The sequence below is a fragment of the Salvia splendens genome, chromosome 14 (genome assembly GCF_004379255.2).
Source record: "Salvia splendens isolate huo1 chromosome 14, SspV2, whole genome shotgun sequence".
Lineage (NCBI taxonomy): Eukaryota > Viridiplantae > Streptophyta > Magnoliopsida > Lamiales > Lamiaceae > Salvia > Salvia splendens.
In genome coordinates, this window is record NC_056045.1 from 19432592 (window position 1) to 19552975 (window position 120384).

General features: G+C 37.7%; 11 protein-coding genes and 2 pseudogenes across 16 annotated transcripts in view; 7 read left to right on the forward strand and 6 right to left on the reverse strand.

Moving 5' to 3' along the window:
• Nucleotides 1-11640, forward strand: part of LOC121765246 (WD repeat-containing protein 48-like) — a 13918-nt gene extending 2278 nt beyond the window's left edge. Inside the window, exons 3-21 of one of the 4 annotated variants that reach the window (XM_042161318.1) lie at nt 1249-1358; nt 2260-2418; nt 2771-2836; nt 2920-3009; nt 3095-3218; nt 3300-3397; nt 3585-3682; nt 4170-4205; nt 4324-4444; nt 4530-4766; nt 5898-5993; nt 6105-6170; nt 6304-6342; nt 6417-6551; nt 6905-7266; nt 7642-7735; nt 8391-8582; nt 9025-9139; nt 11058-11640. In XM_042161318.1, coding sequence (XP_042017252.1) covers nt 1260-1358; nt 2260-2418; nt 2771-2836; nt 2920-3009; nt 3095-3218; nt 3300-3397; nt 3585-3682; nt 4170-4205; nt 4324-4444; nt 4530-4766; nt 5898-5993; nt 6105-6170; nt 6304-6342; nt 6417-6551; nt 6905-7266; nt 7642-7735; nt 8391-8582; nt 9025-9123 — 2211 coding nt within the window. In that variant the 5' untranslated portion in view covers nt 1249-1259 and the 3' untranslated portion in view covers nt 9124-9139; nt 11058-11640. Of the gene's footprint in view, nt 1-1248; nt 1359-2259; nt 2419-2770; nt 2837-2919; nt 3010-3094; nt 3398-3584; nt 3683-4169; nt 4206-4323; nt 4445-4529; nt 4767-5897; nt 5994-6104; nt 6171-6303; nt 6343-6416; nt 6552-6904; nt 7267-7641; nt 7736-8390; nt 8583-9024; nt 9140-11040 lie in introns of all 4 variants that reach the window. The other 3 variants (XM_042161317.1, XM_042161315.1, XM_042161316.1) reach the window with 3 other exon arrangements.
• Nucleotides 11641-17594: 5954 nt separating this feature from the next.
• LOC121763305 lies at nt 17595-20649 on the forward strand. Its single transcript, XM_042159300.1, has 6 exons — nt 17595-18088; nt 18609-18844; nt 18928-19186; nt 19703-19882; nt 19972-20127; nt 20212-20649. The coding sequence occupies exons 1-6, from the start codon at nt 18059-18061 to the stop codon at nt 20383-20385; spliced, it is 1035 nt and encodes a 344-aa protein (XP_042015234.1). The 5' UTR covers nt 17595-18058; the 3' UTR covers nt 20386-20649.
• Nucleotides 20650-29383: 8734 nt separating this feature from the next.
• Nucleotides 29384-31276, reverse strand: LOC121763308 (60S ribosomal protein L15-like). Its single transcript, XM_042159302.1, has 4 exons — nt 31139-31276; nt 30905-31071; nt 30047-30244; nt 29384-29777 (listed from the first exon to the last, which is right to left on the reverse strand). The coding sequence occupies exons 1-4, from the start codon at nt 31257-31259 to the stop codon at nt 29532-29534; spliced, it is 732 nt and encodes a 243-aa protein (XP_042015236.1). The 5' UTR covers nt 31260-31276; the 3' UTR covers nt 29384-29531.
• Nucleotides 31277-34760: 3484 nt separating this feature from the next.
• LOC121765059 (protein ACTIVITY OF BC1 COMPLEX KINASE 3, chloroplastic-like) lies at nt 34761-40947 on the forward strand. The gene is made up of 5 exons (XM_042161106.1): nt 34761-35775; nt 35859-36414; nt 38833-39019; nt 39127-39496; nt 40539-40947. Exons 1-5 carry the CDS (start codon nt 34933-34935, stop codon nt 40665-40667), a joined length of 2085 nt encoding a protein of 694 aa, XP_042017040.1. The 5' UTR covers nt 34761-34932; the 3' UTR covers nt 40668-40947.
• A 138-nt stretch (nt 40948-41085) lies between these two features.
• On the reverse strand, nt 41086-44323 carry LOC121765061 (peroxisomal nicotinamide adenine dinucleotide carrier-like). The gene is made up of 10 exons (XM_042161108.1): nt 44182-44323; nt 43939-44100; nt 43074-43204; nt 42943-42997; nt 42700-42852; nt 42252-42320; nt 42055-42162; nt 41858-41926; nt 41494-41548; nt 41086-41394 (listed from the first exon to the last, which is right to left on the reverse strand). The coding sequence occupies exons 1-10, from the start codon at nt 44260-44262 to the stop codon at nt 41231-41233; spliced, it is 1047 nt and encodes a 348-aa protein (XP_042017042.1). The 5' UTR covers nt 44263-44323; the 3' UTR covers nt 41086-41230.
• An 82-nt stretch (nt 44324-44405) lies between these two features.
• Nucleotides 44406-45998, forward strand: LOC121765063 (alpha-ketoglutarate-dependent dioxygenase alkB homolog 6). Its single transcript, XM_042161112.1, has 7 exons — nt 44406-44546; nt 44610-44670; nt 44746-44784; nt 44998-45110; nt 45232-45478; nt 45565-45611; nt 45703-45998. Exons 1-7 carry the CDS (start codon nt 44457-44459, stop codon nt 45865-45867), a joined length of 762 nt encoding a protein of 253 aa, XP_042017046.1. The 5' UTR covers nt 44406-44456; the 3' UTR covers nt 45868-45998.
• Nucleotides 45999-46103: 105 nt separating this feature from the next.
• On the reverse strand, nt 46104-48080 carry LOC121765060 (L-ascorbate oxidase homolog). The gene has a single exon (XM_042161107.1). It carries the CDS (start codon nt 47888-47890, stop codon nt 46211-46213), a length of 1680 nt encoding a protein of 559 aa, XP_042017041.1. The 5' UTR covers nt 47891-48080; the 3' UTR covers nt 46104-46210.
• Nucleotides 48081-49463: 1383 nt separating this feature from the next.
• Nucleotides 49464-52085, reverse strand: LOC121765062 (transcription factor Pur-alpha 1-like). Of its 2 annotated transcripts, none has more exons than XM_042161110.1 (5): nt 51550-52085; nt 51423-51470; nt 50452-50592; nt 50109-50354; nt 49464-50029 (listed from the first exon to the last, which is right to left on the reverse strand). In XM_042161110.1, exons 1-5 carry the CDS (start codon nt 51823-51825, stop codon nt 49877-49879), a joined length of 864 nt encoding a protein of 287 aa, XP_042017044.1. In that variant the 5' UTR covers nt 51826-52085; the 3' UTR covers nt 49464-49876. The 2 variants fall into 2 exon arrangements, with proteins under 2 accessions (XP_042017044.1, XP_042017045.1); XM_042161111.1 differs by having other exon boundaries at nt 50109-50351; nt 51550-52082.
• Nucleotides 52086-61192: 9107 nt separating this feature from the next.
• LOC121763822 lies at nt 61193-63620 on the forward strand. 2 transcript variants are annotated; one of them, XR_006042505.1, is made up of 5 exons: nt 61193-61644; nt 61755-62064; nt 63071-63164; nt 63293-63392; nt 63470-63620. XR_006042505.1 is itself a non-coding variant. In XM_042159905.1 (4 exons), the coding sequence occupies exons 1-3, from the start codon at nt 61361-61363 to the stop codon at nt 63161-63163; spliced, it is 687 nt and encodes a 228-aa protein (XP_042015839.1). In that variant the 5' UTR covers nt 61193-61360; the 3' UTR covers nt 63164; nt 63293-63449. The 2 variants fall into 2 exon arrangements, 1 of the variants encoding a protein (XP_042015839.1); XM_042159905.1 differs by lacking the exon at nt 63470-63620 and having other exon boundaries at nt 63293-63449.
• Nucleotides 63621-77064: 13444 nt separating this feature from the next.
• Nucleotides 77065-79587, forward strand: LOC121764779 (annotated as a pseudogene).
• An 8406-nt stretch (nt 79588-87993) lies between these two features.
• Nucleotides 87994-94134, reverse strand: LOC121765258 (glucosidase 2 subunit beta-like). The gene is made up of 16 exons (XM_042161338.1): nt 93833-94134; nt 93622-93747; nt 93352-93447; nt 92391-92630; nt 91620-91795; nt 90582-90692; nt 90438-90503; nt 89905-90232; nt 89725-89829; nt 89541-89642; nt 89385-89442; nt 89212-89280; nt 88988-89075; nt 88577-88638; nt 88427-88478; nt 87994-88339 (listed from the first exon to the last, which is right to left on the reverse strand). Exons 1-16 carry the CDS (start codon nt 93957-93959, stop codon nt 88274-88276), a joined length of 1872 nt encoding a protein of 623 aa, XP_042017272.1. The 5' UTR covers nt 93960-94134; the 3' UTR covers nt 87994-88273.
• Nucleotides 94135-97369: 3235 nt separating this feature from the next.
• LOC121765259 (uncharacterized protein At5g19025-like) lies at nt 97370-98361 on the reverse strand. The gene has a single exon (XM_042161339.1). The coding sequence runs from the start codon at nt 98197-98199 to the stop codon at nt 97546-97548; it is 654 nt and encodes a 217-aa protein (XP_042017273.1). The 5' UTR covers nt 98200-98361; the 3' UTR covers nt 97370-97545.
• A 15256-nt stretch (nt 98362-113617) lies between these two features.
• LOC121764304 lies at nt 113618-115064 on the forward strand (annotated as a pseudogene).
• The last annotated feature ends 5320 nt before the right edge of the window (nt 115065-120384 follow it).

Consider the following 120384-nt stretch of genomic DNA (forward strand, 5'->3'; position numbering starts at 1 on the left):
TTGAAAAATTAAATAAACCACAACAAGAAAGATAATACTTTTAATGCTTACGTAGACCAGCATGGACTGGTGGTTGCTCAACATCTCTTTTCTTTTATGAAACTAACTGCAATAAAGTTGGCTAGATTCAGTACATTGTAACATATGTTCTTTTTTTCTTTACTGTGAAAAAGTGATAATGACAATAGTTAAGCAAGAGGATTAAGATGTTTAGGGAGTTGACCAGGTTGCTTCCACAGATGACTCCTGTAAAGCATTTATTGCTATAAATAGGTTAGGTGGTAAAGACTATCATTTGATAAAGTACTTATCATTAGCGTTAAGACATTCCCCTAGTTATAGGTAAGTCACCTAGCACTAGAGCGATGGACAAGTAAAAATGATAATGCGGTCCACTTAGTGGGTTGTTTCACCGCAAATTATTGTGGTCAAGTGACGCGACTAGGTCTGCCCATTGTAGAAAAATGCTATCATTGTGATCTAGAATTGATAATTATATTAAAACTATTCTAAATACCCAACATTCGGTACTAATTCATTAAGAAAATAAGATTTGTCGTTATATGCTCAAATTATATACCATATGAACATTCACAATATTTCTTAAGGTAATTAAATTTAGTTTTATTTTCCTAGCGCAACATAATGTTAATCATAGTTGTTAAAATTGATATGGTATTATTTTTTAGTGGTTAAGTAAAGTGCTATTCGATAATCAAACTTACAACCATTCATTTTCCAAAATAAGATTGTTAAATGTTCAACACATGTTAATAAGCAAATTTTCAATAGTTCCTGTATTAGAATGGGTTGGTCTGCACTATGTGTATCAATAGTTGATTACATATGTCATTTGTCAATATTGAATAATATTCTATTTGTTAAATATAATAGCATGCATTATATGATATTTTAATACTATATTATTAAATGGAGACTTATTCGTTGTTAATTTATAAAATATTGTGGAGTTTATAATATAATATTTTAGGCATATTGGCAATGGATATATTAATAGTTAGTCAATATCTGCAAGTGGGTTTAAGGGGGAAAACTTGTACTTTCCATTTTTTTGGTACTTTTTTAATTAATATATTATTGATTGATCATTTCAAATTTTAATTAGCTATAACAAGAAATTAATTCCTTGTTAGTCTCTATTTCCCGTGATTCCTATATGGTAGTATAATTTTGATTGCCTAACATATTATCAAGAGAAAGAGGCATCACTGTTTCTGATATCTTCAGCCATTTCAGCAATGCATCGCGTTGGCAGTTCAGGAAACACATCTAATTCAGTTCGTACTCGCAAGGAAAAGAGGTTGACATATGTATTGAATGATGCAGATGATACAAAGGTAAACTCACTTTAGTTAATTAGTTCAGATAAAATTCTATCCCTTCAATTGTCATTGATAAGATAAGAATATCTGCTGTCAAACTTCTGTTTTATGGGCTTTTTACCTTATCTGCAAACTGTAAACATAACCCTGAGTGCATGACACATTTTCAATTTTTGTTGCTTGTTTCCCCCACAACAGGAGGTTATGAAGAATGATTCAGCTTTTCTTGATTTTACATTACTTTTCTGTTGGTTCTTTTTAGGACCAAAATCTAATAAGTAATAACTGGCATTGAAGTGCTGCAGTTTGTACTTGTCTTTCTTTTGACTTTGAAGTGATCTTGATACATTAGGAAAGTTTTAGTGCTTATGTGTGCTTAGGAAGATGATATATGGCCGGACTCTGTTTCCTCTACATGGGTGTTTTGGTCATTCTTCAAAGAAGACTCCTGTTTCATCATCTTGTTACAATTTACAAAGCTAAGAAATGTCTGCAGATAATATAATTGGTCAAACATTTCATAGGGGTGTTTTGGTCATTCATCAAAGAAGACTCCTGTTTCATCATCTTGTTACAATTTACAAAGCTAAGAAATGTCTGCAGATAATATAATTGGTCAGACATTTCATAGTCGGACTCTGTTTCCCCTACATGAGTGTTTTGGTCCTTTATCAAAGTAGACTCCTTGTTGCATCATCTTGTTACAATTTACAAAGCTAAGAAGTGTCTGCAGATAATATAATTGATCAAACATTTCTTAGTCTGCTTTTTCTGACAAAACGAATATACTATGATGGAACACTATTACACAACAAATTAATAATTACGAATTACCACTTCTTTTACGTTACATTTGTTTTGCATAAGGGGTGTTGATTATATAAGTTACATCTATCACATTTTTATTTATTTGCAGCACTGTGCTGGCATAAACTGCTTGGCCGTATCGAAATCTACAGAACAAGAAGGAAATGAGTATCTCTTCACTGGTAGTCGTGATGGTACATTGAAGAGGTGGACATTAACTGAGGATTCTGCTACTTTCTCGGCTACATTTGAGTCTCATGTTGATTGGGTACAAGTTTCTTTCATCTTTGGTTAAGTCACTTGTTTGCCATTTTATTATATTATAACGGTTACTGAGGGAGGCTAATATTAATATAGGAACTGAGGTATATGATATCTTCTCCACATCTCACTTCCATATTTGCCCCCCATAAACTTGGTCTAAGTTTGTACAATTGATTCATTGCCTTGGAAACCCATTTGAGCAATTAGCCCATATTGAATTGGTTCCCTGAAGCAAACTAATAATTTATAGATTAGGATTTTACAGTTGCTCGATAATTTGAATCCATGACTTTAGAACTCTTTAATGCATTAATAACCTCCTTAGAAGTTTATTTTCAAACATTTTGCTGGGGCAGGTCAATGATGCAGTTCTGACCGGTGGTAATACGTTGGTCTCTTGCTCCTCTGATACGACTGTTAAAGTGAGTGAAGTTCACATATATTTCATGATGCTATTTTTCTTAATAAAGATGAATCTATGTTTTTTTTGCTGTCCTAACAATAGGTATGGAATCGCTTGTCTGACGGAATATGTGCTAGGACGTTTCATCAACACTCTGACTATGTCACTTGCCTGGCTGCGGCAGAGAAAAATGTAGTCTTTCTACAAATACATTAATATTCTAAGAATCTTATATTGTGCCAGACATCAATTTATGATTCTTCTCTATTATGTATAGAGCAACATCTGTGCCTCTGGAGGCCTTGGTGGGGAGGTTTTCATATGGGATCTGGAAGCTTCACTGAGTCCAATTTCCAAAGCAAATGATGCAAATGCAGATGATTGTTCAACTAGTACTAATGGTTTGGGATCTTTGTCGAGTACTAATCTCCGTCCTATCAACTCAAGTAATAACATTTCTGTGCATGCCACCCAATCCCAAGGCTATGTTCCTATTGCTGCAAAAGGCCATAAAGAGTCAGTTTATGCATTGGCAACAAACGACCGGGGAACACTTCTTGTTTCTGGTGGAACTGAGAAGGTGAGTCTGGTTGTTTGTCTGGAATTTTGGTCGATATTATTACTTTTAGTTCATCTCATGGGAAAGGTCGATAATAAATGATGCTTCTTTTCACTTTCTCAGTGCTGTTCATTGAAGATGACATCTTAATCTATTGATTGACCAACAGTTTTTAAATTTATATCATGTCGTGTGATGAATTTCATAGGTTGTGCGTGTTTGGGACCCCAGGACGGGCTCTAAAACCATGAAGCTAAGAGGACACACAGATAATATCAGGGCGCTGTTATTGGATTCTACAGGCAGGTTAGTTGTTTCATGGGGGAGGGGGGGGTCTTCATACTTTCAGGTCCCTGCAGTATCAGTCTTTTGTGACAAATATTTACACTGAAAAAATTAAATAGATCAACTTTGGTAGTTAATTTTAGATTGGTTCGGGTACTCAGCTTAAGTTATATTAGACTGACCTTGAAATTCATGTTCAGTTCAAAGCTTGTACTCGTTTTGTGTTAGTATAAGTATTGCAGCCTTGCAGGTGAATATTTACTCTTGCAATCTCTATTTCAGTTCTAGTGGGATGATAATTCTGCCAAGTGTTGTGAGAAACCATAAAATCTTGCCCGTATGATGCTAATGAAAGTAGTTTTGCATGAAATCCAAATACTAGTAGTAAGCCAAAATATTTGTTTAATTGAGATTGCTCCCATTAGATTCTTTGTTGTTTGTTGCAATAGGAAACAATACATGTCAAATGTTGATATGTATATCTCATATCACCTCTCTTGATTTGCAGATATTGTTTATCTGGCTCCTCTGATTCTATGATCAGGTATGTGCTTTCTTTGCATATACCTCTCTTACTGCAGGAAGCATAAACCATGGTATGACTGTGTGCTTTATTTGTTCATTCTTTGATTTCTATAATTGTTTGGCTGGAAACTTCACAGGTTGTGGGATCTTGCTCAACAGCGATGCATTCATTCTTATGCAGTGCACACAGACTCTGTCTGGGCACTAGCCGCTACTCCATCATTTAGTCATGTTTATAGTGGTGGGAGGGACCTTTCTGTGAGTGTGGCTAACTTTAGCATTATGAATATACGAGCCTCCCCATATTGTGTGCTTATGTTTATAACTTTACTTCTTTATGTAGTTGTATTTAACCGATTTGGCTACAAGAGAAAGCGTATTGCTATGTTCAAAAGAACACCCTATATTGAAATTAGAACTGCATGGTGATGGTATATGGGTTTCCACAACGGATTCTTCTGTACATAGATGGCCTGCAGAAGCTCATAATCCCCTTAAAGTATTCCAAAGAGGTGGCTCATTTTTAGCAGGCAACTTGTCCTTTTCAAGAGCAAGGGTTTCGCTAGAAGGTTCTACACCTGTGAGTCAATTTTTCTGTTCATCTTTACATATTGACAGTTTTCAACTTCAGCGTCAACAACATAAGACTTAGTTGGATGCATCTTTCTGTTTAAATGCAACTATTTTCTTTCAGAACTTGCTAAGTAAAATACTTTGGATTTTTTATGGATGTTTTAAGAGGAGAATATATTCTGGGAATTATTTATGCAAAATGTTTTGAGAACTCTAATAACTTATGGGAGATAGAAAAAAAAAGGTATTTTGGAGGGAAAATTGTTTTAAATGTTTTTACTTCCTTTTGGAGAAAGAGAAACAAGGCTTGAAATGTTACCCTAACATCCCTTTGCCTTTTCGGTCATTCCCCTAGGCATAGTTGTATTTGTGGTATTAGTAGCTCCATAATGAACTGTTTGTGATCTAATTTGGAATAAAGGACTAATTGGTAATCATAGTGAGTTTTATATGCCGTCTGAATATGTAGCAGCTCACCAAAGAACATTTCCTAATACAGTACCTTTCATGACATGTATGTTATTGAGGATTTGATGAAATTAATATTTTGGATTCTTGTACCAGCAATTGACTATTTATTTTTCTATAGGTTCCTGCGTATACAGAACCGTCTCTTACCAATTGTGGAACTTCAGCTATAGTGCAACATGAGATTTTAAATAATAACTTATGGGAGAACTCTAATAACTTATGGGAGATAGAAAAAAAGGTATTTTGGAGGGAAAATTGTTTTGAGAACTCTAATAACAAATGTTTTGAGAACTCTAATAACTTATGGGAGATTGAAAAAAAGGTATTTTGGAGGGAAAATTGTTTTAAATGTTTTTACTTCCTTTTGGAGAAAGAGAAACAAGCCTTGAAATGTTACCCTAACATCCATTTGCCTTTTCGGTCATTCCCCTAGGCATAGTTGTATTTGTGGTATTAGTAGCTCTATAATGAACTGTTTGTGATCTAATTTGGAATAAAGGACTAATTGGTAATCATAGTGAGTTTTATATGCCGTCTGAATATGTAGCAGCTCACCAAAGAACATTTCCTAATACAGTACCTTTCATGACATGTATGTTATTGAGGATTTGATGAAATTAATATCTTGGATTCTTGTACCAGCAATTGACTATTTATTTTTCTATAGGTTCCTGCGTATACAGAACCGTCTCTTACCATTTGTGGAACTTCAGCTATAGTGCAACATGAGATTTTAAATAATAAAAGACACATCCTAACAAAGGTAACTTGATGTTGATTCCTTTCTTACCCTCAACTCAACGTTTCAGTTTCCCTACAGCTATTGTTCATCTTGTATATTCAGTTATCTAAATTCTGCTATTACATTTTCAAGGACACTGCTGGTACAGTAAAGTTGTGGGAAATCACAAGAGGTTTGGTCACTGAAAATTATGGAGAGGTTAGTGATGTGCGTGAACTTAATAAATTTTCTTCGTTAGCTGTTTCAGTGGGAGGTCTGGTGAGAGTTAGTTAGTACTTCCACTAGTTTCCAGTTCCATGTTATGTTATCGGAGTTTGTTTTCTTTTTTCAGGTTCCATTTCAGAAGAAGAAAGAGGAATTGTTTGAGATGGTGTGTACTTTTCGACTTATCATTAGGATGTCCCATTCTTACGTATACATTTTTGACTTATTGGTCCTATTCAGGTGAATGTTCCGACATGGTTCTCGGTAGATACAAGGCTTGGGAGTCTGTCTGTGCACTTAGACACGCCGCAATGTTTTTCTGCTGAGATGTACTCTGCAGATCTAGGGGTTGCTGGGAAACCTGAGGATGACAAGGTATTTTCTCTCTCACACAAACATATATTTATGTCTATATGTCATCTCTTGATCCCCACTCCCTCTGAACCGCAAGTTTTGAGGTTTCTATGCTTGACTTTTAGTGTATTCTATGACTCAGTTCATAAATACAAAACTTCTTCTCTAATTTAATAGCATTCCATGAGCCATAGCTTTTCGCCTGGGTTGTTTTCTTCCTTGGATCACCTTCTCTTGCTAATAAGATCCTTGTGGTACTTTTCTTTTCATTGTAATGATGAATTGATAAAAATGCACAGCCTTTCTGAATCTCTTATTCTTGTCATTTGTTATTATTGGAAACTAAGTTAAGTTCTCCTTTGGTAAATATGTAGATCAATTTGGCAAGAGAAACCCTCAAAGGGCTATTGGCACATTGGTTAACTAAAAGAAGGCAGAGATTTGGATCTCAAAATTTAGCTAACGGTGAAATCCCACCAGGAAAGGAAATATCTACAAGAACTTTAACCCTGTCCCGAGTAGAAGGAGATGGGAATTCAGAGAATGACTCTGCAGTATATCCACCCTTTGAATTTTTAGCATCTTCCCCTCCTTCCATTGTTACTGAAGGCTCTCAGGGAGGACCCTGGAGAAAGAAAATTACTGACTTAGATGGAATTGAAGATGAGAAAGACTTCCCTTGGTGGGTTCTTGATTGTGTGCTGAATAACCGCCTTCCTCCAAGGGAAAATACCAAGTAATCCTCTTTACTGCTTGAATAGGTTGTCTTGCATTTCTTGGGCAGAAAACATGTGTGGCTTATGCTTGCCAAACTTCTCTATTTGCTTGATGAATTTGGTTGTGGTTTGCTCATCCCAAGAATGGGATAAAGCTATGTTGAACTTTTTTTTCTTCTTATCTGAATTGTTTGTATAAGATTTTGTGTTAAGTAATTTGCAATTATAGTTTTGTATGTTAATCTTTCCCCACTCTTATATTCGCTTAATATGATGTGACTGGAGTTTGGCAAGTAGTAAAATTGGAGCAATTCTTGTTTTAGTGCTTTTTCTCTGCTTGGCTTGTCTCAGCTCTCTTGTTGTGTCAATCCCATGTGTTTTTCTTGGTGTTGCAGATGTAGCTTCTATTTGCATCCGTGTGAAGGTTCTAATGTGCAGGTCCTCACACAAGGGAAACTGAGTGCTCCTCGCATTTTAAGAATACACAAGGTAAAGATTTCCCCTTGATACCTCAAGGATAGTCACTTGAGTACTTGTGATTTTTTAAATGAAATGAAAATAGACATCTAGTTTTTGACCGTGCAGATTTGTCTTGGTTGGTGCCTTATCGCTTGCAATAAAAATGTAAATTTTATGCTGGTTGTTTATTTCCACAAAGCTAACGATTATTGTCTTCTAATAATGTCAATATTATGGTCCATAAATTGATGAAACGAAAATAGACTTCTAATTTTCAACCATGCAGATGTATCTCTGTGTCTACTGCCTTAGTATGCTTGCTATTAAAAATGCAAATTTTATGTTAGCTGGTGATTTACATGAACCTAGAAATTATTATCCACAATTATTTGGACATTGACATTATGTAGAAAGTCTTCCAATAATATAAATATTATGCTGGTGATCTCTGGCGATTAACAAATCACTTATTATGCGAAGGTTGTAGTGTTGAACGCTCTACCTTTTACTTGGTTTATGAACCTGTTAAGACTCTCGATATAAGCTTCCGAATATTGGATTTGCCCCCAATGGAAATAAGTTGTGGGGCCCATTGCTTATTCTTCTGCTTTATGTGGATCCCAAATAGGATGTGACGATGTGTTCTACTGGCTCATATTTTGGTTTCCCTGCCTTCTGTTTTTAGGTTGTCAACTATGTGGTAGAAAAGATGCTTCTTGACAAGCCAATGGATAATCTGAATGCTGATGGAACTTTTGCTCCAAATGCACCTGGAGTTCAGATTCCACATGCAGTTGTAGGAGATGGTTCTCTGCGATCTGGGTTGAAACCCTGGCAAAAACTCAGGCCTTCTATTGAGATTCTTTGCAATAACCAGGTAAGTTGTTTCCTTTTTCTGTGACAGAGACTCTGTGACTTGCATCTGAAAATTTTACCTTATTGATTCAATGCCTAAAAGTAATTAGTATTTTTTCGCGGAATAAAGATTGGGGTGCATTCTATTTGGGATGGCTATATTGAAAGGCCGTTCTTGCATTACTGCTCCTGAACTTGCAATATCATGATTGTCTATATTTCAAATGCCTGAAAGCTGAAACATGGGAAGCTTTTATTTTTTCTGTTGTTGCCTTTGTGATCCTCATATTAGCACCTCCGCTTGCAGTTTGCTGTTTTCACATTCAAATACTACTTTTCTGGTCCCTTTATTATTGATAGACCTCTCTTATTATATGGAATTTTGTTGGAGTGTGTATATTCTGTATTAGATGAAGCATGGGGTTTTTATTTCTCCCATGTTAACTTCTCTATTGATGCTCCAGGTTTTACCTCCAGACATGAGCTTGGCCACTGTTCGGGCTTACATATGGAAGAAACCTGAAGACCTTATCCTTAACTACAGAATTGTGCAGGGCAGGTGATAAATAGATTTCACAGGTGATTACATTGCTAGCCTATGCTAACTATCTTATATGTGAGTTTAATGTAAATTGGGTTCCATTCATATCAGGATAGTTTAGAATCAGTCAATACTGACACGATTTTGCTGTTTCTTGAATACCTACACAAGAAAACAAACATACTCCATCAGAAAATAATCTGAGTGTAATGAAATTAGTGCAGCAGAACCAACTATTGGAATCTAAAAATTTTGACGGATATTCCAACATAAATTTAAAATTCAAGAACTGTTGGAATAATCCAATTGAGTTATTCCTATCCAAACATTGCATGGATTTCATGATAGCTCCTCCATTAAGCTAATCTTAGGGATTTGGCCATTATAATACAATGCTTTTAAACCTGTTCTAGCATTGGAACATGTTTCAACTGAAGATGATGTTTCTCGTCCATTTGTAATATTTTCTTTTTTGATTTTATAATTGTAGTTTTTTAATAAGAAAAAGGGATATATGGCATGCATCAGACTGAAATGGTTATGTGATTAAACAATCACCTGATTCACCACTCGGTCAGGCCTATATGCTTGTGCGTGTGCGTCTGCACGCACACGTACCGATTTAGACCATATCAATTAACATATTTGCTACTCAAAAATATATGGCTCATCTCATTCATCAATTTTATATGCCACTAAATTGGCGACCTCTTAAAGAAAGAAACTACTAAGCTACACATTCTTAATTTTTTTTTAATATGACTAGTTCTTCCAACACTGTACAGATAGGAGATAGATGTCGAATTTTAGCAGTACATCAAGTTAAAATTAGAGATATTGCTGTTTGAATGCTAAGAATAGCTTCTATGCAACGGGTGATGGTAACTAAAATTTTAGGACATCATCTTAGGCTGATGTGATGAATCTTCATTACTGTCATAGCTTTAAGCCCTAGGAGGAGAATATTACAGGCTTACTATGCTCAGAATATAGAGAAAACCACTTTGACAACCATATTTATGAGATATGCTAATGTACGAAAGGTAAAATTCACCAAAGTTTGGGATTGTACCTTAAGGTATTGGACTTTTGGATTTCCCCTTTGGGGGGGGGGGGGGGAGGAGGATAAGATTGTCAAACACAATCACTCAATTGATCAAAGTAAACAGTGGATTAGCTTGGATTGTTTTTATCAATCCATCCAATAACTCAAAGTAAATGCTCCCTTAGAGTTTTAGTGACAGCATGTTGGCAGTATAGGGACAGCACAAAGTGATGAATAGAGCTCAAAAGAAAAGGTAAGGTTTGAGTTGGGGCTTCATCGATGTGGTATAATGGAGCTCACTTGGCGGCAAAGGAAGACACAATGAGAGGAGTAATTGGTGGATATATATAAGAGAGAGAATTATGTTAGGCTTACTGAAATTCTATAATTTATAGTATGTTAGAAATAGCATGAGACTCTTAATACTGAATTTGGTTAAAGCTTAAGTCACCACTATAACATGACCAGTTGGTTAAACGACGGCCAGTGGGATCCCAGCAGATTATTTCTACAAATTTTCTTCTCTAGAGTGTTTATTGAAATTTTCAACGTTTGCATGTTCTCTCTTCATACACTTTATTTAACATTGATCTTGAAGTAGAAGCCATTTTATGGTCTTAGATTTTAAAATTGTGTTATTCCAAGAGGGAATATCCACCATGTTCAAAAATGTGGTTTATATGCGTGTGTGCTGTTAATAAGTTTAACCCAGAAAGTAGAACTAAATTGGCAATACTTGATTGCGTGTATTGCGAACATCTTAGCAGTGGTTTATGTGACCGTTAGATTGTACATTGCAAGATTGTTTATTGGCATCTTCTTCTCTACGTAGTCATTAGCTTACTTGTCACTACTTTTGAGAGCCAAGAGAAACTATGTAAAACATAATTGTAGTATTTTGTTGTGCACAGGACCCAGGTAGCTATGATTAGTTAGGTTGCTTGTGCATGTAAATACTGCACTTCAGAAGCTGGAAATGTAGCATATCACCGAATCTTGGAAAACGAAGCAGTTGCTGGAGACAGAAAAATCTCATTGAAACTGTATAGAATGCTGTTTGAACTGAAGGTGTCGTGATGCGATGTGTGACTATCTTCCATTTTCGGCTCTGGCATGGATGGGTGTAGCGCTTTGATTATTAGGTAACTGCAGAAATGCTGGGAGCTCGTAGCGTATGTGGAAATATTCGAGTACTTTCAAGGGGTAACTACCCAGCCAGGAGGGATTTTTATTACTACTGCTGTGAAGCAGTAAAGGTCAATAGATTTTTCTTTTTTCAAAAAATAAAAGCCTTCACCAATTCTAGTTATTTAATTGGTAATCTGATAAGATAAATTATACTTCACTTGCAGTCTCTGTTCAGGTTTGAGTGTCGCTGCTGAAATTTTTTGAATCACATGTATTATTATTGTTAATCACTGATACTTAGTGCCTGGAAATGCAGATCTATACGATTACAAAATGAAATTTGTTGATGTTTTTTTTTGCTTCTAACGTGAAGGATCTAATTTCTCTTTTGTTTTAAAATTCACAGAGCTTGAAATTAATATGCTGTCGAAGTTCTCTTGCTTTATTTTAGAAAATAATCAATGAATATCAATACTAACTCATCAGTTTGGGTTCCATTCTATATATTATATTACACTTGATCGAGTTTAATATTTAAGATTTAATTCAAAAATAAAATATGAAAATTATTACTTCCATCAGAATATCGTCCACAATCAAAATCCACAAGCTACTTGAGCCCATCTTTAACAAATCCAAAATATGGGAGTGTAAAAAGGTTCTTTCCTATGTTTGCAAATTAGGTCGATGTATGATGGAATAAAGTGAAGGTGAAATGGAATAAAGATGGATGAAATAGAGGTTTCTTATCCTTAGTATAATTAGTATGGTGATATTAAATGAATATGGAATGTAATACGGTGGAAAGGAATGATAATTCATTTGTCTGTTAGACACAAGGAAGATAAAAAAAAAATGAAATTGTTATTCTTTAATTGCTTTTATTCCTATATTTGGTAACTAAATGATATAGGAATGGAATGAAATCTACTACACACCTCATACATGCTATACGCATTCAAGGATCCATAGGTTTAATTGTGGATCCAAGACACCAATAAAAAAATTCGAGTCATATACTTCTACATCAAATTTTCTGTATCTAGAGATATGTGTATTTATCCAAAATACGTGCAATGAGCTAGAATCTCGGTGACCTGATGACAGGGGAGCCGACGGCTGAAGCCCAGATGAACGGTGCTCGTAACTATAACGGTCTTAAGAGAGCGAAATTCCTTTCCGGGTAATTTTTGCCTGTGCGAAAAGCGTAACGATCTGGGCACTGTTTCCGAGCACACAACACACTCATTGCACGCATACATATATAGACACACTACACACACCATGCATAACACACATTGCGCACACAAACAATATGCACATTGCACACAATATTGTAAATGTGTATTGTGTGTGTGTTGGTTGTATGTATATGCAACGTGTATATTGTGTGTGGATGGGTTGTGTTGTGTGTGCATTGTGGAGTATACGAAGATTCACTTTCCCAAGGTCAATGGATATTTTGAAAAAAAACTTAAATTAATTCCACGAAATTAATTTATAATTAGAATGCAAATTGACAAGCAATAGACCAATCAAAGGATCCTAGACATGTTCCTACGAATTACAGAATACCTTTTACAGCTGATCTTATATTTGTAGACGAGAGTCTAGTATTCATTCATGTCATTCCATCAATTGAATTCAACCTTTAATCTTCTAACCAATCACTCTTACTCATGATTTTGCATATTGCATGGACAAGAAACTATCAACCCCTAAATCAAATAGCTCTAGGGGAGTTCAAAGAACTCTTGAGGAATGTTGTGCAACATTCAACCCATTTTATCATTTTAGTCTATCTCATAAAATTAGTTTACTTTCTATTTCTGAAAACATTTTCACCACATATTATACTACTAATAAGGTAGAGAGGTTAATAATGCTTGAGACCTTTAGGTCTCGAGTTCGAGTTCTCCGTGGTGCGGCCTTTAAATTCATGTTCATTTAACTATAAAAAAAGGTAAATCCAATGCGTGTAAGTTGGTCAAGCGGTAGAGAGGTAATGCCTGAGACCAAAACTCTCGAGTTCGAATATTTTGTGGCGCGACAATTTAAATTTATCTACCAATAAAAAAAATGTAGATTCCATTATCCAGTAATACTACTTCAATTATTTTTCTAGAGTGAGTAATAAATTATAAAATATTAAAATCAGTATCATTCCTAAGAAATAGAGTGAGCAATAAATTAAGAAAGATTACAATTAATGATTTATCAAAAGTCAAAATATTTCATATACCTTGAAATATCTCAAAATCAAATACGAACCAATTAACTTATATAATCTTGAATATTCAAAAGATTATACACTTTTTAAAATTAAGTTTAGGCAAAATATTAGGACGGAGGGACATGTCAAGTCGAGGGGCATTGGATCACCTTCATATCTGACACTTGGAAAATTGTAGTTATATGGGTTGACTTATTGAACACTTTGCTTTATGCAATCGTTATCAAATTGTAGTTATATTGGTTTGGTCACATAGAAATCCAATTGAAAATAAGGTGGCTATTTAATAAGCAAGTCATGATGCTGTTTTAGCTAAGCTTGGCGCACTCGGAGCCCTAAAACTTCAGTCGTGTATAGTAGCGTACCGTAGCATTTACGTTATTAATTAATTATCCCATTTCCACAAACATAACATCTATATTTCTGCCAAAATCTTCAAATACAAGAATAGTCAAAATATCGATTAAGTCTATTATTACAACAATCGAGACTCACTTTTCTTATTAAAATTATTATCATAAAACAGCTCATTCAGTTATTCCATCTTTATGAATTTTTAATTGTCAATTAATACTGGTATTATTTTTCAATTGTAAAGGGTGACTAACACCTATAGAGTTGCATTTTTCAAAATCAGATGTTGTCATGTCACCCCCTTAATTAAATCCCTATGTGTCCGACTTTGACAATTCAAATCTAGGAACGTACAAATGGCATTGTAATTAAATTTAAAAAATTATCAATTCGATGAAGTTGTCAGGAGATCGCACTTAATTATTGTATGATAGTAGTATCTAATTTAACTGACGCATGGAATTACGTAATCTCTACTTATAACAAATTTTAAAAAATGAAATAATCCTAACTCACACCCGGAATTAGTACTTATATACATTTTCTACTCTATAGAATATTTCATTTCATTTAATATTATATTTAAAATGAAAAGTAATTTTTCATCATTAAACATCACGAATATGCAAAAGGTACAGGATGCAAGTAATAATTAAAATACAAAAATGCAAACACACACATGTATTATGTATATATAACAACAAAGTGGAGACTTGAGCTCTAAAAATACTTGATGATAGCCGCATAATTATGGAAACAAGAAGATATCGTGAATTAGAAGCATATATAAGAATAGTACTCCCTTCGTTCCATAGTAATAGAGTCATTTTGCCATTTTAGTATGTTTCATAGTAATAGAGTCATTTATCTTTTTAATAAAAATCAACACATTTTTCCACATCTACTTTACTCTCTCTTACTTTTTTCTCTCTTCATCTCTCAATCTTTTCATTTTCCACTTTATTCTCCATTTACTTAACTCACCGAACACAATTTTTCTTAATCTCCGTGTCGAAAAGAAACGTCTCCATTGCTATGGAACAGAGGGAGTAGTATATAACTAAACACTAAGTCTATGTGCATGCTCTTCATAATGCTTGTGGCCATAATGACCTTCTATTCTAGTGAGTGTGTTTTACTTTTTCAACAAATTGCAGCCACACCACCATATACTTATATTCAGTATTTTCATGCAAATCGATTGCCGCCCACTATATAACTTAATTGCATAAATAGCTAGTACCAAATTTCTATTATAGTTGTAAACTTCAATTTCTGTTTATATTGAATACTAAATTTTATGCTCTCTTCGTCCATAAAAATATGTGCACTTTCCATTTTCATTCGTCCCACAAAAATATGTGCATTCCCTTTTTAAAAAGTTATCACAATTTATTACCCTTATACATCAACTTTTTTACAACTTATACCACCATTAAACATTACTACTAATTATGTGCGTCTCACTATCCATTAACACTTCCTTAACAACTCTTCTCTTCTTCTCTCTTACTGTACCAATTTTGTGTTAATTCTCGTGTCATATTAATTGCCCATATTTTTATAGTATTTCGCTCTTTCTATTTTGGGTCAAATTTGTAACTTTACACAAAAATCTCAATTTTAAAGAAATTAACTCATTTTTATTAAAACAATTCTTAAGTGCGCTAAAAATCATACTCCCTCCGTCCCTTTGTAGCAACAACTTTTCGTTTCTCTTACTTTACTCTTTCTTATTTTATTCTCTCTTCATCTCTATACTTTTTTTCCTTTTGTACTTTATTATTCATTTACTTAATTCACTTAACACAACTTTTCTTAAATCCCGTGCAGAAAAGAAACGCTTTTACTATAGAGGAACGGAGAGTACCACTTTTGTGCTGTTAATATAATTAAATCTAATTAAACATGAAATGCAAAGTGGAAATATAAAAATCCGATAAAGAGAATTGTTAATGAGAAAAGCATCCTTTTCCCACACAAAAAGCACTTGCATGATTTTTAATCCTCCATGAATTTCTGAATCACAGTATATTATTGTCGGAAAGTGATAGTCGTTTAGTTACAGATGAGAATCCACTAGCAAGCATCTTTTATATTTTGCCACGTGAATGAATGAATAAATTTTTCATTTTTCTCATTTTCAAAATAATGCACTCTTGCTTGTAATGTCACAGTACTAAATTTTTAGTGCTTTGTTCTTCATCGCAAAGCTCTATTAATTCGGCCTTTGTTTTAAAACAAATCTAATTTAGTAGACCTTAAAAAGGCTGGTAAATTCAAAGGTATCATAATCGTAAAAGATGCAGTCGTCGAAAAGGGTCTAAGCAATATCAAGTTTTTTTTTTCTTTTTTTGCATTGTTATTAATAGTTATTAATTTATATGGATTGGAATCAAATGATAACCCACATTTTTTATATTAACTAATAATTGAATTTGAACCACGTCATATTCTTGGAATTTAGTAGCTATAATTAATGTCTCCTTTTTCTTAATTTTGAAATGAAAATGATAATTTTTGACATTTGATGATTTGAATATAAGATCTCAAATGGCTATTCCTCTCAAATCCTATGTGAAAATCAATTGATCTCACTTAAAATAATTCAATATTTTTAATTTTACATAACTTTTTTAATTGCATGGAACAATAATATTATGTTCTTAATAAAATGATACTGAGTTCGATACAAAAATATTGCTCAATAGAGAAAATGATAATGACTTCGATATAAAATGATACTATCAAATACATGTACATATAATACTGCTCAATAAAGAAAATGATACTGAGTTCGATACAAAATGATATTGAATACAAGTAAGAACAATATTGTTCAATAAAGAAAATGATATTAAGTTCAATAAAAATGATATTGAATACAAGTAAGAATGATATTGCTCAATAGAATTGATACAAAATGATAAGTATAAGTACAAATTATATTCCTCAAATCTAATTTTTAGTTTTTTCATCATCGTCGCAATGACAAGAGATGTGGCAAAAATATTCAATTATCTGATGCATGTATTCAAAGTTGTTTAATCGGGTACAAAAAATTTGAAAGTTGGGCATTTTTTTGATTTTGCAACAACTTTTGCTTTGATAAGTTCGTCTGATTTTTTAAACAAAGTTCAATTACCTATATTTTGATTTGACACAAGTAAAAAAGGTTTACAAATTAACAACAAACTAGTACTCCGTATTATTTTTTGTTGTGTTATTTTAAAGAAAAAATTAAAGTTGAATTGTATTTAGTTGTATCCGTTGGATTGCAAATCCATTTCACATCGAAGAATGAGAGACGTTGGAAAAAAGTATTGTCTAATTTCAATTAGTTTGAGACCTTTTGATTTATGCAAACTTAGCCTTAAATCAAACTTATATGCCATCGACGATCCTAACAAGTGATATCGAAACCTAGATGCCTTGATTAGGCTTGGAAAGATTCGGATCCGGCCTTAAAAGACTCCGGTTACTAATTGAGAATGAACTCCAAAGAAAAAAAATACTAAAAATATAAATTGACAAATTTAGGGGATGAATCAAAATGGTAAAAACTACTGTTATTTTTGAAGGAAAGAAGTGAGTATTTCCAAAAGAAGCTTCTTCTTTTCCACATAAAATAATCGAATATACGTATATCATTGAATAGAAGTAGAACAATTCATTGTGGACCAAAACAAAAGTCATAACTAAGATTTAAATATTAAAAACAATAAGGTGTCGTCAGCTTTACCAATTTGCACGCCTGAAATCGAACAACTATGGCTGTTTCTCAAATTAAGTGAGACTCTTCTTCCACATTACAAAACCAAAAATCTAGCCACACACACATCAAAATTCCCACACAGACAAACACACACTCTTTGTGCCAGATTCTGCGTTGTAAAAAAAAAACGGAGAAGAAGAAGGAAAAAAGATAGCAGCAGCGGAAAGAGCGTTTGTCTTTATTATTTTTGTTCTTAACAAGGAGCTCCACCTCCTCATTCTGCCGCTCACTCAACTCAACTACCCTTGAAAATTAAAATCTCTTCTTCTTTTATATATATATATATATATATATATATATATAATGTAATGCATTGTTTCTAGATATTATAAAAATCTGTTCTTGGTGATGGTTGAAAAAATCTGAGCTCTTTCAGAAGAGCCCTTCTGGTTTCTCTTCATTCTTGGGGGGAATTGGTTGCTATGGCCGAGGAAATCTGTCTTTTCACCAAGGTTTGATTTTTCTTCCTTATTTTGGTTTTTTGTTTTTGTTTTTGTTTTTTTCTCTTCTTCTTTTGGTGGATTTGTTTAAGTTAAAGTAGCATATTGTAGTTTTGTAGAGGAAAGTTTGAATTTTTCTGTGTTTTTTCTTGCTCTTATATCTGAATTCAAAGCTTTGACTTCAATGATTAGTAGGGTTTTTAATGTTAGTACTAAATGAGGTTTTGAGCTTTAGGTTTTATGTAGTTTGGCTTCTGAGAAATCTTGAAATGTTGTTTGAAATTTAAATTTTGTGGTGGCCTGCAATGGGGTTGGAGTGTTTTAACTTTTATCTTTCAATTTGGGTTCATTCCTGTAAAATAGGGTTGTTTTTCCTCTTTCTACCTGTGCATTTATATTACATCATTTTAGTAAATTGATTTTCCATTTTCCATTTATTGGGAGATGGTAGGAAGAGGTAAAGGTTTGATTAATTCAATCACAAAGTTGTTTGTGTATTACTGTACTCATCATTTCCATTTGCTAATGACAGGATTCCATAATCATAAAACCTCCCAAGAAATCTCCAGCTTCGTTGCGGATGCTTGTTTTAGTATTTGCTATGGCCTGTGGTGTTTACATCTGTTCAGTCTGTTTAAAACAAACTAATATTCATACAAGTACCAAGTTCCACAACGTCGAAGTTAGTCAGAGGCATTGTCATGATGACGCCGTCGATAGGTCTCAAACTCCATTCTTGCACTACCCAAAGCCCACTTCGTTTAGCAGGCAAGTATCCACACATGTGTTTAAATACCAGCTTTGCTATTATGGAATGTGTAAAATATGAGTGTTCTTTAATTTTATGGCAGGGCCGAATGTGCTAATAATCCAGTGCGGCTTTTTGCTATTTTATCGATGCAAAGATCTGGAAGCGGATGGTTCGAGACATTGTTGAACAACCACACCAATGTAAGCTCGAATGGGGAGATATTTTCTGTTAAAGAAAGGAGAAGCAATGCCTCTTCAATTCTCTCGACTCTGGATAGAGTCTACAATTTGGACATGTTCACAAGTGCCTCCAAGAATGAGTGCTCAGCCGCGGTCGGCTTCAAGTGGATGCTTAACCAGGTGAGATAAGAATGGTTCAAAGCACAGAGCCATTATATGCATCTTTATCTGTTTAGGAAACTCCAAAGATTCCCTGGAAATAAACTATGCTTTTTGCTTCCAACGACAAGATAAAGGGAGTGAACTGTGAAGATCAACTGATCTAGTTCGTATGGTAACTTGAAACACTCCATAGCACAATTAACCCTCAGGTGTAAGAACAAGAAACTACAACTCGTAAATAGCACTAACTTGATGATTATCTTATTATTTCCAGTATTAGAGGGTTACTTAAATTCGAGGAAGCATCCCTGTCTGGGAATGTAATACGAAAAACTTGTTAGGCTCCATATGATCCCTAAACTAAAGTAATTTATGGCAAGAAAGCCTTTAGTTAGTAGTAAAGTTTCTTCATGTTATCATGCTTCGTTTCACAAAATTAGAAATCAGATAGCTTTGCAAATTTTTCCTTAGTGCTTCGTTTTCAAGGCTTTGTCTTTTGTAACATATGTAACTTTCACTTTACTGCTGATGCAGGGTTTGATGGCGTACCATAAGGATATTGCAGATTACTTCAATGATAGAGGCGTTTCTGTAATCTTCCTTGTGCGGAGAAATCTGCTGAGGCGAATGGTTTCTGTTCTTGCTAATTCTTACGATCGTTATGCTAAACTCCTAAATGGGATGCACAAATCTCATGTGCACTCACATGAAGAGGTATGTACGGAGCCACTTGCGTCATTCAACTCCTATCCAACCAACTATATGTGCGTACGGTGTCTAATCCCTTGATCTGCTTATTGTAGGCTGACACTCTCTCAAAATATAAACCGGAAATCAACACAACGTCGTTGGTGAATGATTTAAAGGTCATGGAGAAGATGGTCTTGGAGACGCTGGAGCATTTCAGCCGCACAAGGCATATGATCTTGTACTACGAGGATCTCATAAAGAATCAAACCGTAAGTTGCTATTTTATCTTCACATTGGTTTTCTAGACTTGTCACGAAATAATGGTTCGTAAATGCATTCTCCTTCTACTGCAGAAACTGATGGATGTTCAAAGATTTCTCGGGCTGCCAGTAATGGATTTAAGCAGTCGACAGGTGAAGATACACCGAGGATCATTGTCGGAGCATATCAAGAATTGGGATGACGCCGACAAGATTCTACGAGGAACAGTATACGAGAGCTTCCTCCACGCTGACTACAGTAATTAGGGTTAGAGGCCATTGATGACTGATAGAAGCTGCACATTTTTCGGCCGGATGCCACAAAGTTTATCGGGTGATCAATGCAATGTTGATCTCTGTCCAATCCAAGTTTTTATCTCTAGTTTCACTTAGCCTTTTCTTTGTTTTTCTGTTCATTTTGGTTATATTTTCCACATGATGTATAGGTCTGTAATTTGTGCATAAACATTGATGATATGAACCGAACCGAACCAAAAGAGAGATCAATCGATTTCATATCATCGAATAGTTTCAACTGTAGCGCGTATTTTTCTTACTGGTGTTTATTATTAGGGCACTCGTAAGGCAACTGCTTTTGTGGACAACGGCATGATGCCGAGTTAGGGGCGGACACGACTGAATGTGTTGTTGCGGATGTAGACGGCCCGCACAACACTAGATTGCGTGCCTGTATATATTGAGTAATCTGATGGAGTTTGATGATAAACTCTTATGGGGGTGTTCGGTTTGCAAGATTGTATCCCGAGATTAAATATGTAGCATTTTTGGTTCATAAGATTCAATCTCACAACTCAATCCGAGATGAATAATCATAATTTTTTCTTTTGAGAGTAAAATGTCCTTATTAGTGCAAAATTGTAATCAGATGTTTTGTCGATAAAAGTGAAACCATTGATCATCTTATTTTTAAAGTTGATTCTCCAGCCGCTTGTGCTACTACTGGTATCACTAATGGGACTTCTCTTACTGTCTCTCAAACCAAGCAAAGGCAAGTCCCATCCATCTTTTGGATTGGGGCGCCATTCGTAAAGTTTGATAGAAAGATTTAGATGTCGTTGTTTTATGTCATTACATGGTCCATTTGGAATATCCGGAATAATAAGGTGATATTTCAAGGCTTTAATCCAAATTGAGATTTTGAAAAAAAAAAGAAACTTTTCTGGCAGCTTGGCTAATGTACTTGGGGTTGGTGTGAACAAGTTCTCGAAAAGTTAAATGAATTGAGGAGATGGTCAAACAAAAGATAAAACCCATAGCTCGGACGAACTGGAGAATAATCTCCAGGTTTTGCAGCTTTATCTTTGAGTGAGCTATCTGTTTTTTTGTTGGTGTTGGTATGTTGGTTCCTCTTATAAATATAAACGTTTAATCAGAACCCTCCCCTCCTAAATAATTCAAACAAAAGATAAAACCCATAGTTATATTCATTCAATTATATATACTTCTTCTTTTGGCAGGACAATAATTCAAGAGTGTCTAACTCCCGAAATCATTTATTTTCGATGAACTAGATTTACGAATTGTAGAAGATTCAAGAACCATGTTTTCAACTTCCCTCCCAAAAAACTTGGAAACAAAAGAAAACACTCTTCTTCAAAGCATGCATGGTCATGCGTGTGCCAAAATATCTTAACTAAAATCGATTCTTTTAGACAATTAATTTGTACCTTTAATTAGTTAGGTTTTGGAGTAATCAAACAAACTATTCTTTCGTGGTCCAAAGATTAACTATGCTACACCCAAATTGGTTTTGGGCACCAATTACGAAATTACATAATTATATAAAGGTAAGAATCTGTATCAATTTCCTAGTGTTATAACTACATAAGATAGAAGTTGATGCAAAATGAATTCAGGATTAGAATAAAGTCATATACATTCATAAAAATAAAAAAAATTCTACTCTTGAATTTGAACCTTGACATTAACACAGTCAACAAAGAAGATGCACAATCTGCAGTAGATCTTCGCAATGCAAAAATAAAAAATAGTTGTTAATTAGAGCAATAAAAAGGATTTTATTTATATATCAATCATGCATCAAAGTGCTTCAACTCTGCCAAAGCAAAAAAAAATCAAACTCCATAAATAAAAACATGGTGAAGTAAAGTAGAATCGAAATTTACAAATTAGAAAGAAAAGATGAAGCTGAATGTGAATGAGTAGATACAAAAAATGATTCAGTCACGCGTAGAGTGGCCTATACCGGGACTATGACCCGGTGTGGTAGGTCGAAAATAATCCTCATTTGCGTCCTTGTATCTCATCTTTGAAGCTTGCAAACCTTTTCTTTTAACCAAGATTCGTCCTTCACTACATACAAATAGGAATCCTAGAATGGCCACCATCATCAAGAAAACAAAAGCTTTGCCCATCACAATGAATATGTTGCAAGAGACGAGAGACTAGTTTGGTTGTAGTTTTAACTTATTTTGGTGGGTATTTATATGATTGAAAAGTGTAGGTCCAAAGATTCTCGTATGCTTCACCCTGGCCAACCATTACATGAATATGAGACTCGACACAACCATATGGCCTGCAATTTTAGTAGTTGAAATATGGGAGAAATCCGAGGTTCGTATACATGTCGTAATCTTACTATTATAATCGAAGGAAATGAATAATGAAAATGAAATGGGAATTACAACAAATCAATTGTAAGTCGAGTCGAGGAAATCCCTCTTTCGTAAGAAAAATTATGTCATGGCCAGTGCTTTTGGATAGGCGTATTGTCCCAAAAATATTACGACTTCCTTCCAGCGTGTAGAAGCACCTTAAATTCGTTTGGCATCTAAACGAACTTCTTATACACTAATTGAAGGATGCAAGGGAACTTTGAGACAGATAAAAATTAGTTTGTGTTGTGTTCTTCATTCTCAAAGTTTAGGTATACTTATAGGTTAAAAGAGAAACTTCAAAAGGTATAGCCTTCAACGCACCTCATAAAGTTAGTTAGAGTTTACGGTGGTTCAGATAGAGTTATATGTGTTATCATCTAACGTAGAGTTTTTTAGCCTAGTGTGACTATATATATGGAGTACAAAACTAAGGCAAATTGTGGTCAATTCGATGAAAAAATAGATGATGGAAATTTTGATTATTTTGTGTTCATAATCTACACATTAATAAGGCATTGCAAGATAAAATGGTCCTATTGAAATTGTACTCCACTTATATACATATAATATACATGATTAAAAATACACATATTTTTGACATTATGTATAGGCCTGCAAATTTAATCTGCGGGTTTCGGGTATACCCGACCCCTACCAATACCCTACGGGTTTTGGGTACCCGAAACATGAAATTATGGGTTCGGGTACGGGTTTGGATAGTTAATGTTAGAATTTTTCGAGTTTAGGGTACCCGAAAACCGTATTAGGGTACCCGACTAATACCCGATTAAACCTGATTAATTATGTATTTGTGATAAATATTTTTATTTAGTATAGGGCCATAGGCCCATAGGGTAAATCTAGGGTAAATTTATTTAACCTCTTTTATGTTTCAATTTACGCCAATAATTTCTTTATTTTAAAATTAAGTAGTGTATATTTGATTATTTGTCTAATGTCTATTTTATATATATGTTAGAAATTTAGAGAAAGCTAAAATATTAAAAATTTAAAATTGAAGTTTAGACTTTTAATAATAGTCAATAAATAGTAGTAGTATTTTGTTATTTTTAATAATTTCGATTCTTATCACAATATAATTTATATAAAAGAATAAATTTGAAATATAAAATTTCGGGTTTACGGATACTCGATTAGTTGGGTTAGGGTACCCGCATCGGGTATTAGGGTACCCGAATTCATATACGGGTCGGGTATTGGGTATGATATTTTTAGGGGTGAGCAAAAAAATCGAAAACCGAATATCCGAACCGAACCAAACCGAAATTTTGAAATTCGGTTCGGTTTTTTCAGTTTTTCGGTTCGGTTCGGTTCGGTTTTGAAAATAAAAAAATTTCGGTTTTTCGGTTCGGACGAAGAAAAAAACCGAAAAATCGAAAAACCGAATTATATATATTCCATTAATTTAATATATTATATTATATATAATATATATATATATATTCTTTAATATATTCTACTATATAATATATATTATATGTATTATTAATTTTATATTATATATAAATATTCTATTAGTATATATAAAATAAAATAAAATACACATATATAAATATATATTTATATTATATTTATTTTTTCAGGTTTTTCGATTTTTTTTCGGGTTTTTCGGTTTTGTTCGGGTTTTCGGTTTTTTAAGTTCGGTTTTCAGTTTTTCGGTTTCGGTTTTTCTGTTTTTCGGGTTCGGTTCGGTTTAGATTTTGAACTAAATTCGATTTTTCGGTTTTGGTTCGGTTTTGGCAAAAAACCGAACTGAAACCCGAATGCACACCCCTAGATATTTTTGAGATTTCGGGTCCGGATACCCGAATTTTCGAGTTTGGGTACCCATGGGTACCCGAATTTACAGGCCTAATTATGTATACTCCACTTAAATCTTTATATACATTGCATTCCGATTACTATACCCACTTCAAAAAACTTCATTAAACCATAATTATTTGCAAATTCAAAAATAAACTTAAACATAACATTTTTTTTCAGCATTAGAGCATCCACAACCGTGCTCTTGCTAGCGGCACGATTGTGGGCCCGACCCCACTTTTTCTGCCTGCTCTCTGGCAAGAGCACAACACCCACAGCTGTGCTCTTCCGCAAGGACGAGTACAATTAATTTAAAATTTAATTACACAAAAACATTTCCATAATACTAAAATTCGTTAAAAAACCACAATAAATATTACAAATAAAATAAAAAAGACATAATTAAAATCCTAAAAATTAAAAATTACATAATTAAAATCATAAAAATTAAAAATTACATAATTAAAAACTAAAAATTAAAAATTACATAATTAAACTCCTAAAAATTAAAAATTACATGATTATTGGCTAATATTACCCGATGAAGACTACGCATCCGGCGGCACCAACCCCAATTATTTTTTGAGACCCAATATCATGTCCTCGTGCATTTGAAGTTGCGTGGGGGTCATAGTTGACCTATCGGCCATATTGAGTTGGGCCAAAAGGGCCCACAACGAGTTGTTCGGGGGTGGAGGTGGAACATATGGTGCGGGTTCGGGGGCGGGGGCAGATGGAGTCGCGGCGCGACGGCGTTCGGCCGCCGCCTTCTTCCTTCCTTGCGGTCGGCGTCGGGAACCGCTTGGTCCGGCGTCGGGGCTACCCAAGTTAGCTTCGGCGAGTTGGCTAGCCACTTCTTCGCCGGCGTCGGATAGGGATGCCGACCGTGACCGTTTGGAGGAGCCGCTAGAGGAGGATGTTACGCCTCCCAGATACTTCGGGTGCGTCCTCGTTTCCTGCCAAACATTTAGGTACTTGAACGACTTACCGTTCATGGATTGGTAGGTGCTCAGCGCCGCAGTGATGATGTCGACCTCGCTCCGGCCGCTCCCGGCATTCCGCGACTCTTGGAGGAAATAGCCATTGAACTTGCCAATTTCGTCGTTGGCTCGACCGATGCAGTTGCGCACCATACTCGTTGCGCTCGATCGTTCCCGGCGGCCGGTTTGCATTGTACCGCCGAGAGACGCGCCACCAAAAGTGATCGCCGGATTGGTTCGTGCCAACCACCGCATCTTCGGAGATTTCCAAGTACGCCTTGAACAATCTATCCATCTCCGCCGGTGAGTACGGTGTGCGGACACCGGCGCGAGATGGAGGAGTCGGAGTTTGGGAAGGGACGGGAGGCCTAGGCTCCGGTGTCCACCCGTATCGCCCATCGGAGGCACCTTGCTCGTCGACCGGGTATGGACGGTAGCCACCCGGAACGCCCGAATCTTGGGTGAGAGGAGGGGCCGAATAGTCCGTTTCCGGACTAGGAAACGGTTGTGAACCGAACCATTCGGGGTTCCAACCGTGGGAGCCCGTAGGGTTATCGTCTTGGCCGGACATAGTGATGTTGTAGGGTATGAGAGAATGAAGATGAAAATGGATATGAGAGATTGAAGATGAAAATGGATATGAGAGAATGAAGATGAGAATTGTGTAGTTTGATGTGAATTTTTGGGAGTGAAATTGAGGGTATTTATAGATGAAAGTGTGTATTTTTGGGGTAACAAAATGAAAAAAAAAATAAAAAGTGGAAAAAAACGGTTATAAACGGATATATTTTTTTGGAAAGTGAAATTTTTTTTATCGGTTTTTTTAATTAAAAACTGATTTTTAATTAAAATTTTTTTTTAAACACAACGGCTATGCCGTTGACGAATCCCAGCGCGCCACGTCAGCTGCTCGCTGGCACGGCGCGGACGGCCGTGACGACGGACGCCACCGTTGTGGATGCTCTTATATACATCGAACTTAGGTCACATTGCCTATGGCAATATACCAATGTAATGAAGAGCACTATACTATAGGTCAGTTATAAATATATACTACAAACTAGTAGTTAGAGTATATTTTTAATGCAAATTTCTTCTTCTGAATATATACAATTAAGATTTTGTTAGAATCCTTATAAAATTATATTTCTTATAAAATTATATTTCATTTAATCTTATATGATATGTGAAAAAATAATTTAAATAGGAGAGTTATATAAAATTTAGCTTTTTTATAGATTTTTTGTTGAGTTAATTTTAGATTTGTCAACTTTCATTAAAATGACATGTGTGATTAAAGATTCACAAAATTTACATTATTATAGTAACCCATTATCTACATGGTACTACATGATTATTCAAAATGCATCTACATCATTATTCCATATTTACAAAAGATTGTTTCCGTAATTTACTTATAGTGCGTAAAATAAATGTTATAAATCAGCCATGTGGCATAGTTTAGACGGTTAACCACCTCTAATCTAAGAGCTCTAAATTGATCTTATGTAAGAATTAATTTTATTTTTCTAAAGTAGTAGGGAGAGCATTCCATATACTAGAGCTCCCTGAATTAAGGAGCAATGGGTTTTACAACGAAAATCTTTGCCATTAACCGCAAAGAGAATCTTTGATTTAACACACAAAACCTGACAAAGGTGTAACCTCAGGCTGTAAAGCAAAGATATTTCAAAGGCAAATGCCCTCAAATTTAAAGGGATGGTTACAATCAAAACAGTATCAGTACCAAATAAATTGCTACTACAAATAGATTTCCTATTTTTAGTGGTTGAATAGAATTTAGTAGTCAGCTCATGGGAAAATTATTAGCATGTTTTTACATTATTTTATTCATTTTTTTGTACTATGTCCCTTCAATTCTTGAATGGTAGTAGTATATATTCTCTTGTCTTTCAATTAACTAATTCAAATCATTATATCATAAGTATTTGCTTGTGTCCTATACGAAGTAATCAGAAATCCAATCTTCTTGGAGACAAGTCTGTAATTCTTTAGCATATTTCAATATTGGGTTGCATATTTCAATATTGGGTTCTTGATTAACCAAAGTCTCTTTTCATGCGGTTCGATTTAAAAGATTATATCTCATGATTGAATATGTATTATGTTTGGTTCATAAGAACTTAATCATTGATTGACGATAATCATATGATAATGAATCATAAGTATCCGCCTCTAATTAAAATAATCTCATAACTTAATCCTAGATGGATAATATGATAATCATATGATATTTGTCATAGCAACCGAACGACATCCAAGAGAGCTTCACTAATTTCCCATAATATACATGCCTTGTGTCTTCAATTCTTTTACATGGTTCAATATTGTGTTCTTTATTAACAAATCTCAATTTCCACCGAGAGGACATAGATTTAAGTCACTGTGACTATGTACGTGGCAGAATATAAACAATGAACAGAGATATAAGATCATCTCCAACTATTTACATCAGACTTAAACCTATTTTTAAATATATGTCACATAAAAAGTAATTTTACTCTAATCATTACACTAAATTCAAAATTTACACATTTTTTTAGTATATATCTCACAAAATTTTTGTAGTAGCCATATATCTAGTGTTGTTCCAGAGAAAATCCCAAAAATGAGTCTGGATTCACAGTATAATTGGAGAAGTTTTCTACACTAAAAATGAGATTTGGTGTATGATTAGAGACAGTGTAGTGAAAATAAAATGATGAGGAAGATTGAAATTCTACATAAAAAAAGATACGTAAGAAAGATGCTTGAAATTCGATATGTATAAATTAGAAAAAATAAGTTTTTATGCAATTTGAAGCCAAACAGAGTCATTTAATATCGACATATATTATAGCCTCTACTGTGTTTCACAACAGTATAGAGAAGTGGATCACATTCTACAATTTGATGATATGATATTTATGTTGTACTATCATTGTTCTCTAATTATGTTGGCATATTAATAAAAAGTAGAATTGTGAAGTAAAATGTCACAATTTCCAGTGATGAGATTAGATTCTAAACAAGTACTAGTTGAAATAAATTAAAGGATGTGAAATATTGTTCTACCATTGAGATATTAGAGTGATATTCTGTTTGTTTGTAGGCGAAGCATAAAAATGATACAGACAGAGTTGATAGGTTTTATGTAGTCCTTTACCTGTCGACCAGACAAATAAGATCGCAGAATCAAACAATATTCATAAACCCCAGAGATTGAAAAAAGGTATCACCAGATATTTGGTATTCCCCTTACCCTACTGCTCAAATATTGGAATAGTATATTAATTAATATAATTATATCACTATATGAGAATTACGTACATTGGAATTTGGAACAAATAATAATATATGGCAAACATACTCCATGGCCGGACAGCTGCTTCCTCACCTCCCATCTCAATTAACCTCTCTTACTTAAGATACTAGTGCATGAAAAGTAAGCTGTTTTAACCATTTACACTGAAATTAATTTTATTTTGTGTCTTATCAAGTATCAAATGATTATTATACCTCAAATATTTATATCAAATTCAAATTTCAAAAAAGTATTCTCTCTTGAATTAATTTTTATACTCCATTTCTACGTCCCAAAAACTATAGTCCACTGTCATTTTGTACCGTCTCACCGTTAATGTATTTCTAGTTTCTTCTCAAGGTAAGTAGTCCATCAAACATACAGTTAATATTCACAAGAAAATTCAGGGTGCATCTTTGGTGAATTTTAATATAGAGTAGTAATTCAAGGAACGAATCAAGCCACCAGCAAAATTGTAATCAACCGTTCATGGGTAAAATTTTGAATGCAAACCGAGATTCAAAGATTATAAAAGTTCAATAGCAATAAATCTGTAATACACGCTCAACAAATAAACTTAAAGACTCTCCTAAAGATAGTGTGTGCAACTCCTGGAACACAAACCATATTTGGAGTCTGATATCGAAAACCCAAAAATGCTTATGATCAACGGTAACGGCGAAGAGAAAGGGTCTGGTTTCTCTTCCATGTGGCCCTTCTTGAAGGGCGTGCTTTGTGGTGCAAGTGGCCCCTGCCTCTGAGACCCCTGTACTTCTTTCCAGCCGATGTAAGTCCTCGAAGCTCTCTGTGCTTGTGGACTGGGTTGCAGATCCAGTTGATACGTGGGTCATTGCGGATTGTGGTGTGAGCTGGATCGATCAATATTACTTCAAAGTACTTGTAAGTAGAGTCCTGCAGTAATAAATTTAATTTCATGTCACCAGCAGAGAATAAATAAGCACATTCACAGACCAGCATATATAAGTAAGCTTTATTTCAGTATATTGTAAGAGCATTCTTTCATACATAAAACTGTAAAAAGATCAGCACTCAATTATAGCTACTTTAAAAGTGAATCAAAAGGTATGATAACTAAGTTAGTCAGAAGGTAAGTCGTACAGAAGTGTATTTGTTTATCTAAGCACAAAAGACAAATGTGTGATCAAGTCTAAAAGGCACACCTCATTGATCCAGTAAGAACTCAGAACCCGTAGACCGCCCAATTTACGTCCAGCACGCTCCTCAGCAACAGACCTTTTGCTGCGTTGGAACTTCAGTTGAGTAACTCCCTGATTTGTGGGCTTTCCATAGACAATACCCTTGGAAACAGGCCTCTTTCTTCCACCACGCCTAATACGAACTCGGTAGATTACGTACCCCTGCAACAGGTTAGCCAACAGAACATTCAGAAAAAGGGATATCAATTTACAAACACAAATACAGATAACAAACAGAAGCTATATCCTTGTTATTGCATCACATGATCCAACAGCTTGAACAGCTAAACTCACTACACATAACATTACATAACTACATAATAGATGGTTTATAGAAACAAATTCAAATTACTTTGTAAACATATAAACACCAACTGACAGTAACATCTATCAACATACAAAATTGAGATTGGACATCCAACACTAAAAATTCCAATTCAATAATCCAACACAAACAACATTACTACATTAGCCCTGTGCTTGGACTTTCACATCCAGGCATCATTCCACACTCTTAACTATATAGCAGCACAAATTCAAAAGCCCTTACTTCCAGTCCTTGGTACAAAGAACAACATAATGGAAGCCTAGTTATATAATTTAGACTAATTTAATACCAAATGCTTAAATTCCCAATCTAGAAATACAACCTAGGGCAGGAAAAGAAATGCAGCTCGTTACCCTACACATAAATCAGTTATCTACACCTCCGCAAATTCAATTACATATAGAAAACGGAAAGCAGAGAAGACAGAAATCAAATCACACAATTAACCTAAAATCTTCAAATACAAAGGCACAGGCAGTGATAAATTGAGATACCTGCTTGGCCTTGTAACCAAGGCGCCGGGCCTTGTCGGGTCGCGTGGGGCGGGTGACGCGTACAACGGCAGGAAGCTGTCGGTACTCCCAGCAGCGAACCCTGAGAAGGAATCGCATCACATCGGATTGCTTCTTCTTCCATAGCTCAGATAGATAAGTGTAGGCACCTAAAAATCCGAACAAAATCGGTCAGAATCGGCACAGCGGAGGAAATGGCGATAGTGTAACACTTACCCATGGTGGTCGCTGCAGTCTGAGAAATTTGATGGCCAAGTGAGATTATATCATGGTTGTGAGGTAGGGTTTTGGTATTAGAAATTTTGTGAGCACAATTGGGCTGCCGCTTTTTATTCATTGGGCCTCACTATTTACAATCAGATCGGCCAGGCCAGGTCATGTTTAAACCCAATATCCAAAAATCTACTGTACATTTCTAATCAGAATGAATGAGTGTGTGGAATAAAAATAGTGATGTGCACACACAAATATATATTTTATTAATAAAAATAAAATTAAAACTAATTTTAATGTTAAAATAATAGTGATGGTTGTACCACAGCAGGGGATCTAACTCCAATTTTTCCTCTCTTACATTTGGACCATGTGCTAACACCCACCATCTCAATTTTCTGCTTTTCCCTCTTCTTAGTATTTTATCTATCCCATTAATAATAACACATTTCTTATTTGATGTTTATAGTACTTATTTAGTATGTCAAGTAATTAGATAATGAAGTAGTGATGATAATAAAATAAAAAAGAATAGTGAAAGGAGGCGAGTAGTATCTTTTCAATTTTATATAATTTCATTCAAAATACTCCAATATGCATATTATATGAAATTATTGTGAAATTATATTTAATTTAATAATAATACTACTACTACATTTAAAATAAATTTAAAATGAATTAAGCTATTATCATTTAAAATTTTGGAAAAAGTTTTGTATACAATTACTATAAAAAACATTGTTTACCAACCAAACTCTCTCGAGCACCATCCTCATGTCGAGCACATTTCTAAGCACATTGTGTGCTACTATTAAGCATTTCCAAGCACGTCAACATGCTCGGAATATATTTTGGGGCTTGCAAGTTGATTCTACACATCTTTGGCTTGGTTACATCGATGTCGAGATATTATGGGATTCCGAGCACCAAAGTGCTCATGAAATACTGTCACTGAGCACCTTAAAAGTGGTTGGAATATCGGTAGGGGTGAGCATTCAGTTTTTGTTTCGGTTTTTTTTGCCAAATTGAATAAAAAATGAAATTTTGTGTAGATGAAAATCGAATCGAACAAAATTAACTATAAAAACCATTTTGGGCTCTCAATGTAAGCATCAATTGATATAGACTAAACATGAGAACTCAGCACAAAAGACAAGCCTGTTAGGAGAGAGAGCTCATGTAGTCTATGTTGACCACATTAGTTGTTATCACAACCAATGTGGGAATTGAGTCTGTAACAAGCATCTTGTAAGAAAATAATTTACTTGAAATTATTATGATTACGATGCAGAAGCGCCATCCAATTCAATTCTATGTTGCATCAATAGATTTTGATCTACCATCGAATCTACACAAACATATGTTGCATGATGTGTAGGGATAAACAATCGGTCACGAGTTTTATAATTTCCATATGCAACATTCCGCACAATATGTTCTGCCTTCCTATATGCCAAAACCCTTCACAATAGTTTCCACAATGCATTAGAAGCATTGCAATCTTACTTGATAAGAACATCCACCGCGGAGAGCACACGTGTCGCGTGGCTCGTTTCTATTGGCCATTGACATTTTTTTTTCTTTTTTTTAAAATCGAAAATAATACCAAAAATTTAAAAAATATATATATTTTTGGGAATCCAAAAATATACAGATTTTATTACCATTTTTTGAATTTTTTTTTGAAATTTTTTAAAAAAATTAATCCCAAAATCATCTATAAATACACACATTCATCATCCATTTGGGCGAAAATCGGCCACGAGTAGTGGATTTTTAAAATTTTATGAATTTAATTATGTAATTTTTAATTTTTAGGATTTAAATTATGTAATTTTTAATTTTTAAGACTTTAATGAAGAAAATTTCAATTTTTAGGATTTTAATTATGTAATTTTTATTTTTTTTGTAATTTGTAATATTATTCCGGTTATTTTTAATGCATTTTAATATTGTAGAAATGTTTTTATTTAAATTGAATAATAGAATGGTGGGACCCTTGAGCATGTCCTTGCGGAAGAGCACGGATGTGGATGTTGTGCTCTTGTCTAAGAGCAGGGAGTAAAAGTGGCTCCGGGCCCGTTAGCAAGAGCACAGATGTGGATGCTCTAATAATCAATGAACCCGCCGATAAATATTCTTGGTTTTTAAAAAAAAGTGGTACATAGATATTTTGCGGACATACCAATTTCTAGAATTTTGGAATGAATTCCTACTTGCGTTATTGCTATTGGGCTTTATTAGAGCATCCACAATGGAGGCGAGTGGACCGGCTAGCCGATTCCCGGCGCTGGTCGGTCCGCTCGCCTAACCATTGCAGCCGGTGAGCGGCAAATCGGCGAAAAAAACGGCGAGAGCACACCGATTTGCGGGCGCTAGCCGATGCGCTCGTCGATCGGCTGACCGTCATTGTAGGCTCCCGATCGGCCAGTCGATTTTTTATTTTTATTTAGTTTTGGCGGTTTTAAATATTGTAATTTGGTCCTTCAATTATCGGAAATTACATTTCCCGATGAAGATTTCTGTATAGCAACTTTGATGGACCCCGCCAGGTCGACCCCAGTCAGGGGCTCTGTCCTTTGGACCCCGCTCTCGGGGGCGCTGCCCTCGAACCCCCGTCCAATCGTAACGAATTCAAACAAGTGTGCACTCTGCACTTCCAACTTATTTGATGTCTTATTATGATCATATTGATCAATCAAGTTAATCCAATTACACTAAAATATCCAACACCGGATAGCGGCGACGACGACGAGGAATGAGGCGGAGGCGGGGGGCTCATGTGTGGAAGAGGATTTTTTTTAATTAATGTACTTTTTTTAATTAATGTCTCTTTTAAAATTTTATTATTATTATTATTGATTTTCCCCTATTTCAGTCGTACATTTAATTCCGTATTTTGTGTGATTGTTAATTATTTGTTTTTATAATTTTGTTTATTGTGGCTAGGCTATGACTGAGCTATTACTTGTCTAGTTGCTCGTTCTGATAATGTAGCAGGAGGAGTTTTTAGTGCTGCTGATGTGGCAGGAGTAGTTTGTGGCTAGGCTATCTCTGGGCTATGGCTGGGCTATTTCTATTGGAGATGCTCTTAGAGCATCCGCAATAGAGGCGAGTGCACCGGCTCGCCGATTTTTGGCTCTCGCCGGTCCACTCGCCGAACTATTGCAACCGACGAGCGCCGAATCGGCGAGAATTTCGGCGAGCGCACGACGGTTCCCGGGTGCTCGCCGCTATTGCAGCCTCCGATCGGCGAGCGACCGGCGAGCGCAATTTTGTAAATTTTAATGTACCTTTTTTTAATTATGTAATTTTTTAATGTACCTTTTTTTAATTTAAATGAAATTAATGCATTTTCCCGTATCTGTGTCGTAAGTTGAATTCCGTATTTTGTGTGATTGTTAATTATTTATTTTTAGTGCTAATGATGTGACTAGGCTATGGCTGGACTATTGCTTGTCCAGTTGCTTGTCCTGATGATGATGTGGCAGGAGGGATTTTAGTGCTGATGATATGGCATTGGAGTTTGTGGCTGGGCTATAGTGGGCTATTGCTTGTCGAGTTGCTACTGTGGATACTCTCAGATTGAAGAGTTTGGTGATGGATGCGAGCACGTCAGACACCGTGGAAATGACGGTGATTTATTTAGACTGAAAAAAAAACGAGAATGTTGGTGGACCAGAATTGGCTCCGATGACTACCGCCACACCCTCCGCCGTGGGCCCCACCATGGAAATGACGGTGATTTATTTAGACTGATAAAAAACGAGAATGTTGGTGAACCAGAATTGGCTCCGATGACTACCGCCACACTCTCCGCCGTGGGCCCCACCAGTTGGGTTCAGACTCACAGGAGAGCCTATCTAATTCCGCCGCGAGCTGCTCTGGTAGAGGCCAGAGGAGCAGCCATTGAAGATGTAACCCTTGCCCGATTGAGAGACTCCTCCGGCGCCGCCTCTTCTAGACACCGAGCCGATGATATGCAAGCCGAAGCCGCCGCAATGGCTCGCGCCGCCAACGCCTCCGTCTACAGCGCCGACCTCCTCTCTACCAAATACGGCTCGCGCCCAATCAGGGTCGCGCAGAGGGCGCTCGAGATATTCGCCGGCCTCGGCTCCTTCGCCCTCAATTTGTGGCTAGACCAGCTCAGAGGCCACCTCGATCAGAACCAGAGGCAGCGAGCCGTCAATCTCAGAAACACTCTCACAAAATTGGGCCCTACATTCGTCAAAATCGGCCAAGGTCTATCCACCAGGCCTGACTTGTGCCCGCCTCTTTACATCGAGGAGCTCTCTCAATTGCAGGATGCTTTGCCGACGTTTCCAGACGCAGAGGCCTTTTCTTGTATTGAGAGAGAGCTTGGATGTTCGCTTGATTCTGTGTATTCATCAATCTCTGCATCCCCAATTGCTGCAGCCAGTTTGGGGCAGGTTTACAAAGCCAAATTGAGCTACTCAAGCCAGATTGTTGCTGTGAAGGTGCAAAGACCTGGCATTGAAGAGGCGATTGGCCTCGATTTTTACCTAATTAGAGGCCTCGGCTTCCTAATTAACAAATATGTCGATTTTGTTACGAGTGATGTTGTTGCTCTAATCGATGAATTTGCTCGAAGAGTTTATCAGGAACTTAATTATGTACAGGTTAGTGTTAGTGTTAGTGTTAGCGTTAGCAACATCATGCTTTATTGTTTTAAATGCTGCCAATTAGTTAAATCTTTTTGCAGGAGGGGCAAAACGCTAGGAGATTTAAAAAATTGTATGCAGACAAAGCAGATGTCCTTGTTCCGGATATTTACTGGGACTACACTAGTGGAAAGGTGCTGACGATGGAGTGGGTTGAGGGAGTGAAGTTAAGTGAGCATGAAGCGATCGAGAGACAAGGGCTCAGAGTTTTGGACCTAGTGAACACTGGTATACAATGCAGTCTTAGGCAGCTGCTCGAGTATGGCTACTTTCATGCTGATCCTCATCCGGGGAATCTCTTGGCAACGCCGGATGGGAAGCTTGCTTTTCTCGACTTTGGGATGATGAGTGAGACTCCTGAACAAGCAAGGTCTGCCATAATTGGTCATGTTGTCCACATGGTCAATCGAGACTACGAAGCCATGGCTCGTGATTACTATGCGCTGGACTTTCTGCCTCCAGATGTGGACGTGGCTCCTATTGTGCCAGCTTTAAGGAACTTCTTTGACGATGCACTCAATTCAACTGTGAGCGAGCTCAACTTTAAAACTATTGTGGATGGTTTGGGCGCTGTTCTCTACCAATACCCGTTTAATGGTGACTATCCTTTTCCTTGATGTCATTTATGCCAATTTATCTCGAGAGACTAACACATGTGTTGTCTTTGTTTACCATAATTTGCTTCGAAGAATTAGATTATAGTATTATATTAAATGCATGGAGGAGGATGATACGGAAGAGAAGAAATGTGAACATATATAGGGTGATGAGGTGATCTGATGTGGAAACCATATGCTTTATGATTCTTAGTTTCCACATGGTTGTTAATGCTTAAAATCAGATAGTATCATGGATCTTTCAATTTTGAGGAGAAGAAAAAATCTCATTCTTGATTCTAAGAAACTCATAGAGATGATCATGCTCTTTCACATTGTGTGTACATTGAGAGGGAATAAAACAAGAAAATTTGACTGGATGATTAGATAGAGCTAACTAGTGAATCATTATAAGGTTGAAAAAAAGTGAAGCTCGCTTAGCTCTTAAGACAAAGCTAACTAGTGAATCAAAATAAGGTTGAAAAAAAGTGAAGTACGCTTAGTTCTTAGACAAGCATAGCATTTGTTTATTGGCTATTAGCTGGGTAGGCCCTCCATAGCCTGACACGAGTTCTTCACCTGGTATCTTTATCACTCTTCAGCCAGTCATACATCATTATTTGATTTCTTCCTATTGCATTTTGAGTCTTGTTTCTATCAATATGATTCAAAATTTCAAATTGCTGGCTTTGAAACTAATTATATCCCTCAAAGAAGTGTGAAGACTTGTGCTAGCATGGTAGAGAAAGGCATTGAAGCTTTGGAAGATATAGTCTGTTCATCAATATGGATTTGACCTAATAGCTCCGAAGTTAATCTCTTGGGTTTCAAATGGTATTATAATGTCTAAAGTTAGGTCCATGGCCTAAAATTATCACATAAATAAGTGTATTATTTTAGAGTTTTTAGTGGAATATCTTGTGGACCATGCATATTTTGTATACTTAAGTAAGCCTTGGAGTTGGGGTATGCCTTGGGCTGATTTCATGAAGTCTGAATTGTAGTATATCCTCCTAAATAAAATTACTGGTTTCATCAATTTTCATAACAAATCATTTTCTTTCTTGAAAATAGCTCATCATGTGAGACTCTTTTCTTTCAAGGAGAATAGCATGGTTTTGTTTTGCACATACTTCTGACTCTCACACTAGGAGTATCTAGGCTGGAAATATACGTTCTCATGAAATGTTATTAAATATCTGCTATGGCGCCGCCGTGGCGCCATTGCATGGCGGGTTTCAAGAAAAACGCCATAGCGATACGCTGGCATGAAACTTTTTAATGGCCGCCACGAATGAGGCTCCATGGCGGTGCCATGGCAGGTATGGCGTCAGTTTTGATTGGGCTGCCTCCAATCCTCAGCCCAATTAGCAAATAAGACGGCTCAAATTTATTTTACCCTCAAACCCAGCCCAAACCAGACCCAATTAATAAAGAACTAGGGTTTTTGTTCTTAGAATCAGATTCTCTCCCAAATAAACCCTAGCTGCGCCAACCTCCAAAAAAACCCTAGCTACACCAAACGACGCCACCCCCTCGTCGCTGGTCAGCGCCCTCCCCCCTCCCTTCGCCAGTCAGCGCTCCCCGTTGCCGGTCATATTTCTAAATAATGATGTTGGGGAGGATGATGATTGAGGATGGTTTTAATTTATTTATATATATATATTATGATGATGATGACTTTATATTTTAATGGTTGAACTAAGACTTATTATTATAGACATAATATATAATTGCTTATGACTTTATGCTTTATTAACTGTTTTAGTAGTTGATATTTACATTTTTTTTTATTTTTTAATTTTTTGAATTTATCTATACATATATTACTAATATTTTATTAATTAATTTATCGACCGCCATATCCCGCCAACTGCTACGCCATATCCCTGTGGCGGTTTTTTGGCTTACCGCCGTAAACCGCCATACGCCATCCATAACATTGAATGCTACAGTACCAGCTCTTCCTTCTAAAGCAAAAACAAGAACAAAACATACTTTTCAATCTTAGGTTTAATCTTGCAGCACATGTTGCTTGGAAGCACAACATTTCTATGGTCCACTATAATTCCAATAACATTTTTGATATAAAATAGCATACAGTTCCCATATCCAAAAACTTCTTGCACCCATGCATTGTTAGCATGGGAGCACCATGGTGAAAATAGGTCAGGGGTACAAGAGCTATAGCCGGTTATAGTGACTTATTTGTTTCCTATATATACCATTTACTTAGTTCAGTATGTAGTAGTAGTATCACATAAGGAGTCTATCAACTTGATCATAGTATTGTTCTGGATAGCTACTATAGCGAGGAGTTTTTTTCTATCATAATATTCATGGTATCACTTCTGTCAGATAAATTTTCATAGACTACAATTTTTTCACGTTGCATCTAACCGGCTTTTATTTTTTGCAGTGCCTGCATATTATGCTTTGATTTTAAGGTCTCTCACTGTTCTAGAAGGTTTAGCGCTGTACGCTGACCCTAATTTTAAGGTGCTGGCTGCTTCATATCCGTATTTTGCTAAAAGGCTTCTTACTGATCCCAATCCATATCTCAGAGATGCTCTTATTGAGCTGCTTTTCAAGGATGGGAGATTCAGGCATGTAGTATCCTAATTACTACTATATCATTTTCTTATTCTTTTACATGATGAGTTATACTCAGCATTTTGTTCATTTAAAAGTGTGGGTAAATTCTTTGCCACAGGTGGAATAGACTTGAAAACTTGCTTGTTCAGGGAAGAAAAGACAGAGATTTCAATGCCAAAGATGCTTTACAACCCGTCCTTAAATTACTATTGGGGCCAGATGGTGAAGTACTTAGGAATTTAGTAATAAAAGAAGCAATCCAAGTAACTGAAGCTGTTGTTGTGGGCTCAGTGATTGAATCATACAAATTAGTTCCTGATTTCATAAGGACTCTTATTTTTAATGTCAATGGAACTACTAGTCCATTTGCAATGAGCAGTGCTGAACAGGAAAGTATGATGGAGCTTAGGGCTCAAGTATTCAGAATATGGGAACTCTTACGATCTTCAGATAACTTTGATCCTAGTATTTTACAGCCTATACTGCAGGTAAGAATCTGGTACATCTATTTTGTGTAATACATGCTTGAGTTCAAAACGCTTTCTGTTAAATTTATATTTTTGAACACTGGTAATACATACAATGTTTCCCGAAATCTCCAAAAAATAGGGAACTCCATCTGGCATTTATTCTGCATGTTATTTATTAACTTAATTTATTGGAAATGTCCAATAAGGGTTTTGATCTTCAGTTCTCCTTTGGGGTTTTCAGGTTCTTTTTGCCTGTCTGATTCATGTTTCTGCACGTGTGACTTGAGAGGATGTAGAAAAATATGTAGTCCCATCCTTATGGTGCTCCCTCATTACTCCCTCCATCCCACTTTAGGAGTCTCGGTTTATCATTTCAATCTGTCCCACATTAGGAGGAGTTCCTGTTAGAATATTCCATAAATGGGAATAGGCCCCACATTCCACTAACCTCATTCCACTCACATTTTATTATAAAATTAATATATAAAAATGGGACCCACATTCTATTATCCTTTTTCACCAGCTTTTCTTTACATTTCCTAAAACCTATACCGAACTCAACTGAGACTTCTAAAGTGGGATGGAGGGAGTGTAACACATCACTTTACACATTTCCATCAATTTGTGCGCCTTTTCTTGGAAGGTGGTCATTTAACGGACCTTTAACATGCCTATCTTCATTCTAATTTGTAACATGATAAATGAAGTTTCTTTGGTCTCCCTCTCTCTCTCAAATTTGCGTTTGGAAGAACAATGTCTGGCAAGTTGATCTTTAGATGTATTTACTCTTTCCATGTTCAAACACTACATTAGTTTTGCATGCTCCACGATTCTGTTGGAGAAGTGTTAAATTTGAATGTTTTTTTCTTTCTCAAGTTTTTAAACTATAATTCAATAACTGAATGAAGCCATAATATGATGATTTGGTATAACAAGATTCAGTTTATGTGGTATCCATGAGTTGAAATTCTCTACTGGAGGATATCAGTAATTATATGGGATCTTGAGCTACTAAAATGTAACTGCTGGAATGCACGAAGGCTAAAACCCGCATATGCAGGTACTGCAAGAACCAGAAGCAAGGCAACTTGGTGGGCGTGTAGTTGGTGGAATTACTCAGCGTCTGGCTGCTCGCTTGCTGCAGCAAGTTCTCCGGGATCCACCAGGCACTGCTTCTACAACATTGTAACTGCTCTTACCATCTGTTAGTTTTTTAAGAGCAGTTGTTAATCTTGTACACATATTTGTTCAGAGTAATTGCATCTGAAATTCATTATCTTAATCTCACTTCTATATCATTGTTCTTCTAGAAGTGATGATATGATACCATGCCCATCAATTTGTGAATGTTCAGACTCAGTATGTTTATATTGTATAGCTCTGTACTGATTATAATAAGATATCAACGGAGAAGAATGTAAAACGATTTTAATTACAATGTTGAAATTTATTTATTTATTTAGTAGTAATTGTTTGTGGGGGATGTCATGGCTTATCTTGCGTCTGTTATCACCATATGTTCACTTGCAGTCTAGTTTCCTTGCTCCATTAGTTTTGATTTCTTATAGAAGGCTAGAAATTTTCACTTGAGGCAAAAATACTAATGATTTTGCTTCAAAAGTACCATTAATATATGCGTGAGAAGCAACATGAAGTTGGTAACAATACTATATAGTTTCATACTGTATTGCATTTTCTTCATTGTAAATTTGATGTAAGAGAAGGAATTGTGGATTCTCTCAATGCTATCTATCACTTGACACTTCTCATGGCATCATAAATCTTGACTAGCTCCTCCTTCACCATGAAAAGAACAGACGCAGCAAATACACTTTGTACGATCTTCGTGCTCATCCCTTTGTAGAAGCTCCTCACTCCTTCGTAACGTATCATTTTAATGATGGCATCAATTGTACCTGTTCCATCACAAAACATATCCAGATAAAGATCTTGTTATGTTTCAACTACAAGCAGGCACTGCTAAAGATATTGTGGACTGGTAAAGTTTTTCAAACCTGAGTATCTTAATGAAAGATTTCCACCAATCTCCTGCTTTGCTTGAAGTCTTGACTGCATATTCACTACATTATTAGCCACAACGAAAAATACGGTACACTATCATCTGCTGTATCATAAAACCAAAAAAAAAAAAACAGAAAAACAGAGACAATGTTCACTCCTACTAAAAATCAGGTCTCTGTATTGTTGTTTGACAACACAGTTATACACATTTATTGTAAGTTCATCATGTCCGTGTCGTATTAAAACTCACAGACTCTTTCATATCTTCACTTCCACAACAAATACTGTATCACTTTAGAATACAATTAGTTCAGGAAAATCAAGATTTCAAGCATGAAGTATGAATAGATGGCTTACCTTGACAACTAACAGTGGATATGTACAAACAGTTGCCCCTAGCTTTGCAATGGCCCCGACTAAAAAGATCTATTTAACATGAAGTAGCAAACGAAACAGTGTAGCAGTTGGACACACGATAAACAAGAATGCAAATCTTCTCATCAAGATGAGGTTATTGACCAAGTGGAAAATGCAAGCCATGCCAGCAGATTTACCTCAAGGGCTTTTATATTGGTTGATCCTTGTTTCTTAGCCGATCGTTTACTCCTCAGGTGTTTTAACAAACTCTCGTAAATCATGAACTGAATTGATGGATTGCAGACCTGGGGAGCCAAAATCAAACAGTATTTATAGGAATTCAAGTAACATTTTCAAAAGCTGAATTCATTAGAAAATAACACAGCAAACTAACCATTATTAGTGTTGGAACGATGCCTTTCCAGAATCCAGCAACTCCTGATTCATTATAAACTTCACATGCCTACTAAAGATATTCAAATAGATGTCCGATTAAAAGTGATATCAAACTAGTTAAAATCATAAAAACATTTTACTGTAGGAGGAAATGCATGCTATTGCAGTAGTGTTAAGATTCAATCATAGTTATATACTAGAAAATACTGACTTAGATCATCTCAGCGGATTTACACTCGAAGCATGCAGTTAACATGCTTTAAAATCTAGCTAAGAGTGCAGTAGAAACAATGTATACAACACCATTCAATTGAAAATATCATTCAAATTTTGAGCAATAAAAAAAGTTACCACTTCCATGCCTAAATTTAGATAGTAAAAGGACAGAAATGATACAAAAAGCGAGTAATGATGAGGAAAGAAGATTAAGGGCAAGTAGTATTCACCGCTTGAATTGTTCCATAAGGGCGAGGCTTTATGGAATCAAGTTGAGCCAATTGTGTGGTCAAAGAAGATTGTGATAGAGCATTTTGTGATGCTTCCTTCAACAGAGCTTCCTTTTTGGCCTCCACAATTTTCCTTTCTGCTTGAGTGTAGGTCTGGAAATGAAAGTGTTTATGGCGTGGTCATGGCAGCAAATACATAAGAGTGAAGTTTTTGTGCAGAGCATAAAAGGGAAGAGGGGATACCTGCATACGAGTTACAAGAACCCATATAGGGTTGGTGAAGAGTACGTTGAGGGAGCTGCAAGAGTGAAGAGTTATAAACACACACAAAGTGAGGAAGAGAAGAAATATGGTATGTTCTAGTCCTAGCCTACCCAGCAAGTGCAGCCACAAGAAGCCAAGAAAGCATTCCTGGAGTGCCATCTCCTCGGCCTTTTCTTTTATTTGCAAGGGCAAGAGCGACGGCCTTGTTTTTGAAAGCCTGGTAAAAAGAGTAATAGATTCCCTGGAAACTTCAAGTAGGGAGAATGAATTAGCAAGTTGCAATTGGGAGCTAATTTGATATACATATATATAACTTCAAAGTCCCTTTTATACAAGAGAGATACTTAAAAAGTAAAAAACTAGGAAGCAACTAGTAGAGTAGAAACGCATGAGTATTTAAGAACAGAAATAACGACATAAAACAACGAAATCACCGTAAAAACAAAGCAAATGCAGCAGATGGCTTCCAAAAACAGAAGTAAAGGGGAGCACACATACTGTCGTTATCCGCTAATCTCATTTGCATGAGGCATCTGATAAATATAGTTACAAAGAAACAGAAAACCCAGAAGGTAACAAACAACTGAATCATAGCTCTAAAAATGAGTCTCCTTAGAAGAATTAAAATCATTTAAAAAAAATCTTTTTTATTCTCTTATAGAGTTGTTGGGTGTGAATAAGAAAATTTAAATATTGGATAAATAAGGCCATATAATTTTGAATTGTTGCTAGACAGAATGTACAAGGCCATATAATCGCTGCAGATAATGTTTTTTTCATGTCCTCTACAAATATAAAGTGTAGGGCAAGAGGCAGACATTTGGCCTACAAACCAGTGTTTCTCTTATCCAAAATTATTTCATTTCACCTGACAAAATCATCATCTCTTATCTCGACAATCATCAATCTGAATTCTTACCCAAAGATCACTGTAATTCCTACTTGCTAATTCAATAGGCAGGCACCTGACCTCACCTGAGAAGCTGCAGTGCCGAGCAGAGATGGTTTGAGGCCACTGTAGAGCCCTCCGATGCCTTCACTTCTAATGAGGTGAAAAATCTGAATGAGAGCAGGTGATGATGCACTTGGAGAAATGGCCTCTTTAGCAATTCTCTCAGTCTGCTGCCGTGTATTCACCTGCACCACCTCTCGTGTGTGTATTATCAACAACTCATCTTACTTCTTGCTAAACCAGAGAGAGATATCAGATAAGCTTACCGTTTGCAGAGGGTAAGTGATGATCTGGGCAACAATCCCTCCTCCAGCTCCGGCAATCCCATTCACTATGGCGTTCGACATTCTAATGATTCACTCAATCTCCAAGACTAGATTTTTATTCCTCTTATCCTCAACATTTTCATTTCCTTTTTCATTTATAGCCACAAACAAAAATAAAATGAAAAGACACACGTACCCACGCGGGTTTCAAATATTTACCCATTTCCAAATCATTCAAACTCAAATATTGGGAGTAAGGAGGAGTGAAGAAAGTGATGGAGAAATACGTTGTGGGCTCGGTGCCGACTGTGATGTACATACCTGAATACATCTCCCCAGCTGAAGAGGACCTTCTCCTCAAAAACGTATGTATCTACTACTCCACTAAAACCCTAACACTCTGCTTATTATACTGAATTCATTTGCAGATTGACCAAGCCCCGCTTTCCAAATGGAAGACTTTGAAGAATCGGAGACTCCAAAATTGGGGTGCTAAACATACCTCTAAATATGTACTTAACTTGTCTTATTAATCTCATACTGATTCGGATATTCTAATTTCAGGAGGAGTTGTCCACGAAAAGGGCCTTCTTGCCCAACAATGTAAGTTTAGTTTCTTCCCTCACATTTTCTATTACTCTTTACTTCTCTGAAATGGCAGTAATCATCCACTGCTCTTGTGTTGTGAATGGACATTGGATAGACTGATATGTTGTTCAAGATTTATGGAGGAATTAAGAGGACTATTACTGACTTATATGTGAAGTTTGGGTACAGCAACAGAAATTGAATGCACAACTTCTTTGTGTTTTGCAGTGCCATCTTGGCTTAAAACAGTTACAAATAGAATATATGAGGAGTCAAAGTTGTTTCCCTCAGCAATCAACCATGTCCTTATCAATGAGTATTTGCCTGACCAAGGAATTATGGTGTGTGCTAAATTCAAGTGTATTTTATATTTACATGTATTTATTCCATAGCACTAACTGCCTAGAAGTTGTATGGTCTTTCCTGGATTGCACCCTTTTACAGTTTCTTTCTTATTAACAGCCACATCAAGATGGACCTGCATATATGCCTGTGGTGGCAATCCTCTCACTTGGGGATCCTGTTGTTATGGACTTTGTTCCTCATCCTAATTTAGAAAGCACTGACCAAACATCAGAAAATGATTCTGAAGACATGATACATGATGAACCTTCACCTACAGAAGCCAAAATAGCCAGCAAATACCTTCCTTTTTCTGTGGTGCTAATGCCTCGTAGCTTGCTGATATTTAAAGAGATGGCGTACTCAGGTTGCTTTTATTTTTCATCCGTTTGTTATTGTGTATGTTAATCCCTTCTTGTTGTTTAAACATATAAATCGTATGTTTTCTTCCAGGTTATTTGCATGGCATAAAAGATTCCGAGGTTCACCGCTATGATGAGGCAAGATGAGACACCCGGACATTTTGTGAGGAAATACTGAGACATGCATTTGGTTTGTATAGAGAAATTTATGGTGTTCCTTTTGATGCAGACTGTAAACGCTACCAATGGTCCGAGTCATGATGCTGGAACACTGACAGGCTTGAAAAATGATGGAGAAGATGGAGGTGGCAAGGTGATTCACCGGACTACTAGAAGAATTTCTCTTACGTGTCGGCTAGTGACAAAAGTTCACAAACATCTAATAAAGATTTAGAACGATGAGTAGATGAAACCTTATAATCTCTCCTTCCTTGACCGTAACATAGTAGTGTGATCTGCTTTACACCAGAATAAGTTTATCGATAAGTAAGTGCAAGTATGAATTACAATGTGATCATTACCTTATTCCCTGTTTGGCATATGCATGCATCTTTGTTTATATATTTGAGGGAATGCTGAGCATGTGCATGTTAATTAATAGTACATGAGAGTAATAATAAGATATGGCAATTAGTGGTTAAATGTGTGTATTCATTCTGAGAATGAAAAAGGATATACATATAATGCACATTTATTTAGACTAGCTAGCATCTTCTTCTTCTTCTTCTTCTTCTTCTTTAAGTGTATAGAGCGAGCATGGGCAGATCCTTGACAATGCCGCAGAGTTCCTGTTTGGCAGGGAGGTTGTACTCATCCCTCAAGGAGAGTGCCGGTGAGACAACGCTAAAGTAGAACTGTTGTCCCAAATATGCCCTCTCCTTCATATCAGACCTCAAGTTCCACATACCAGCATTGTCAAGAGTGGTCATGATTGCCGCCCATGAGTTAGGGTACACCTGAATAGTATGCCTGCTCACTGCATCCAAAAGATTGTAGTTCTGCCTCTTCTCGGGGGTCCACGTCCCAGGTTCAATTGCAACCGCAAAGAAGGAGTATCCATCCAAGTGCCATGTCTGGATAGTCTTCTCGTGGTTCTCGAAGATGATCTCCACGAAGTTCCTGAAGGTTGCATTCTTCACGCTGGGTGCCACCACAACTTTCTCCCCTTGTTCTGCCTCATCCTTCACAAGATCGTATTTGAACACTTGGTCTGCCTTCCCGTAGTACTCTGCCAGTTTCAATGGGGTTTCACCATCCACATGCGAGACGCCATTGACAGCGAAACGGAGCTTGCCATCCACCACTTGGCGAGAGTTTGATAGCTTGATGGTGCGGGTGATGTTGATCTTCCCGTAGTGGTAGGAGCCTTGTGGGTTGGGGCGGGCAGCACTAGCGGTCAGGTTCCACCTGAAGGAGCGGAATTGGTTGATGGACCATGCAATGCCGACGGAATTCTCAGGCGGGGGTAGTGGAATCTGGCGGGATGCGGGTCCGTTGCCATTGGCGTAGCGAATAGTGGCCACAGATGTGATGACTTGCTTGAAGAAGCGGCTGGAAGCAACGAAGTAGTAGTCCTTAGGGGATTGATCCGCGGTGACCAAGATAGACATGCATTGGCCGACGTGGATATCCATGGAGTCGTACTCATTCTGCACGGTGTGGGATCCCTCCATCTCCACCAATTTCATGGCGTGATCCTGGATTCTAAAGTTGACGCTCAACCTCATTCCCACGTTGCACACCCTCAACCTGTAAGTTTTTCCGGCCTCCATGGTGATGAGTGGCTCAACAGCAACGTCGCCAACCTTGTTAGACTTGCCATTGATCTGAATGCCATCGGGTTTGCCAATAGATCGTCCGGAATCAAGAATGCGCTTGAGGGTCTTGTGGCCCTTGTTGTACCAATCTCCGAGGAGGATAGCATGATCTTCGGCGGGATTATCAAAGGGGACAGGGATGAGAGGACGGCTGTGGACCTTAAGCATGCCGATGCCCCCAGAGGCGCGGTGGAGGGTGGTAGTGGGGAAGTAAATATAACTGCCTATCTGGTCCTTGACTTGGAACTGATAGGTGTAGTTGTGGCCAGGGAGAATGGGGCACATGGTGGCGGGAGTACCGTCCTGCCATGAGTTCTTCCTGAGCTGGATGCCGGCCCAAGTGAGGAGGAGAGGCTCATCGATTTCATTGAAGACATTGACAACGATGTTGTTGTTGGAGGTGCAGTTGATCTCAGGGCCGGGGAATTGGCCGTTGATGAGAATGCCCTGCTGAGGGACCCCCAACGGAGAGATGGTGCCGTAGGTGACATGCCACTCGAAGAAGTGATATGGATCCTCTGCATTGACAATTGACAAGAGGCATAGGAGAGGCACACCCAAAACAAGGGGTAGGAAGACTGTCCTCCTAAAGGAAACCATTTATTAATTTTTTATTATTATTTTTTAATTTTATTTAAAGAAGAAGAAGAAAAAAGAAGAAGGGCTAGCTGGTGCCTTCTTCTGGCAAGAGAAGAATGGTGTTATGGGAATCAAAGTGAGATTGAATATATAGGAACGGTTTGTTATCTAAATGAATGGTTTCTCTTCCTTCATCCCTTCATTTTCCTTCTCTTCCGCTCCTTTCTTTCTTCCTTTCTGTTTCTCTTAACTAAGCTAAAGGTGTCTCTTCTATTTTCATATTGTCTCATGCTTCATACCCTAATATAAATTTGAATCGTGCAACTCTAATTTCATCAATCATTATAATGCATACAACCATATCTTTAATAAAATGGATCATGTTCAATTTTTTAACTACTTTGCTTTTAATATGACTATATTAACATTGTATTTTTTTTTGTAAAGAATTATGATTTGACTAAAGTAGAGTAAATACTAGTACTAGGGAAAGAAATATAGTCAATCTTAGTTGAACAAATATGCTTGGGAGAAGAAGGCACTAGTCCATAGTCAATCTCTGTGGCTAGCTAATGTCTTACTCCCTCAGTTTCATAGTGGTGGAGTCAATTTATTATTTTGGTACGTTCCATACTAGTGGAGTCATTTTCATTTTTAGTAAAAGTCAACATATTTCTTCTCATTTATTTTACTCTCTTTTACTTTATTCTCTCTTCATCTCTCTACTTTTTAAATTCCCTACTTTATTCTTTCTTTACTTAACTCACTTAACACAATTTTTCTTAAATCGCGTGCCGAAAAGAAACAACTCAACTATTATGAAACAACGTGAGTAGGATTTAGTCAATAAAATAGGTTAAAGCAATTCTGAATCAAGTTGTCATTTTCTTATTATGCAAACTACTTAGCAAGGAATTATCTTATACAATGACATTTCTGTTTCTTGTATTTTTATTGATCGGGTTTTGATCTATGAAAATCCATTCTTAATTACAAAAACACAGAACCAAGCATGCAGAGGTTATTTAGGTCATCATAAGCTTATGTTTACATCATTATATTAAGGATGACATAAAATGATCTTAACATGACCTTAAACCCAAATTTTTAATATGACCTAAAACTGATTTATAATGACCCTCCGTGTTTTTCTTTAATAATTGACCATTAGATTGCCAAATCTCATGATCATAATTTGGTCTGGATTTTGTATCGAATCAATTTTTGTATTGATCATTTTCCTTTATCGAAATATGCATATAAATGTAATCGTATCATTTGTGTGATTTGAAATGAAGAAAACAGATGAGAATAATTTGATTCATGTATTTAGTGAGACATTCATCTCTGACATAACAATTAAGGGTAAGAACATTTGGCTGTTTGATCAATTAGTAAAAACATAGAAAGAACTATTTGAAGGATAAGATCAATATCAATCAATTTATCAATCTATCCTATCACTCAAAGTATGTCTGTTTATTGTCAAACAAAAAATATAGTATTGTTAGTTGTTACTCTTTCTCCTATAAGCAAAAAATACTCGCTCAAATAATCAGTTGACAGTCTCGCAGTTAGTCGTTACACAAACACATAGAAGCAAGAACTGCTCACTCAAACAAACCAAGTTTCAACATTCATGACACGGTATCCCTTGCGAAGAAGAACACACTTCAATTTTCTAGCAGAAAACACACTTCAATTTTCTAGCAGAAAACACACTTCCAATCTATTCAAAAAGACATCTAATTAAACAGAGGCCAATCTTTTGGCAGAAAATGTGCTTATTTGTTCATGTATGTATCATTCATTCTATCTAGAATCAAGCTGAAGAAGACGAGGGCAGACTTATTCAGATGAAATCGAGACATGACTAAAGCCGAGCACTACACAAGCAGCAACACAGATGTGCACACCCAATCAATCAACCATAATAAATAATGTCACAGATGACAGATCACAATTGGTTTTGAGATACCGACTGGTTGGCCACACTCTCACCCATGTTCACCTTTGAGGAGGGTCCACGGTCCTTACATTTGCACCAGTCATGCCCTCAATTTTATCTTTAGTGATCTCCACAAAGTGACCCACCATTTCATGGAACTGCTTCAGACCAGACAGTGGGAGAATTATGGATGAACGATCTGAATCAGTAACCTGCATTCCATGTTTTCAATTAGGTTTAAGGGAAATTGTACGATACAAACTTTATCAATAACTAATTCCCTTAACTTACCTCTGATATTCTTAAGAAATGACCTCTGTTGTTGTTACCCAGATCAAAGAAAAATTTCTTTTGATCAGCTCTTATCATTTTGGAGACTCCCATATTACCTATGTCATCAGATGCAGGCGGCAGATCAGAAGAGCAATCAACATTCACTTCCGCCGCTGGGGCAGATCGAGAACCATGACTTGATATAAAACCAGCCCCCACATCATCTGAAAGCCCGACAAGGCGTTCCGGAGCTTCAGAGTTCTGCTGATATTTACACAACCAAAAGTACATACATGAAGGTTTGCTTATTGAGCAATCAATAATATTTACAACTACATAATGAAATAAAGACTCTACATACCTGATTTGGAAGGACGACTAGCTGTGAAGTTTCATTTATTTCGCCCAAAATATTTCGGAAGGCTGCCCACCCCTCATCATGAGCATTTCCAGCAGGAACAATAATAGTACTGCGGTTTCGGCTGACAGAAGCTTCGGATATCTGCAAGCACAATCTAATTAGTGAAAATGAAGACTTTCAAAATGTGACTTATTTACTTGAAGACAACTTCAAGCGCAACAGCATCTTTTCCTTCTAATTAAATAGAAGTATCTTCCAAAAGAATGCACATGGTTTATATTTCTGAATTCAATAACATGTTTCTGGTAAATGGCCTTAACTTTTTAATTCCCATTCATTATAATTGGAAAAGATCATGAAAATAAGCAATGCCAGGAAGTATCAATACTATTATCTTGTTAAATTAAAAATAAAGCTACTGTAGGTTACAAGCATTCAGAATTAAAACCTAGAAACTCCTTAGAGCTAGATATGGGAACTGTAAAGGTGAAATATGCGTCTTCAAAGTATAACACGACAAACATCAGCCAACAGTGACGCTTTTAGTTAATTTAATAACGGAACAAACATAACACAAATACACAGACCTCCTAATATCAAAAGAGTACAATGATATTAATCATTGCTATTTAAAACTACAAACCCATGCTTCTGAATTGCATTTTGAACAAGAAAGTTTTCAAGATATATGCATGATGTATAATTCAAACATGTTTGATTGTATATTGGGAATATGATTATTTTGAATATAATATAATCACTAGGATGTTTAAGTGGACAGAAATGTACCATAGAATGCGTATCAAGGTTTTATCTTTTTACTAACTGTGAGCAGAGGAACATCGAACACTTGAAAAATCAAATTCTTTATCAATGAAACTGTGTTGTGGTGAATAAACGTTGGATTCAATAAACACGAATAGCAGAAGCAAATAATTGCTGATAAGTGAGAGAGAGAGAGAGGAACTAACTTTGAGAAAGCGGCCCCTTCTGTTCTCCCCAACATCAAAATAGAAAACCTGAAATCCGATACAAGGGAAGGAAAAGTTAAAAAAGCAGGGAAGAAATTGAAGAAAGGGAAGGGTGTGTGGGGCATGCCTTGGTATCGAGCTGGAGTTCCTTGCTGAAGACGTCCTGGTCATCGGAATTGACATAGTAATTGAAGAGGTCGAGGAACCAGGCGATGCCGTTGGAAGGTACTATGATGGTGGACCTTGTGGCGGAAGTCTTCTCGGAGATCTTGAGGTAACGGCCGCGGGGATTCTCCTTGAGGTCGAAGTAGAATAGCTTGTGCTCCACCTGCAGCGTTTTGCAGAGCAGCTCCAGATCATTCCCTCCCCCTCCTCCACCGCCGCCGGAAGAATTCCCCTCCATGTACAAATTGGAAATTGGGGAGGTTAATAGGGTTTTGAGGGGAAGGCGTAGCTTAATTTAGGTCAGTAATCTAGTCATTTTGGGGAAGCTGCGTCTCACCACATGGCCACCCCCCTACTTCTCTCTATTTCCGATTCTGCCCTTGTTAATTTCCAAATTAACCCTCCGGCGCCGGTGCTCTCTCTCTCTCCAATGCCTGCTGATTTGGAGAAGGGATCTGTCCCCTATATCCTTTCTTCCCTCCCAGCCGCCTAATTTGCTTCTCTCTCTCTCTTTCAAAAATCAAATCAATTCTTCCTTATTTAGAGCATCTCCAGTAGGCGGACATCCCACTAGCACATCCCAAAAACACCTCCTGCCACGTCACTAGGACTTCCCATCCCATTGCCACGTCACTAGGACATCCCCTCCTATGTCCGCCCTTCCCACTAGGACATCCCCTCCTATGTCCGCCCTTCCCACTAGGACATCCCGCAATAAAAAAAATCACAATAATTTAATTACGTAAAAACGGAAATATAATTTTGACACGGAATACGGGAAAGCAAATGAAATGAAGTTCAACGAGCCGTATATATAGGGTTTAAAAAAAATAAAAAAATTTCGGACGTCCGAGCGGGACGTCCGACCCTTGCCACAGTGGCGGACGTCCGCCCGCCCGTCGCAGGGACGTCCGAGGACACCCGACGTCCTCACGGGACGTCCGTATCCGACCCTAAACGCCACAATGGCGGACGTCTGCCGTTGGAGATGCTCTTAAGCATGTATATGTCTTTTTCACTCTTTTCATTTAGTTGAGCTCCTTGCATAAAAATGGTAACTTTATCCCCCCACATAGTTGACTGGATATTGTTATGGCAGTAAAAAATGTAGTCAGCATTTTAGCATCTCACTTTAAGGAAAAGGTAAGAGTCTCCAATTCGTTCCAATTGGTCATTTGTCATGCTGATGTTAGCTTGGTTAATACTCCCCCGTCCCCAAAGAATATAAACTTTGGGTTCTGTACGAATTTTAATGTATTATTAGAAAAGTAAGGGAGATATAGATAGAGAAAGTTTTTTAAGTATTGTTAGTGGAGAATGAGTCTCACCTCATTCGAGAGAAGAGAGTTTCTAAAATTAAAAGTTCATACTCTTTGGGACGGACAAAAAAAAATAGTGCATACTTTTTAGGAACGGAGGGAGTAGATGTATTTCTCTCTCTCTTTTTATGTGTGCGTGTGCCTATGTAATACTCTTTCCGTCCCATAAAAATATGTGCATTTCATTTATAGAAAGTTATAATATCAATTTAATAATGTGGGTCACACTATCCACTAATGCTACTTTAACTATCATTCACTTCTTCTCTCTTATTTTAGCAAACCATTCTTCTTCTCTCACTTACTTTACCAATTTTATTTTAATTCACATGTCATACCTATTGCCCATATTTTTATGGACGGAGGGAGTAATTTTATTTTCCTCGTGCTTATAGCAAAGTCCCTCAAACTGATTATGTGTCTACTTATTTAATAGTACTACTTCAATTGGACCACATCTGTTTCTCACTTATCTACATCTTTAGTAAGTAGAATATCTCCATTGTTTACTATTTTTATGTTCTCTCTGAACTTCTGTCTCATTCTGCTATATTGGCTGCTTTTTGTCCCGGGGATTGGGAAATTTAGGTCAGTTTGGCAGTGGAAAATGTTTGGGAGGAAAAGTTTTGATGCTGATAGATTTTTGGGACGATTAATTCATCTTATTCATCCAGAGACTACTGCTTTACACGCCTCTTATAGGCTAAATACAAATAAGGAAGGTTAATACCCTAAATCTAATATCTATACAAGGAAAATATTACACAATCAATTACTAATCTTCTACTTAATCGTGATTGCAGGAAATCAGTCCCTTGATTGAGTAGGATCTTCCTTCCAACACTCCCCCTCAAGTTAAGTGATGGGATCACCAATACTTAACTTGTCCAATACGTCTCGAAAAGAATGAGAATTCACCGTCTTTGTCAAGATGTCCGTCAGTTGATCTTCCGACTTGACATAGGGTAGTTCTACTATCTTTGCATCAATAGTGTCTTTTATGAAGTGTCGATCTACTTCCACATGTTTGGTTCGATCATGTTGAACCGGATTTTCGGAGATACTAATGGCAGCCTTGTTGTCACACAGTAACCGACACGGCTGAGTCGACTTAAGATCAAGTTCGGTCATGAGTTTTCTGAGCCATAGTACTTCTGTCAATCCACTCTTGATTCCCCGGAATTCTGCCTCTGCACTAGACAGTGCAACCACTTTCTGTTTCTTGCTTCTCCATGTCACCAAGTTACCTCCTATAAAGGTAAAGTACCCTGCAGTTGACTTTCTATCATTTGGGTTTCCTGCCCAATCTGCATCAGTATAGCCATGTATTTCCTAGTGCCCGTGCTTTTTGAACAACACTCCATGGCCTGGTGTAGCCTTTAAGTATCGTACTATCCTCAGCACTGCCTCCCAATGTTCTTCTTGTGGTGCATGCATGAACTGGCTTACTACCCCAACAGCGTAAGCAAGGTCTGGCCTGGTGTAGGATAAGTAGATGAGTTTCCCAACCGACCGTTGATACCTTCCTCGGTCAGTGGGTTTAGCTCCTTCTCGAATCTGCAGCCCGTGATTCTGGACCATCGGAGTACATATTTCCTCTGATTGATAAAGATCCCTTGTTTTGATCTGCTGGCTTGCAATCCACCATCCCTGTTTCTGCTAGGATATCAAGTACATATTTCCTCTGATTGATAAAGATCCCTTGTTTTGATCTCAATACCTCAATGCCTAAGAAGTATTTAAGGGAACCAAGATCCAAACTCCTTAGACAAATTTCTCCTCAATTGTTCAATTTCTTCTTCATCATTGCCAGTAATAATCATATCATCAACATAAATAATAAGACATGTAATCTTACCATTTCTTTTATTGAGGAACAAGGTATGATCTGAGTTGCTCTGACGGTAATCATACTTCTTCATTACTTCAGTAAACCTCCCAAACCATGCTCTTGGAGATTGCTTAAGGCCATATAGCATCTTCTTGAGTTTGCAGACGTCTCCATTTTGAAATTCTCCAGAAAATCCAGGCGGGGGAACCATATAGACAGGTTTGGTCAGTTCTCCATGCAGAAAGGCATTAGTTACATCGAACTGATGCAAGGGCCAATCCTGATTAGTTGCTATCGAGAATAGTACCCTTACCGTGTTAATTTTGGCAACTGGCGAGAACATCTCTGCATAGTCGACTCCATAAGTCTGGGTATACCCTTTTGCCACCAATCTCGCCTTATACCGATCAATGGATCCGTCGGGTCTTCTTTTGATTGTGAATACCCATCTGCACCCCACTGTAGAAGCTCCTTTGGGTAGTTTACTAACTTCCCAAGTCTTATTTTTCAACAAAGCATCCATCTCGACAAGCATAGCATCCCTCCAATGCTTAACTTTCCATGCCTCCTTTGCTGTATAGGGAATTTCCTCCTCTTCATAAAGAGCTGCTTCAAAAGCCCTCGCCATCTTGGTTAAGTTTCCTTTCGTAAAGTTTGCCACGGCATACTGACTCTTTCTGCCTATTCTTTCTGGGGATAACCTCTTTGGTGGGATTCCACGAGTACTTCGTGGAGGGAGTACATAGCGGCATGTACTCTCATCTAGAGTTGTATCTTCATTTTCAATTTCTGTATCAACATGGTCAGTGGGAGTAGTATTTTCATGAGGTGTATCAGGAGTTACCTCAGGTGCTTCGGATACCGGTTGAGGGGAGACACTGGGACGCGGTTGAGAGTACTCTGGTGCGATTGGGACATGCTCGGTGGCAGTGCTAACCTTTTCTGTTGAGTCCTCGTTGGAGAAATTTGGCCCAGGCACAAACCAACTTAGGTAGTCCGACGTTTTATCTGACTCACTCTCCCCCTGACTACTAAGGTGGGTATGGTAGTAGAACTCTGTTTCCAAGAAATTGCAATTTATTGTGGTCACTACCCTCTTTGTAGTTGGATCATAACATCTATATCCCTTTTGGTTAATCCCGTAACCCACAAATACGCATTTGGTAGCACAAGGAGACAGTTTTGTTCTTTCGTGTTTTGGGATATGGACATAAACAGTACATCCAAATACCCTAGGTTCAAGGTTAAGGTGTTCGGGTATTTTGGTGAGCTTGGAGAGGGTATCGAGAGGTGTTTTTTTGTTTAGGATTTTAGTGGGGAGTCGGTTTATGAGGTAGATGGAGGTGGCAATGGCTTCGGGCCAGAAATGGGTAGGAACTTTGGATTCAAACATCAAGGCTCGGGTAATTTCAAGGATGGTTCTATTCTTCCTTTCTGCCACCCCATTTTGTTCTGAAGTGTAAGGACACGAGGTTTGATGGATTAGGCTTTTTATAGTGGTCTGGAACTGGGTTTGAACAAGGTTAAAGAAAAGGATGAATTTATCAATTACCTCAGACTTGTGTTTCAAAAAATATATCCACGCCATCTTAGTGCAATCATCTACAAAAATCACAAAATATCTAAGGTCGTTCCCCCCAATAATAGGTGCAGGACCCCACACATCAGCATGAACAAGGGAAAAAACTGAATCCATACGAGTATTTGTAGATTTGAACGATTGTCTGTGGCTCTTGGCCAAAACACAAGTCTCACAATAAAAGTCTTTCGGAATAGATAGTTTAGGAAAAAGTAAACTAAAATAACCAGGGGAGGGGTGTCCCAGTCATTGGTGCCAAAGCCAAATCTCCCGTTTCGTGGACCCGTGAGCCAGCATCACACTGCCTTGTTGAGCTATCTCATCCACGTAGTAGAGTCCTTGGCTCTCAGTGCCACGCCCAAGTATCTTCCTCGTCCGAAATCGGGGTTGGGGAACATCAGTAAAGTACAGTTCAACTCTTTCGTTACATGGCTTATAGACATCAATCTCTAGGACATAGTAGGAACATAAAGACAATTTGACAATCTCAAGGTTGGGGATATTTCAATGGTGCCCGCCCCGGCCACAGTCATTAATTCCCCACTAGCAGTTAGTATATGGGTTTTAGTAATATCACTAAAACTAACAAAATCGTCTTTATTAGGAGTCATAGTGTCAGTAGCTCCACAGTCGAATATCCAAGCCCCTTTTTTATCCCCATTATCATTCTTTACAATAAATGCAGCGGAAATATGGTCCAAGGGCTCAAATCTATTTTTAAGTGGGATGGGGTCGATTTGCACAGTTCTCAAATAATCAGGGGGCTTTTCACAATAGTCTATGAATTTGGGGTCATCATGTAACTCACTATGAATCTGGGGACTTATTTGCAAATGGTAGGGTATCTGGCGTAATATCTCAAAATTGGGGGGTGCAATTTCAGAATAGGAAAATATATTAGGGTTAGGGTTGTTCATCCCTAACCCTTTACCTCCATTGTTAGCGTCGCCTTCTCCCTTTCCATTCCAGGTTGCGCCGGCAAAATTGCCAGCACCGATCACGGCGCTGCCGCAGCTCCCGCCTCCGCCGGAAACCTCTGGTTCGTCCTTCTGTTTCCCCCATCCAGACACCACTTCTCTGTTTCCAGAGACAGATTTCGTCGCCTCATTCCCGGCGGTGACTCCGATTGCCATCTTGGCTTTTGCCGTCTGCCTCTCCTCCCACCATTCTGGATATCCGTGCAATTGGAAGCACGATTCCCGCCTGTGCTTTTGCATACCGCAGTGAGAGCACCAAAGTTTAGGTTTATCCACCGGTTTGCTTCTCGGGCGGTGAGCGGCGGTGGTTGGGCGTGCGGCCCCACTCCGGTGACCTTGTCGCTGCCCCTGTGCCGCCAGCCCGTGGCCGATGCCTCCCGATTGTGATTCTCCACCGTAGCCATTGGGGGTGTTTGAGGGATCTGGTGGCCCAAGACGTCGTCGGGCCGCCTCTCTTTTAACCCACCCGTAGGCGGTTTCTACCGGGGGAGGCGACACCTCCTTGAGGATATCTCGTCGAACCCCCTCATGTTCCTCGTTCAGCCCCGCCAAGAAACGGAGCAGCCTTTTGGTGTTTGAATATGCTCTGAATTGGTTTATCCCCTTTTCGCAGCAGTCGACTGGTTGTCTCTGACACCGGTCGATATTGATCCACATTCCGTGGATTTTCTGGTAATGCGTCTCCAGATCCATGTTTCCTTGTCTAATTGTGTTCACTTGATCCTCCAGGTCGTATACGAGGTAGAGATCAACCTCATTCTCGTATGTGGTTGCTAGGCTGTCCCAAATGGCCTTGGCTGATTGATGATGAGCAAAATCTGCAATGAGATTGCTCTCGATGTTGTCCACGATCCATGAGAAGACGATTAGATCCGTCTCCTACCACTCATCGTACTCATTGCTCCCCGGCAGTGGTGGGGCTGGTTTTCTGGTTATATGAGGGTAGCCTCCCCTACTCCCTATCGCAACTTTCATAAGTCGCTACCACAGTGGGTAATTCCCTCCGTTAAGTTTGAATGCACCAGTTACATTCTTACTTGCTCGTATCTTGTTGTTTGATGATTCTATCGTTGGTTTCTCGCCTTCTGACATGTTGGGTATTGATTTGGATTTGGTTTGCTCACTGATTTTTCTGTTTGGCCGAGATTGGTATTGGGCAGTGATGAAAAGAAATTCTGAGCCCTAGTTTACAGCCTGCTCTGAAGCCATGATAGAAAAGGATTTTTGGGACGATTAATTCATCTTATTCATCCATAGACTACTGCTTTACACGCCTCTTATAGGCTAAATACAAATAAGGAAGGTTAATACCCTAAATCTAATATCCTATACAAGGAAAATATTACACAATCAATTACTAATCTTCTACTTAATTGTGATTGCAGGAAAGCAGTCCCTTGATTGAGTAGGATCTTCCTTCCAACAGATGCTATACTCTGGAGTTCAGATATATGCTAAGCAAAGAATGAGTTTGGGAAACATGGATGTGGTTGGTTATGTTATGCAAAAAGAAGAACGAGAAAGAATTTTGCAGGGAGAAAAATACATAAAGGATTGATTTATTAAGTCTAGTGATTATGTTATTCCTTCTTAAGGAGGAGTACTATATTATATCCAATCGACATGCTAGGGGATAGCACTATATCTGTGTTTGATCTCAGACGATGGTAAAGAAAATGTGATCCTTGGAGTTTGTGTTGCCAAAGGTGAGAATCTCAGTTTCATAAAGAGAAGTATCATTATCATCCTGTTTGTGTGATGATATGCTTAACAATTGATCTCACTTTTCCATTTTGCTAGGTAAACTAATATCCTAGTTCACAAGTGCCTTCAGGGAGTATTTTTGCTTCGGGAGATGATTCCAAACGCACGTCTGTCTCCATCGTTGCTGATGCAGAGTAGTTTTTGATTCAGGAAAAGTGTTTCAGTCTGAATCCAATGCACATTCATCTGAAGCTGTCTGAATCCATGAAAGGTCTCCAACCTCGCTGACGAACTTTGTAATCTAAACATTTTGGAAATGTAAGATGCTATACTACTCCATGTATATTGCTCATATCTCTCCAATGCATAATGAGAAAAATTTATAGTAAAATTTTTAGATTGTAGAATATTTAATCCAAATTTCTTTCGGGATAATATTATTATCAAAATTTTAAAAATTCATGACATTAGATAAGATTGATGCTTGATTGAATCATTCAACAAATCTGAATATTATCTGATTGATTTTGACATACTAAAAACTTATTTCAAGATTCATAAAATAATTTTTTTTAACATGTTTAAAATTTTAGATATCTCTTTCTGTAATTGGAATTGATTTATAATTCAAATTCAAAATCCTTTATTCGATAAATGACGTAATTGATATGAAACCAAAATGGAATAAAAAGTATAGAGTAAAGGTTAAAATTGGTCCTAAACATATAGCCAGAATACGAATTTAGTCCAAAACATTCACTTTTGAAAGTCGGGTCCTAAGCATTTGAAATCGTTATCAAAGTGATCCTAATCATTTGAAATCGTTGTCAAAGTGATCCTTTTTTACGGTTCCGTCAAAAACTAACAGTCAATACCTAACTAATGACTTTTTAAACTTAATTAATATACTAATGCATAATTATTTAAACAAAATTAAATAAAAAATTAAAAAAGTGCTAAGAAATTCCAAAAGCGACTCTTTCTCTCTCTTCTTCCTTATCATCCATCTCTCCTTCGTTCTTCCTAAATCGGGCTCTCTCTCTTTCTTCTTCTCTCCGTGAAGGTACCTAATTTTATAACTATTTGAAATAACAATTATCTACTTTTGATAGAAAATTGTAATTCAATTATGTGACACCAAATAAGGCCTTTATAGTAAAATTAAAATTTTGAATTCTTCTACTACATATTACTCTCATGTCCCACCATAAGTGATTCATTTTGGGTTGTTCCACTATAAGTTATTGATTTCCTCTTTGACATAAACAACACATTTATCTCTCTTACTTTATTTACTCTCTCTTATTTTATTTTCACTTTCTTATTTTACTCTCTATTATCTCTCCAACCTTTTCCTTTCTCATACTTTATTTATTCTCTTCACTTATTATTTTTCTTAAATTTCGTGCCCAAAAGAAATCCATTTTTAGGTGTGATAGAGAGAGTATTAGTATATTATAAAGTGTATATATACTAAAATATAAAATGGTTTATTTTTTTTATTTTTGTGTATTTATTTACTTCATCTGTTCCGTTCTTAGTGATATGGAGTATTTTTTATTAAACGTCTCACTCTAATTGACACATATTCTAAAATAAAAATGTTATCATCTTTATTTATACTCTTCTCTCAACTTACTAAACAAATTGCATAAAAATCTCATGATGAATTAGAAAATGTTCCACTTAGAATGACATCCTGGAGCATTTATCAAAATCATCATTGTAGTGCTGAATCAATACTAAAAGAACACATAATTGGTGAACTTAATTGAGTTCTGAGTCGATCTAGTTAAATTTTATCGTGTTGTAATTTACAATTTATTTTTACAAATTTAGTATTCCCTCCGTCCCCAAAATATATGCAATTTAAGTTCGACATAGGTCTTAATGTAAAATTGATAAAATAAGAGATGTAAAAAGAAATAATTAAAGCATTGTTAGTGGAGAAATGAGTCAGTCACATCTTATTAGAAAGAAAGAAAAGAGTTTTTAAAATTAGTACATGCACAGGGACTAAAAAAAATAATGCATATTTTTATAGGACGAACTAAAAAGGAAATAATGTATATTATTACGCGACGGAGGGAGTAGGATATTTGGATCGGTCCATAAATTTACAATGGATTGCCGTCTCCTATATATGATTATTAAAATTAGTGTGATTGATTTTAAGGTTGAATATTATTATTATTAACGAATTAAATTTGGTGTTTTGAATTGGGTGACGTGGGCAAAAGTGGAAGAGAGTATCCAAATAGGCAGTGGCGAATGCAATCTAAGCACCTCAGCAATGGCGTCGGCGCCTGCTTATTCCTTTCCCCATTGATCGATCGATCAATTAACCACTAATTGATGAGACGATGCGTTGTTGTTGTGGATTAGGATCTCGCCGGTGGATTTCCAACTACGACAAGCTCCATCGCTTAGCCCTCATCCTCATCTACGCTCAGATTGGCTGCTCTCTCCTCGGATCGCTCTCCCCTCTCTACAATGGCGTCCTCATCCTCCACTTAGGGGTTTCTCTCTTCGGCCTCGTCGCCGTCGAGAGCAGCAATCAGAGCCTCGCTCGCACCTACACCTTCCTCCTCTTCTGCTCCTTCTTCCTCGACCTCTCATGGTTCTTCCTTTTCTCTCACCAAATCTGGTAATTCTCTTCTCTCTTCTCTCTCTCTCTCTCTCTCTCTCTCTATCTATATATATATATATATAGTTTCTGCTTCTGATAAAATAATTGTAAGCAAATTGACGATGCAGGCATTTTCCTTCTGGTGTGTACGGAACCTTTGCATCCTACGCTGTGAAGCTGACACTGGTGGTGCAGATTGCCGGAGTTTCAGTGAGGTTGTTATCATCCTTCTTATGGATTCAGATTTACAGGCAGGGTGTTTCTAGCGCGGACGGCTCAGCTGCCAGAGATGCCGATGCCGATTTGAGATTTAATTGCCTCAACTCGGCTACTCATGTTGTTCGACATCCCTACGATGTGATCGACGATGCGTATGATCCTGCTAATTTCCTGCCTCTTTTTGGAGATCGCGCCAGAGATGACTCCTCTCGATATGGGGTATACTTCTTCCTCTTCAAACCATAATTCATTTTCTATGTTTTTCACATTTTATTCATAAATCATATAGTAAAATGGATTTGTCAGAGCTACAAACAAAAATTAAGATAGGGAAGACATTAGGAGAGCAGAGCAGTCCAAATATTGAGTTGCTAAGCTCCTTAAATTCACAAACTAACAGACTTAGCAGTTTATCTTGTGTTGTGCTGCTTATTGACTCATCAATATGGTTCTTTTGTGCCATATCTTGCTATGATTTGGGGTTTGATTCTTCATAAATTTGGTGTTTGTATTTGATTATAAGGGTAAAATGATCCTGAGCATTCAAAATCTTACAAGCTATAATGGAGATCATCACTTGGCTCCTACTCTGTATTATTGACTGTTTGATTTGTAAGTTTGGATTCTTACGTTGTTTTAGCTTCCGTGCATTGTGCAATTCATTCGAAAAACAAGCAAAGAGTCAGAACTTAATGACCGGGACTGGGTCTGTTAATAATTAGTGTACAAATATTTAGGAGGGCTAAACTGGATGACTGAAATTGACTATTTGCCAACTATGATGTCTTCTGCGGAGATGATGCGATTCTATTCTAAGCATGAAGACATTTTTCTTATGAATGAGAATCATGAGATGCAGAACATAAACCTTAGGCCATGGACTCAGCATGGTGATCTTTGACATTTACAAGTCTATATAGTCTGAAGTAGTTTAACTTAGTCTCTAAGAGGATGCTCGGGTGTGGGGGTTTGGGAAGAGGGAATAGGAGTAAAAGATAAATGGGGTGATTGGAATTTCCAGAATCACTTCATTCTCCACCACCACTGTACAATAATTCGTTCTCGTTCCTCTTAAAGTATACTGTTGGTTTGGGATTGAGATGTGAGACATATATGCTAGCAGCAATATAGTTTTCCCATTAGCTTAAGCTGCTTGCTTCACTAGATCAGGAGCTTGAGACAGAATGTGAATGGTAGAGAATGAAGCTTATTTTTGTGATGGCAGGCTATTCAAAACGGCGACTCATCTGTAGGAGACTCTGCTGGAACTTCTCAGCCGCATTCATACAAAAGTTCTGATGTTTTCATGTTAAGATAATGTGAGTTACCTCAGTACTTGCAAACTCTTTTCTTGAGTCCCCATCCTTATCATGCATCACTTGTTTCAGATTGTTGCTCTTTGATGAATCATATAGTTTACTAATGGGTGTGGTGATCAATATTTCAGGATCAGAAATGCTTGAGATGGTTTGAACTAATGGTGATGGTTACTTTCTCCGTTCATTCCATCCTCATATTTTTTTATTTTTTTATTCAATTAAAGATGGGTAAGTGTAGTGTATATGTTTTTTTAATTGCATGGCAATATATTTCTTTTTTAGTAATAGTGCTGCCATATGACCAGGTCCAGGACCACATTCTCACATTGTTCTTTTTCGATGAAAGAAGGCCTGCAACTATTAAATGATAAATAAACAAAAATAATATTTTGAAACATAATGATTATACCAAGAGTGTATAACATTGAAGGTGGTATGGATTTTTAAACAATGTTAGATAGATACTTATTTGATTAGTGTAGAAAGTGTCGCATCATAACAAATACTATGAGTGTGATAGGGTTCACTGGAGTCTGGACAAACATTTTGCAAGTAAGAAATATTAATGAGAGTTTATGAGAGGGGTGTTAAAAAAAAGTAAAGTTACTCATTCTTCAAATGAATATAAATTTAAAGACCACTTAATGATGAACTTGAATCTAAGATTTTTGGTTTCAAACATTACTGCTTTACTATGAAATCAATTCACACATAAAATTATCAACTTTTTATTGAAAAAGTGAGTAAAAAAGACATTCACTTCCTACATTAAGCTTTAGAGCATCCGCAACGCGTCTCGTTGCGGGCACTATCTCGTCTCGGAGAGACGAGAACGCATCGAGACAGCGTTGCGGGCTCCGTCTCGTCCCGTGTCTCGTCGCGGAGAGGCAGGCCGCGAGCTGTCTCGCCACGCGCGTTGGCCATGTGGCGAGCTGTGGTTCGTCCGTGACGCCCACTCGCCGGTCCGCGAGTGGGCGTCGTTTATTTCCGTTGAAAATGTATTTTTTTAATTCAGAAAAAATTCGAAAAATAAAAAAAAAATCCCAAAATTATACTAGCCGTTTTTTACAAATTTTTAATTTTTTTTTATTTTTTTAAGCCCCCAATTACTTCTATAAATATGAAATCATTCCCACAAATTAATCCACAAAAAAAACTCTCTATTCTCAATCAAACACTCTCAAACACTTTACATTATTCATCTCAAAACATTATTCTTCTCCCAAATCTAATCCATTCTTGGATCCATTTGAGCAAATGCGTCGAATAATGGAAGAATCGTTAGAAGAAGATCGACATAGGGAGGAGGAGGAAGCCGCGGCGCCTCAAAGGCGATCCCGGACTTACACCCATCGTAACCGGAAGGAAACCGCCGCGAGGTTGGTACGCGATTACTTCTGTGAGAACCCGGTATGGGGAGAGACCTACTTCCGTCGCCGTTTCCGCATGCGGAAACGACTATTTCTGCATATTGCAAATACATTGGCAGCCCGGGAAGAGTTCTTCCAAGAAGGGTTCGACGCCGTTGGCCGTCCCAGTCACACGACATTCCAGAAATGTACTGTAGTAATCCGTCAGCTTGCTACTGGACAAACGACGGATTTGTTCGACTAATACCTGCACATTGGGGAAAGCACTGGGAGAATGTGTTTGATGAACTTCTGCAAAGACGTCCGGGCAGCCTTCACCGACGAATTTCTCCGGAAGCCAAGCACCGCAGATTGTCAGTTTCTGCTCCGACTTCACGAACAAGTGCACGGATTCCCCGGGATGCTTGGCAGCGTCGATTGCAAGCATTGGCAATGGAAGAATTTCCCTGTGGCGTAGAGGGGGTCATACACGAACGGCCACAAAGGCACCCACCCCACCGTTATACTCGAGGTCGTTGCCGACTACCGGCTATGGATTTGGCATGCATATTTCGGGGTCCCCGGATCGAACAACGACGTCAATGTGCTCAACCAATCCGACCTCTTCACCGAAGTTTTGAATGGTAAAGCGCCGACCATCAACTTCATCGCTAACAACCGACAGTATAAAATGGGGTACTATCTTCCCGACGGCATCTATCCGAAGTGGCCAACCTTCGTGAAGACGTTCAACAGACCGATGAACGAAAAACAGACTCTTTTTGCGTAGAAGCAAGAGGCTGCTCGCAAGGATGTGGAGAGAGCGTTCGGGGTTCTCCAAGTTCTCTTCAACATTATCAATGCCCCGGCTCGTACGTGATTTATGGAGAATATGGTCGACATCATGTATATGTGCATAATCTTGCACAACATGATTGTCGCCGACGAAGGACCTGATGCGGGAAATTGGTTCGACCCTGAAACCCCGGGAAGCTCTACCGCAAGTAGTCCGCCTCGTAGTGGAGTGCATCCGTCTATGCAAGATCGGTTGTCTGTTCCGGGAAGGACACGTGATTCTACCGCCCATGCCCAACTCCAGGAGGATCTAATGGAGCACATTTGGGCAAAATTTGGCAACCAATAGACGCACATGATCGCCATTAGACAACTCTTTCTTCTGCTTCTTTGAGTTTTGAGATTTTGAATTTAGAGAGAGTGAGCGGAAGATTTTAAATTATGTCATTTTTATTTTTTTTCGGATTTTATTAATGTGGTTTTTTATTTTTTTAGAATTTTAAGTTGTAATTTTATTTTATTTAATGAAGTGTGTTTTTATTAATTGAATTTGTTGAAAAAAAATGAAATTGAATGAATAGTTAAGGGATGAGATGGTTAAGAGATGGAGGGTTGCAGGTGCTGTCTCTTAGTTAAGAGATGGGATGAAAAGTACAGTGGTGCCCATGAATAATGAAGAGATGAGACGATTAAGAGATGGATAAGAGACAGCGTTGCGAATGACCTTAAACTATATCTCAAATATATCAGTAACTTATTTTGTGTGATGTCACAGGGATTTACTCGAAAAATATTTCTGTTATTGAGAAAGAGAAAGAGAGAGGAGAAATCGACTAATGACAATTGATTGGTTGTGGGACAATGTTGCCATGTATTTTAGGAGTGGCCAGCTAAGAGCATTAGCAATGAGGCACCCTTAGGCGCGCCCTATGCACCGCCACGTCATCATTTTTATCCTCCTACCCTCCCACCTGCAATGGGGCGCCCTAAGACGCGCCATATGCATTTTCTTTTATTTGTATATTTAAATAACTACAAAAATTGGGAAAAAACTTCATTTCATTTATAAAAATTAATACATTACAATACGAATTAAAAAAATACGCAAACTCAGCGACGGCGGTTACGGGCCCACACTTCTTCAATCATGTCGTTCATGAGCTGAGCATGGTCTTGTTGGTTGCGCATTGAGGCCTGTCTAGATAGAACCTCATTGAAGCCCGTCGGTAATCCTCTAGCGGTGGGGGCGGTCGCGCGTGCCGGACGAGCTAGATGCACCTTCATCATCGTTCCAGTCGGTGATGCTCCCACCTTCATGCTCGACTATCATGTTGTGCATGATTATGCACGCATACATGACATCAGCGATGACTTCCTTGAACCAGAGATGAGCCGGCCCTTTCACCATTGCCCACCGTGCTTGGAGCACACCAAATGCCCGCTCGACATCCTTCCGTGCCGCCTTCTGCTTGTGCGCAAATAAAACCCTCTTCTCACCAATTGGGCAGCTGATCGTCTTCACAAAAGCAGGCCATCGTGGGTATATGCCATCGGCCAAGTAGTACCCCATGTGGTATTGGCGCCTGTTGGCAGTGAACTCGATGGTCGGGCCGTTGCCATTGCATAGCTCGGTGAAGAGGGTGGATGAATTGAGGACATTGATGTCGTTGTTCGACACGGCTACACCAAAGTAAGCATGCCAGATCCATAGCCGATAGTCAGCAACGGCTTCGAGGATCATCGTCGGGTGGCTGCCCTTGTATCCACTAGTGAATTGGCCTCTCCACGCCTTCGGACAATTCTTTCACTCCCAGTGCATACAGTCGATGCTCCCTAGCATCCCAGGAAAGTCGTGCACCGTCTCGTGCATCTTCATCAGGCCCTGGCAATCAACAACAGTCGGCCTGCGCAAATATGTGTCCCCGTAGGCCTCCACAATCCCCCTACAAAATCTCTTCAGGCACTCTCGGCCTGTTGTCTCCCCGACGTGGAGGTACTCGTCGAAAATGTCTGCCGTGGTGCCGTAGGCCAACTGACGGAGTGCAGCCGTGCAATTTTGCAACGGTGTAAGGTCGGGTCTGCCGACACCATCTTCTTGATACGTCATGTATTCATCACGTGACTCCAATGTCCGGACAATGCTGAGAAAAAGGTAACGCGACATTCTAAACCGGCGGCGGAAAATAGTCGGGCCCCACCGTGGTTGCTCGGTAAAATAGTCTGCAACCAGACGTTGGTGAGCTGCCGCGTGGTCGCGTCGGACAACCGTTCGACATCGAATAGGCCAGTGGATCCGCTCCGCCTCCGCCGCCGCCGCCTCCTCGCACTGCAGTTTGGCTAAGCATTCCGCCATGGCCTCTTCAACGGCTGCATCTAAGGCATCCCCGGTCGGACTACCTTCACCCGAGGAACTAGTGGTGTCGTCGTCGTGGTTCATTTTAGTATGTAAGAGAGGTAGATATGTGAGAGATGAGAGAAATTAGAGAGGCGAGATGTTCGTATGAACAAGTGAATGAGAAACGAGGTTTAAATAGACAAGATTCGAAAAAAAAAATTCAAAAACGCGTGCGATCGTCCGCGGAGCCCACAATAGTGCCCGATGGCGCGGACGGTGGCGCGGACGATGGCCTATCGTCCGCGTTTCTTCCGCGCCCGAAGCTTAGGGCGTGGGCGTAGGGCGTGCCATTGTCCGGTCACCCACAATGGAGCCATTGGGCGCGCTCGAGGACGATGACACATATCGGGCGTGCCATCGGGCGCCCCATTATAGGAGGACGATGACACGTATCGGGCGTGCCATCGGGCGCCCCATTGTGGGTGCTCTAAGAATCATCAGTTCTCATCACTCAACTTTTCTCTCATATATTGATCATTGTATCAAATACAAAATGATTACTTCTTTTCTATTCTGTACTTTGGCTGAGGTCGATGTTCTAAAAATCACAAAAAACAAAACTATTACTTCATGACAACTAGTCAGATCAATCGGTCAATTATTAACAGCCGGACGAATCAATTTATCCGTTTTAAATTAATCCAATAGCATCCAATAGGATACTTCCAATAGCCCCATCATTTTTTTTATCCATAACCAGTTCTTATTTATCCGCGCCCACAAAAAAAAGTGTCCGCAGCTATAGTGGACACTTTTTTTTAGCCAATTTTCATTTTATTTTATTTTTTGTATATTTTAATTCAATTATAATAAAAATTATCGGACTACACTTAATTAGAAAAAATGGCTATAATTAAATAAATTAAAGTTGAATACTAAATTTTCGTCGTATTAAAGTAATATAAAAATTATACAACAAAAATTTAATCTACAGAAAATCACACCACTTCTTTACGCTGCGCCCCCTCCCCTACGTGCCAATACCTCTTCAATTCCGCTGCGTGCGCCGCATCCTCCTCGTCGGCTTGGTTCTGCATCTCTTGAATCAGAGAATTTCATGCGTCATTCCACAAATCGTCCATTTTTAATACAAATGGAATCTACAAATTTTAGTAAGAGAAAGTATGAGTGAAGAGTTGGAATGGTGTGAAAATAATGAGGGGAATGAGGTGTATTTATAAGTAAATTAAATTGAATTTAAAAAAAATGAAAAAAAATCGTCCGCCCCTAACCGGCGTGCCGCTCACCGCCGCGCTATAGGCCGGCTCGCCAGCCGGCGCGGTGCACCGCGGTAGGCGCGTCCACGGCGCCTAGTCGCCGATCGCCCTACCGCCCCGAAAATTTTGTCCGCTACGGGGCGGACACCCCGCTCACTATAGATAGCCGCGTCCTCGGCGTTTCCGGGGCGGCCGGCGCGCTACCCCTACAGTGGATGCTCTTCAACCAATTTTCATCTACAAATCGGACCAAACCATAAATCAATTCGAACTAAAACTCATCGAACTGTCAGATGCATATTTATTCAGTTATGGATTTAAAGTCAATGTATAATAAATCCACCGCGTCGCAAACGTGTATTGAGATATGAAAATTCATGAATATGATATAAAAAAAGGAGTTTAAATGAATTATACAAATTGAAGTACGCGGTTCAAAGTAAATTCTTAAAAAATACTGATAGCAATTAGCATTACTAAATAGAAAATGAATTACGCGGTTGAGTGATTCTTGGATGAGTCACCTCTTTATTGGATTACAGGTAGACATGCACAAATCGAACTGGACCGGCAGTTAACCGCCGGTTCGGGCTCGCCGGTTCATGAACCGGAACCGGTGGATTGCTGGTTCAGACGGACCGGTTAAGGGTAGAGATATTATTGAACCGTGAACCGGCGGTTCAACGGTTCGAACGGCGCATTCCGGGCTAGTGGTCCGTAGGGGTGCAGGCTAGGGTCGAAGAAAACCGCCGGTTTCCGCCGGTTCCGGTGACCTTTCAGGTGGCAGGTCGTAGGGTGCAGGGCGTAGGCCTGAAAACCAATCAGAAACCGACGGTTTCAGTCAGAAAACCGTGGACTGAACCGCCGGTTTGTGGTTGAACCGCCGGTTCAGGCGGTAAACCGGCGGTTTATGCCGAATTTGAAATTTGAAATTTGATTTTTTTTATTTATTTCTTCCAATTTTACTCCTATAAATACCCCACTTCCCCCTCATTTCTACTCGCCCCATTCTTGTGTTAACAAGGATTTCCTTCTCTCAATCTTCATTTCTCTATTATCTCCTCATTCTCTCTAATTGCTCAAGTTGTTTACTAGTTTCTACTTACTACTATATTTGTTGTTGTGCTCGTAATTTACCACTTATTTCATACTCCATACATATTCCATCCATACTACTTTCATTTATCACTATGTCTTCTTCTCGTGATGGACCGGGACATGGTGATCGGGGCAAGGGAATTGCCCAAGATCAAAGTACTAGTCGTCCCTCAAAATCAAGGCGACCTAGTCGTCGAGAAATTATGGAAGAGGTTTCCCGAGTGCAGGCTGAACGCATGCAAGTAAGTAATGAAAAATTATTTTTACAATTCATATTTCATAATTTCATAAAATTGAGTTTATAATTTTTTTTTGTGTTCATACTTATAACTTCAACTTATATAATATTTATAGATAGAAGAAGATCATAGGACCGCCTTGCTACTCGCTGAAATGCAACAAGGTGGGGGTAGGAGAGGTGGTTCCCAACAAGATGACGAGTACGACGTGGCTATATCGTCGGATTCAGACAACAATGAGGATAGATCTCATTCTCGTATTCCATCTAGCACCGACGGAAATGAGGAGATGCCTCTCCCTCCACCCACTAATACTGTAAAAGCTTTGAAATCTGATATTTTTGTCAAACACTACAAGAAGGTCCCGGTGGTGATTCCAAGTCCTCATGATCCGCACTCTCAAGAAGAGACATCGGCGTTTCATGCGTACTGCAACTATTGCGATAAAGTCTACAAATTCTCGAGTGGTGGGGGATATGGCACCCTCCGTCCCCATTTGGTGACAAAGCATCCGGTAGAATGCGACACTACCTCTACCCAAACCCAACTAAACTTCCAACCCGGTGGCTCGGGTTCGTCAGGTCTCTTTTTAAATATGATCAAATTTTTTTTTCTGATATTATGACTAGATGAGCGGCAATGAAGCATTTTCCTTTTAACGTTTATTACGACAAAAAAATTGAGGTTACTATGCAAAGTGGTTTAAACGTAGCTATTAAAAGAATATGTAGAATGACCGTTCAACGATCTACCGTTAGGCAATGTTTAGAGAAAAAGGTTGAATTATCACTATTTAGTTAACTTGGGCCACAAAGTGAACATTTGCTCAGATGTATGGACTGATTGTTTTAACCGTCATTCATAGATGGGCATTACGGTTCACTTTGTGGACAATAGTTGGACTTTAAACAAGCGTTTACTATGTTTTAGAGAATTTGAAACTCCACACACTGCACCCGAAATTGCTTCTTTGATTATACAAGTTTTGAATGAGTTTCAATTATGCAACAAGATATTTTCTATTGGTTTTGATGATGCTACTGCTAACACCGCAAGTATTAGCGATTTGATTGCGGCTTGTGCTCCGGTAATTGGAGGTAAGTATTTTCATCAAAGATGCATTTGTCATATTTTAAATTTATGTGTACAAGATGCGCTTAAATTATGGAAAAAACATGTTTCTCCTATTAGAACTGCAGTTGTATTAATCCATCAAAAGCCAGCTATTGGTAAAGCATGGAAGAAATATTTCCATAAAAAGAATGTTAGATATACGAATTTTACTATGGATGTGTCTCATAGATGGAATTCGACATATGATTGTATGAATTCTACTTTGACACATAAAGATTCTTTATGTGATTTTTTTAGAACCTATCCCGTTCATGATTTATATCTTTCGCATAGTTGTTGGGAAAATAGTGTGGCTTTATTTAAATTGTTTAAATATTTTAAAAATGCTACTGTTGAATTGTCGGGTGTTTATTATTGCATTGTTGTTCGTGTTTTAGAGCATTCCATGTATATATATCACTTGGTTTTGAAACTGCAATGAAAAATGCTTCCTCTTCACCTGAATTAATGTGTGTTTTATATTATATGATTGAAAAATGACTTAAGTATTTCAGTGAGATTCCAACCGTGTTTTTGATTGCAAAGGTATTGGATCCAAAATGGAAATTATCCGGTACCTCTAGGATTTTAGATTTTTATTATAACAATTTGAGTTCAATTGATCTTGGCCCCCTTCAAGCAATCCAATCCGATACCAGTGATGAATTTGGAGTAGACCTCTCAGAAACCTTTCAAATAACCCTCCCGGACTGGTCCATTATCCAACAACCTTCGAGTTTAACTTGCGCGCTCTCTGCACCGAATATGAAACCAAGTATAACAATACCCACCAATTCAGAAGACTCCCCTCCTCCACAACATAACTATGGCTTTGCATTTCAAGCCGATTATGATGACCCCGACGCGCAATCCCAACTAGCCGATCTATACAGCTACAGCACCGGCGGAAGGTCCTCAGGTATGGTAAGTGAATTAGATTTATATTTCGATTCACTGCTTTCCTTTGGTGATGAATTTCCTACTCCTCCCGCCCAAATCGACGTCCTCGATTGGTGGAGAACCCATGAGAAAGTTTTTCCCACCCTTGCGTCAATGGCCAATGAGATTTTTTCTGTTCCGGCTTCCACTGTCGCCGTCGAGTTCGCTTTTAGTGTTGGCTCGTGTGTGTTGGATGAATCAAGAAGTAAGTTCTCGGCGAAAAATATGGAAGCCGTGATGTTACTTGATGATTGGGCCAAAGCTGACGTCCGAGAATAAGAAAATGATTGGGATGATCGTCAGGAGGGATCACAAGATGAATTCACCGGGGATGAATCGTAGGCCAACCGTCAACCGCCGCCGACCAAGCCAAATAGGTAAGTAAGGTAAGAGAACTACGTGGGCTTTGATTCCCTAATGCAAATGAGCATTGGGGATACGTAGGCACCTCAACTTAAATTTTAAATTTAAGTTGAGCTCAAGTCCTTTTTCCTTTATTTCTTTTTTTCCCATTTGTTCCTACTTTAAAAATATGAATTACATAATTGTATTTGTATATACTCTAGTCAATGAAGTAGATTTCTCTATACGGCTAAATCCGGGAAACTTTTGACAATTCTACTATAATTGTTGATTGTTAAACTAAACTCAACATTTAAAGTTGAATTGCTAAAGGTGTCCTTAATGTAGTTATGTAGAAAGATCTCCTTCGCCGATTAAGAGTATATATACTTATAAGTTTTTTTATAAGAACTTCTACGTCGTTTTTGTCATTTGTAATTAGCTTCGTTGTTGACTAGTAGTCTCGTTTGTATTTAAATTTTTGTTTAAGACTTCAAGACCTCAAGGTTTTTTCGATTTGTAATTGTTGTAAACGTGTAATTTCAATAAAATTGCAACTTTAATCGTATTTTTTTGAATTTTATTTACGCACATTTCATACATAAACAAATAAACGAAATGATATTAATATATGAAGTTAATTTAAAAAAAAAAAAAAAAAAAACCAAATAAACGAATAAACGAAGAAAAGTTTACAGTAAAATCAATCGACACAAAGCAAGGAACACTCAAAAATCATAAATTAGAAACAATACCACTCAATTCTGTAGCATATACAAAATATCATAACCCTATGCGGCTACGCCAAGCAATCAAACTATTGAAAGGTGCTGAAACTACAGTAGCTATAGCTATAATAACCGTTGATTATTGGAGCCGTACCACTTTGAAAAGTGAAATGTAATTTAATCTTAAATTGAATAAATATTACACGATGGAGTAGTAATTTAATTGAAAAATGTAAAAAAACAATGGACGAACCGCTGAACCGGTCCGGAACCGGCGGTTCAGGCCGAAAACCGGCGGTTTTGAACCGCCACGAAAACCGCCGGTTTTTTAACCGGAACCGGAACCGCCGGGACCCTTGGCGGGCCGGTTCTGGTTCATGCATATGATGAACCGTGAACCGCCGGTTCATGAACCGGAACCGGCGGTTCCGAACCGTTGTGGATGCCTAATTACATGTAGTTCTACTTATCATTCACATTGAATGGCTTTTTTTTAAGAGATGCCAGAGTCGTTAAGAAAATACTACAACATATCTTGCTTGAATATATGTGGTTCTCAAACGATCCCTCAGTAATAAGTTTCGTATCTTAATTGGTGACTGATCATGTAAATACATATCTGTATCCTGACTTATGACCAGGTTGCCAAATAATCTGCAACTGAATTAACATCACAATATACATGTTTCATTACCACATACTCACACATACTTCAAATATTTCGAACGAGACCGAAATAACTTCCATCCTCTTGTTCATAATAAAAAAAGTCAGAAATTTCACGTTATAACCTAAATTAGTTTAGTTGAGCAATTAAATAAAAAATGAAATAATTGTTGAACTAGATTGGGGACACCATAAATAAAAGAAATAAATGGTGGTTGAAGAAGAGATTTCGTACATAAGATTCCAACACCGAAATGCAAACACGCGGATGGAGGACAATATTCATTCCCAATATCATTTCTGAACCCAGAAAGAAAGAAACATTCTTCCTTTCTTCCATTTTCCATACCAAATTACATAATACTACTGACAGCAAAGGAGAGGAGAGAGCTTCAAACAACAACAAAATTCTTTCTTTTTCTTGTTCCTGGTATTTATCTCTCTTTTTTTTTTTATGATTCTTGGGTTTTGATTGACTTCCTTTTTTTATTATTAATTTCTTGATGCTGGCTTAATCCTATTAAAACACGCTTTTTTCTCGAACCTTCTCGATACTTCTTATTTGAATGCATATATTTTCTAGTTTGTCGGCTCATTAGAGCACCCACAACCGTACTCTTGCCAGCGAACACGGTTGTGGGCCCGACCCCACTTTTTCTGTCTGCTCTTCGGCAAGAGCACAACACCCACAGCAGTGCTCTTCCGCAAGGACGAACACAATTCAATTTAAAATTCAATTAAATAAAAACATTTCCATAACATTAAAATTCATTAAATAACAGAAATAATATTACAAATTACAAATAAAATAAAAAAAGACATAATTAAAATCCTAAAAATTAAAAATTATATAATTAAAATCCTAAAAATTAAAAATTACATAATTAAATTCGTAAAATTAAAAAAAAAACACTACTCGTTGCCGAATTTCGCCAACATGTGTTTGATTAAGTCTTCTTGTAGCTCAATGTGGGTTCGGGTATCGCGCATTGTGTGCCTTGTTTCGAGCCTCTCCCCCATCGTTGTATGCCGACCTCGGCGTGGGGGAGACTTCGCGGTTGAGCTTCCGGCTTCATCCTCGTCGTAAAAGCTAGCCGCCCTCGGTCCTTTGTCGGCTATAATCATGTTGTGTAAGATAATACACGTGTACATGATGTCGGCGATATTATTCACGTACGAGAGCCGAGCCGAGCCGGGGCCTTCACAATGTTGATTCAGGCTTGAAGGACCCCAAAGGCTCTTTCGACGTCTTTCCGCGCGGACTCTTGACGCTGCGCAAAAGAACCCGTCTCGGGTCTTGCGGGTTGCTGAGCGTCTTTACGAAAGTCGACCACCTTGAGTAGATACTATCGGCGAGATAGTAACCCATGTGGTATGTATTTCCGTTAATGGTGAAGTCGATCGCCGGTACTACACCATTCATCACATCACTGAAGAGTGGTGAAGAATAGAGCACGTTCAAGTCGTTGTTGGATCCGACAACGCTGAAATATGCATGCCAAATCCATAGGCGGTAGTCGGCGACCGCTTCAAGGATAAGTGTTGGGCCGCCGCCTTTGTGACCGCTTAAGTGTTGTCCCCTCCAAGCAATCGGACAATTCTTCCACCTCCAATGCATGCAGTCAATGCTGCCAACCATTCCTGGAAAGCCATGGACTGATTCGTGAAGACGAAGCAACTGTTGGCAATCATCGGTGGTGGGTACCCGAAGGAATTCATCACCGAAAGCTGTACGAACACCCTCGCAAAAATTTTTTAGACAAAGGATTCCAGTGGACTTACCGACATGCAAATACTCGTCGAAAAGGTCGGCCGTTTGCCCAGTAGCGAGTTGTCGGATGGCACACGTACACTTCTGCAACGTCGTGATACTTTGCCGCCCGGCTGCATCTGGACTTGTTTGGAAGAATTCAACACGTGCGGACAATGTGTTGACAATTCGCATAAACAAGCGCTTTGACATGCGGAAACGGCGCCTGAAGTAATCTGCCGGAAACCACGGCTGGTCGGCAAAATAGTCGGCAACTAGCCTTTTGTGGGCTCTCTCCCGGTCACGATGGATGTAGCGGCGAGTTGATCTAGTTCGTTGAGGAGGAGGAGCGGGGGTATTCGCCGCGACATATGCTTCATAAGCGGCACGATGTTGTTCGTAGTATTCTTGTTCTTCGCGCTCCGCTTCCGCCATAAGATGAGTGAAATCCATTTGAGGTTTTGAGTGAGAGATGAAGGTGAAGATAGGTTGTATGAAAATTATGAATGAGAGATGAATGAAAGATGATTTGATGTGATAAATTGATGATGAATGTGTGTATTTATAGATGATTTTGGGGGAAAAAGATAAATAAAAAAAATACAGAAAAAAGGGCAAAAAAACGACCATATTTTTGGGATTTGGAAAATATTTTTTTATCAGTTTTTATAATTAAATACTGATTTTTTTTTTAAAATAAAAATATTCAAAGGCAACGGCTATGCCGTTGCCCAATCGTAGCACGCCACGTCAGCTGCTCGCTGGCACGGACGTGCTCGATGCATCGAGCAGCGCCGTGCCAGCGGCGCGAGCGCAGCGGCGGACGACCTCTTCCGTGCCACTGGCACGTCCGTCCGTCCACCGTTGCAGATGCTCTTAAGCCGTAGCCGACTTGATTAAATATCCTATTTTCTTACCATCTACCAACATTTCCTTCTGTTTGGATCTGGTATGTGAATAATATGTTGCAACGATTCCTGTGTTTTCTGGCTTTAAAAAGGGTGAGATTAGTCTGTTGTTTGCATCTTCTGTTCATATATGTGCGTGTAGAAAAGTGGATTTATCCTTGTTGACTATAAAAATTCAATCTTTGATCTGCTTATTGTTTCTCTGATTACTTTGATTAGGGGTTTTGTTGTGTTGTTGACTAAACTTTATGCATTAGTTGAAGTTGGAGATTTGAATGATTTGATGGTGTGGTTGTGAACTGGTGAAAATCAATTTAGCAATTGATACATAAAAAAAAAATCAAGTCTTGGTGAAACCAGAATGGAGGAAGTTGAGGCACCAAGATATTGGTGCCATATGTGTTTCACAGAATGTGAATCCAACCTTGGAGATTGATTCAATAAAATGCCCCATCTGCCAAAGTGGCTTTGTTGAGGAAATGGCCTCTTCACAAAATGATAGCCCTCCTCCTGATCTTCAACTTGGAGGGTCGGATTCGGATCGTGCCCTCTCCCTCTGGGCGCCAATCCTACTCGGTATGATGGGCAACCAACGGCGTAGGCGCCGTATGAGGCGCATGGGGTTTGAGGAGAGTGACAATGAAAACGACAACGACAATGATGAAGAGTTTAGAAGGCACCACCGTCACGGGAAGGAGGAGCTCAGCTGCGATTCTGCAGCTCCTCCAAGCTGGGATACTATCTGAGCCAGAGACTGATCAAGGGACTAATACGGGCGGAGATAATGAGCCTATGATTCTCATAAACTGACCATCATTGTTGAGGGATCGGGAAATGAGTCCATAAGTCGTGCTCCTGTTGGCTCCCTTGGGGATTATTTCATTGGACCAGGGCTCGACTTGTTGCTGCAGCATTTGTCAGAGAAATGATCCAAATAGGTACGGGACACCTCCAACTCGCAAGGAGGCAGTTGAAGCTCTACGCACTGTGAAAATTGAGGACACTCTGCAGTGCTCCGTTTGTTTGGATGAGTGTAAGATTGGTGATGAAGTTAAGGAGATGCCTTGCAAGCATAAGTTCTGTTAAGAATATTAGTATTATGTCCCACATCGGTTATATGACATAGCCTAGCTTATTGTTTTGTACTCCCTCCGTCCCATGCTACTCGCACTTTTCATTTTAGGCCGTAAATTTGGGATTGATTTTTTTGTGTAATTAAAAAAGAATTTTAGGTGTAATGAGACATCACTTAATAAAAGAGCTCTTAACTTAAACTAACATATTAATTAAATGCATTAATTCTAACTTAAATTATAAATAGTGTAAGGACTTTGTGACGAGCCGAAAAGCAAACGTGCGAGTAGCACGGGACGGAGGGAGTACTATATATATGTGGTCTGAGTTGAATAATAAAATACACTACTACTTTCTCTACTATGTCTATGTACTTTTCCGCTTATACCTATATTTTACTGTTCTACATGGTATCAGAGCGGATTCGAATCCGTCTCTAGAAAATTAGGGTTTCCAAAACAAAAAAAAGAACTAAATTAGGGTTTCTGCCGCTGCCCGCTCTACTATTCCCACTCTGCTCTTCCGTCACTTCTCTACTCTACCCGAAATTAAGTTTTGTTCTGCTCTTCTGCGCTATTATGCCCAAACTAGGGTTTGCGGTGTTGCTGCTCTACTCTGCCCAAATTTGGATTTCTGCCACTACTATATTGCACAACTGTTCTTCTCCGCCCAAACTAGGGTTTTTACGTTGCTGCATTCTGCGCTATTATTTGCATGTTGTTCTACTCCTGCTCCGTTGCTCTGCGCTATTATCTGCCTGCGCTCTTGCTTGTTTTTTATCTACCTGCGATCTTGTCAGCAGTTATTATTCTACTCCTCCTACAGTTGTCCTCTTGCTCAGTTGCTACTCTACTACAACTGTCACTACTACGCCGCATCTATTACTTTTACTTTACAGTTGCTACTATGCTACAACTTCACTGCCCTGCATCTGCATCTGCTACAGTTGCAACAACTGCCCTACAGCTGCTACTCTGCTACAGCTGACACTAACTACCATGCATCTGCTACTACGCTACTACTGCTCTGCATCTGCTACTTCTGCTACTACTGCCCTATAGCTACTACTCTGCCTTGCAGCTCTACTTATGCAACAGCTGCAACTACTACTGCCCTATAGTTTTGGCTACTACTATTGCTGCCGATGTTTGAGGAAAAACATTTTTGAGAACTTTGTACCAAGCTGGACAATATAGATGTTCCAGCTTGAGGGGGAGTGTTAAGGATATTAGAATTATGTCTCACATCGGTTATGTGACATAGCCTATCTTAGTGTTTTGTACTATATATATGTGGCCTGTGTTGAGTAATAAAATACACCAAATACACTACTACTTTCTCTACTATGTCTATTTACTTTTCCGCTTAAATCTATATTTTACTGTTCTACAAGTTCCACAGTAAGTGTATCCTGCCATGGCTCGAGCTTCATAGCTCTTGCCCCATCTGCAGGCATCAATTACCCTGTGAAGAGTCGGAGCTCGACTTGAGGGGTCAAGAAACGACAGCAGCAATGGAGAGACAGACAATGGTGATAGGAACGAAAGAGGGAGACAGTTCTCGGTTCCTCTTCTGTGGCCCTTCAGCAGCTTGTTTTCATCCTCCAATACTTCAAATGCCAACCCAAGCACTTCACACCACCGGGATGAGAATTGATCTGATCTCTGGTAAACGTATATATGTGCAAATTCGGAGGCAATAATTAGAAAAAAAAGTGACTTGTGTTTTCGATCAGCTTGCTAAGAACTGCTGTGGGTTTTCTTTATTATTTGTATAGTTGCCGTCACTGGTTTGAGTGTTGAATGTTTCATCTTCCGGCAATTTATGTCTGAGAATATGCAATAAATCTTGTTCAGGCAAAGAAAAAAACAAGTGTGCTTGAAATAGAAAGAGTTTGCAATAGATATTCTGTGTTTAAAAAGAAAAAAGAACTAAACAAAGTGCTTAAGATGGATGTTCCAGCAAAATCTTTAAAAGGTGTGTTGAATTCATTATCATCTTCACTTGACAGTGACTATTTTTGTGATGAATGAATTTGGTGAACTCCTGCAGCTGTTTCGCCACTGAGCATGACACAGTCTGTTCCGTGTCGACGTCTGTGGCTGCTGCTCGAGTTGGCCTTGGAGACTTGATCGTGGACTCCAACATCTGTGCGTCGCAGTGACAACAGGCTTACCTTGAATGTTACGCTTGTGGACCATCACCTTCTGAGCTAGGAATATATTCTCAAATTGGAATTTTCATTCCTAGAACACCACGAGCCATCGTGAAGGCTTCTTGTCCCATCAGTAAATTGTTATTGATAACGATGATTTACATTGAATTGATAAAGTAGTGTTTAGTGAGTGTGTAATGAGTTAAAGGAAACAGTCTTTAGTTTAGTGAGTGTGTAATGAGTTAAGGAAAGGGTCTTTAGTGGGTTAAGTAGAGCGATAATAAAGTAGGAGAAAATAAAGTAAATAAATGATTACTGAATAAAGTAGGAAATAGTAGATAAATACTTTAAAAGAGAGTAAAGTATGAGAGATAATATAGTAAGAATAATTAAATGTGTTGATTTTTGTTAAAAAAAATAAAATGATTCAATTATAGGTAGGGATGGAAATATGGATGTTGGGTAATGGGTATACTCGTAAGTCGTACCTAACCCAATACCTATCAGTTATTGGATACTCAATATCTTGGTATCAGGTATGAGAATGAGTTAGTGGAATGTAGAGTCCACTGTCAAAGATGATAAAAAGTGAAATGTGATAAATTTTATGGTACGGAGGGAGGGAGGAGTATATCATATTCTATATGTAGCTAAATTTCACAAGTATGACATACAATGATACAATCACAATTTATGTTGGTTTATACTATGCACAATTATGATTACTTTAAGTAGAGGTGCTGAAATCATGGGTTGACGCCTGAAAATCTGGTATGATTAGCCTAAAAGTTTATAACCTGAAAATAAATCACAACTCAAAATGACCATAAACTGAATAGCTTTGTAATAAACTTGATTCAAATTTAACACGTGCATCATAAGTAGTGGTGGGAATAAGGATGTCAGGTAATGGGTATACTCATACCTAATCCAATATTCGTCGAGTATTGGATGGGTACTTGATATCCGATTTTAAGAAATATTGTATATTGGTAACTCGTTCAGATATCGAGTACCAAATACCAGATTAATACCCAATTTGTTCTTTAAAGTTTTTTTTTTCTTAGTAATAGTCACCATCGAAGAGATCATTTAAAGAGAAATGCACATGGTTAGGGTGTGTCACATCCTAGATACTTGTTGATTGATTAAATGCAAAGAATGGTGCTTTTATATTTTATTTTCGATATCATTTAAAGAGAAAGGCACATAGTTAGAGCGTGTCACATCCTAAATACTTGTTGATTGATTAAATGCTAAGAATGGTGCTTTTATATTTTATTTTCGATATCATGTAAAGAGAAATGCACATAGTTAGAGCGTGTCACATCCTAGATACTTGTTGATTGATTAAATGCTAAGAATGATGCTTTTATATTTTATTTACTATTAGGCTTTTGAATATTCTTCATGTTTATATATTAATATTGATTTGGTTTGAAATATAAAATAAATACAACAAAATAGTTACTTCTTATATGTAGAGATCCGATCGACAAGATTCACTAATTACCGAGACCTCATTTGCTATTACACTGCTATTGAGATGACTAATCTTAGGAGTTACAAGTCGAATACAAAAGATTGTTACAAGATTAATAATCTCTAAGTATAAGAACTAAACAATCAAACCACTAGCTATGTTCAAACCTTTCACCAGAACTGAACACCAAGCTTCCACCGATTGAGTAACCTGCACACTAAGTAACTGAATCAGTAATCAAAAGACAAGATTCTTTTGGATCTAAACAAAGATCTCACTAAAACAGAGAACAAGGTGACCGGAAATCTCAAGAACACAAAGATCTCACGGATCTAAGAAATTAACCGAAAATCTTCAACCGAAAGAACAGACTCGAACAAACCGTTCAAGTCTCAAAGGAAATCTCCAGATCAACACATGAGTTGAGAGATTCACACTCATATCTCACTAATACAGAGAACAAGGTGACCGAATAAGAAGATCGGAGCCATATTAGAAGAGAGAGGGATGGGAGTTCTAGAGAGAAGACAGAGAGTTATCCGAAGAAAGAGAGAGAGAGAGTGAAGTGAATGGAACGAGAGGCGGATAGACATGGGTTGAGTTTATCTCACCCAACAAACACAACCCTACATCCGACAGTCCACACTGAAGATCCTCGTGGAGTGCTACGTGGCAGCCATCAAAGCATCCCTTAATACGTAATGGGCCAATTCTCTTTGGGTCACCATTAGCAGTTGGGCCGCATGAATTAATTCAGCCCAGACTGAATAAAGTCAAGCCCAACAATCAATTGATCAATATATCTCACATACTCCACCTTGGACCAAATTGGGTAAATAGACGAGAGCCTTGGTCTACGTGTTGCTTCATCACAACCTACAAGATTATCCCTAGACACCAAAGAGTTGAAGGCTCATTAGTCAAGAGAGTAATGATGCACTATTTTCTTAGCATTACAACTACTTGCAAGTATACAAGGTAGAAATAGTATAGCTAAAGGTCAGTACCAAATATCGAAAACACATGGAAAACAATCACAAATTGTCTACCTTCTACTAAGCTTCTTCTACTATTTGGAGAAACAAAAGATTTTAGATTTTTGAAAAGAAAAACTAAAATAAACAACTTTTGCAAATAAATCACAAAGGTAAAAACAAATGAGATAAGGGAATTCCAGATATGTGCTTTCACAGTTATGGTTATACAAATTCGAACTACAACACCCTGGCATAGTTCAAACTTCACTATAACAAGTCACATAAGTTTTGCCCACGCAGGACAAGCGTAGATTACATACACTATGGGCGTCAATCCTAGATTTAAAACTCCCAAAAGCTCCTAAGACCCTCAAGATGTCCTCACTCTCAATTAACAATACCGTTTTAAGGGAAGCTAATTGTAGTGTCAACTAAGCTCTTCTAACTCGCCAACCTCCTCTAACGATTATGTTGTTAGTCAATAGATCATCACAAAATGTGTCACTTAAACGTGAAATAATTATCCAACACTTAGAATAGAAGTGGAGTAATGAACAAAACGGAAATTAAATAAATAGGAATTGTATAACCAAAGTCGTTACTAACACATTTCAAGAATTCTATAAATTTAGTTACACATGATTGAATAATCTAAAGACATAGTTTTTAGAGAAAACAAAGAAAACATACGAAATAAAGCAATAAAACCCAAAGGTTGAATCCTTGTAGCCTTGATCTTCTCTTGAATCCTTCTTCAAAACCCTTGAACTTGATGAACAATGTAAAACTCTCAAATATTATTCTCTGGAATTATGGAGCAAAAAGAAGATATCTTTGATGAAGCTTGAGGGGGTATTTATTGCCATATTTTTGTGCCCCACAATTAAGCCAAATATGCAGCAAAGTATGGTAAATCTTGGAGAGAAAGTAGGTAATTTCTGTGCGCCGCGTTTTCCCAACGGGCCGCCGCACTTTGTTCTGTGGTCGCTGGCGAGTGATTCGTAGCTTCTGTCTCTTGACCAGCGGTCGCTGCACTCTGTTTCAACGGTCGCTGGCAATCATTCCGTAGCTTCTGGATCTCCGGGAGCGGTCGCTGAACGTGTTCCTATTTTCAGCTCAACTTTTTCGAAGCGGGTCGCTACCTATTCAGCGGTCATTGGTGGCCAGCGGTCACTGGCTGTGTTGCAGCGGAGCGCTGGACTCCTACAATGCTCCAGATTTCCTACTTCTATATTTAGCTATCTTTTTAGGCTCTATTTTACACATTTCTCACAAAACATGTCAAAATATCAAAATAGATAAAATATGGAATTAATGGATATGTAATGCAACTTTGACACTCAAAACAAACCAAATAATGGCCTTAAAATAGTGCTAAATCCGAGCGTATCAAGTAACCAGGTTGCTTGACAAGACACCAGATGGAAAAACCAATTAGTCTTGTAGGACTTTCATTGCCTTAAGACTATGAGAGGCTGGTGCCAACTTGTCTATAAGGTCTTATTCCCCCGGGACATGCACATGCTAAACATAGTCAAAATGCAAACTTTTTATGCAAGTGAGCAATTTTCAACAAGTAAACATTTAGTTCCCATATCAGCAGGGTTTTTGTCAGTATGCACTTTATGCAACAAAATCCTCATTTTCAACAACATCTCTTAATAAATGGAACCTAACATCTACTCCCTCCGTCTTCCAATAGGAGTCCCATTCATGGGTGGCGCGGATTTTAAGAAATTGTTTGTGTTAGGGATTGGTGCCCCTTGCATAGCGGAAGTCATGCATACACAAATAAATCAGATCTACAGATCTGTTTGACCGATTATGAGATTGATTGATTCACATGTTAAACAATCAATTGCATATAAGAACGCACATAAATCATGCTTAAGGAATTAAAATCCTAATTCATGATATTCTACGGTTTAGGATTACCGAACAGATTCTCCAAAGAATCGACGATTGCTTGCGCCTTCTCCATATGAAGATCTTCGTACTCAACCACGGATCTTCTAATCTGTATCTCGAACTCAGATAATGACCTTTGGGTAGGCAAAGCTTGTCAGAATCAGAAAGGGCTTCATTAGAGAGAAGATAGAACTCCAGATTTGTGAAGAACTGAAAATTCCCACTACCGGTGAAAGTAGGTCACGAAAATTATGATGGAATTAATTATTAATCTCTTTTCTAATCTCCTTTTATATTGAGTTATAATGAGCCAGATTAGGGATCCATGGAGGTTGGACTTGAGCCAAACTTGTTGTACTTTTACTAATTAAATTGAGCCTCAATTTCATACAAGTCCGACATAATATTATTATCAGTCACTACAGGAAAATAATATTGACTGCCCGTCCAATCCCAAATTACGAGTAATCCGGGCTTTACCTCTTTAATTTATTATTTTCCGTGTTTAAGATATAAATATTCATTTATTAATTTAAGTCTGCTATTTGACTTTAATTAATTAAATCTTTTTCCAAGAGTTGTCTAGCTCAAAATCTTTATTTATTATTCTGGAATAAATTCCAACCGGCCGGGTTTCTGAAGAATAAAACATTTTTTAGAACACCTCTTGAGGATATTATCAAACTGGACTCACCCATCACACAATTCATTGCAATAACAATACTAGCACCTCTAGACATTGATCACCACTACCCAAGATATCAGGATTCTTGGATTGCGAAAAATCTGCACCATTTGATAAATCAAAGTAGTGCATAATCAATATTGTATGCTCAATGTTATATCAACAATGATTAAGAAATAACAATCACCGAGACCTCGTCTTTTAGTAAATAGCAAGAAAGACTTATCTTAATTGTTAGATCCTTCAGTGCTATACCACACTAGTGTCGTTTATTTCATAAGGTAAGGAAACATGTGGACTGAAACTGCAACCTTTCATGGTAGGTAGTCAAAGCCTATCTAGGTTGTGAAATTATATTTCTCTTCTAAAAAGAACTGACTGTGTCACCTTCTGTGAACGTCATTCACGACCAGTCTACTATGCGAAAGAATTAGACTTGTTTGCTTCTTATACATTTAAATATTTGAGAAACATCTTATAAATGCATAAACAAACATCAATGCGATAAAATTACTTATTCTCGCCTTGAGTTAAAAGTGGATTGTAGAGTTTATTGTATATAAACAATTCTATCCGTGCAACATGCTCAAAATATGTTTTTCAGTATACCAATCCTAACAGTTTGAGTGTGTAATAAATGGAGTGTGATAGTGGAATTTGGGACCCACTTAAAATATTAGTTGAATACAAAAATTATTCTTTTTATTTATGTGACCGATTTCAATTTTTTTTTTCGAATTTAATTATTTTTAGATTTAGTTTTTATATTCCTGATTTAAATTTCTCAAAAACTGAAAATAAGGACACCAAACATTAACACAAAAAGTTGCCTTCCATTTCACATAAGTACCGAAATCTGTTCAAATTACAAGGAGGATTACAAAAAATTTCAGATTCCTTATTAAACATTTCAGAGAGAAATTTGAACAAAAATTTGTCCTAAATTTTAGAATTTGAAGCACTCCTATAAATACATTAACAATGCTGCATTTAATTCAACCTCCACCAACCTCTAAAAAAACAAAAAACCCAAACATTTGTGATTATCATTTCCCTCAAAAAAGCTTCATCATTTGGATGGAGGAGGGGCTAAGACAGAGTCTATACTTAAGCAGCAGCAGGAAGAACTTGGTGGTGCAGTTCCTCCTCAAGCACAACACTAATGGAGTGCTCATAAAAGGGGCAGTTATGGAGGCGGCAGAAGAGTTTGGCATCAGCAGGAAGACAGTTTGCAGGCTGTGGAAGGCAGCAAAAGACCAGATGCAAAGGGGGGGGAACCTGCAAACATGGAAGGCAAGGTTAAAGGATATCAACATTCAGACAAGTTCACCCTAAATGAAGAAAATGATAGAAATTTATCCACGCTTAAAAGGTCTTCCATTAGAAAAATGGAAAATAAATTGTCTGTAAGTAAGAGTACACTTGGTCAGTGGGAAGAAACAACTCAAGCCACATACAAATGCTATAAAACCTGCACTGACTGAAGTGAATAAGTTAGCTAGGTTGAAATGGTGTCTTAGTCAACTTCAGACAACCATAACTGCTGGTTCTATCATATTGTAACTGACAATGGTTTCTCTAAGATGCTAATAACTATCTTATTATCACATATTAATTGACAATGAAGATTATGTAATTTTGATTGTTATTAGCATTTAAATTATGTAATTTCGTTATTTTAATTTTATGTTTAATATTGTGATATTTTAATATAAATGCACTTTTAGAATTTTATTAGTATAATGTTTAATTAAAGTTAAATTGATTGAGAAAAAATTAAATAAATAACATAAGAAATAGTGAGAATCACGAATAAGTAATGAAGGAATTGATTGTTGGAGGTGTTGTTCCTTAGTTAAGGAATGAAATAAAAATTGGATAAAAGTAGTGTAAAGCCATGAATAATGTATGAAATACCCAAGCAACCATTGTGGATGCTCTCAAAAGCTTTAATGTTGAGATAAATTTTATACTACCTCCATCCTATAAAAACAATTTATTTTTTCATTTTGGTATGTCTTATAAAAATGGCTTCTTTCTATTTTTTTACAAGTCTATTCTCTCTTTATGGTGAGCTCCATTTCCGCTAACAATACTTCAATCATTTTTTCTTTACATCTCTCGTATTTTATCAATTTTACATTAAAACTCATGTTGATCCCAAAGTCTCTTATTTTTATCTTATGGAGGGAGTATAGTATTGAAAGTGTCAAAGTGATATAAAGAAAGCTCATCAACACTTTCGTTTGTTAAAATTATTACTCCTACGTAGCTTGCTTAACCTTGATTCTTTGTATTTTGTCCTAGGCTTATAGAATTTGCTGACATTTTTATCAAATGGTATTTGCTTGTTCCTTTTTTGCTCTTCTTCCCCTATCGTTCTAATCTTCTCCACTTTTGTTCCCTTCCTTTTCATCCCTATGAGATTAAGATTAATCATTCATTGATTGCTAAAGTTTTCTTTTAATCTTTTTTCTTCTCATCTTTATCTAAAGCTTTCTTCAAATTAACTACTCCGGTTACAATTACACCATTACATGAGTGCTATAGAAATGGTACTCATTGAAATGAAAATAACGTAAACAAACAGAATACTCCATATTTTCTTATATCTTCTAATTGAGAGAGAAATATTGGATTGGATAAAAGAATACACGGCACAAATCCTTCAATTTTTTTTATAGTTTCTCTATGACCTCCTCGATTGGCTAACAACTAACTCACCTAAAAAGATAAAACATGAACCAATCAACCACAATCGACATAGGAGGTTAATAACATACTCCATCCATCCACCAAAAATAGCCCATGAGTGAACAACACAAACTTTATTAAGAAATTGATCAAATAAGAGCGAAGAAGAAGAAAAAAAAAATTAGATAAGTATGAAAAAGAATATAAAAAATAGATAAAGTATGAGAGAAAAATGGAAAAGCTGAATAGATTAGTGTTAAAAATTTGAAAATAAAATTCAAGTTTTGGATAGACATTTTTGTAGACACTCCAAATGAAAAAATAGACTATTTTTTGTAGGAGGAGGAACTATATTGATCAGCTATCAAATATTCTATACCTTTACATGCATGTGTAAGACTTTCAAATATTCTTATTCAATGTGTGTGCACGTGCGTGTATCATGAAGAGGACCCCACAAGCTAAAATATAAATAAAATATTAGTACTCCATATTTGTGCTTCATTTCAGAGTTACTAGTCTACACCCTCTATCTTCTTCAAAATCATGAAATGGATCCTTGCATTAAGAGTGGTTTAGAACCTCTCTTCCTGCTCACAGCTCGTCGTGTATTCCCATTGGTTGATCTTTATTGAGCGACTCCATTTTCTCTTGCAGTTCCTATCAACAAACATAACCACATTTACAAGTGTGTTTCTCTAAACCACTATAGATTAAAGGAAAGAGAATAAGGGGTGGCAATAACACCTTGAGTTTATCTTCAATACACAGAGCAGGAGTGGCTAAGAATGCAAGGTATCTGGAAATACACGCATTCCAAGTTAGATGGCTAGTGCACAACAATGGCAAAGCCCAATCACAAAAACCATAACAGGTTACATAGAGAGAGATTCTTACTCGCAACGGCTTGGTTCATCAACATCCGTGAGTTCATTTTTCAAACCACACCTTAACCGCACCTGTGGAGGAGAATAAACAGACAAAAATGATAAACCACGCTATAAACTATACAAGGAGACAAAACACACTCAAAATGCCGATTGCCCCTCTTTAAAACAAATGGAAGTTCCATGGATGTGAAATAAAGTTGATTTTGGGGAAGAATAGTCCACCAAATGATGAGTGTGTTATCTCCTTCACATTTGAGAGTATAATTGACTTTAAATTTTAACAAAATGAAAATTTATATCTGCAGGTTCCAACGCTTTCTTTTGAAGATAGATGATTCGACTATTAAAATCCATTGGCTGGTTATGGATTGCATGCTGATAAGATGCAAGATGTTCATACTTAATATATATGATCTACCTTTAAGCTTCTATCTGGGCCATTCCAGCACTTATCTCCATTCATAAACTGCATTACCCTGTAAGATTCCTCAAATTTCTCCCAGCTCCTACACAAAAATTAAGCAGCCTTTAAAACAAAAATAATAGGAGTAATATAAACTGTAGACTGAAGCATGGAACAACAGGTAGTACAAATCCCAAGCAGAATATATGATGAAGTGCTCTGCTCATTAAAGTGCTTACCCTAAACGAGTTGTGCTGTATCCCTCCTCCTGGGTAGCTTGTTTGAATGGGCAAACTTTGTAAACATACCTGTAAGAGTAATTCCATTCCTCAGAGATGTTTTTTTCAAGTGGAACTCAAAAACACAATCAAGGACATCCGGACATGAGAAAGAAACTAAAGAAATTTCTTACTTGTTCTGCTTGCTTTCAAAGCATTTACCATAGAATGAATAAAATTCCTTCTCTGGCCCTGCAATTACATTTTGAAGATATTAAAACCCTATACAAATGCATCCAAAGTATACAGTTAACAATAAATAAAGGTTTTCTCGATGTCAAAGTCGTTACCAAAATCTTCTATTAGTTTCTGCTTCAGATGCGATATCCTTGACTGTATTTTTGATAATTTGGAACTGGATTCATCATATTCTTTACGCACCTGCGCAGCCTCTGAAAAATCAATCAGCAATATGATGAATATCTCTGTTTGAATCCAATGATGCATAAATAAAATTAGGGAAGTTGTCTTTACCAGATACATTAACAGGTTTCTGGAAAATATTGACAGCCTGAAAGATGCTCTTCACTCTTTGTTGTATCTTGTCCAGCCATGATGAGCTACTTGTGCCAGTTATATCTGAGAATTTTGGATCATATTCTGGTAAGTTTTTTAAGCAGGCTGTGAAAGTGATTCTTAAGAAAATTAATTTACCTGAAAAGTCTAATTCATCATCAGACTCAAGTCTCTGTGAAGAACTAGAATCATACTGATTCGCTCCATCAAAGTCATCAACTTGATCTTCACTGTCATCATCATCATCATCATATCTATTATGCTCATCCTCCTCCGAGGCGTAACCAGCATCATCCTCATAATTGGATTCATTTGGCGTCTCATTTGGATATTGGTGATCCTGATTTTGAGAGGTTTCAATCTCCTCCTTATGTTGCTCGTTTTTTCCCCCCGTCCATCGAGATGCAACTAGGCGGCCCAACTCTTCTTTTGATAGTGATTCAGTGTTTTCAGCTACATTTTCCACCTGGAAAAAGAAGGGTTACCCTGTAGCTTACAAACATGTTGGATAAGGAATCGAGTCATTAGGATCTTTGAAACCTGAGAACCAGTACATAAAATAAAAGCTACTAATATTACCATAAGAAGTAAATGATACAGCTACTTACTAGTGCAGGGCTAAAGATAAATGACCAAAACTGATATGGGTGTCATCTTCACTAAAAACATACCTGATTTCCACTATCAAGACCATCCTTGCCATCAGAAGTGGAGTCTTCAACTAGCTGTTCAGTATTCTAAAAAAAGTAGATTTTCATTATTAACAACTAAAAAAGTTGTCAGTGATTCAGTTGTGTATTCCAAGAAGGCCAAACCTGGATAGAGCCATCTTGTTCCCCTGCTCCATCATTAGAAAGTTTGTCCTCAATTGAATGGTCACCAAGTTCAGGTTCAGTGTAAGATCCATGATTGTCTTCCGCAGAGTCCTAATGAAAGTCAAATGTACAATTTCAAAATTTATGAAAAAAAATGGTTGCTGAGATAGTTATGCCCAAATGCACTCAGTTATATGGAGGCATCTGTTTTTATTTATTGAGTAGAGTGGATGTATTGGAAGGATTCATCTATTATCTATAATTACAGATAAGTTTTAAACCAACTTTTTGTCTCTTCCTATAAAAAATGTTAGGTCGTCGATAAATATGTTTTCTCTAAGCAAGAAGGTAACATAGTGTCTACATCTCCTCATAAAGAAGCTCTCGCAAGGGTTTCTTTGTTATCAATTCATCTTTATTCTGCTAATGATCCCTGTAGTATCTTTACCTTACAACTGGATAACATCTAGAATATTTATTTGGACAAACCTTCAAGTTTACACTCAACATTCTTCATTGCATGTAAAACTAATACGTGAAAAAAAGTACAATACAAAGGCATATTAATTAGAGATTTACTGTTAGATGGAAGTTAATGATACATAATACTCCCTCCGTCCCAATTAAGATGGACACGTTTTCCTTTTTAGTTTGTCCCAACTAAATGACACATTTCATTTTTTGGAAACTTTCTCTCTCCAATTAATACACCCAACCACTTTTTTCCACCCCTATTAAAATATTCATCTTTCTTTCTCTCTCTATTTTAATACTTTCACCCACCTTTTCTCTTTCCAATTAAACGCATTAACCAATAACTCCTAAAATCCTGTGCCGGCTAAGGAATGTTTCATTTTAGCCGGGACGGAGGGAGTAGTCTAATCCTATTCATTGATAATCACTGAAAATTAAAAATTACGGGATGTACAACAACGTGTAATACATTGTTGATTATACATAATAATTTATTTATGTTCTTTATGTACTCTATGAATTAAATCCGTCATATGAACAGGGGTAAACTCATGTTAGTAAAACCTGAGGAGGTTGATCTACTAGCCCAATATCATCATGGATGTCCTTCGGTTTAGGCTCTGTATCTTCAGCTTTCGTATCGTCATCTTTGGTAGCTTGGGCTTCCTTTCTTTCCTTCTCTTCCTTTTCTTTCTGAAGCCGTTCTTGCTCCTCAGCCTTTTCTATCTGTTCCTTGCGCTCTTGACAAAGATAGAGCAAAAGCAAGCAATAGGATAAGTAATTGATGAAATATATCTCTCAGAATAGAATATGCATCACACTATCGCAGTATGGAAGATACAAAATTTGACTCAAAAGCTTCAAAGGTTACAACACAAATATAGGAGTACATAGTCCGCGAGGAGCTTGATACTGTAATGAACTAAAACTTCACATGATGTGCCACAGTCCTCTCATTGCCATTTTAGAAGGTGAGCTAGAATTTTTGCACATTTTCTACAACCATCGTTAGGTTTTAGTAGCTTACTTTATTCATTGTTCTTTAAACAAGCTCATAAGAACAGCAGAAATCACCCGCAAAGAACATTAGGGTTGTACTGAAGCATGGCTTATTTTCCCAGGGAAACACATGCAGTTACACATAAATAAAATGAAAATAGATTCAGATTTATACATGCGCAAAATAGAGTCCTAAAATCATCAAGGGATTCTATGGTGTCTGTGTCAGTCAAACAGTGAGATTAATGAATGACCTAACTTAAGAGGCAGTAAAGCACATGGAATAGCTTTTTAGATTTCTTTTGGTGGGGGTGAGGGAAAGTGGAGCATGTTTACCCTTGAGCTTTTCAACCAATCCATTGAGTATCTTTTCCTCCTCTTTTAGCTTCTCTAGTTCTGCTTCCTCCTTGGATATGGATAGTTTTGCTTTCTCAATTTCCTTCCTGCGTATAGTGACACCTTCCTGGTATGTGGCAATCTTTTTCTTCAATTTTTCTCTTGCTACTTTTCCAGCTTCCCAGCATGTATTGGGGCATATAGTTTTCCCATCATACTCATCACTCCCATCACAGCAATCTGCTCAGTTGTAGAAGTTAATATATCCTCGAGCAGCCCAAAAGTGATAACAATGACAAAAGGCCAAAATAACACCATAGCAGATGTACAAAGGGTGCGCTATGTAGTTTATGATCAAACACGAGTTAAGGCATGTAAAAGAAAAAGAACACAGGAACAAGCATTTCTACAACTATGAAATAGAATGCATGACACATCTAAGCAATAAGTGGCTAGAAATACAGATGAAGAAGCATTCTCGATCCTACTTGGAAATTTAATTGATACCATATGTCTTTTGATATGTAGATGATGATTCAAAATCTAGCAAATGGCAAAAAAAAAATTCTTAACATCATAAAATGGACAATCATGAAACAAATTATGTGATTCTCTAATCATCGAAGGTTAAGTTTATCTGTCCGGATTTTTAAAGTTTGATATCATATAAAATAATAGGAATTTTGGTGTTAGCTGATATGATTGAATCAAATAAACGCATCTCTAACTGTGTGCAGCCAAATAAAAAAGTCAGTGCCATTAACAAGAACTCAACTGCAGATGATAGATAGGTGTTGGTAGCAACCTGCATTCCTGAAAGTTAGGAACATACTACCATCATACCTACCTAAGTCTAGTCATTATCATTCTTTGCCTAATTACCAAAAAACAAAGAGGAATCTTAAATTACAGCATCCAATAAGTTCAAAAAGAAGCATGGGATTAAAGCACAGTATATTACCACAGATACCGTCATTGACCCTTGAAGAATATAAGACAATAGGAGCATGTCCAGCATTCTTGCAGTAGAATTTTCCATTCGGGCAAGCTGAAGTTCCTGCAAAACACAGAAATCGACAAAACAATCTAACATCAAACCAAAATAAAAGTTAATTCTAGTACAAAACAATCAATGGAAGTATATATGCAGCTGCATCAGTCAACCACAAGGGATCAAAGCTCATCATCAGAATTCAACTATACATCGAAATACAGGCGAGCAAGAGAGTACCGGGCTCATCAGTGCCATCAGGGCAGTCACAAAAGTCGTCGTTGAACTGCGATTTGTTAAATTTCTTAGATCCATCTTTGCACTTAATCGCACTCGCTGATGACAACCCCTTGTAATAACTCGCATCTGCACCAAAATTCAGTTTGCATTATTTCCTGAAGCAACATTTTTTTCTTGAATTACATAGACGAACGCACAAAAAGGCGATCACCTTCAGGGGAGACTCCGAAGAGTGAGTCGATTGGGGGAAGGGATGCCGCCGATCTGGTGATGCCGTGTAGTAATAGAATAATGCTGCAGCCAAACAGCATAAGGTTTGGCCGAATTCTGGTTTCCATCGGCTTGATTAGGGCAGCAAATAATCAAGGGTGAACCTGCAATCAGAGTGCAGAGTTAGGGATTTTGGTTAGGAAGCTGGTGAAGCTGCAGATGCATCCGACGACGCCGTATCGTGTTAAGCCCTCGATCAGTGAGATATCACGGCCTCACCCTCACGGGGTTTAAACAATACTCTATTTTCCTCTCCTTTTTTTATTTATATTTTGTTTCAACGTAATCAAAATTAGTACTATCTTCTACTAATTTTCTCGTTTGTGTTTAAAAAATATATACCAAAACAAAATATACTAAGATTTGGTATTATCCGCTTTTCAATCATTATTAAACAAAATAAAATAATTTTTTATTATGAAAAAATGTCTAAAAAATCATGAACTTTCACAAAAACTTGTATTTCCTACAACTATTAAAAGTGATCTTAAAAATCATCAATTTTTTAAATTGGGCGGATTTCTAACCTAAAGTTTTCAGCATAAACATTGCCTACGTTGAATGCCAAAAAACCTACGTGTATAGTCGATGCTACATTCCATATTGTAGAAAGGATAAAACTGATGATGATATAGATGTTCTAGAATTAGTATCGGCAATCAATGTAGGCAAAATTTATGCTGGAAACTTTAGTATGGAAAATTCGCACAATTTGAAAAGTTGTGACTTTTAAGACCACTTTTAAAGGTGGTGGGAAATACTAAATTTTTGTAAAAGTTCATAATTTTTCTGACCAACACTTGAAAAAAAAAAGAAAAGTTTAACACATATTTCAAGCATTTTTTCAGCTGATAGTAGTAATAGTATCATTTTTTTCCGTGTTCATTCTGGGTCCAAAATCTACCCTATTGTGTTGTTTTCGCATCCAATTAAATGATGTATGATGTCAACTACATTGTTATGTGAGAATGGGATCCCCTGCCATGGAGGGGTGTACAGCAGGGGGTGTTGCTCCTCACACCCAATATTTTATTAATTTAATTAAATTAAAAAAATCTTTTTTTAATATAATAATAATGGGTGTGATGGACCGCACCTCCTGCTGTGCACCCCTCCACAGCATGGGATCCCAGCCCTGTTATGTAGGGATGTCAATCGGGCCGACTCATCGGGTTTCGGGCCAACCCTATTCGGGCTGCGGGTCAATCGGGTGCGGGTTTTCCGGGTTGTGATTTCTTTCGGGTTATAAAAGTTCGACCTTAACCCTAGAAGTTCGGGTTTCGGGCTACCCCAACGGGTTAATCGGGTTGCTACCGATAAGGTTAAAATGCGAACAATCCAATAAATCATGATTAAAATTAGTTATATTTATAAAATATAAAATATTTAATTGTGATAAATTTGAGATATATGCTTAAACTCATTCATAAACATGATCAAATACTAATATTTGAGATATTTTGTGAAATTTTAATGCATGTTAAAAATTTAAATATTCTTTTAGTGACTTTAATTTATTTTATAATTATAATATTAATAAATATTCAATATATAATTTATATATTTAATATAAAATTGAAAGTTTTCTTTTTTTAGTTATCTACGTCATAAAATTAGTCAATGAAGTGTCGAATTAGGAGTAAAAAATAGAATAATAAAAATTTTATCGGGTTTTCGGGTCTGGCCCTAACGGGTTGGGGGTTTATCGGGTGCGAGTTTATCGGGTTTTAATTTTATCGGCCTAGAAATTTCCGACCCTAACCCTATAAATTTGGCGGACTATTCGGGCCAGCCTACAGGTTGCGGGCTACACTGACATCTCTATGACATCCCTACTGTTATGTGTCTAGTACAATTTATATTGATTATTGTATTTTTTTTTCAATCTTAAATTATTTATTTCATGTTTATCGGTTAGTATTTTATTTTAGGTGATCCCTTCTGGTATTTTGTTGGTTTTTAGTTTAGCTTTGATAAGCATAAATACAAGAAAGACACATTGAAGAAACCCAAAAATTAGATGTTGATGTTAACTTACCACTTGAAATTGTAAGTGAAGCAAATAATAATATCATCACAAGAATGAGATAATAGGCATATATTTTGAGGGTTGGTCGGAACCAACAGGAAAATGCGATAGAGGGGGTTGGCTTTGGAGTTTGGACTCACTTTCAATCTAGTCTAGTTTTTGGTAGGGATTGAAGAAGCCCAAAGACCAGTGTCTCATCATTTTCAGTAGTAGGTGAAGCTGATGATCAAGCTTATAACATCAAACTTGAGCTAGCTTCACACGAGATGGGAAAAGACTCGTTACTTATGAACTATTCCTCGACCACCACGAAAATGTGATGCTCAAGTTGTGTTCAACAAACACGAGAGTTGGTGCAAGCATGATACATATATACACTCATATAAACAGTAAACTGCAAATAGACATTAGACATATACACACAGCCACACAGGGTCCTCGAATTATCTATCATCTAGTATGATAAGACAGGTAAGAGGCCTTTCGCAAAATTCAACAACGGAATGCGCTAGTACACAAAAAAAAAACAGCCTTACAACCAACTTGAAAAATCAATCCAATACAAATTCTGGGTTTCACAAAAATGGAATCTTTATCGAGCTACAGAATTCGAAACTATCATAACGTGAAGCTTGAATTGGTAGTGTAAAACGGAAAAGAAAGGCTACATTGGTTTGAAAATGATGGTGTAAAGATCCTATTCCGGTGGCAAAGCTGCTCTCTTGGTTTTATAAAACACTAATTGGATGCGATTCCATCAGCTTCAGTCTGTTTTTGTTTATGGATTGGGATATGATATGTAGAGACTGAGAAGGTTGGTGTCATGGTGTGGTTCATGGGCTGGCAATGTTATTTCATCTCTCCAAACACAAGTACGGTGGTTACTGCTGCTTTTGAAATTTATATAACAGCAGAGGGGAACTAACTTATAAAATCAATATAAACAAGATTCACAGATCTATAAGCAACAACGGGAGTAAACGCCCTAGCTGCTGCTGCTATCTATAAGCAACAATACTCACTAAGATTATCCAAATTACCACAGAACTTTTCCAATCCCTGATATAACTGGAATGCACATAAAGGTACTAAGTAGCCAAGCAAATTGCTATCAAACCTAATAATAATCATGGCGCAGCTCTCACTCCAAAAGATTAAACAACACAACAATCTCATTCATTTACCACAAATTACATCACCTATATTTTCATCAAAGCTACATAACAGATTCACACTGCAAACACAAACCTTAATCTCTTCCTTACCGAATTCTCAAAATATTACTCCAAATGAAAATACAGGCAACACTCCATATCCTCATGATCCAAAGCAACAACTTCCTAATTATCCCCAAAATACATGTCTAAAGCCCAACAAAAGTGCAAAACACACAATTAAACATGACTTTAAAAACAAGAAAGCACAAAACAGAGAAGAATGCATGACATGTTCAACAAAACACAAGCTTTAGTTGTATTCATAGATGTGATCAGATGAGTGTTTTTCCTGTATTTCGAGCTAGTGTATCACTAATAAAGTCTAAAGCAAGCATCACTTATTGTATGTATATATATGAGTAGTATATAGTATCAAGACAAGTGAACAGGTATATAAAGGAAACAAGACTACTTCTTGATTCTGCGAACTTTCTTATGCCCCCAAACCTCCATCCTACCAAGCGGACATCCGCAGGGAGCTCGGAATATGAGAACCGTCCTTCCATTGACCGGCGCCATCTTCTTGAGCTCCGCCTCCAACTCCTTCCGATCCTCTCCCAATTCCAGCTCCCTCAATCCATTAATTTGGCGATAAGCATCGGCATGGAGCGGCGGCGGGGAGTGCTTGACGCAAGCCTCCGTCTCCAACTGAATATCATACTCCACTGCCCTCCGAAGCCCCTTGCACTTAGGGTTTCCGCACTTCCTCATCCTCAAATCGATCAACAGCGCCACAATCACCCCTACCACCACCGTCACAAACCCCACCGCGTAGGGAAGCGGCTCCTCCAGGATGAGGTCAACCATGGCGGCGTGAGCCGCGGGCAGAAGCTGGAAGAAGAACAATTTCAGGTAAGGAAGGATGAGGAAGGCGGAGGAGACAATCACCAATACGAGTATGACCAGATCGACGGCCGCGAGAGGGGAGTGGTGGCAGAATTCATTGGAGAAGGGGTTGAGAGAATCAGGGCGGCGGCGGGGGGTGAAATTGTTGGTGTTGCGAGGGGGGAAAGCTCGGCAGAACTGGATCAAACTCCGGCAATCGACCATCGGCAGCCTCATCTGAATCGTGAATTGCGAGGGGAGGGGATTGGATTGGGGTTAAATTGAGATCTGAGATTGCAGAAATAGGGAGAATTTGATGATGGATTAGTGGAATCGGAAAGCAAGAGTTGAAGATGACTAATTGACTTTCTTCTGAATTATCATCATAAACCAATCCAATTCAATGCCATTTACCAGAAGAAATGGAAAACGCCAACCCATTTTCCTTCAATTGCAATCTGCCCCCCAAACTATATTGATCTAACACTTTGCCCCTCATTTTCTGTTGCAGTAGTAATTATGAAATTCAAAAATACTCAACTTTAATTTTTTCAAATAGTCACAATCATAATGCATGAGATGAAACGTCTTAAACTACATATACAAAATTAATTAACGAGTCGTGGTCAAGGTGAAGGAAAGTGAAAGTGACAAATTAATTTATACGTTTCCAACTTTTATTTAACTTGTTTTAAATATCAAAATTTGGAATGAGGTGAGCATTTGGATTTTGGTTTGAACTTTTTATTTTGATTTGACCCGTTGTAAAAAAATTGAACTTTTATTAAAAAAAATAATAATCTATTTTGAACCGAATTATCCATCCATCCAAAAATCCAAAATTCAAATGATAAAATTGGATTTAAATCGAAAAATTTGAAATCACATTAAAATGTTCAAAATTCCAAAAAATTTAAACTTATTTATTCTTGATGTAAAATAAGATTTTAAAATTTTAACCCAAATTCCAAAAAATTTAAACTTATTTATTCTTGATGTAAAATAAGATTTTAAAATTTTAACCCACCTTTTCTAACTAGACAATTATAATCCTTCTACAGTTATAAATCTTTATAGATTTTTCTAATAATTTAGTTTAGAAAAAAAATTAGAGTTAAATTTATAGAACTATAGCATACACCATTTAATTAAGTAATAAACCAATATTTGAATTCGAAAATAATGATAATTAAATGTGAAAATGAATGAAAGGAATATTTTCCAATTCAATTCAGGCTTTAGTAGTTTTATTGTTTTGGTTACAATTAATGAACATTTGACTGCTAGAATAATACTACTACTAATTAAACCATAAATCCATTAAATAAATTTTGGATTTAACATTTTTTTCGGTTTTTACTGTAAGTCTGTAATCTATCTGAAAATTCAAAAATTATCTGAACTATAATCCGACCGATCCAAAATAATCAAATATAATCCGAACTAAAATTATCTGAACTATAATCAGATATTTGGATTTGGAGTATTTTGAAAATTTTATCATCCCTAATTATGGCGGATTTGTTTTTATCCATTTCTATTTGGGTTTGAAGTTTCATCTGAAGTTATGATCAAGTATAGACTTGTGAAATTGTTATCAACGCAACTATAAATTCTTTTAGACGTGAGTTTGGTGTTGGTCCGAAACATAAGGAGTAATGGGCTCAGCTGTGAGGGAAAATAATCAAATATACTTCCTCCTCCATCAATAAATGTCATTCTACTAATTTTATCTCACTCGCATTCTAATATAAAATCAATATAAAAATAAGACTCACATTCTACTATCCATTTCCCACCCACTTTCTACTATATTTCTTAAAATGTGTATCATATCAAATGTGGACTTGCAACTGTGGACGGAGGGAGTCGTTGCACCCCCCATTTTGTTACTCCATATACAAATAAAAAACTCAAAACTCTACTCTTTCTGTCTCGGCTAAAATGATACATTTCTTAGTTAGTACGAGATTTTAGAAGTTGTTGGTTAATGAGTTTAATTGGAGAGGGAAAATGTGCATGCAAGTATTAAATGAAGAGAGAAAAAGAGTTGAATATTTAATTAAAGATGGAAAAATTGTTAAGTGTATTAACTGAAGAGAGAATATTTTTGAAAATAAAAATGTATCATCTTATATGGGACAGAGAAAATATTAACAACCCTAATTACTCCGTGTGTATTAGGAAAATACAATCCGTATGTAACAATATATTAGTGGATTGAATTATGTTAGGAGTAGTGTTTTAAAAACCGGGCATGACCGGCCGGTTCGAATGGTTGGTCCGCAAACTGGTAAATAGTCCGGTCCAGTTTGCACATATAAACTGCTAATACATTGAGCCGCCTTGAACCATTGAAACCGGCCGGTTGGGCCGGATGAACCGGGAACCGGAAACTGGTTTTCACAAAAAATGCTTAAAATTTTGTTGTTAAGGAGGCTTGAACCCAAAACATCTTGTCAAATTAGTAACACCTTTACCACTTCACCACAATGCTTTGAATGGTACGACATGAACATTAACTAAATTTATATATTAAATGTGCTAAATTTTTATTTACACTAACTTATAATCCAAATTTAATAAATAATTAATTACATTATCTATAACTATATTTATCATTCACTAAAATTTTCTTATTATTTATATATAATCAATTATACATAAGGTTTAATATTTTTATATAATATTAATTGCATTTTGTTATTTACTGAATCATAATGTATATAGTATGCATTTACATTTTATATATATGTTATATCATTGCTTCAAATAAAACAAATTTTGAAAAAAAATAAACTTTATTTGTTTTTATCATAAAATATCAACAAAATATTAGTATTAAACTATACTTTATTATGAAAAATATTAGTATAAATTTAATATTCAAAATATTTTACTACTATTCTTTGTATAATATATTTTTATATAAGTATACATAATGTTTAATATGTATTAGTGATAAACTATTAATTACATTTATCATTCATTATTTAATATATATTATATATTTAATTATATATGTTTATAATAATATTTCGGTTCGACCAGTGGTTCGATCATTGACCGATTGAACCATTGAACCAGTTGCTTCATCTGTTTGCTTATCAATCCGGTTTTTAAAATATTGGTTAGGAGAATGAAAAAAAAGGACTTGACATAGTCAAGTCTTTATAGTTTTTAACTGTGTATTCCAAGTCAAAGTTGACGCAATTATGTTAGACTCATTAGTCACCATGCCATACAATAAGTTGAAAAGGAATCTCTCAATCTTCATAAACCAAATAATATTATCATACTATATCGCAACTTGCAATACAAATTAAAAAATCACTACCTTAAATCTCACTCACATAGTCACATGACAAAGAAACTTATAGACACATGGGATGCGGCTCATGCATCCTATTCCTAATTCACATTTATGAAAATTCTCATTAAATTCCAATGTAATATGGTTGTCACAATCGTAGTTGGTCGACATGGAAGTTGGCCTCGTTTGATTGCCATGTTAGGCCTAGATAGTCTATCTTAGAGCACCCGCATCGAGACAGCGATACGGGTGCTCTGTCACGTCTCGTAGCCCGGGGGGCGGTTGGCGGGCTGTCTCGCCACGCGCGACAGCCACGTGGCGAGCAGCGGTTGGGGCGTGACGCCCACTCGCCGGTTCTGCGAGTGGGCGTCGATTTTAGGCTATTTTAATTAATTTTTTTAAAATCTGAAAAAGAATTGACTGTCTTTTTCGGCCATTTTTTTACCGTTTTTTCTGTATTTTTTTTCTTTTTTCCCACATTCATCTATAAATAACACTACACACACACACAATTCCCCCACCATTTTTTCCACACACAAACACTACACTCTCACAAACACTATATCGTCTCTCTTTCCTCTCCAATTTCTGCAAATATGTCCGGTGAAGGAAACTCCTGCGGCGAGGGCGGCGACTGCGACTTGAGCGCATTTGTCGACTAGGGGGGCATGTACAATGTTTTGGGTGCTTCCGGTTCCGGTTCGTCGCCGGGCACCTAAGGCTCGTCGACGTCGGCGTACCAAACACCATCTTTTCCAGTTGATGCATACTATCGTCCCCCCGGTCCGAGGAACACGCAAACGCAGGGATTATCCCAAATTAGGGAGGATGTTCAGGAGGAACACACTCCGGAGGCGGTGGAGGACTGTGAGGACGGCGGCCGTCATCCATACACACAAGCAGAGACGATGGCTCTGTTCGACGCTTGGATCAGCACGTCGAACGATCCCATCCTTGGGAATCAACAAACCCGCAAGTGTTTTTGCGATAAGGTCACCAACATATACAAAGCAAAAAAGCCGACGGGGGCCTTCAGCCCCAACCTAAAGATGTTTCGCGCTCATTTTGAGCGAGCCAACAGAGATGTCAAAATATTTTGTGGGATCTACAAGAGGGAAGCGTAGCAATACCAAAGCGGAGCCAGTGGATCTGACATTCTGAGAGGGGCTTTGCGAGTCTTCAAATCCGACACCGGCAAAGATTTCAAATTTCCCGATGTTTGGGAGACGGTCAAACATCTTGATAGGTGGACTGGCGGTGTCGATTCTAGCACGGGCTCGAGCTTGAAACGCACGAAGCATACGACGGGTGGCCAATACTCGTCTAGTGAGGACGGGGAAGGCAACGCCTCACAAGAGGTTGAGTTCCCGACATCCGATGCAGGAGGCTCCTCCGGTACACGACCTCGGCCGCAAGGGAATAAGGCGGCTAGGGGGAGGGGGAGGGGCCGAGGCCGAGGCGAATCAAGCCAGGTGGGCTCCCAAGGGCCGCCGTCCACCCTAATGTTCATGTACTTCACCGCCACGATGGCTGACACTTCTCGCATGACGCCTGCCCAATTTTAAGCCCATCACGCTGACATTGAGTATCTGGCAAGTCAACTTGGTATTCCGCCTCCATCTAGCTTGGGTGCATCGCCACCGACTTCGGGGGATGATTCGCCGGCGGAGTAGTTTTTAAAATTTAAGTGTGCAATTTTTAATTTCCAGTATTTTAAATTATGTCTTTTTTTATTTTATTTTTTAGATTTTAATTATGTGTTTTTTTAGGATTTTAAATTATAATTTTCTTTTATTTAATGAAGTGTGTTTTTATTAATTGAATTTGTTGGAAATAAAAATAAAAAAAATTAAATTTAATGAATACTTAAGGGATGAGATGGTTAAAAGATAGAGGGATGCATGTGTTGTCTCTTAGTTAAGAGATGTGGTAAAAAGTGTAGTGGAGCCCATGAATAGTTAAGGGATGAGACGGTTAAGAGATGATATTGAGACATGGATGTGGATGACCTTATCCATGCATTTCTCCATGTTTGATTGTCATGTTAGTACTATCTCTAAGCCCAAAAATTTTAAAAAGCCCATCTAGGCCCTATAGACTATCCATAAAATTGGGAATACACTATACTACTCAAATGCAGGTATAGTGAGTTGTTTCTCTATGATAGTCATTATTGCCCCTTTCACTTTCACTCTCTCTCCCAATGCTCTTCCCTCACTCACTTTCACCCTCAAATTCTCTCTCTTCTGCAACTCTTCTCTCACCCTACTAGGCCTAATTGACTCTATCTCTTCTCTCGGCAATAGCGGGGTTGATTTTGCGGCCGCCACCACGCGACCGATGTCTTAGATTTGAGCCTCTTTGGTGTTCTTTTTGGGGGAAATGACTAGAGCTGAACAATTTCAGAGCCTCTTCCGTGATTCACCGACTGGGGTGGTGATGATTCCTTTCTATTTCTGAGCTTCTCAACCCTCGCCCCAAAGATGTTCTCCCTTGACTGAATTTTCTGTTTGGGTCTCCACCATTCCAGATGTTTTTCGATGTCTGTTTCACTTTTTGATCTGGGCAGTAATCTGATTGGTTCTTTTTATTTGGGACACTTAGTTGTTCTTAGATTGAAATTAAATATGGGGTATTTGGTTGAATTATAGGTTGGTTTGAGGTGATGAAGAAAATCCCATGCCATCCGCAACGCTATCTCTTATCCGTCTCTTAACCGTCTCATCTTTTCACTATTCATGGGCCCACTATACTTTTCATCTCATCTCTTAACTAAGAGACAACACCTGCAACCCTTCATCTCTCAACCGTCTCTTAACCATCTCTTCCCTTAACTATTCATTCAATTTCATTTTTTATTTTTATTTCCAACAAATTCAATTAATGAAAACATACTTCATTAAATAAAATAAAATTACAATTTAAAATCCAAAAAAAATAAAAAAACACATAATTAAAATCTAAAAAAATAAATAAAAAGACATAATTTAAAATACTAGAAATTAAAAATTACATAAATAAAAACTACTCCGCCGACGAATCATCCCCCGAAGGTGGTGGCAGTGCACTCAAGCTACCTGTAGGCAGAATAACAATTTGTCTTGCCATATACTCAATTCCGGCAAGATGGGCTTGATATTGTGGAGGCGTCATGTGGAAGTGTCCGCCATCGTGGCGGTCAAGTACATGGACAATAGGGTGTTCGAGCCCGAGACCGAGCCAGCCTGGCTTGATTCGCCTCGGCCCTTCCTCCCTCTAGCCGCCTTCGCCAACTTGGTCCCTTGCGGCCGACGGCGCCCACGGGAGGAGCCCCATGCATCGGTGGTCGTGCCCTCAACCTCTTGTGAGGCAACCTCTTGTGAGGCGCTGCCTGACCCGTCCTGACTAGACGGGTATTGGCCACCCGCCGTGTGCTTCGTGCACTTTGAGCTCGAGCCCTGGTTAGACTGGATACCGCCGGCCCACCATTCAACGTCTTTGACGGCCTCCCAAACATCGACATGTTTGAATTCTTTGCCATTGTCGTTAAAAAAGATGCGCATAGGCCGCTCTCATAATGTCGGCTCCACTGACTCCACTTTGGTATTGCTTCATTCTTGTAGATGCCGCAAAAATTTTTGACATCTCTGTCGACGCGGTCAAAATGACTGCGGAGCATCTTCATGGTGCGGCGGCGGGATCGGGCCGACTTGTTCTCGTTGTAGGCGTCAGTGACCTTTTCCTAAAAACACTTGTGGTTTGTTAATTCCCGACGATGGGATCGTACGAGACGCTGACCCAAGCGTTGAACAGGGTCATCGTGTCCTAGCGGCTGTATGGATGACGACCTATATCCTCCTCCTCCTCGGCCGCCACCTCCTCTTCCTCCACAGCGTCGAATGTGCAACCCCTGGATCTTCCACCGCCTCGTCCTCCTTCCGGATTGGGTTCATCCGGAAAATCCTCCCGAATTTGGGATAATCCCTGCGATTGCCCATACCTCAGGGCGGAGGGACGAGAGTATGCATCCACATCAAAATAGGGGGATTGGTACGCCGCCGGCGTCGACGAGCCTTGGGTGCCCGGCGTCGACGAACCGGAACCAACAGCACCCAAGACATTGTACATGCCCTCAGTCGCCGAACGCATTCAAGTCATATCCGCCTGACATTTTGAGATGAAAATTGGAGAGGTGAGATGAAAATTGGAGAGGAAAGAGAGATGATTTGAGAAGAATAGATCTGTGTTCGTGTGTATAATGAGGATGAAACATGAGTATTTATAGAGTAAAAAAGGAAAAAAATACTGTTGAAAACCGTAAAAAACGGTAACATTACCGTTATAATTTTTTTTTAATTAAAATCAAATTTTAAAAAATGATTTATTGCCTCAGCGTGACGACGCCCACTCGCGGGCCGGCGAGTGGGCGTCACGCCTAGCGGCGCGCGTCAGCCGTCTCTCCGGGACGAGACACCCCCCGAGACTAGACCGAGACGTCTCCCTGCAACGCCATCTCGCTGCCGTCTCGTCTCTCCAAGACGAGATAGAGACAACAACGAGACGCGTTGCAGATGCTCTCATAAACGATCTATTTATGGCTTAATTTCTGTAATTTTTGTTGAAAAAGTGGCGTTCAATTGAATGATTTTGGTGGTGTTTCTCTTGTATTCTTTTTTATTTGTTGGAGTTGGACTTGATTGAAGTCGCAAACTAATTTTCATCAAAATCTGTTTCTAATTTTTTGACGTAGAATTTGTTCTTTACTGACAATTTTGATTATTGTTAATAATTTTGTTAATGGCCTGATCATTGCATTGATTTCCTTAACTTAATTATAAAATATAGTTGCACATTTATATACTATTAAGGACTTTTTTTTTTATCATTTTACATCTTATCTATAAAAGACTGTCTTGTTAATTAAACAATATCAATCTTATTTTCGGCCCGAAAATACTATCTTAAAGTAACTATCTTGTTATATCCTATCTGAGCAATCAAACGAGCCCCTCCGTCCCGCTTTAGCAGTTCCGGTCACTTTTGAGCACTCATTTTGTTAAAATGATAATAAATAGTTAATGTAGGGAAATGGTAAAGTACGAGAGAGAATAACGTAGATAAGACTTTTCTCTACAATATTCTCTCTCTTACTTTATCATTTATCCACTTTACCTATTTATTATCATTTTTACAAAATTAGTCATTAAAAGTGACTGAGACTGGTTAAGCGGGATGGAGGGAAGTCTTCCTACTTCAATGATTTATAGTTCCACTTTAACTGACACGGGTTTTAAAAATTGAGAAGGGAAGATGAAAAGTTAGTGGAATGTAGATCCTACTTTTATATACTCCTCCATCTTTGAAAATTTATCACTTATTTTTATTTTTGTCTGTTCCTAAAAATTTGTCACCTTTTACTTATTGGTAGTGGACCCACATTCCACTAACTCATTCCAATAACATTTTATTATAAAATTAATATGTAAAAGTAGGATCCACATTTCACTAACTTTTTCGACACATCTTCTATTACATTTTAAAAAACTTGTGCAAGGTCAAATGGTAACAAATTATTAGGGACGGGGGGAATATTAAATTTATAGTAGAATGTGAGTGTAATTATTTAGTGGAATGTGAACCTAAAATGAAAAAAAGTAAATGACTTTAAATCGTAAACATTCCAAAAGAATAAATTGGAACATTATTTCGTGAACAAAGGAAGTATAATGATGATGTGTTACTCAATTTGTAATTTGTAATTTGTAACATGCTTCTTCTTCCTCCAATAGGTCATGATTAGAGTCATCGTGAATGTGGGCGATAATTAAGGTTGTGACTTGTGGTTGAGTGGAGCTTCCACTCACTCCAAATAAGGTTGAACTTGATTTGATATTTTATTTGGTAAAGACCAAGTCTTTCATGCTTTTATTCGAAAAAAATGTCCATTTTTAATGTATGAAAGTATAGATTTTTACACTTGATAATTGATATTGAAATATGCCATTTGCAGTCATGATATATCCCATTTTCCTCTTCACCAAGAAATCATGATTTTCCACCCTAGTCTATTCTTTCCAATTTTCAAATCTATTTCTTGAATATATAAATGATATAAGGAGTGGATGAAGGCAAAAGAAGGGGCATAAAATAATCAAAATGGCTAAACCCATGCTTCTTCTATCCTCTCTCTCAATTTGTTCCTCCTCTCACAAAATGGTGTACTAAGTTGCAATAAACAAGAACAAGATTCCTTACTAACATTCATCTCTTCCCACTCCCCTCCCCTCAACCTCAGCCTCAACTGGTCTCCCTCCACCAATTGCTGCCATTGGTAAGGCATAGCCTGCACATCCCACAACGGCGACCCTCGTGTCACACATCTTTGGCTGCCGGAAAAAAATCTCTCCGCCACCTCCCTCACTCTACCAAACCTTCCTTTCCTAGCCCACATAAACCTCTCCCACAACCAACTCTCCGGCCTCCTTCCCCTTCTCCCTCCTCGCCTCCTCACTCTCGACTTGAGCTTCAACTCCCTCTTCGGCCCACTCTGCTGAAGATGAATGCAAGAGCGTTAGAGCCGTAGCTTGCAATGCTGAGTTGATGAATGAGCCATGCAAGGATCAAGTCGTGTGCCATGCACGAGGCAATGTCTATGACAGCTTGAATACAACTCATCTTACACGAGCCGGATCCACACGAGCTGAGCTCGTGATTGCTTCAAAGAATACTGCCAAAGAACGGGACCACTCGACCCTTTGGAGAGATGTGGTGATCAGAGGTTTAAAGAAGAAGTTTGTTTAGCTGAGTTGGTTATGATTAAGTTTATTAATCTTTCTTATCTTGTACTAGATTGATTAGCATAAGATTCTGGATTGTTCCATTGTATTGTATATGTATGAGCACGTTGAAAGAATGAAACTAATCAATGAAACAGTAGATTGAGCTCGAGCTAATTTGTCCAAATATTTGTGTACACTTTCTTCTTCATGCTTCGAACTGTATGTTTTCATGGTATCAGAGCAGGATCTCTCTGATCCTGTCTCTCCTACTTGTTTATTTTTGTTTCTTACCTTCCTAATATGGCAGAAACCAATAAATCAATCCCTTTGGCAACACTGCCACCTATCTTTTCTCAACTCCCCCCATCTCAGTAAAGCTGAATGATGGAAACTTTCTCATGTGGCAGCAACAAGTTGATGTTGCTGTATATGGCTACAGCTTTGAGGGCTTTCTCACTGGAGCTAGTGGAGAATCAATGGTAGAGAATCCAGCCTTTGTCACATGGCAAAGGCAAGATAGAAGAGTTGCTGGATGGCTGCTTTCATCTCTGTCTGAAAATGCCTTGACCTTGGTGGTGGGGCTTAGATCTGCAAGAGACATTTGGAGAGCGCTTGAAACCAATTTTGCAAGCCGCTCAACTGCCAAAGTGATGCAATACATGCAGCAAATGCAGAACTTGAAGAAGGATGCTCTAAATATGATTGAGTATTTGGGTAAGATGGGGACTTATTTTGACTTACTTGGATCTGTTGGATGTAGGATTTCAGAAGCAGAACAAGTGCTTCATATCTTGGGAGGTCTTGGTCAAGATTATGACCCAACAGCCTGTGCTGTCACCTCAAGATCAGATCCATGGAACATAGGAGATGTCAGTGCCTTCTTGCTGAGTTTTGAGTCCAGAATGGAGACCACTAGAGCTCATTCTATAAGCTCAGAAAGATCTCAACCTATACTGAACCTTGTTCAGCAACAATCTGGACACAGAAGGGATTAGTCCTTCAGCAACAACAACAAGTTTGAATCTGGAAATGGAAGAGGATTTGGAGGCATAGGCCAAAGAGGTGGCCGTGGTGGAAGAGGCTTTGGCAGAGGAGGGAACAAGATAGTCTGCCAATTGTGTGAGAAACCTGCCAATTGTGTGAGAAACCTGGCCACTCTGCAGCAAAACTACTCGCCACCACAATTTCAGTTCAGAGGGAATGCACCACCACCACAACAACAATGATCTTTTAATCCCTCAACACATCTGGTGCAGTCTGTTCCAAGATCTCCATCAACCACATTCTCTGTTGGTGCTTCATCAGAATTCAACTATGGATCAAGTTATTCATCAAATTGGTATCCAGACTCAGGGGCTACTCATCATGTCTCAAATGACCTGAGCAATCTCAATATCAGCTAAGAGTACACAGGAGGTAAGAGTCTCTTGCTTGGCAATGGAGATGCTGTTAAAATAGCTAATACTGGAGAATGTGCATTTAATTCTCATTCAACTAATTTTTCCAGAAAACTCCACCTTATGAACCTATAACATGTCATCCAAGCCTCCTAGATCAACTGGTTGAGAAGGGAGGCAAGGGTATGGCGCCATCCAGGAGGTCCTGAGTTCGAATCCTGGATGGCACAACTAGGGATTAATTTCTCCCGTCGGCCTTTACAAGGCTTGTTGCCTTGGGGCTTGGCAAGCTTGCAGACCCCGACTCGCTTGATGGCGAGAGTTTACGGTCCCGACCCCGGCTGCCCCGGACCCGTCGAACGGGAGGCTAGAGAACGGGCTTGAGGAGGGGCTTGTTCACAGGCTGGTGCGCGGCTGTGTGTGTCAGGGCTAGTCCAGGGGCTGTGTGTCAGGGTTAGCTCGCTTGCCGAATGTATCATGAACTCCAATGTGTGTGTGTGTGTGTGTGTGTAAAAAACCTATAACATGTCCCTAACATTACTAAATACTTGCTTAGTGTGTCTAAATTTGCACAAGATAACTTAGTCTTTTTTGAATTTCACCCTCACTTCTGTTTTGTGAAGGATCTGAGCACCAAAGAAATTGTGCTCAAAGGAACACTTGAGAGAGGTCTTTATCGCTTCCTAGTAGATCATTCTCCAATCAAGTGAAGCACTAGCTCCAACTCCTTTCTCTGTCAAGATTTTCCAGCAGTCCATTCCCTAAGCTTGGCTAACTCTACCTCTAGCAGTAGTTCCCCTCATGTTTCTAGTCAGGATTTGTCTTTATGGCATAGTAGATTAGGACATCCTACTCTTGATGTAGTGAAGCTGGCTCTAAAAAGTTGTAATATCTCTTTTGATGAAATGAAAAATCCCTCACTTTGTTTCCCTTGTTCTGTGTCTAAATCCCACAGATTACCATACTCAAACTCTCTGTCAGAATATAACTCACCTCTTGAACTTGTCCATAGTGATCTTTGAGGGCCTTCTCCTGTTAAATCTAGAAATGGCTATTCATATTATGTCTCCTTTGTTGATCATTTCTCTAGATTCATCTGGATTTTTCATCTTAAGCATAAAAATGATTTGACTGCTGTTTTTAAGCAGTTCAAAGCCATGGCTGAAACACTCTTGAGTCTAAAGATCAAAACTCTATAGTCTGATTGGGGAGGTGAGTTTTAGGGTCTAGTTCCTTTCCTTAAGGAGTGTGGGATTATTCATATGGTCTCTTGTCCTTACACCCCACAACAAAATGGTTTGACAAAAAGAAAACATAGGCACATTGTTAAGACTGACCTGACCCTTCTTGCTCAATCCTCTTTGCCTCAGAGTTTCTGGGATGATGCCTTCATTACTGCTGTTCATTTGATCAATCTCATGCCATCCAGAGTCACTAATAATTGCTCCCCTTATGAGAAGTTGTTTCTTAAAAAACCAGACTACTCAGCCTTGAGAGTTTTTGGATGTTTGTGCTATCCTTTTATAACAAACATAAATTGCAGTTTAGATATGTTAAAGGGACTTTTTTAGGATATAGCCCGTCTCATAAGGGATACAAAGCTCTCCTCCCTGATGGCAGACTCATCATCACCAGAGACATAATTTTTGATGAATCAACTTTTCCCTTCCAACACTCTTCTGCCTCTCCATCTCCATCTGTTAACTCCTCATTTCCAATACTTTCTGTCCCCATTCAGCCTGTTCCCATCACTCCTTAGACCCCTTGTCCAGATCCTTCTCCATCACACCACTCATCACCTTCTCAGCCTGTCTTTCTCAATCAGTTTATGATATGCCTCTTCAAGATGCACCTTCCCCTGATCAATCTGATATCAACTCATCCCCTCCAGCCCCTATTATCCCTACTCACTCCATGACAACCATGTCTAAGTCAGGTATCTTCAAGCCCAGAATATTCACCATCACCACTGCTCATTCTTCTTTGCCCAAATCTGCACTTGAAGCCCTTCTCATTCCTGTCTGGAAATCTGCTATGTTGAATGAATTTAATGCACTTCTTAAAAATAAAACTTGGATTTTAACAGCTCTCCCTCCAGGCAAGAACCTCATTGGTTGTACATGGATTTTCAAGCTTAAATTTCACTTGTCTGGTGTTGTTGCTAGACATAAAGCCATGTTAGTTGCTCAAGGATTTTCTCAGCAACCTGGTTTTGACTTCAATGAGACATTTAGTCCAGTAGTGAAGCCCACTACAATCAGAATTATTCTCAGCATTGCAGTCTCACTCGGTTGGAGCATCACTCACCTTGATGTGAACAATGCTTTTTTGAATAGAGAACTCAGAGAGGATATCTACATGAAGAAACCTCTAGGTTTTGAACAAGGTGGCCCTCATCTAGTTTGCAAGCTCAACAAGGCTATCTATGGTCTTAAGCAGGCCTCTAGAGCTTGGTTTTATACAGTGCATTCTGTTATTCTTTCTCTAGGGTTTTCACAATCTAGAGCAGATGTTTCTATGTTTTTCAGACATCAAGGTGATGAGGTGATATATCTTTTGATTTATGTTGATGACATGATCATCACTGGTAGTTCTTCTACTTCTATTCAGCTTGTCATCTCACAGTTAAATGTTTCCTTCTATTTAAAAGATCTTGGGGAGGTGAGCTTATTTCTGGGTGTTGAAGTTGTCAAAACTTCAGAGAATGGACTTCATTTGTGTCGATCCAGTTATATCAAAGATCTCTTAAAGAAAGCAAACATGCCACAAGCTAAAGGGTGTCCAACTCCTATGGTTTCCAACTGTGAGTTAAGCAAGAAGAAAGGTAAGCCTATATCTGATCCTAAGCTTTATAGAAGCATAGTTGGGGCCTTGCAGTATGCAGCTATAACCCGGCCATATATCAATTATGCGGTGAATAAGGTGAGTCAATACATGGCTGATCCATTAGATACACACTGGAGAGCAGTGAAAAGAATCTTGAGGTATCTATCAGGTACATTAGACTATGGAATTCAAATCCGCAAATCCAATGAAGACATTTCAGGCTTTTAAGATTCAGATTGGGCTGCTGATTTGGATGATAGAAGGTCCACTATTGGAGTGTGTGCATATCATGGACAAAATCTCATATCTTGGTGTGTTAAAAAGAAAACTGTTGTGGCTAGATCAAGCACTGAGGCTGAGTATAGAAGCCTTGCTCAAGCAGCATCTGAGGTAGCATGGCTGACTGCTATGCTGGGAGAATTGAAGATTAAAAGAAGACATGCTCCAGTGATTTGGGTTGACAATATGAGTGCCATCGCATTGGCATCAAATCCAGTGTCACATGCAAGAACTAAGCACATAGAATTGGATATACATTTCATTCGTGATAAAGTGCTTAGCAGTGAATTGGAGTTGAGGCATGTGCCTAGTGCAGATCAGATTGCAGACATATTTACTAAACCATTGAGTCACCAACCCTTCGTGAAGCTGAGAGGGCATGTTGAAGATGAATGCATGAGCGTTAGAGCTGTAGCTTGCAATGCTGAGTTGATGAATGAGCCATGCAAGGATCAAGGCGTGTGCCATGCACGAGGCAATGTCTGTGACAACTTGAATACAACTCATCTCACATGAGCCGGTTCCACACGAGCTGAGCTCGTGATTGCTTCAGAGAATACAGCCAAAGAATGGGACCACTCGACCCTTTGAAGAGACGTGGTGATCAGAGGTTTAAAGAAGAAGTTTGTTTAGCAGAGTTGGTTATGATTAAGTTTATTAATCTTGCTTATCTTGTACTAGATTGATTAGCATAGGATTCTGGATTGTTCCATTGTATTGTATATGTATGAGCACGTTGAAAGAATGAAATTAATCAATGAAACAGTAGATCGAGCTCGACCTAATTTTGGCCGAATGTTTGTGTACACTTTCTTCTTCATGCTTCGCATTGCATGTTTTCACACTCATCCGCACTTTCCCCCTCACCATCCACACTCTAGTCCTCTCAAGCAATCACTTCAATGGCTCATTTGATCCATCATTTCTTCACCCTCAACCATCCAATTTGGCCATCCTCAACATCAGCAACAACACTTTCTATCCTCCAATCCTTCATCTATTTGCAACATCTCCCCACTCATCAAAATCTTGGATTTCTCCATGAATCAATTCATTGGTCCATTATCTCCTTCCCTCACCAAATGCTCAAACCTTCAAGTTTTCAGAGCAGGGTCCAACTCCCTCTCGGGTCCACTGCCACGCAACCTTTACACCTTGACAAGATTGCAAGAAATCTCTCTACCTAACAACCAACTTTCTGGGCCAATGAGCAAGGCCATTGTGAACCTTTCAAACCTCATTATCTTAGAGCTCCATGCAAATCAACTAAGCGGTGAGATACCTCTAAATATAGGGCTGCTTTCCAAATTAGAGCACTTGCAACACCACTCCAACAACATCAACAACACCTTCCCACCGTCTCTAACAAAATGCACCAACCTTACCACCCTCATCATTCACAACAATCTCTTCAACAACCAAATATCCACTCTCGAATTCTCCAAACTCTAACGCTTACAAGCCCTTGATCTCGGCAACAACACCTTCAGGGGTAGCATCCCGGACACCCTCTGCTTGTGCAAGTCCATCACAGCAATCCGACTCTCATTCAACCAGCTAAGCGGTGAATTCTCTCCTTGCATGGCCTCTCTCAAATATCTCACACATCTCCTTTACCGAAAACCACCTGTCCAATGTTGTCGGAGCCCTGAACACACTCAAACACTACCAGAATCTGGCTGTCTTGTTCCTCTCCAAATGCTTCCACGACGAGAGAATACCAAACAACGACAGCGACAACTCGCACATCTTTAAGAATCTGGAGATTCTGACTCTAGGAGGATGCAAACTCAAAGGCCAAATCCCAAATTCGATTTCCAAACTAAAAAAACTCAATGTTCTGAACCTCTCATTCAACAAAATATCGGCCCAATTCCAGCGTGGGTAGGATCAATGCCAAGCTTGTACGTCCTTAACTTAACTCAAAACTCACTCCCGGGAGAGATCCCACGTGAGATAACGAGGCTGGCGGCGGACAACATGGGCACAAATTTGAGCCATCTCGCGTTGTCCTTCCTATACGACAAGCTTCAGTACAACCGACTCTTCAACCTGCCGCGCAGTCTAAAACTAACAATAGCCTTAGCGGCAGAATTCCGACAGAAATCGGGCAGCTGAAGCTCCTCCAAGTATTGGAATTGAGCAAAAACAACTTGAGAGGAAGCATTCCTGAGCAGTTGTCGAATATGGCAAATTTAGAGAAATTGGACATGTCGGGGAATGATTTGACAGGAGAGATTCCGAAATCGCTGACGAAGCTGCATTTCCTATCAGCACTCAGCGTGGCAGACGATGATCCCGAAGGAGGGGGGACAGTTTGAGACGTTTGGAATAGGCGCGTTTGAAGGGAACCCCAAACTGTGCGGCGAGGTGATACACAGAAGCTGCGGCGGGGTTGTGATAAACAGGCCTAGGCTCAAAGAAGAAAAAGATGGCGGGAGTAGGAGTGTTTGGTATTATATGCAATTCCCTCTTGGATTGGGATACTTTGTTGGATTAGTTGGAGGTACTGTTCTACTTTTCGTCTAGAGTTGGTAGTCGATTATATATATATATATATATATATATATATATATATATATATATATATATATATATATATATATGGTTTTGATTTATGCAAAACTAGATTTAAATACAGAAACGCAGAACAATATCATACGTAGGGCACTTTTAGGTCATAGTTAGTTAAATTTTAGGTCATGCTAACAAAGCATGACCTAAAATGATCTTAGCATGACATTAAACCCAAATATTATAATATGACCTAAAATTGCTTAATTATGACCTTCCGTGTTTTTGGTTAATTATTGACCATTAGATCATCTAATCTTAGGGCCAAGATTTGGGCTGCATTTCTGGATTTAAATGCATTTTTATTTTGATCATCTCCCTATATATATATAGGGGTGTGATAAACTACAAACCCTCTATAATACAAACTATACAAACTTTAATCCTACTCACTTAATACAATAAATCAACGGTTAATATAAGAGATTTTTCTAATGTCAACATTTCCTACAAATCTGTACACTCCGTTGACATCGAACAATCAGAATTTGTACACTCCCGTTGACATAATTTGTACACCCTGTTGACATCAGCCCCCGTTGACAGAATTTGTACACTCCGTTGACATCCGCCCCCCGTTGACAAAATTTGTACACTCCGTTGACATCAGCCCCGTTGACAGAATTTATACACTCCGTTGACATCAGTTTGTATAGTTTGTATTATAGAGAGTTTGTATTTGATCACACCTATATATATATATATATATATATATATATAGTAGTGATATAGGGCAAGTGTCCATTAACTACATAACTAGAGAACAAATCATAGCCACAAGATCAAGAAAATCAAGGGCTAGTATTAATGCATGTAATTTTCAAATTTTAAGTAGAAATTAGTTCCCTCTATCACAAATTTACTTCACAATAACAACGCGGGGTATAATAGTCATTGCATAGAAAAATTAGGTTCGCGACATCAGTGAATCTGATTAAAACTCCCTTCAACTCCAGACGCATAGCCATATTCATCTTCAGATTCACTGAAGGGAGTTTTAATCAGATTCACTGAGCTAGTGTTGGGGAGAGGGAAAAGAGTGTGAATTGATTTTGTTACATCCTTTTTCTATTTTGCTTGATGCAGATGCGGCGCTGTTTGATGCGTCCCAATATACTTTTTTGGGAAAGGTGGGGGTGGATGAAGTGGAATTGGGGAGAGAAGGAAGAGAGGGGAGAGGGAAAAGAGTGTGAATAGAATCCCCATTTTTTCTGAAATTGGAGTTGGAAATTTGAAGGAGACGGTTGGAGTTGAATTTAGTTTCCAAAAATGCCATCGTTAATTACTTTTTATTTAAAATATGTAAAAATAGTTAAGCCATATGATTAATTTGGAGTATTAGATGTGTGGCTGAGATTCGTTCTCTAGTTATACATTTAATATTAGTTATTACTTTGATCATCTCCATATATATATATATATATATATATAGGGTTTATATATATATATATATATATATATATATATATATATATATATATATAGGGGTGCATTATAATGATAACCCCAATTTCCGTAATAACCCTATAACTAAATCTGGACCACACATTTTAAAATCACGTGGTCTAGATTCAAACTTAGCTTTCCTTTATAAAAAAGGCGCAGAGGGTAAATATGTCATTTCGCTTATTTAATTTCTGAATTTCGCTCATGATAAAATTTACGTATCCAAATTTCTCTCATTTAAATACGTAAAATCTTATTTCCCATTATATAAAGATGTATGAGGTTCAGTTACATGTATGTATGAGGTTCAGTTATACGTAAAATCTTATTCCCATGATATACAAATTTCGCTCATTTAAATACGTAAAATCTTATTTAAGTATCATTTTATCATTTTATCAGTCAAAAGTATCATTTCATCAACTCAGAGTATCATTCTATTCGACAAAACTATCATTCTATGCAATAAACCTAACATATATCATTTTATCATTTTATCAGTCAAAAGTATCATTTTATCAACTCAGAGTATCATTCTATCCGGCAAAACTATCATTCTATGCAATAAACCTAACATATATCATTTTATCATTTTATCATTTTATCAACTCAGAGTATCATTCTATCCGGCAAAACTATCATTCTATGCAATAAACCTAACATATATCATTTTATCATTTTATCAGTCAGTCAAAAGTATCATTTTATCACCTCAGAGTATCATTCTATCCGGCAAAACTATCATTCTATGCAATAAACCTAACATATATCATTTTATCATTTTATCAGTCAGTCAAAAGTATCATTTTATCAACTCAGAGTATCATTCTATCCGGCAAAACTATCATTCTATGCAATAAACCTAACATATATCATTTTATCAATCAGTCAAAAGTATCATTTTATCAACTCAGAGTATCATTCTATCCGGCAAAACTATCATTCTATGCAATAAACCTAACATATATCATTTTATCAATCAGTCAAAAGTATCATTTTATCAACTCACAGTATCATTCTATCCGGCAAAACTATCATTCTAGGCAATAAACCTAACATATATCATTTTATCATTTTATCAGTCAGTCAAAAGTATCATTTTATCAACTCACAGTATCATTCTATCCAGCAAAACTATCATTCTAGGCAATAAACCTAACATATATCATTTTATCATTTTATCAGTTAGTCAAAAGTATCATTTTATCAACTCAGAGTATCATTCTATCCGGCAAAACTATCATTCTATGCAATAAACCTAACATATATCATTTTATCAGTCAAAAGTATCATTTTATCAACTCAGAGTATCATTCTATCCGGGAAAACTATCATTCTATGCAATAAACCTATCATATATCATTTTATCATTTTATCAGTCAGTCAAAAAGTATTATTTTATCAACTCAGAGTATCATTCTATCCGGCAAAACTATCATTCTATGCAATAAACCTAACATATATCATTTTATCATTTTACGTGATATTTGGCAAAATTCAGAAATTAAATGAGGGAAATGACATATTTACCCCCGCGTTTTTTTATGAAGTAAATCTAAGTTTGAATCTCAACCACAAGATTAGAAAATATGTGTGGTTCAGATTTGGTTATAGGGTTATTACGTGAGTTAGGGGTATCATATGATCACAACTATATATATATATATATATATATATATATATATATATATATATATATATATATATATATATATATATATATAATGGAGCGTTATTCTCCTATTCATCCCTTAGATCCTTTATTCTTCTTAATATGGGCCGTTAGATCTCATTCATCAACGGTCCAGATGATCTGCATTATTACATTATAATGGTGCATTATTAGTCGGTGTGCATTATTCAACTAAAAATCTGCATTATTACACAATAATGGTGCATTATTAGTCGGTGTGCATTATTCAACTGAAAATCTGCATTATTAAATAACACATGGCACCAATCTAATCGTCGGATGACAAAATCGTGGGGCTGAGATTAAAAAAAACAAAGAACAAAAGATACAAAAAGGAAATGAATACATCCATATATATATATATATATATATATATATATGTATATATATATATATGCGTTTATTCAATCTCATACTCATCTGTGTATATGCAAGTAAATTCTTGTTTATTAAAGTACTTGCATACAAGTATTAAATTTTGTGATTAGAGGGCTTGTGTCTAGAGCATCCGCAGTGGCGGATGTAACGTCGGACCGGCGTGCCGGACGTCCCCGCGGGACGTCCGCCATTAGGCGAGAGACTGGCGGACGCGGACGTTGCTTGCGGACACCGGAGTTCTGCGGATTTCCGACGACGTCCGTCGGGACGTCCGCCATTGCAGGTTCCCGACGGACGTCCGGGCGGACGCCCTAATTTTTATTTTTTTTAAAAAAAACTCTATATATACGGCTCGTTGAACTTCATTTCATTTGCACCACTTGTTTTAACGAGTTTCTCTCTCTCTCTCTCTACGTTTCTTTTAGTATATCCAAAATGACTAGTGGTAGTGGTAGTGGTGCGGGTGGTAGTGGTGGGGGTGCTGATGACGTACGCCGATGAATTAAAGAAGAGTTGCAGTTCGTTACGTCCAGGGAGATAAATCGCTTGATACAAGCGGCCTTGCAGCAGCAGCAGCCAGCGGTACCTCAACCCATCCATCGTCGAGCTATAGTACCCCGGGACCACATCGCTGCACATCGTCAGTTGTATGAGGACTACTTTGCTCCGGAGCCGCGATTTGGTTTTTAAAATATGTCTAATTTGAAAATTAGACTATATTCTGTCCCAATTCAAAATCCGAAAAAACCTACAAAATTTAAAACTCAATTTAGTTTGGATATGATATTTGAATTTTGAGTATTTTACTCACCCTTTGTTATAACTATATAACAAAGGGTGGGTAAGCGTCTAAAAAAGCAAAAAGTAATTTATTTATCATTTAGAAATATTTTCTTTTGCATCCTAAATTGTTATTATTTAAAAAAATTCAGCAATTACGTTTTAATTTTTTATGTCCTTAAAAACTAGTATAAGTCTTGTATTATGGGGTGTATAAGTATTCCAAATTGAAAGTCAAATTGAGGCAATGTTAAGACTCATTAGTTACTATGCTAAACATTAAACAATAAGTTGAAAATAATAATATTCTACTCTCTACGTCTCATAAAAATATGTGCACTTTCCATTTTCGTCCGTCCCACAAATATATATGCATTCCATTTTCAGAAAGTTATATCAATTTAATAATGTAGGTCTCACTATTCACTAATTCTACTTTAACTATCATTCTCATCCTCTCTCCTACTTTACCATATTATTCTCATCATCTCTCTTACTTTACCAATTTTGTGTTAATTATCATGCCATCTCATCCTCTCATATTTTTATGGGACTAAGGGAATATATAGCAACTCGCTATAAATTCAGATTTGGTTATAATTTATCGCTACCTAAAATCACTCTCACATGACAAAGAAACTTTTACACAGACGTGTAGCAACCAACTCCTGCATCCTATTCCTAATTCACATTTATGAAAATTCTCATTAATTCCTATGTAATTATGGTTCTCACAATCGAATTTGGTGGACTCTATAAACTTGTAACACTGGAGTATTAGGGTAGGTTATTCGGTCGGTTCGGTTCTAACCGAACCGAAAAAACGGTTAACCGAGCCCAAACCTAACCGAGATTGAAGCACCGGAACCGAAACCTAATTGGCCTCGGTTCGGTTCGGTTCCTAACTGAGTAGGGTCGGTTCGGTTCCGGTTAACCGAACCGGAACCGAATTAAAAAAAAATTATGTAGTTCACAGGT

Coding starts and splice junctions, on each gene's coding strand:
- LOC121763308 (XM_042159302.1), bottom strand. CDS start 31,259: ATGAATAAAAAGCGGCAGCCCAATTGTGCTCACAAAATTTCTAATACC. Junction 31,072..31,138: donor GACTGCAGCGACCACCATGG/GTAAGTGTTACA, acceptor TCGGATTTTTAG/GTGCCTACACTTATCTATCT. Junction 29,778..30,046: donor GTTCTTACTGGATCAATGAG/GTGTGCCTTTTA, acceptor TTATTACTGCAG/GACTCTACTTACAAGTACTT.
- LOC121763305 (XM_042159300.1), top strand. CDS start 18,059: ATGGCCGAGGAAATCTGTCTTTTCACCAAG. Junction 18,089..18,608: donor AAATCTGTCTTTTCACCAAG/GTTTGATTTTTC, acceptor TGCTAATGACAG/GATTCCATAATCATAAAACC. Junction 19,883..19,971: donor ATGTGCACTCACATGAAGAG/GTATGTACGGAG, acceptor TGCTTATTGTAG/GCTGACACTCTCTCAAAATA.
- LOC121765060 (XM_042161107.1), bottom strand. CDS start 47,890: ATGGTTTCCTTTAGGAGGACAGTCTTCCTACCCCTTGTTTTGGGTGTG.
- LOC121765063 (XM_042161112.1), top strand. CDS start 44,457: ATGGAGAAATACGTTGTGGGCTCGGTGCCGACTGTGATGTACATACCT. Junction 44,671..44,745: donor TCGGAGACTCCAAAATTGGG/GTGCTAAACATA, acceptor TTCTAATTTCAG/GAGGAGTTGTCCACGAAAAG. Junction 45,479..45,564: donor TAAAGAGATGGCGTACTCAG/GTTGCTTTTATT, acceptor GTTTTCTTCCAG/GTTATTTGCATGGCATAAAA.
- LOC121765062 (XM_042161110.1), bottom strand. CDS start 51,825: ATGGAGGGGAATTCTTCCGGCGGCGGTGGAGGAGGGGGAGGGAATGAT. Junction 50,593..51,422: donor GAAGGGGCCGCTTTCTCAAA/GTTAGTTCCTCT, acceptor TTGTGCTTGCAG/ATATCCGAAGCTTCTGTCAG. Junction 50,030..50,108: donor ATTTCTTAAGAATATCAGAG/GTAAGTTAAGGG, acceptor CATGGAATGCAG/GTTACTGATTCAGATCGTTC.
- LOC121765061 (XM_042161108.1), bottom strand. CDS start 44,262: ATGTCGAACGCCATAGTGAATGGGATTGCCGGAGCTGGAGGAGGGATT. Junction 42,853..42,942: donor TTCTTGTAACTCGTATGCAG/GTATCCCCTCTT, acceptor TTTCATTTCCAG/ACCTACACTCAAGCAGAAAG. Junction 42,321..42,699: donor CTTATGGAACAATTCAAGCG/GTGAATACTACT, acceptor TATCTTTAGTAG/GCATGTGAAGTTTATAATGA.
- LOC121765258 (XM_042161338.1), bottom strand. CDS start 93,959: ATGGAAACCAGAATTCGGCCAAACCTTATGCTGTTTGGCTGCAGCATT. Junction 89,076..89,211: donor TACAGCACAACTCGTTTAGG/GTAAGCACTTTA, acceptor ATTTTTGTGTAG/GAGCTGGGAGAAATTTGAGG. Junction 88,479..88,576: donor GATGAACCAAGCCGTTGCGA/GTAAGAATCTCT, acceptor GTGTATTTCCAG/ATACCTTGCATTCTTAGCCA.
- LOC121765059 (XM_042161106.1), top strand. CDS start 34,933: ATGACTACCGCCACACTCTCCGCCGTGGGCCCCACCAGTTGGGTTCAG. Junction 35,776..35,858: donor AGGAACTTAATTATGTACAG/GTTAGTGTTAGT, acceptor ATCTTTTTGCAG/GAGGGGCAAAACGCTAGGAG. Junction 39,497..40,538: donor TTTTACAGCCTATACTGCAG/GTAAGAATCTGG, acceptor CCGCATATGCAG/GTACTGCAAGAACCAGAAGC.
- LOC121763822 (XM_042159905.1), top strand. CDS start 61,361: ATGCGTTGTTGTTGTGGATTAGGATCTCGCCGGTGGATTTCCAACTAC. Junction 61,645..61,754: donor CTTTTCTCTCACCAAATCTG/GTAATTCTCTTC, acceptor TTGACGATGCAG/GCATTTTCCTTCTGGTGTGT. Junction 62,065..63,070: donor ATGACTCCTCTCGATATGGG/GTATACTTCTTC, acceptor TTGTGATGGCAG/GCTATTCAAAACGGCGACTC.
- LOC121765259 (XM_042161339.1), bottom strand. CDS start 98,199: ATGAGGCTGCCGATGGTCGATTGCCGGAGTTTGATCCAGTTCTGCCGA.